Here is a 128,346-nt window from a genome sequence, read left to right on the forward strand (position 1 = left end):
GCGTGAAAGAGAGAGACAGAAACTGAGGTGGGCAGATTAGATTAAGACGTTTGCAGGTTCAACGTGGCAGCAGGAAGCACAGCACCGGGCTGATTGGCGGAACGTGCACGGGTGAGGTCTTTGCCCTGCAGCGGGGCTGATCAGGCTGAATACGACGATGAAATAGAATGGTTTGCTTATGTTGCTCGGCATTTTTGGGGAGTACAGATTGTTTGACGACCTAGAGTGACATAAAGTGCTCGTAAGACCACGTCGAGTGTGTCCTTCAGTCACGTGCGAGGTTTGTCTGACATGGCCTAGACAGGGAGCCGCATCGCGCAGCACCTTAAATGGTAAACAACACATACCTGCTGTTTGTGTGCACTTCTTAATTGTAACGGTGCCTCACCCGCTAGGGGCCCTGCTCGTCGTTTTTCCACTGTCTAACGCCGTGTGGTGAAGCAGTAGTCATTGCAGGCTTCAAACTATTCGAAAAATGTCCAAAACTAGCGACAAATAAGCTCGCATTATCTGAAATATTACAAACTTCAAAAAAATAATGAAGAAGTACTCGTAATAATCAATAAAATTGCGAGAAAACTCTTTTGACACCTCTAGCCGATACGCTCGAAACCGCTTCGCTAGATGTAAATACATCAAAATAAGTGTGACGTGTTGTGAATGCAGGATGAATATATATGACAGGTGATAACATAAAAATCACTACATGCATCACAACGAGCAACGTCACTTCTATGCAACGCTGATGCTGCAATTGTGTCAGCTTTACTACTTTGATATATACTCAATTTGGTGTTGCGTGACGTGACTTTATTATGAACACAAATGACAGGTCCTAACATGTAAATCATCACATGCATGTTGTGTACAGCATGATTTGCTTCGTGCTGGTTGCTTCACAATACTGCAATTCCCATAATGCGTGGGATCTGTCGGTTTTCGGTGGTGTCGTATCGCGTTGTAAATATGGATGCTAGAAACCAACTCATCCTATTGCTCTGTCTCTTTGTCCAAGTATGCAAAGTAAGCGCAATATCCGTGTAATATTAAGACAAAGTAAACACCGCGTACTCATATTAGGCTGAAGTGTAGTGAAATGGGCACATTCATTTCGTGCCAATTACATCCGGGAGAATCAAAACTTGCCTTAATTTTGTTATTTTGTATTTCTCAGAATTCATTATTTCCGACGGCCTTTACCAATTCAAGGTCATACCGTTTGGTCTCTGGAACGGCCCAGCAACATTCGAGAGAATAATGTAGACGTTGCTTCAAGAATTTAAATGGGCTACGTGCTTGCGTTACTTAGATGACGTGATAATCTTCTCACCTACCTTCGCCACACACCTTGAACGCCTTTCGACCATTCTATCAACATTCCGACATTCCAGCCTCCAGCTGAATTCCTCGAAGCGCCGCTTCGGTCTTCGTCAAATTACTGTGTTGGGCTACATTGTTGACGCTTACAATGTGCGACCAGACCCGGCAAAAGTACGCGCAGTAATGAACTTTCCCGTTCCGCGCTCTATCCATGATGTTCGCAGTTTCGTGAGCCTATGCTCTTACTTTCGCCGGTTCGTAGAAGACTTTGCGGCACTCGCACGCCCACTCACAGACCTTCTCAAACACGACGCCCCGTTTTGTTCGGGTCCTCTCCAAGCCAACGCTTTCTCTAGACTAATCACCACTCTAACGACACCACTGATACTTGCAAATTTTGACCCAGATGCTCCTACAAAAGTTCGGACAGGCGCTAGAGGTCACGGCATCGGCGCAGCTTAGGCCCAAACTCAGCGGAGCACAGATCGCATAATTGCATATGCAAGTCGTCTTCTTTCAAAGTCTGAGCGTAACTACTTTATACCAGAACGAGAATGCCTTGCCCTTGTTCGGGTGGTTTTGAAGCTTGGTCCTTACTTGTATGGCCGCCCGTTCCTTATCGTCGCAGATCATCACGCCCTCTGTTGGCTTTTTTCACTGAAGGAGCCTTCTGGACGACTTGGTCGTTGGGCGTTGCCTCTTGAGGAGTACTCCTACTCAGTTGCTTACAAGTCTGGACGCCTCCATCTGGACGCTGATTGCTTGTCCCGCTACCCTGTTGACCAACCAGATGAATCGGTAGGTGATCCTGGCCCCAGTGTCATGTCCATGTTTAGGTTTCTTCAGATTAGTGATCAACAGCGTCGCAAACCTTCCTTGTGGTCACTCATTGCCTGTCTGGAATCTGACCTTAACGACGCGTCACTCCGCATATTTGTTCTTCTAAATGGCACGCTGTACCGTCGTAGCGTCCAGCCATATGGCCCTGAGCTAGTTCTAGTCGTACCTAACCATCTCCGTTCAGTGGTCCTGCATGAGCTTCACGATGAACCAGCTGCCAGCTACTTATGCGTATGTCGCACGTACGACCGAAAGCGGCACCGCTTGTTTTGGCATGGTCTCGAGTGGTTCGTTTGACGCCACGTGGCCTCCTGCGATAAATGCCAACGTTGAAAACAACCTGCCGCACCCCCTGCTGGTCTCCTTCGCCCGATCCCCATCCCTACCAAACCTTTCTTCTGTGTTGGTGTAGACCTCCATGGACCGTTCACTGCATCAAACTCTGTGAACAAGTTTGTCGCCGTTGCTATAGACCATGCGACCAAGTTTGCCATCACAAAGCACTACTCAACAGCACTGTTACTGACGTTGCCAACTTTTTGCTCCACGATGTAATTCTACACCATGGCACTCCTCGGCAATTGCTCACCGACTGTGGGCGTGCATTTTTCACACGCGTATCGTCGACCTTTTTTCACACGCGTATCGTCACACGCGTATCGTCGCTCTCCATCAACGCAACGCAAACAGATCACTTCCTATCATCCTCAAACAAATGGCCTTACCGAACGCCCAAATGACACCCTCACGGACGTGCCCTTGATGTATGTCTCATCTGACCACCATGACCGGGATCTAGCGCTACCTCACGTGACGTTCGCCTATAATTCATCTCGTCATGATACCGCAGGTTATTAAACTTTTTATAGTGTTCCATGGCCGTAATCTGAGCTTACCATTAGACACCCTACTACCGACTACTACACCTCCGCCGAGCGAATACACACGTGATGCTATCACTCGTTCCAAGCACGCACGTCAGACTGCCCGCTCTAGGCTGTTGGCTTCACAAGCAGCGCAGAAGGCTCTCTGCGACAGCAAGCATGTCGACGTTGACTTCTAAACTGGTTCTCTAGTTCTTCTCCGGAACACATTTCGCCGTGTGTGATTGTCAGAGAAGTTGCTATCTCCGTACAAGGGACCTAACCGTATCACACGACATGTAACGGACGTTACCTATGAGGTCATTCTAGTCTAAGAGACTAACCTGTCTGCAAACACCCCGAGTGACGTAGTCCACGTCAGTAGGTTGAAACTATACTGCCCTTCTTCTGAAGAACACGTATAAGGGCACCAAGCCGGTGCTTTTACAACCACGGGGTAATGCTAAGCAGCTATCGCGTGAAGGGTCAACCATTATGGGGACAGAAGACGATGAAGAAGGCTGGTTTGTTCGCTCTGTATGCTGCGCTCCAACTTTAACGGTGTAAATACACTGGCAAATAATCCCCGTCTCATTTTACGTAACGTAACGTATATATATGATGAACCACACGAGAACGGTGTGGTGGAATGGTAGATAAGGAGGAAGACGAAGACAAATAAATGGTTCATCGTACAGCCATCACGCCTCCTGCGTCACACTACTCGACAGGATCTACCGCGCCCTTCATCATGGCCACATCCAAGAAAGTCATCAACATCCCGAAGTACTCGGGAGCATCTACGGACGTCTCCTTTGACTAGTGGCTCCGACTCTTTGAGGTGAGGACTGCGGCCGCAGCATGGACGGAGCGAGACAAGCTGTGCTACTTCTCCCATTACCTTGAAGGTGAGGCTTTCCGATGGTTTCTCACCGAGGTTTTCGACACAGACGCGTCTTGGGAGAGCTAATGTGAACGCATGAAGGGACGCTTTACGAGCGGCGTCGCGGATCCTTTTCGCCAATTCATTCATTGCCGGTTGCGAACAGGCCAGAGCTTGAAGGAATACTATAATGAAAAAATGTCTCTCGGACGCCTCGCCGACCTAAAGGACACGCACCTTATATCAGGGCTCATCGACGGCCTTCCTGCGTATATGAAGATGGCGCTTGCTGGGCTTACCTCGTCTACACCAGAGGCATGGCTTACAGCTGCACTTCGTGTAGAGTCAACCATGCAGAGAATAAAGTTACATCGCTTTCCACCAGCTCGGAATACACAGTTTAACGTAACAAGTGACAGAACTAGTCAGCGTCCACGCGATTCCCCGGTACGAACACCAGTGCGTGAGTGCAAACACTGCGCCATGGATGGCTTACCCCGACAGATGCGCTGACATGATGAATGCCCACGACACGCAAGCATTTCCGCCTTCTCCACCAACCATGGAAACGAGGAGGGCGACCCAGAGTTCATGTAATTCAGTTTGATGCCCTCATTAACGGGTACCCTGTCAGCGCTACACTTGATACCGGAGCTACAATTACCTGTATCAACGAAGCAATGCTGAAGGCACTTCACCTGCAAATAATGAGGAGTTCATGCATCTCAGTTCAACAACTCACATCATCTACCAAAACTTTGGGTCGCGTTAATATAAAGGTACAGATAGGAAAAGTGACAAGAGAAATTCAGGCTCATGTTCTACAAGGCATGAAGAGCAACTTACGTCTTGGCTTGGATAGTGCTTGCCTCTTTAACTTGTCGCTGGACCTTGACACTATGACTCTACGCCAAGGGAAAGACATCCTCCATTCTCGTACACAGAACCAAACCACAGTTAACAAGGGCGCGTCTTTGCAAGGTGTTGAAGCTTGTGATGTACTACATCTAAATAAAACTCAACAGTTGGCATTGAAGCAGCTTATTGACAAGTACGATGACATTTTTTTCAAGTCACAGACAGACATTGGGTGCATCAACGGTGAACTGCATCGCATTCATCTCAACAAGAATGTCCTCATTCGTAGAGATCCTTATCGATGCTCAGAAACTGACAGCGTTGAAATGGACAGACAGATCAATGAGCTTCTCAAGAAAGGTGTCATACGACTATCTACCTCCCCATACGCTGCGCCAGCACTTCTGGCAGAGAAAAAGGGGAAAGGACGCACGCGCTTCTGCATCGACTACCGCAAGCTGAATGAATTGACGGTGCCTGATTATCAGCCCATCCTTCGCATCGATGACGTTCTCGATTCACTGGGGAAATCTACGTACTTCTCGACATTAGACATAACGTCAGGTTACTGGCACGTGAAGATTCACCCTGATGACATTCCGAAAACGGCGTTTGTCACACTTACCGGTCACTACGAGTGGCTCGTCATGCCTTTTGACCTTCGGAATGCTTCGGCCACCTTCGAACGGGCTGTCGAATTTGAATTGGCAAAACACCGTTTGCAGAACGTCACGAATCACTTCGATGACATTGTTGTCTACTCTGACACGTTTGCAGACCATCTGAATCATCTGGAGGGCGTTTTGAAAGCTTTCAAAAGCGAAGGCGTCAAGCTGAAATTAAAGAAATGTCCATTCGCTCGAACCTCCATTAAGTACCTGGGACACAAGGTTTCGCATGGCAACGTCACTCCAAAGCAAAGCAACGCGAACGCAATCCTACGGTTTCCGACACCATCACGCCCTAAAGAGTTGCAGAGTTTTCTCGGCACTGTCAATGTTTACCGGCGATACATCGACCACTTTAGTCAAATCGCTCACCCACTCACGCGCCTGCTCAGCAAAGACGCCACCTGGAACTGGGATGCGGAGTGCGAACTGGCTTTCACTCAGCTCAAGAAATGCGCGACAGAAGAGCCAATCCTTGACATCTACGATGCCACTAAGCCTTGTGTGCTATACTGCGATGCATCCAACAGAGGTATCGGCGCCGTCTTGAAGCAGGCTGATGATGAAGGTAGAGAGCACCCAATCGCATACCATTCACGGAAGTTGCTAAAACACGAAATTAATTACGCCATCACAGAACTCAAATGTTTGGCAATTATTGACGCCATCGATAAATGGCACTGCTATCTACACGGGAATTCTTTCACTGTGATCACAGATCGCGCAGCGTTGCAATGGCTTAAAAGCATCAAGAATCCCCGAGGCCGACTTTTCCGGTGGTCCCTGAAACTCTCCATGTGCGACGTGAACATCAAACACCAAAAGGGCATTGACAACACTGAAGCTGATGCACTATCTCGAAGCCCGGTAGTTCAACTCCTATCTGCTGAGCAACTGCGAGAGCATGACAACGACAAACCACCCGGAAAGCATACCATTGAGAACGGACTGAATATAGTGACACGCAGGGTACACGAAAAGGCTATGTGCCTTTTGCCCTCCGGTCTTCTCTTCTCCAAAAAGCTCATGACGCTTTCGGTCATGTCGGGGTAAAGAAGACGCTGCGGCTTCTCTCTCCACCGTGCTATTGGCCCGACATCATCACCGACGTGAGCGAGTACATACGCCACTGCGATACCTGCCAGCGCTGCAAGAAACCGAAGAACAAACGATTTGGTTCCTTGGAGTCTTTGCCACCAGCGGAACAACTGTTTGATCTTCTGGCCATGGACACTATCGGAGGTTTTGGCAACTACGGCTCATCCAAAAGATTCATTCACTTAGCCGTTGATCATGCCACCCGTTATGTCTGGGCTTTCGCACACAAGAATGAGACTTGCGACGCGTACATCTCTTGCCTGAAGAGTATCTTCGCTGCTGGAAAGCCGCGGAAGTTCCTTTCCGACCGCGGCACAGGATTCACTGCCGGCAAATTTAAGCAGTTCCTCAAGCACAAAAATATTCATCAGCTTTTACCAAGCTCACAACGCCCGCAGTGTAATGGCCTAAATGAGCGCACTAATCAGACGATCGTTACTCGCCTCCGATGCAAGATGAACAATGAACCCCGAAAACCGTGGCCGCTTCTCCTTTCGGACGTTGTCGACGAGGACAATAGAACGCCTCACTAAGTCACAGGCTACCCACCCTGCTTTCTCATGTATGGCACACCATCGTATCCCTATCTTATTCCAGGCGTTACCGAAAATCTGCAGGAAGCTCGTACAAACGCAGTCCGCAATTCGGTAGCATATCACGAGAAAAACAAGATCATAAATGACAAGAAGTTCCTTCTGTTAGAGCTTCAAGCTTCAATATATATATATATATATATATATATATATATATATATATATATATATATATATATATATATATATATATATATATATATATATATATATATATATATATATATATATACACTGTTCAGACGTTTATTGGCGGACACTCGTTGATGATGCACGACAGCGACAGTCAATGCGGGGACTGACTTTCTGCACGAGCTTCTCTTCTTCTTATGAAAAGGGCGACCCACTAGAAGGCACTGGAGAGGACAACCCACTGTTCGAAGTCTTTGCCACAACTACCCCGGATACGAAAAGGGAGCCGAAAGGAAGACGAAGTGAAGAATCACTAGGCGTGAGTTTCCTAGCGCTGCTGTTTTTTCGTCAATTTTGTAAGTTTTCTTACTCGTGTTCTGCCTCCTACTGCCAAGATTCGGCCACCACCTTCGCGGTGCACCAGGCACCACGTCTTCAAGGCGCCGAAGCCTTATGTTAGGCTGCCACGACGTCCGAAAGCTTCGGCTACTGGCGGCGGCCATTCTTTTCGGCGCCCATCAGATGAAGACGAAGTGATGAATGCGTAAGAACAGCAAGATAATCCCGTGTTTCGCGGACTCGAGGAGGACTGTGACGGCTCCTCTTCGACACGTAACGCCGACGACGAGTGTGTTACTCCGAAGAAGGCGCGAACTGATAATCAAGAGGATTACAGCGATGCAACAATCATCGACTCCGCGGAAATGAACTGTGATGTAGAAGCAGAAGACAGGCCTTCCACAACAGTCACGTACAAGAAATTCCGACCAGTAGGGATACCCGTAATTTTCAAACTGACAGATCCTAGCGCTTCATTCTGGAAAGTCAATTCGAACAAACTGGCCAGTGAAGTAGTATTTGCTGCAAAATAGAAAGTGGAGTCGTTCCGTGTCAACAGAGATGGCAACTTCTCCGTAAGTGTCTCTACAATTACTGCATCCTCCAGACTTCTTGAGTTAACACATGTTGCTGGTCTTGAAGTGGCACAGTATATACCGCAGTCGCATGTAAGGAACCTGGGAAAGATTAGACGAGTACCAGTGCAATACAGTGAAGATCAACTGCTTGAATATTTAAGAGACAGCGGTGTAATCTCAGTCAGGTGACAGACTAAATGGCTCCGTCGTGAAGATGGTTTATCAGAGCCACATTTACTCAGCAGTGTAATTCTTGAGTTCTCCCCCGACAAGCCACTTCCGCCACGTATTCTCCTAGGCTTCACAAGTCATCCGGTGGAAGAGTTACTACAGCCCACTACACGATGTTACCACTGTCAACAATATGAACATGTTGCCAAATCGTGCCATGGACAACTTCGCTGCAAAATCTGTGCAGGAGCACATGATTACAAAGAATGTACATCGAGGAATCATCCCAATGTGCCAATTGCAATGGAGATCATGTAGCGTCATATGCTGGTTGTCCGAAACACCAGGCGAAACACGAGGGAGTGATTATTACCCAGTTCTTATGCAACTACTCGACTAAAGCGACAAGAAATCTTGCTTGAAAGAGCTCCAAAAAAGGGATCGCCTCGTCTGAATCCTGAAACTGTGCATCCACTCCCTGTGACTTCAAAGTCACAAAAGAGTACACCATCACTGTCGTATGCGACGGTAGTCAAGTGTGCTTCAACTCAGAAAAACAACATTACAGCCAAAACGGACTGTAGAGAACGATCACCAAGCGTTCAAAGGAAGACAAGCGACAGCAGGACAACGAAACCGTCAGCGATTCAGGATAACCAAGCGTCTACACTTTTCAGCTCACCAAAGCCAAAGGAACAGCAGCAACCTGAACCGAAAACAAGTGATGTGAATGTGGTTATGTCGATGCTTTTCCTTGCTTTGAAGGCAATCCTGCGTTTATTTCCACAGGCCAATGACCTACCAGAAGTGAGCGCAGTCCTTTAACTAGCAGTACAACAAAAAATTGTTGTATAGCAAAATGGCTCTACAAATGAACAACTGTTTCCGCAACACAGCTGTGTTTCAGTGGAATGCCAATGGCCTTAGGTCCAAAAGCGCAGACTTCAGGAAGCTGGTTGCTCAGTATGGCTTCCCCGTTCTGTGTCTAGATGAAACCAACGTTGGCTCTGACTTTAGGATTTCTAACTATGTCACATATGCATCAAGAAGAAATCCAGACTTGAGCAGGGCACTGTTATGCGTACGGCGCGACATACCCTCTTTTGTTTTAGACTCGTCGAACTCAGACGTGCCAGAATTTGTAGGGTGCAAAATTCAATTCCCGAAACTTATCATCAACGTAATTTGTGTTTATTTGCAACCATCCACACTCATCTCTGAATCATCTCTGGTTCATTTATTAGGTGAAGCCCAGGGACCTGAACTCATCTGTGGAGATTTCAATGCGCATAATACTACGTGAGGCAGTACTCATACCGATTCACGTGGGAGAACACTCGAAAAAGCAATTGATCGATGTGGTCTTGTTCTACTGAATGATGGATCAGTAACGTTCTTAAGAGGCAATAGTTATGTCAGCATCTAGATTTGGTTATAGCCTCTCCTGACATTGCACGAGATATGAACTGGTGTACAGACTTCGAAACACGAGGGAGTGATTATTACCCAGTTCTTATGCAACACCCAAGAATGCAAGTGCAAACGACCACATTGATTTCAAAGCTAACAGACTGGAAACGATTTCTTGAACATACTGGACGTGACTTGATGGGAGTAAATGAATTGGATACATTTATGTCCTGCAATAAAAGCAGTTACTCCCGTGCGACAAGGTTTACAGCTGTCCCAGCAGGCCAATCCAGTGTAGATGCAGACTATGAGCGCTTACGAGCTATTAGAAGGCGAGCAGAACGTCGCTAATGCTACACTGGGAGGGTTGAAGATTATAAGAGTCAGGCCACACACATCCAATCTAACCGACACATGCAAAAGTTACATTGGAAAAATGGCATGTTTCTGCAATTCATTGACCCCATTCACTCCACTTCTGAAAATCTGGCAAACAATCACTGCTCTAAGTCGTCCAGTATCCCAGCGAAACCCATTCAGAGCATTGGCCATATCTCTTGGTTTATCCGAACGTGACGTTTCTAATAGGTTTTGCGCAATGATGACTGGAACTGGGCAACTGGTTCCCAACACTACGGCACTGCTTAGTTCTGCAGAGCAGCAAATCAAGATGCATACACTTTATCACATGCTGAACTGGATAACACGTATTCTCTACTAGAATTGCGTACTGCTCTATCACTAACCCGCGTAAAAACGGCAACCGGTCTCGACAACGTATCGTACAGTGTTCCGAAAAATCTAGGACCCAACGGCTTGCCAGTTCTTCTACAAATATATAACAACATGTGGACGAAGGCGTACATTCCAATGTGTTGGAAGGTCGCGAGAATCATCCCACTACTGAAATCCGGTAAATCACCGCTTTCGCTTGACTCATTCAGACCAGCCAGCCTCACTTGCTGTGTATCTAAAGTAATGGAAAAAATGGTTGACAGAAGATTAAAGTGGTGGATTGAAGCTAACAACTTACTTCCAGGACAGATGGCTGGCTTCAGACGAGGGCGATGCACCATGGACTGCGTGTTCAACCTCGTTACATTTGTAGAACATGAGATGAGCTGTGGAAACATGGCTGTTGCAGCGTTCATAGATATTAAAAAGGCGTTCGACTCTGTGAACCACCTTTCTGGGCTGCACGGGCTTACCTCCCTAGGGGTTCACAGTCGTATCCTTCAATGGATTGCCAACTTCCTATGTAACAGACAAATATACATTTCAAGCAATAACGGAGACAGCGATCACTTCAACATGAACAGAGGTGTACCTCAAGGAAGCGTTCTAAGTCCGCTTCTTTTCAATGCTGCAATGGCAGGTCTTCCAGAAGTACTGCCCGAAGCCTTGAACATATCCATGTATGCAGACGACATATGCATATGGACGTCTCACAAATCACTGGAAGTGATCGAACATCGGCTTTAACAAGAATTAGACGCAATAAGTGATTACCTCAAAGAGCGAGGCCTGCAGATTTCTCACACCAAATCTGTAGTTCGGCCATTTACGAGAAAAAGAGTGAAAAACTTGAAGCTCTTTGTGGATGGCCAGAGAATCCAAATGGCACGAAAGCATCGCTTACTTGGCATTACCTTAGATAGTCAACTCAGATGGAGTCAGCATATTGCTGATCTATACAATCAAATGAACAGCACCATAAATGTTATACGTCGCATCGCGGGAACAAAATGGGGCGGTACACTAGCGTCTCTCCTCCACGTCCATTGTGCACTAATCCGACAGAAAATCGCCTACTCTGCGCCAGTTCTCCACAACATCTCTCGGACGTCGCTACACCGACTTAGGCTGTTACAAGCACGAAGCTTACGCATATGTCTGGGGGTTCCACAGGCAACATCAAGTTCTTTGACACTGGCAGAGGCAAGAGAACTCAACTTTATAGTAATTAGAAATGTGGAGACATGTCGGCAGCTCTTTCGTCTAGTAACGCAACACCCTTCCCATCCGCTCATATCCAACATCGTGAACCGTGCTGGAGCGCAAATGCACCATGTGTACCATCAGTACATTTCCCGGTTTCTTGTGTCGACACATTGGCCACTGGATCAAAACTACCCTCCATGGCTGCTTGAGCTACCAACTATTAAAACGTCAATAGAGGGACTTCGCAGCAAACATGAAGTGCCAACCATTGCCGCTCAGCAATTGGCATCGCCCCGCCGCGGTGCTCAAGTGGCTAAGGTATTCGGCTGCTGACCCGCAGGTCGCGGGTTGAAATCTCGGCTGCGGCGGCTGCATTTCCAATGGAGGCGGAAATGTTGTAGGCCCGTGTGCTCAGATTTGGGTGCACGTTAAAGAACCCCAGGTAGTCGAAATTTCCGGAGCCCCCCACTACGGCGTCTCTCATAATCATATGGTGGTTTTGGAGCGTTAAACCCCACAAATCAATCAAATCAATCAGCAGTTGGCATCACATCATCTGTGTGACAGGTACCAAGGATACACTCACGTGTACACTGACGGCTACGTCACCAAAGAGACAGTGACATCAGCATTTATAATTCCGGAATTACACGAAGACTATGCATGTCGGTTGGGCCACCTCTCTTCTTCAACAACGTCGGAGCTCGTAGCAATTTTGCTAGCCATAAGCTTTATTGAACTGTAAACGACACCAAGAAAATGGGTGGTAATTACAGACTCTCTGGCAGCACTGGCATGTGTAGAAAGTGCCACTTCTAGAGACATTGATGTGCGTATAGTATACGCTATACTAAAAGAGCTCTCAGAAGCTACCAAGTCGAATCATGGAGTGGCATTTCAGTGGGTTCCCAGTCACTGCGGAATCAAGGCAAATGAAATGGCGGATGAGTTGGCGAAAACCGCTCATATTTCCACGCAGACGTGCCTCATTCCGGTATCTCAATATGATGTAAATAGAAATTTAAGAACAACAAAACGTGAATTAGGCCTGTCTACCTAATTCACAGAAAAAACAAAGGAATCGATCCTATATGCTTTTGATCTTAATCTTCAATACCAAATAGACCGTGACCTCCCAAGACGTATCGACACACTCATTCATCACCTACGACTCGAAACTGCTTACACAAAGCACTTCCTACTTCGTATTCATCGTGCAACATCTTCAGCATGTTCATGCGGCCACGACGACGAGGATATCTGTCACCTCTTGCTTGACTGTCCGAAACACGACACACACCGAAGGCGACTAGAACAAGAACTGCATAGGTTAGATCCTGAGCGACCATTCGGGTTGAATAATATACTAGGTCCATGGCCATCCAAAACTAATGGCAAAGCAATGAAGGTGCTGCAACACTTCTTCGAAGAAACGAAGATTTCTGACGACTACTGAGCAGACAAAAGTTAAAAGTTAGCACGTCGTCTACGTGTTTGTTCTGCCCGTATAGGAGAACTTTTGCTCTCATGTATGTAGGACTGTATATAAGTATATATGCCATTGTTTTTTGTATATTTTTATTTTTACCAATTAGGTGAAAAAGGCTGGCCGTCGCCAAGTAACGGTGACAAAAACTCCTTCGTTTATTTTCTATTTCAATAAAAAAAGGAAAAGGGAGCCGCCTGGCGACCTAACAGCTGGTTACAATGAGTGGGTCGTGGTAGGCCTTGAGGCGCTCCATGTTAACAATGTCGCGTCCTCGACGGCGCATGTTCGAAGATGGTTCGATGGGTTCAATAAAATAGTTGACAGGGGAAGTGCACTTGACGACACGGTAGTGGCCTTCGTATTTGGGCAATAATTTTGAAGATAGGCCAGTTGCAGTGGTAGAGATCGAGAGCCAGACTAGCGCTCCCGGGAGGAACGTGGAAGCAGCAGTGCTAGCGTCAGCGCGAATGCTTTTTTGCTGCTCTTGATCCTGCGCAGTAAAGGTTTTTGCAAGCTTTCGACACTCTTCAGCAAGCCTCGCTGTAGCATAAATAGGCGCCCACTCGGACGAATCTGGCTTGTACCAAAGTATAGTGTCGATGGTATGCGACGGGTGCCTTCCATATAATACAAAAGAAAGATGAAAACCAACAGTGCTCTGAGGGGCGGTATTACAAGCGTAGGTGACGAAGGGTAGAATGGAATCCCAATTTGAGTGATCGGCGGTGACGTACTTCAAGAGCATGTCGCCGAGAATACGGTTGAAGCGTTCGGTGAGGCCATTCGTCTGCGGGTGGGGAGCAGCAGTTTTGCGGTGAACAACGTTGCACTCTTTGAGAGTGCCTTCAACGACTTCAGACAGAAAGACGCGGCCTCGATCACTGGGCATTTCCTGGGGTGGGGGTCACAGAATGAATCGTTGGAGCAGAAAGGAAGCCACATCGCTCGCTGTAGCCGCGGGGAGAGCGGCCGCGACAACGTATCGCGTGAGGTGGTTCACAGCGACAATGGCCCAGTGGTTACCAGCCGACGTTAGTGGAAGTGGCCCATACAAATCGATGCCAACGCGCCCAAAGGACCTGGCAGGGCAAGGTAGAGGTTGCAGACTTACCGGCGACAGGTGCGTTGAAGCTTTGTGGCGCTGACAATCTATGCAGCAGCGAAAGAATTTCTGCACGTAGTGGTACATGCCGCGCCAAAAGTACCGTTGGCGAATGCGGTGGTAAGTCTTCGATACCCCGGAGTGCGCACATTGTGGATCAAAATGAAAGAATTCGCATATGTCAGAGCGCAGACTGCGAGGTGTGACTAGTAGCCACTGGCGGCCGTCACTGTTGTAATTGCGCCTGTGGAGGAGGTCGTCGCGAATGGCGAAATGGTGGGCTTGACGACGCCACGCGCGAGTGGATGGAGTGGATGGATCAGTCAATAAGTCTATCAGTGAGGCAATCCATTGATCCTTGCGCTGTTAAGTAGCAATGGTATGAATGCTAATCGAAGAAATGGCAAGGTGAGACGCTGAGTTGTGGGCGTTGTCGTCTGGCAAGGGAGCGCGCGACAGGGCGTCCGCGTCAGCATGTTGCCTTCCGATGCAGTACAGCACGTGGATGTCGTAGTCTTGCAGGCAAAGTGCCCACCGGGCGAGATGGCTTGAGGGATCTTTCAATGACGACAACCAGCATAGTGCGTGATGGTCGGTGACGACATGAAATGGGTGACCATACTAATAAGGTCGGAACTTTGTAAGAACCCAGACGATTGCCAAACATTCCTTCTCGGTGACAGTGTAATTAGTCTCAGTCATAGTAAGCGTACGGCTTGCATACGCCATGACAGATTCCGGGAACCCTGGTTTGCGCTTCGCAAGGACAGCGCCGAGGCCGACACCACTGGCATTTGTGTGTACCTCCTAGGCCGTAGGGTCGTAGTGGCGGAGTATGGGTGGCGATGACAACAAACGACGAAGTATTGTGAAAGCGTCATCGCACTGTTATGACCATGAATGGAGAGGCCCTTTACTTCCGAGGAGCTTCATCAGCGGCGATATGATAGTCGTGAAGTTTCGAATGAAGCACTGAAAGTAGGAACACAGTCCTACGAAACTGCCCAGTTCCTTGATGAATGTTGGCTTGGAGAACTCGGTCATGGCCCGAAGCTTGGCTGGATCAGGGAGAATTCCGTTCTCGGACATGACGTAGCCGAGTATTGTCAGCTGCCGAGCTGCAAATCGGCACTTCTTTAGGTTTAGTTGCAGGCTGGCGTCACACAGACGCGTTAAAACATGCAGAAGGCGTTGAAGATGCGTCCAAAAGTCTGAAGCGAAAACAACGACGTCCTTGAGGTAGCACAGGCATGTGTGCCATTTCAGGTCACGCAGAACAGTATTCATTATGCCTCAGAGGTGGTGGGCGCATCGCACAGCCCAAACGGCATGACGTTGAATTCGTACAAGCCGTCAAGAGTGACAAAAGCGGTCTTCGGTCGAGCGTTTTCAGCCATAGCTACTTGGAGGTTACTAGCGCAAATCGAGGAATGAAAAGAATTTTGCTCCTTGCAGGCTGTCAATCGCGTCATCTACCCGCGGTAGTGGGTACAGGTCTATACAAGTGATGTTGTTTAGGCGTCGGTAGTCCACACCGAACCACACAGAACCGTCCTTCCTCGCGAGAAGAACGACAGGAGACGCCCTGGGGCTAATAGAAGGTCGAATAACATCGCGGCGAAGCATGTCGTCGACTTGCTCGTTGACTACACGGCGTTCCGTGGGCAATACGCGATATGGACGTTGCCGCAGTGGTGATTGTGCGGCAGTGTTGACGCGATGCATAACGGTGGATGTGCGGCCGAGAAAAGGTTGAGTGACATCGAAAGGAGAGCGGAACTCTTCCAACAGGCCCAGAAACTCGGATCGCTGTATCGGTGTAAGGTTGTAGGGAATGGTAGGACTGAATACATCAGGAGATGATGAAGCAGATGTAGAAACAGCACTAAGCGTGTTGGAACTTCAGCAGTGCGTGTCATCGGGTTGATTCATGACTTGTGCGTCTTCGATGGTTTCCACGCTGCCGAGACATTCCCCTCGCACCAACGTAACACTGTACGGGAATGAGTTCAGAGCAAAAATAGTGGTGCTGCCGTGAGTGACTTGCACGGCCGCGAAATGAACCAGCAAGCCTTTTCTGGTGAAAAGACGATGAGATGGCGAGAGGAGTGCAGCGGTGTCGGAAAAACTTGCGCAGTAGACCGGCACTGCCGCGGACGAGTTTGCAGCCACTTGCGTGTCGTCACTGACGAGCAACTTGCTTGGAGCAGATGAACTGTCGGCTGGCGTCAAACAGGAGAATTGTGTGAGCTCTATTTCTGCTGGTGCGCAATAAATCATGGCGTCGCGGCGGGAGAGAAAATCCCACCCTAGGATAACGTCGTGAGAGCATGAAGGAACTATGATGAATTCGACAGAATACAACACGTCATGAATCAAGAGGCGGGCTGTGCACATCGCTGTAGGATGAATGCTTTGGGCGCTAGCTGTACGGAGGGAGAGCCCGGAAAGTGGCGTGGTCACTTTGCGCAGTAATCAGCTAAGTTTTGCGTCCATGACGAATATGGTGGCTCCAGTATCTACAAGGGCAGAAGCATGAACACCATCCACAAGCACGTCTATCACGTTCGATGGGCTTTCCTGAGGGCTTCCGCAGTTCGACAGCGTCGCAGCCCTTGCCTCGTGGACTGCGACGACTAGTTTTCTTGGTCAGCCTCGAGTGAACGTGGGCACATCGGCGACAGTGAGCGACGTCGCGGAGATGGTGAACGGCGGGTAGACGGAGCGGGGCGTGACGACGGTAACATAGGCGGTGGTTGGTCATAAAAGCGGCTCGATTGGCTGGGAAAGTTGGAGCCGACATGTGATTGCTGCACACGCTTGCAATAGCGTGCTACGTGACCGACGCAACCACAAGCAAACAGATGGGGCGATTGTCAGAAGTGGCGCCATCGGTTCGCGGGTCCCATCTGTGTCACAGAACGCGATAGGCGAGCCGGCTGCTAATATGACTGCATAGTGTGCTGCACTCGGGGCCCATGGATGACATCGGCATATGTAGGCGGTACAGTTTCTCCAAAGGCCTCGGGCCTGGCGATGGTGTCGGTGTAACCAAGTGGGCCAGTCACAGGAATCGGTGAGGGCGGCCTGCCGACAACTTGGGCGTAGCTGAGTTGCGCAGATACGGAAGGCGGCTCGTGGTATTCAGGAACGACCTCCGCAATTTCCTGCTGAATGGCTCGGTGGAGGGGAGGCAGGATTGTGCTTGACGGCTGTTGAGCATGTTGCGTAGAAGCAAAAGCCAGTAAAGAGACCTGGCGGGCAACTTCCTCACGCATGAATGACTTGATTTCGGCGAGCATGGTTGTGTGGTCAGGAACTGTTGACAAGGCCAAAAGATCAGCATCACGTGGTGGTGGTCGACGGGTTATCAAGCGCTGCCGCCGCAGCTCGTCGTAACTTTGGCAAAATGTATTGACTTCTGCCACAGTGCGAGGGTTTTTGGCCAGGAGCATGGTGAAGGCATCGTTGGTGATGCCTTTTAGAACATGCATGACTGTCAGCCTCTGACATGTTCAGGTCGACTTTCTTGCTCAAGTCAAGGATGTCCTCGACCTAACTTGTGAAGGACTCGCCTGCTGTGCTCGTTCACGTAAACGCTGTTCGGCTTGCAGCTTACGAACGGCAGGACGGCCGAACACGTCGACGACAGCGGTTTTAAAAGTGGACCAAGTCGGAAAATCAGATGCGTAGTTATTGTACCACCTGCCGGCCACACCCGCGAGGTAAACAAAAACAGGTTGCTGAGTTTACCTGCCTCGTCCCAATGATTGGGGACGCTCACGCGTTCGTACATGGCGATCCAGTCCTCGACGTCGGTGCCATCCGCTAAGACAGGAGGGTCGCGGACACCGGGGGACGGCGTCGGCGTAGGAGGAAGCGTTTGCTGAGTGGCGTCTTAGTGCATGGTAGAAGGCACGGTACGGGATCGAAGCTCCAAGGGTATCGAATGCGAACCGAAGATGTTTGAAGGGCACAGCACTCTCAGCACTCTCCACCGAATTGTTAAGACGTTTATTGGCCGACACTCGTCGATGATGCACGACCACGACAGTCAATGCGGGGACCGACTCTCTGCACGAGCTGCTCTTTTCTTATGAAAAGGGACGTCCCGCCGCGGTGGTCTAGTGGCTAAGGTAATCGGCTGCTGACCCGCAGATCGCGGGACCAAATCCCGGCTGTGGCGGCAGCATTTCCGATGGAGGCGGAAATGTTGTAGGCCCGTGTGCTCAGATTCAGGTGTACGTTAAAGAACCCCAGGTGGTCGAAATTTCTGGAGCCCTCGCCTACGGCGTCTCTCATAATCATGCGGTAGTTTTGCGACGTTAAATCCTACCTTTCAATCAATAAATCAGCTACCTGGCACAGAATTTGCAGAAACATTCGGCGGTACTCGCTTGTAGTCAGCCGCAGCTCTTTTAGCACTCTAGACTTTACATTCGAGTACAAAATTACTCAGCCTCTGATCGATTGGCCATGAATGTGCGCATCTTGTCACTTAAGAATTGTAAAAGGATCGTGCCCTGTATTTCCTCGGGTTTGCCGAATGCCGCAAAGAGAGCGTCCACATGCTTGAACCAAGCGGGAATCATAGGCTCATTAGTGGGAATAGGTGCTAAGACAGCTTTCAGCTCTTTCGCGTACCGTGCGACACAAAAATGCCGGTTCCGGTTTTCTGGCTCCTCTGACAAAGCATGCGACGATTTCATTTTCTCCAGTTCAAGCTTGAGCCTTAACACTTAAATCTCGAGGATCAACTCGCGAGTGCGATCCAATTCACTATCACCTTCTATCACATCTGCCATCTTCTATCACATCTATATCTGAGTCTGCCACCTCCAAGAGTGTGCCTGAACGCAAGTGCATTCAGGAAGGCGAAAAAATAGGGGGGCCTGAGAGAGCACAAAGGAGGACTCACCTTGCAGTGATGTGTCGCCTGATGAACTTGACACTACGAACTGCGTCCGTCTCGTCACCAACGCTATGTGTGACGACCTCTTCCAGTGCAGCAGGTCTCCGCCCGATCACTTCAGTCACTGACTCAGTCTGTCACACCGACTGCCCTGCTGCTCTGCTCCTGAAGCAGCACCCTGCAGCGCCTCTCCGCTAAGTCCGTCGCTCAACGACGACCTTTGGCTCTGCTCTCGTTCAGTGACACGCAGTGCTCTTGCTCTGACCAACTCCAGGCTACAATGTTGACCAGCAGGCTCGTACTGATTGCCAATGCTGTTTCTCGCAGCGCACCAGCAGGTCCCGAAGCAGCATGCGTCTTGTCAGCTTCCCGGACATCAGCACCTTCCTCGCAGCGGGCTCACCACTTCAAGTCGACTGCGCCTGTTAATTTTCTCCTCACCGACTAGCTTCTACACTAGCTAAGGAGAGAAGATGTTTCAGGTTCGGAATGGGTCCCCTCGATGACTCGAGTGCACGGTGGCAGCGCGAAGAAAGAGCCATAGTCCGGTGAAGAGACGCTTTAATGCAGTCCCAGGCGTTTGGCCGAGTCCAAGCCTGAACCTCCGCTGTTTCATTTCAGATTCAAACATCCTCTTTTCAACCCTTGGTTGAATAAAGGGTCTTCACACAAGCCAATCACACGTGTGGTCTCGCATTGTCACAAATAATTGCAGAAACACTTTCATAATAGATACTGCATTGGTAAGAACCACGTTACCAAATAAAACACGCAAAGGGATAGGTTCTCCGCATGTAACACTTTCTCCCATGCCAGGCCATGCTGCCTCCGTCGGCGGCCGTTCTCACGCTCGAGCCCCGTCAGCTCTCTCATTAAATGTTGCTTCGTAGAAGCCTCCTTAAGAATGGCGAGTACACCATTGGGCTCTGTGCGCTTACCAGGTGTGCATGCGGACGCGAGGCGCCTCGACATCCTAACAACACTCGGTAATGACGTACCGCGGGGGAGGTTATGCTCGTGTCTCTGCCGCCACTATGTCTCGGTCAGCCAAGTGGTCGCGTCCCACGCTATTCTCAATGGCAAGCGTGCATGCCAACAATGGCTTAAACTCAGACGGTGGCACCTGACCTGCTTCTTGCCAGACGCTCTTCCGAGTAAGCCTTCCCCTTCTAATCATCCACCATCCTCAACAGCGGCACGCGTGGCCATGTTTTTGCTTAGATTGATCATTCTTCGGCATGGCCCTCTCAGAGTGATCATTAGTGATCGTGATTGTCAGTTCATCGTGCTTGCCGTCGAAGAACTGGTTCATCTGTTCGATTTGCAGTTCCGCCATTCATCCCCTTATCACCCTCAGGCGAATCGGCTGATAGAACGTACGAACATAACTCTGACTAACAAGTTGGTCATGTGCGTATCATCTGACCACAAGGACTGGGATGACGTTCTTCCTATGCGTACAACACAAACACACATGAAACAACCATTTACAGTCCTTTTTATCTCCTTTACGCACGTTCACCGTTGAGCTGCATCGATACCATTCTACCATTTGACTTCCAAAGCGACTACTATGACTCCAAAAGACTCTGCCTAGCCAAATAACCCCGGCGTATTGCTCGTCTTCGTACTGTGGCTTCGCCACACCGATCGATAGACAGGTTGTGAACGCCACAACGTAAACGAGGCCTATGCGAGAAGTTTTTAGCTCAGTACAGTAGCCCATTCGTCATTGTTGATCGCTTGAGCGATTTGACATACGTGGTAGCATAGCTGACATCAGCTGGCTGTCGGTCAAACCGGACCCAGCTGGTACATGTTGTCCGCCTAAAACGGTTTCACCCTCAACATTCAGAATGATTCATACTCGCCCAGCGGGCTTCGTTTGGGAGCCGCGAAATGCAACCTGTATAAGCCGAGAGAGAAGAAATGGAAGACGTGAACTGGTGCAGATACCGACGCCATTATTACCCGACCATCAACCTCGCCCTGCTGATAAACACCATTCGACTTCAACCGTAACAATATTTTCAGCGCTTTGGAACCATGCAGGCACCAGCTCATCGAAAACCGACATTGGCGGAAGAACTGCTCGCAACTGATCGGCATACGTTCCAAACCAGATCTGTCACTCCGTCCTACCTCAACGTTTGTCTGAGATTCAAGCTTCAGTTTTTTATCTAAATTTAGAGCTTCCAACTCCCTATTTCTATTTCCTTCATTTAAAGTCGACTGCAGGATCCGCGCTTTTAATAGCAACCACATTTGTGCCAATCACATACGCCGATGCCTCATTACGATCTGACTGCTCGTCGTGGTAATCTAATCTTTTCTTTAACTTCTTGTCACCTTAGTCACCATTGTGCTCCCGGAGAAAACAGAATAGGGACCCACCTGTGGTTCACTGTGCGTAGATGAGTCGCCACACCAACTCCGGGTAGAAGTTCATGTCAGCAGGTAGTGGAACCGATATTCCGCTTTAGTTGGATGTGCGTGCACCACTCAGTCTCTACTTTATAGGTGTGCTGGTCACCGGTCACCCGCTGGATCTCTCCATAGCCCCAGTAGTCGCCCGCCGCACCGGGTAAAAAGCCGATGTCCGAGCGCATGAAGTCGTCACTCTCAATTCCGGCACAGCCGATCACGATCTGTGTTACGCCAGGTTCAGGTTTCTTGAACTGCATATATTCATCTCTGCTCAAACGTCCACCGATGATCTTTCTTTCGCCCCCACCTTTGGCTTTTGGTTTGTGTATGCCAAGAAGGCAGCATGTCTCATTGTCCTCCAGAACAACACCACGACCTCCTACTCCACTGCGCCAGATAAGATTGGGATGATGGATGTAATCCCGATGATTCAGATGATCACGACGACCCGTTGAAGTATTGGACTGCTCACATCCTGGCAAACTACTGTTTATTTACACACTGACACCTGTTTACAAATAGACGCCGTGGTGGCCACTAAACCGACCGCACAGTAAGCACTGCGTTGTTCTAACGTAGGCGTTATTTGCCGAGCCCTTCGTATACTCCACACATCGACACCACTTCTGTCCAACTTCTGTCCAAGCACGACCTCTGTCTCCACTTCCCGATCTTGTTATCGAGCCCCATATTGCCCTCCTCTCCATTTATCTATATTAAATGCCTGCTGTCTCATCTGAGACCACTTCGTGGCACGAACCCCTTCTTGATGCTCCACCAATGCAGCAAACAACTCTCCTGTCCTCAGAGACGTGTCTCCATCTCTGCGTTCCCACACTTTACTAACCTCATCTTCCAAGAAATGGGCCAAAGAACGCGATCATTTGACATATTCGTAGAATCTGACTCCAAGGCCGAGCTCAGCAATCGACCGTATCACGAAAGAGTGAGTAACAATGTTGAAGGCTTTTTGTAAGTCGAGGCCGAGAATGGCCCACATGTCTTGAGTGTTACAGTCGATGACTTGGTGCTTGAGTAGCTTCACAGCGTCTTGCGTCGAAAGCTTGGCCCGAAAACCAATCATGGTGTGCAGGTAGAGCCCATGGTCTTCCAGGTATCGAGTCAACCTTTTGAGGACCACATGCTCGGCTACCTTTCCCGCGCAGGATGTGAGCAAAACGGGGCGCATGTTGTCCAAGATGGGTGACCTCGCTGGCTTGGGAATGAGCATGGTGCGTGCGACCTTTCGCGGGTCGGGGACCTCGCCGCTCTTCCATGCCTCGTTGATGACCTCAGTGAGATAGTCGATTGACTGGTCGTCCAGGTTGCGCAGGGTCTTATTAGTTATGTCGTCGAGGCCAGCGGCAGACCTCCCATTGAGCCCGTGGAGCGCCTGCCGAACCTATTCGAGGCATATCTCGGCGTCCAGTTCAGTTTTGGCCGGTCCTGAGTACTCGGGGTACGTTGTTGCGGGGTTCGAGTCGACAGGGAGGTACTTTTGCACCAGCTGCTTCAAACTCTCCTCTTCTGAAGAGTACTGCTAGGCTTCGTGCATGGTTCGTGCTAGTACGTTCCGCTGGTTAGTTTTGATGTTAGTCTCGCTGAGCAGGTGCTCGAGCAGGTTCCATGTATTGCCATTACGCATCTGGCCATCTACCGAGTTGCACACCTCGTCCCACTGCTGCTTGGAGAGGACGCGACAGTGCTCCTCGATGGTCTTGTTTAGGTCGGAGATTTTCTTGCGCAACCTGCGATTAAGGCGCTGGCCTTTCCAGCGGGCGAGAAGTGACTGCTTGGCCTCGAGCAGGTGGGCAAGGCGGCTGTCCCTTTTTTCAGCCAGAAGGTCAGTACTAATATTCTTCGTGATACTTATGGCGTCCTCTCTGAGCTGGCTAATCCACTGCTGGAGGCTTGGCCTGGTTGCAGGTAGGGGTCGGTCGTTGCGGACTTTTCGAAACTGGTCTCAGTTTGTCCAGAAAAACTCCCGTGCCCTTTTTGGACCACCAAGAACTGCGTCACCAGGACGTAATGGTCGCTACCTAAGTCAATGTTCGAGTTGGCCCACTGTACATCGGGAAGATTCTTGACGAAGGTCAAGTCTGGAGTCGAGTCTCTGCAGGATGAGGTGCCCAACGGAGTTGGAAAGGCATTGTCGGTGATTAGAGTCAGGTGCATGTCCAGCGCGTTCTGCCACAGTTCCGCGCCCTTGCTGGTATTGTACGGGTAGCTCCAAGTGTGGTGTGGAGCATTAAAATCGTCCGCCACAACCACGGGGTTGGGACAGGCCAAGTTGACGGCCTTCTTTATGAGGACTATGAAGCGCTGCCATCAGTCCTTAGGGCTACTGTACACGTTGAGAAAAAAGATGCTGCTTCGGTCCGAGCTGCGTGGCAGAATCTCGGTCATTGCAAATTCGGTTCTGCTGGTTGCCATTTTGAGGTCGTGAGAGATGTGTGTGAGCTTGTTACTGACCAAGGTGCAGACGCCCCGGCCATCAGAATAACGCGAGACGGGCTTGTAACCAGTCAGTGTGATGTTTGGGGTTAATGTTTCCTGAAGCAGAATGACGAGGGGTTTTTCGCTAGAGCTTCGAACGTACTGCTGCAAAGATGCCTTTTTACTAGGGAAGCTCCTGCAGTTCTATTGCCAAATGAGTAACGTCTCACTTGGCTTGGCCATCTTGGTGCTTTTGTGGGCTGGTTCTGCCCTCAGATTGGCTTAGAATAGCGTGGACGATGGGGTCCGTAGCGCCGGGCTGGGGTTGTACGACGGCGGTTGAGGTCAGAGCGGGTTTCACTACGCTTTCGAGAAACGACTCTACCTTGGATACTCGGTCGTTTTGCGCGGTCACGGTGATCTGCAGTTGGGCGTAGTTCTCCCCGAGCCTATTGATGCTTTCACTGAGCGCGGATAACGTGTCTCGAAGCTCAGACCTGACTCGAATCGCTACACCTTCCTGTTCGTAGGCGACGGCCCTCTTCTTGGAAGTACTGTGACCCTCACTGCTGCTGTCGCCGGCTTCAGTGCTGTGCACCTCCATAGGTAGGGGCCTTGTATCGGCGACGCATGCGGCGGTGGGTTGCGGCGGTGGGTTCCTCACGTTCTTAATCTCGGCAATTTCGGACATAAGCCTGTTTATGGTTTCCTTCAGCGCTGCGTCCTCGCGTTTCAGCTGGGAAATCTTGCGCGCGCTCTCCGCGTGCTCTGGGAGTGACCCCGACTGTACCTCAGCTGGCCCTTCTCGGACCATGTCGGCCCAGGTTATAGAGCCCGACTTCTTGCTTCCTGCTGACACCCCGCTAGGCTGCTGTTGACGCCCGGTAAACCTAGATCGAGACCTGGAGCGGCTCGCAGACTTGTAGCGCCGCGCTCCTGCTCGGGACAGGGAGCCGCTCCTGGACCAGGAGTGGCTCCTGGACCGGGAACGGCCCCTGGAATGTGACCGAGAACGTTGCCTGGAACGGCCCCGGAACTGCGTAACTGCAGGAAGTCCTGCCCATACGTGGGGGGTGATGGTGGTGCCGTGGCTTGGCCTTGATCGGTGGCGCGAGACTTTTCCCAGCGCCTTCGTCGCACGACATACGGGATCTGGAATCTTTGCCAACAGTCCTTGTCAGCCGTGAGGTGTTGCCCACCACACAGCCTGCACTTGGGGGTACACTTGTGTTGTGCATCAGGATTTGAAGTCCCGCAGCCCCGACATACGACGTCGCCTGGGCTGGGACACACATCAGCACGGTGACCGAGCCGACCACAAGCGTAGCAAATGTCTATTTTCTTGCGATAAAGCGAACATTGCACAAGTGTGGGGCCATAGCGTACGAAATTTGGGACTCTATGACCGTCGAAGGTGACGATTACCGTACCGGTGCTGCCTATGTGCTTGGCTGCCAGGGCGAGCGGATTTCTTTCATTTACGATCTTGTTGTCAATATCATTCGGGCCGTCTACGAGTGGAATACCTCGGATCACGCCCTTGCACGTGAAATGAGGGGCGGCCTCATAGGCACTGACCTCGTATGTTCGGCCCATGACGACGATCTGCCGAACTTTGATGTAGTGGTTGCATTTTCCCTTCTAGGTGTGCTGACAATGATCATATTCTGCTGCAAGTTGGGGCATAGCGTGTCGCCCCACAAATCTTCGGCGCAGATGCTTGTGGCCGACAGGATTGCATCAGCCACCACGGTGCAGCCGGTCTTGACAATATTGAGGCCTCCGCGGGGCCGAATCACGATCTTGGTATCCTCCCTGGGGAGCTGGGGCATCCGGCCCCTGCGAATGATCCTAGCCTTGATATTATTGCCACTGTTGCGGCCTCGGTTGTCGACTTCGTCTCGTTGAGAGTAGCACCAATAGGATTAGCGCCGCCCGAGCGCGTGCCAGCTCTTCTGGCGCCTGCAGACTGCCAACCTCGCTCTTCTGTCACCTCTTCGGGGGTTATGTCCTCTCCCACCACCTGATATTCTACTTTTTCTGAAAATAAGCCCTGAGAAGAGCAGAAAGGGCACCCGGGAACAGCGACAAGGCTGGCGTCGCGCCGGCGTGGGCTTACCTCGTTAGGATTAGCCCAGGTGGTGGCCGGCTCCGGAGAAAAAACGTTCCAAAACGGGAAAACAGTCCACCCACGCAGCAGGTTTTGACATCAAAATAGTCCTGGCACTTTCACTGATGCGACACAAACAAAGCTGAATGCACACTCGAAAAATTCACTTGAATATCATTGTAGGAAGCAGGAGCCACTCGAAGGTCGCATGAACAACACAGATGCCGCGCCTTAAATCTGTTGCAGCTAGTGGCGTCGCAACAAAAACCACCTGTTGTCATAGCACTCCAGGAAGCCGGAACACAATCAACATTACGGGGCTAGGGAACTTATAGTACAAGGGACGCAGAATGGAAAGTTGCTACATTTCTACATAACTCAATTACAGCAATATATCATCAGCCCATAGAAGAGGTGGATATCCCGCTTATCATAACAGAAACAACCTACAAAGGAAGCCATCGAAAGAGCGCCTTCGTACTTAATATCTATAGTCCCCCAAGACAAAAGAGAGCAACTTTCGACAAGCTTTTTCAAGAGACAGCAAAACTGGCAAAAGGAAATTTATTAATCATAGCTGGAGACTTTAATGCCAAGCATGCAAGCTGTGAATATAACATGCAAGACACCAAAGACATACTATCGCAAGACCAATAGAGAAACTGGGAATGACGCTGTTAACCGACCCTGAAATACCAACGAGAACAGGCAACAGCGTATCCATGCACACAAGTCCGGACTTGACGATACTACAAAACTGCCACCGCGTAGACTGGCACAACACCCTTGAAAACCTGGGCAGTGATCATCACATACAAACCACCACAATCCGCACCGGCCGAATTCACAAGCACATCGGTACAGCTAAAATAACAGACTGGCATTCATATAAAAAATCACTAATAGCGCACGTGACTTCCATCGATGACTTGGACGAGTGGTGAACTGATTCAGCATGAAAAGCAATTGCACACAAAAACTGTCGCCAGAACAGATGACACCACTGAAGTAGACGCTCACCTTCTCCACCTGGGGAAAGCAAGAAGAAACCTCACTAAAAGCTGGAAAAGGCAGAAGCAAAACAAGAACCTGAAAGAGGAAATCGAAGAAATAACGCAGCAAGCCGAACAGTATGCTAATAAACTCGCGACAGCCAACTGGGAAAAATTTTGCGCTTCGCTAAATGAAACCATAGGAACAGCAAAGACAAAGAATATCCTCAGAGCCTTGATTGACCCTCCGAAAACTAAACGCGAAGGACAAAAATCTTTAGAAAGATTATTTCACGCATATCCATGCACACGAGACGACCTCCTTCAAGTCATCAATATTTACCCCCGTATTCACAAACGCTCCTCGACTCGACCTTCAGTGTTTACTTGACAGAGCTGCGCACTGCGCCACTGCTCCGCGGAAAATGACGCTGGGCTACTCAACAATAGCAGCAAATTATCACTGATATGCTATGAATTTTCCTGCCTAGAGGTGGCACTCCCATCGGCTTTCTCAAGCGAAGGTGGAGCGTGTAGAGAAGGAGCGTTCTAGAATACGAGGGTAAGTGTTTCGGCGCCCGAGCCATCACAGCCCCTTACCAGGCTAAATACACTGGGCTCCAAAACTCAGAACTGGATGCACCTTTCACGCATGCCGAGGTGAGAGCGGCAATCGCCAGCATGAAACGCAACACAGCTCCTGGGGTGGATCAAATCACCAATGCCATGATTTGCAACATGAATGACGAAGCCATAACTTCGCTTCTAAACTTCATTAACAAACACTGGGTAAATGGCACTATACCTCACCAACGGAAGCATGCTGTAATAATTATGATACCTAAACCAGAAAAAAATCGGCAATAGAAAACCTTAGGCCAATCTCTTTTACCTCGTGCTGAGGCGAACTGTTTGAGAGATTAATAAATACCAGACTTCAACTGCATCTTGAACAAAATAACTTGTTGCCAAACACTATGTTTGGTTTCTGCTCAAACCTTTCGTCAGAGGACATCCTCCTGCTTTTAAAGGAGGAAGTACTAACAAATGTTCCAAAAGCAGAAGAAAACATTGTCATGGCCATCGACATAGAAGGCGCTTTCGACAATGTGAGCCTTAAGGCCGTATTAGATGGGCTAGCAGCGACAAACTGCGGTCGAAAGACGTACAAATATGTACAGAACTTCCTTACTAAAAGAACCACTGTCATCAAATTAGGAGAAGACGAATCCAAAGTCTTCCACCCACCGAGAAAAGGCACACCACAAGGCGCTGTGCTCTCGCCTTCGCTTTTCAACATAGCCATGATTGGTGTAGCCAAAAAAAACTCGAAGATATTCCCAACATCCGACACCCCTTCTATACGGATGACATCACTATATGGACAACAAAGCGTAGCTTGGCAGAAAAAGAAGAGCGGCTCCAACTGGCAGCTAAAACAATCAAAGAGTACACTAAAGAAAGGGGCCTTCAGTGCTCAGCAGACAAATCGGAGCTCATTCGGTTCTTCAAGAGTAAAAAACAGAGGACAGACCCGAGCCTCCGCCTTGAGGTCAAGCTAGACGGCAATATTATTCCAGAGAAAACAACCGTTCGAATCCTAGGAATGTGGTTACAGTCCGATCAGTGATGTCTCCACACACTGCAAATTTTTAAATGAACAGTTCAACAAATTTTTCGTGTGATAGTTCGAATAACGAACAATCGTGCTGGACGGAAAGAACAAGACGCGCTTGGTTTGGTAAAGAGCTTAGTCATCAGCAGACTAACATACTCGCAACTCTACCACAACATGAATAGAGAGGACAAACAAAAAGCAGACAAATTAATAAGAATGGCGTATAAAGCGCCTCTGCGACTACCACAAAGCACTTCAACTGCGAAGCTATTAGCGCTCGGACTTCACAATAGATTTGATGAGTTGGCTGAAGCGCAAGTAACCACTCAGATTAACCCTGTGCTACAGACACTAACCGGCAGAAAACTTCTTCAGAGGATCAGCCTTGGTGAACAAGTGCAGGCACATGTAAGAGCTAAGGAATTGTCGTGCTCGGTCAGAGCCTAGCTGGTACAAGGTATGTCTCCTACCGAAGAGCATGGACCCTGATTTACATTCTGGAAGACGTAAAGCAAGAGCCGCTTATATAGATAAAAAAACAAAATATTTGAATACGGCGAGATTTACAGACGCTGCACCATATCAGGCAAATGCAAAGAACATGGTGACCATAGTCACAGAGCGAAATGAAACGTTACAAGTTGTGGCTCTATAGCTCAAGCCTCCTTCACAGAAGCGAAGGAGATAGCGATCGCGCTGGCAATCAAGGAGGGCAGGAAGCGAAAAGCCTCACTGACAATAATCACGGATTCAAAGGCTTCATGTATGAATTACGAAGAAGGTTGAATATGTATGAAGGCCTCCCAAATTCTAACCAAAGCTCATAAAGACTTTCCAATTGAATACACCCAAACCATCATCTGGGCGCCAGGGCACGAGGGCGTCACCGGAAACCAGTTTGCGGATGAGGCGGCTCGAGGCTTCACAAATCACCGAGCTTCCTCGCACACTGCAATAGAGGATCCAACGTCCATAGATCTTAAGTTTGGTCAATTCTTCAGTATTGCAGGGACAATAGAAAACTGTATCTAGCACCGCATAAGAACCTCACAGCAATGGAATCGGTGGCACTACGCAGAATCCAAACAAACACATTCACGAACTTACACAGGCTACATGTATTCTACCCCCAGAATTAAAAGATATATGTCCGTAGTGTGGGGCCACACCAACTCTGTTTCACACCACGTGGGAGTGTACACATCACAATGAAGAACACCACAACATGAACAACACAGTGAAATAATGGAAGACACTGCTGTCCAGCTCAGCCATTGCTGATCAGCGCTGGCTGGTCCAACGGGTAGAGACGATGGCTAGGGCCAGCGGAGCCTGGAATAGGGGCCCGACCATTTAGAATTCTTCGCGTTAAGTGCGCAAATAAAGTTTTCTCTCTCTCTCTCTCTCTCTCATGTTTTTTCACGAACGCGTCTTGCCTAAACTTGGTTTAAATCGACTGCAAAACGATGACGAAGCCAAGTAGACGCGCTGTCATGCTCCGCTGATTCGACTTCACAACAAAACAGAGGTTCGTGGGGGGCAGAATGCTTGGACAGACGCATTTAACATCGCAGGAGACGAAACGTTAAGCGTTTCTTGCTTAACACTGCACTGTTATTTCTATAATTAGATAATACGTACTTTCCAGAGAAAAACAAGCACGTTTGTTTTGAAGTGTTGTAAAAAATAATTCATTAATTTTTCATGCCAAAGTAGGAACGCATTGGCTGTGCCACGCATACCCTGACGGTTGAATTTGCCCAGGGCTCACTTTTGCAACCTGGTGATAAAAACTTTTTGCAATAAAGTTTGCGTACAAATAAATGAAGCAAGTTCAAATTAATTATAACCTCATAAAAAATTGTTTTACACTCGGAAAAGCAGCGTCGCGAATATCAAAAACGTAATTAATCTGACGCAGATTCGAAGCCTGCACATCCCATAATTTCCATGAGGGTACAAGCGTTGCTGAAAGAGCCTACGTAGACACTAGCGCCATACAAACGCCACATTCTCCTCTAGGTATTATTGTGTGTTTAGAAAAATTTTTTAACGATTTAGTGTACGAGGTACTCTACAACGGGAGAGCATAAAGCTGTCCCTAAGACCATGCATTATGCCATTCCCTATGACCCTTGATGACATCTGGTTTCTTCCACCGATGTGGCTAATAGCATCGGTGGGCAAAAAAAAAATTTTAGAAAATAGCCCGCTCATTTTCTACACTTTTCTTCTCCTATTTGGCAAAATATTTTCAAATAAATGTTCTTTTGAGAGACTTAAAATTATTGTGAGATGCTATTGTACCTAACGCACGTTTTTTTTATATGAAAAACTAAACAGAGACTTTCCTCACCACTGAAAAAAAAAACTTGAGAACACGCTTTCAGTTTCGAAGTTATGAGCTGGTAAATGAGGTGACTAGAAGTTTTTTTTTGGGGGGGGGGGGTACAACGCTTGCAATCTTGATTGATTGATTGATTGATTGATATGTGGGGTTTAACGTCCCAAAACCACCATATGATTATAAGAGACGCCATAGTGGAGGGCTCCGGAAATTTCGACCACCTGGGGTTCTTTAACGTGTGCACAAATCTGAGCACACGGGCCTACACCATTTCCGCCCCCATCGAAAATAGAGCCGCCGCAGCCGAGATTCGTTCCCACGACCTGCGGGTCCGCAGCCGAGTACCTTAGCCACTAGACCACAGCGGCCGGGCCACTTGCAATCTTGAGACCGTCGTGTTGCTTGCGTGCCAGACCACCATTATTACCTTGGTCGTGCGCATTGGGCAGGCAGCTCCCCCTCACCCCACGGTCACCTAAGAAAAGCGCAAAGTTTTACTTATCTTTTTACTTGGCGTGGTGGGAGGGTGGGTGCGGTGATGAACATTCGCCTCTCTGAACGGGAACCTTGCAGACGCCTGATGGTTAGAAAACTTACTTTAGATGACATTTTATGGCCCAAAACCATTATATTGAGGCACGACGTACAGGAGCACCCCGGAAATTTCGCCAGTATAGCATTCTTTAACATGTGTTACATCACCCAGTACACGCGTACCTGTATGGCATTTCACCTTGGGAAATGCAGCCTTTGCTTCCGGGATTTGACCAGCGACCACTGTTAGTAAACTAGCTACTGCTGTATAATATTACAACATTCACTCACATGCTGGGAAGACATCCTAAAAACGATGGTGGCCATGCCATGTTGAAGTTTGCGCAAAAACATAGACCAGCCGCAGAACGTTTTCAAGGCTGTGCACCGTGTGGCTCAGAGACGGAAAACTGTTGGGGGGCCAGCAGTCGGCCCACAGCGTGGTGTCGAGACTGTCGGCACTCCTACGTCTCGGGCGCTTTGCGCATGCGTGTATCATCTTTGATATCGGCCTCGTCTAGCTGATTCGTGATCCCTCATGCGTTTTTCGCACTTGCGACAGCCGCTGATCCTACGAGCCACCGTCCCCATTCGTCTGCTTCGGCTGTTCTGTGCAACACGAAAACTACGCAGCGTTGCTCTACGCAACGTTGCATGAAAAAAAAAAACGTCATGTTTCAAGGGATGCACACGTCGAGCGAGATCCGGGTGCTATCGCCTTGTGCCTTATGTTAAGGTTTTGTTCTCATCCACCCCTGGCGGCTGCCTGATTGTGCTGATAACGCAGATGGAGCACCGCTCTAACCACCAAACGCGAAAAAGTACTGGCATCAAAAAACAAGTCATTCCGCGATTTCACCATTGAATTTCGAATTGATAAGGAAAACACTGTCACGTTGTCATTGCGACTCAATTGGTGCTCACCGCACTGTAACGTTTAGACTAGAGTTGACGATAGGACGTGCTCTCCGAACAAAGCAGCTCTCATTCTGGAGGACGAAGAATAATGCACAACTCTATTTTTTAAGAATAATTGCAGAGATTTTATTGCGATAACGTTTATATGAACATTCTTGGCTCATCGGGAAATGACTCACCATCCCTTGGTGAAAATGTGCAACTGGGAATCTAAATGGTTTCAATGGACATTAACTGAGATCAACTGGTCCCAGCTGCAAGACAACTGCTTTCTGCTAGGAATCAACTGGGAACAGTTGACCCCAGTTGCAAGTGGTTCCAGTTAACTGGTCCCAGTTACAGCTCGACTGGTTTCAGCAGAGAATCGATAGGAACAGTTGGCCCCAGTTGGAAGTGGTTCCAGTTAGTAGCTGGTCCTAGTTACAACTCAACTGACCGTCAACGGGAACCATCACCAGTTGAACTGGAAGCTGTTGGTCACAGTTATGTTCTAACTAGAAGTGCGACGTGTTCTCGTTGTGCGATTCTTATCAGCGAAAGATAAAAAAGTAGAACTCAGTTGTGTATGACGTAGAATTGTTGCACCTCAACAAGTGCGCTTTATCCAAGTTCTTTTTTCTTTTCGTCTATGCTCACGGAAGTGTACCGGACCACCAGAGGGTAAAAGGGCATATACGACGATAAAAAAATGAGTGTCTCATGAATTGCGAATCTATTATACTTATTTTTTTCTCGATATCTCTGCGTTGTTTCAGTCTGACTGACTCCACTGAAATCACATTATTGCGTAATATTCAGTTTCACATAGTGCGCAAACAGATTACATTCAAACGTACGCTTGTTTTAGCTTCAGTAATTTCAACAGTATTGAGCTGTTGCCAATAGTCTTTCGTCCATCGCGGTGACAATACGCAGGCGAAGTGGTCCCAACTGACGCCAGGCTGTAATACCACCGAATTATCTCGCAGCGACATGCCTGCTTGACAGCCTTGTGTGCTGCACAGGCGCATTACTCCCGAACAACAACAACAAAAAACAGCTAAACACAGTGCCGAGCTTGTCGCTACCACACCCGAGACTGCCGATGTCCTAAAATGCTGCAAACTCCAGCGATAACGTGCGTCGTACACCACCAGAAATAGTGTGTTACCAGAAACTTCTACCACTCTCTTCCGCTTCCTCTTTCAAGTTCTACCTGAATGGCCGGCAACCATTATCTAATCTTACACTCAAATACTGAACAAAACAGTAAAGTACAATCAGACCTAAATATCAAATAGACTAAAATAACTTATTAAGCGCATAATTTCAAAATTTCGATGAAAGACGCACACAGGCAGAAAATTTAACGCAGTGACGAGCAGTTTCGTAGAGCACAAGTGGCGAGGGCTAGCTACCGCGGCATGGATGTGCGGCGCAGTTGTGTTGTTCTTGACGAAGAACGAGGAGTCACGGCAAGCACAATTTAAGTATTTTGATTTGTGCTTGACAGTTTCATCGATGTAAGACATTACCACTTCAGGCGATCGTCGAACGAGTGTGCTAGCCTGTGACAAGACGGTAATGTGGTCGTGTTCGAAATTCGGCGCTGGCTGCCTTATTCACAATCAAGCCGTTTCAAAGTAATTAAGCATCTGCTTTGAGTAAGTGAAGATGTAGATATAGTGCAACAGCGTGTTTTGAGCGTGGAGATGATGAAATGAATCGCTACTTTTTGTGTCATGTGAAACGGCCTTAAGCAATGTTTTAGACTCTGCAGATTCACGGTTATTTGTTTTCGAGCATGGTAAAATATGAGTGTAGATCGCGCAATAGAATTGTGTTCAACATCATACTAAATAACTATGAAGTATACTCGTCCAGGCTTGTAGCTCTATTCAAAGTACTAGAAAAGGGCACGCGTTTGCTCCGTAATTAAACATCTCCAAACCTGTTGTCTGTGTGAGCTTTGGCTTTACTGTCAGTTAAGATTGGGATGAAGGATGAAATACCGATGCTTCAGACGGCCAAGACGACACGCTAAAGGACTGGACAGGCTCGGTTGCTCACTTCCTAGCAAACTTCAGTTTATTTACACACTGACATTTACAAGCAAAGGCTGGGGCAGCCACTAAACCGACCGCACACTGAGCACAGGGCTGTAATAAGAACGGCGTGACTTGCCAAGTCCTTCGTATACTCTACACCTCGACATTAACTTCTCGATGTAGTATCATCCTTGGATCAGAGTCGGCGCTAAGCACGACCTCTGTCCCTGCTTCCCGATCTCGTTCTCGAGCACCCAGCTCCCCTCCTCTCCATTTCTCTTCATTCAATAGCTCCCGTTTTATATGAGAGCGTCTCGGGGGACGGACCCCTACTCGATGCTCCACCAATGCAACAAACTCTCCTTTCCTCAGAGACGCGTCTCCGCTTCTGCGTTCCCACATTTTGCTGAGCTCATCCTTCAAGAATCAGCTAAAAAAACTCCATCGTTTTATCGACGTACAGCCTAAAAGACACTTTCTGGCGACAACAAGCCTGTCTTGAAAGCGTGTCGGCTGTCTGGAGTGAGTACACTCGTTGATGCCGACTATCAACACGTATTGTGACAGCACGACGCCACATCATCCCTGTCGGGAGCAATCTCACGACAGAGACCACCCTTTTCTTAGTCTGGCTTACCCTGAAAACACTTCCGTCGTGCGGGTGACTCACCAGCACAGATGCGGTACACAAGAACTCACGGGGTTCGGCAACAAAGGCGCGTGCAGAGGCGAAGGGCTTAGTGCGGCTGTGCAGTCACTTTTCATTATCCTCCCTTTCCGTCAGGCGCCGCCCACCGACTGGCCATCCTTCCATTGCCCCAAACATAACTCTGTCCTATGCCCCCCCCCCCCCTCTTTTTTTTTTACTGCGGAGATAACCTCGACGGTTTAACAATCGGAGTAGACCAAGACGTGATCTGTATACAGATAGTGTTAATGTACAGTGGCATTTATGAAAATTCTAGGAGGAATGAGAATTTCGAATTACACGTGACACGAGTAAATTGTGTTAATTGCTATGCAAGGCTGTAAATTATACTGTGGTGTATCTGTATTTTTTACTGTTACGTACAATAAAGGTGTGCCTATTTATTCTCAAACGTTGTTGACTGCATGGTGGAAAGATTTGTAGATAACTGCAATCGTATGTTGAAAGGCACGATTGAGCAGAACTTCACTTATGATTGCCTCATAAAAGTATCTCACAATGGTATAGTCATCGATCGAGTCACGTATTAAGAGATGCGAGTCAAGAGCCACAATTTCTCCTTACAGAAGCCATCCGTGATTGCGACTAAAGTACTTGTGTTTTGGTTGATAGCATTATCGGCTTCATGATTTTCTAATATGATGAAATTCAATTTCTGGTAGTAATGCATGTGTAAAGTAGCAGTTTGAGTTTCGCTAACAGTGTAAGTATTTCGTTCGAATGGTTTCGTATGCACGATATCGAATAAGGGAACGCCTGCCACCTATGCAAGAAAATAATCAAGATGCTTCACAGCCCCTGCACACTCAAACTGCAAAGTTTCAAATAAATTAAATCAAGCTTCAACGCCAAGCTTCCTCGTCTATATGCACCGCAGGAGTCCACTGGCAACTGAAAGCGACTGGGATTATTTCAAGGGGTTTATGGTGCAATTCTCATTAGGGACCAGTTGGAAACAGCTGGCAACTGGTCCTCACTGGGAGTTTAACCATAAACATTTGAACTGGTCTAAGTTGTTCCCAGTTAGAATATTTTCACCGGGGTTATTTACCGAGACAAAGGCGAGTGGGGATATTTTCGCCGGGGTTATTTACCGAGACAAAGGCGAGTGGGGTGATCAGGCAATTGAATTTGACATGCCGGAAAATTCGGGCCTTTAGCAATCAGTGATGAACGACAGGGAAGGTAGAGACGCTTGCCTACCTTTCCCGTCAGCAGCGCAATGATATCGTCCCGTAGTTCTTTACGGATATCCTACCGTTCTCGATTATTGTCTTATTCAAAACTGACAGACAACCTTTGTCGCTCAGTTTTTAATATCGTGTCTAACAAAGAAATCAAGCTCTTAAATTTACACTTCTTTGATTTATTGTCAATTCTTTACCACATATCTTCAGTGCTCACTTCTAGTGTTATATTCTGCAGTCGTCTCTGGCAGCTCTATTATTTTATATTATCTAAAGTGTCATATAGGTGCAAAGCATCTAAAAGCTGTTCGTTTTCTTATGTGTTTTCCTATAAGTAGAATGGCGATGTGTAAAAGGACCTTTGTATATGTTATCGCAATTACTTAGGCTACGTTGCACACAAGCCGCATGTTTTTAATGGTACATGCTTTCAAGTGGCATTTTGCAACGTGATACCAAACAGACACAGACCTAATGTAAAGCCACATGCTGCTTGTACTTGTATTGCGATAGCATTAAAGATCTTTTAAAACTTGCGCCTCGGCTTCAGCGGCATCATTGGCGGTGGTGTTTTTGGTTGTGAGCGAAAAAGCAGCGATGGCTGTGAGCTCTCGCAAAGCAAAAAAAAAACATCTTTTTTTTTACGTGCAATGTATGAATTCGATAGCATGTGTTGTTGCACAAGTTATCCGGAACAATTTAAAGAACTGAGCAAAGTCTAAGTCCGGTCCGACCCGAGCCCACCACCTCGAACCCGAGCCTAACCCTAAAGCTTGGATCTTCAAATCCGAGCCCGGGCCGCGCTCACTATGAGAACTGCTTTACTAAGCCCGGCCTGGCCCGTGGCGGGCTGTAGGCCCGAGCCCATGCAATACTCTAGTGTGTATTATCAGCAGTGGTCGTTGGCATACTTCTGCAAGATCGAGCAGCGCTTTTGCATATAGCTTGCTCGATTGTAGGAGCAAATAAGCGGTAATGTTTATCGCATTTTTGTCGAGGTGGTTATAGTCAACACTAGAACCAAAATACATATTTCCGCGACAGGACGCATGCCAAAGTTCTTTTGCCAGAAAAGTCTTACGCACTGCTCTGTCTGTGTGTTAAGAAATTTGACTGGCATTTAGTGCCTGGGTTACATTCCTTAATAAACAAACTTTAATCCTTTACGCCTTCCTAGTTTTAAAAAAACCCGCCGTGTCGCTGAAAAACATAGATGCACAGATATGTAGATATTTGTATATAGATATATAGACGGTATCTATATAGTAGATAGACATGCGTGCGCCAAGTGCCTTCAACCGGCAGAAGGGCTTCACTTATCTGGGTCTCCTTTTACCGTGCGAGGTCTGTTAAGTCACAGGTTGATAGGGGAGTTCATTGGTATAGCAATCCGGATTCGCCTCCATAGCCAAGTTAACGACGTGCTAATACGCCTTCGGAGCGTAGGCGTTTTCCTCGCATCACTGGTCAACGCGGACTCGTAAAGAGCAAAATGAATGACCCAACTCTGGTCAATCAATTAGAATTTCATTTGTAGTTACTACAAAAATAACATATTGATAGACGGGATGCAATCCCGAGGTAAGACTGCAATGAAATCTCCTCGTCGAAACAATTAGGATCTGCTTGTTAAAAGCACAAACGCCTAAGCGTTATAAAATGTATGAAGATGATTATCGAAATTCAGCAGAAATTTGACTAAAAATAGCACACAAAGTAGCAAAAACGAGGTCAACAAATAAAACACAATGAACAAAAATAAAAAGACAAATACAGATTGGGAGAGTATACCCGTTTGTTGTTTTATTTCATTGCGCTTTTTAGTATTAATTTCGATGGTTAATGAATTACATAAAGCGATCTATGAGAAAAGTACGCTATGCTTGGCATAATTAGTATTTCTTTGAAGTTTCTTTCACCACTTTTTCTTGAAGGACGTCATGACCTCTGCCGTGGCTGGACGAGCATTAATGACTTGGTATCCGTATGTGAACGCAATAAGGCGCTCCTTCCGTAGTTTCGAAGTCCAACCAACTGTTAAACGTGTGATTCTTGACACCATTGGTGAATCAGCGTCACAGGACCCTTTCCTGTGGCATATCCTCGCCGTGTAGTCACGAAAAGTGCCAGATTTCTTCTCCGGTGGTTCCCATTGTAGCCAGCTCCGTTACGCCGATACCTCGACTGTGGTCAAGTTGTTCGGGGACTCGAAGGCTGTACCGAGAAAAATTTCGGCAGTCTCTTAAACACAGTATACTCTAAAAGTAGAGAAAGTGCTGGAAGTGCCTCCTTGGGTGCGAAAGTTCCTTCCAGCATGCGGAAGCTAACCTGGCCTGGCAGCCCGAAATCAAGCACATGTGATAGCAATGAATGTTTGTCATAGCAATGAATGTTTGTGATAGCAATGAATGTATATGAATGTTTGCCATAATGAATCAGTGTAAAACGAAGGATCTGCAGCAGTCTTAAAGGATAACAGTGACTTTTGCAGCAACATATCAGAGCAGAACACAGATGCATCACTGTAGCCCTTCGCATGACTGTCTATATACACAAAGATATACGGGCCTGCATACACAGCAGTTATTAAGGCATGCTCTGAAGCTTCACAGCTTCAAGATTCAAAGGTACCGTCCTACTAGCAGCATTTATTTGATTTGATCCTCATTAAGCAAAACAGAAGCTTTAGCAGTAGTGGAGACAATGTCATGTCTTCTTGACAGGCAAAGCTGGTACGACGTACTATGGTGTGGGTTCTGTAAGTTACTGTGCATGCCTATTACAACACCGTAATTAAAAAAAAAACCCTCGAGAACAGAGGTGGTTCTCGAAATTAACAATCATACGCAGTGATCTGTTGAGCTAAGACAGCTTTCTAGCCCATGGCCTATGTACAGCGTTCAATGAAATACTACATACTAAGGTACATGATTCGTGTCAGCTAAGTATACTGACTTTTGAAGACAGTGATGTGTTATCTGGATGATCTTTCTACATAGCGCAGTCTAACATTTTTTCGTAGCTTTTACGGGTTGCTGTTTTCATAAGCTCAACTAAGCACGTATTTTTCATTGGTTCTTGTGTGCATACTGCACTTGAGGTATGCATGCAACTCATCTTTACACACAGTTTTCTTCACAATTCACTGAGTTTTCCAGTAACGAATAGTCATAGTTGGGATATAGTGTCAAGCTGTGGTTAATGCTGCAATAAAAATACGAGCACAAATTTTCTCAGTGCACGCAGCATGTAATTCGTAAGCTTGTAATCATGATGCCCAGAAAAGATTGATGCGTAACTAATTTAAACCTTTTTACGTGCAAAAGATATTTGAAGAAGCCAAGAAAGCTTAAATGAATACCTACCTTACAAATGTGTTTTCGTCCGTGCACTCAGTGTTCAAATGCAATTTCCTTTCTGCGCTTCAGTTCTTGACCATCTTGATACGCTTGAAGATGCTCAGAGCAGCTGTGTTGAGTCGTCTTGTTGGGCAATAATCAGACAATGATTGGCCATCTAATTTGCAAAACGCACGACCGAATGTGAGACCAAGGCAGTGAGGGGTAATTATGGCCTCTTCAGCGTGCTTTTGTTTGTCCGGCATTCAGTGACAAATTGACAGGAAAAAAGAGAATTGTAGACACATTGACAGAGAATTGTCTTGACGGACGAACAAGTCGACTGAAACTAAAAGACACAGACAGAAAGATGAACACAAACGTCGTGATGTATAGAATCAGTAACTTAGAGACGTCAAGAACCACGGAGAGATATGTACTAGAGACAAAGATGTACAGATGGACCGACAGAAAGACAGGATGCGACATTAGATGGACAATATAAACAGAACAATTACTAGATGCAGAGACAGGCAGAAAGACATTCGAACAGAAATGCAGACAGACGTATGGATGAAGCGTCACATATACAAAGATGGTGGAACGACATGTGAACGGAGAGACATGTGCACAGATGAACGGGCAGACATACATATAGACAAGTGGACTGAAGAACAGAAAAAGACATACCAACAGATGAATGGACGCGCAGATAGACAAGAGTGAAAGACTGACAAAAACAGCAACAGAAGCACAGACAAAGGGTGATCAAGAGAGATGTACAGCATAACACGTGAGCTCTTGCTAGTCAAGCACAAGCCTATTACAGGACAATACACAAGCTTCCAGGCCCTGGCATCTACTTTGACAGCAGTGATCTGTGCTATACCAGTGATTGTGTGAGCCAGTCGCGTGAGTCTGTCACTACCAGCCAGTCGAGCAAGTCACGCAGTCAGCAGGGCCAAAAAGCGTCAGCACGGAAGCAGGTTCTAGCCATCGAGCGACGATTGTTCCAAGCCACACCAGGGAGTGTATATGGTCGGGCTAGGTGACCTAGGTTCATGAGGGCGACATTTAAGGAGTATTCACTGTAGAAAACTAAGAAAAAAGCTCTGCGCTCCATAAAAGAAGCACTGGGCTCTACACACATGCAGATGCCGAGACAAAACGAACGGGAGCATAAAGAGCATAGCCCACTTCTCTGTCAACGTAAACGCACTCTAAATTTCGTCATCATGCACATAGACCAACTGGCCCGAACATCTACACTAGTTGGTATGGCTCGACGGTACTGCTTTGGTGCCGCTGCAACCGTCGACCACCCGTGTTACCCGTGCCGCAACAGACTTGCTGGTGGCACACCGCTGCTGGGACGGCTGCAGCTGTTTTTTCTTAAGGCAGTACACCTTACGTTTAGACACCCCGCACGTTAATGGTGAGCCTTCTCCATCCACGGTTTCTGTTATCATGGATGCAATTGAAACATGAGCATTATACAGAAAGCTTTATATACAGACAACTCCCTTTACACAAGTCAGCAACTTCATACGTTATGGGTCTCATGACTCAGCTTGGATCTCAACTATGACTTCACTTTGAAGTTGTATAAAAAAATTGCTTTTTCGAAACGTGCGGGTGTGTGTGTCTTTACGTGTGTTTGCATGCGTGTGTGTGTGTTTGTGTAAAAAAACAGGCAGCCACACAGAGAAAAAGACAGGCAGCCACACAGAGAACGACAAATGGATACAAAAACGTTCGAACGGACCAATCGAATACACAGAGACGTGAAAAAAAAGGATAGAGGCACAGACCCAGACCGACAGGTGGACAAAGAGACGGACAGAGTGACCTACTTAAGGACAGACATGTGAACCGACGGATGGATATGCGGAACACCGACATACAGAGAGGCGGACAAAAATGCAGGATAGAGGCACTGGCGCAAGAAAAGGGACAGTGAAAAGAACGGGCGAAGAGACTGACAGAGAGACATACAGACTGATTATTACACAAAAAAATGCATACAGAGAGACGGACTGACAGGGAAGATAGAGACACAGACCCAAGCAGATGTACGGGAAAAGGAACGGATGAAGAGACACAGATTTATACAGACAAGTGAACAGACGGATAAATACACAAAGCTCACATACGGGGTAATGGACCGACGGGCAGCATAGAGACACCGACGCATGGGATGGACGTGAAAAAAAACGGACTACGAGATGGTCACAGACACGCAGACGAACTAACAGATGGACAGATAATCAGGAAATTCATATACAAAGAGATGCATGGACGGGCAGAAAGCGAGACAGACAGACGGGCGGACAGACAGAAATAGAGATGTACAGATGCACAGAGAAAAAGACGGGCTGGAACAACCGACGAATAGTATAGAAGGAAGAACATAAAGTGGAAATTCAGGCAGAAAGACAAACAAACAGACATGTGGGTACACGTATACGGGGATTGTCATACATACAGATTGTCGAACAAACGTGTGGATGGGGGACACAGGTACACAGATAAATGGGCAGACGGACATTTTGATGAGCATATGGATGGAGAAAAGACGGACATGCAGACAAATGAATGGATGGACAGATAGACGAGAGCGTGAAAGACTGACAAAAAGACCAAAAAAAAACACAGAGAGACAGGGAGGAAGATTAAGAGACACACAGCCTAAAGAACGAGCTCTCGCAAGTCAAGCACCAGCTTAGTACTAACACATCACTACACGAGCTTCCAGCTCCTTGCATCGTCTTGGGCAATGGTGATCTGTGTTATACCAGCCATTGTGTCAGTCATTAAGAGCCAGTCAAGTGGGTCAGTTTGTGCGACTTGATCGACTGGCTGGTAATGACAGTCAGCAAGGCCAAAAAAATCACTGCATATTTATGAGGTGAATGACGACGAGTAAGGCGAAGCAGACGGATTTAGAGCGGGCGCACAGATGCACAGCGAACGGACGGGTGGACGGACGCACGGACCGGCGGACGGACGAAGAGACTGATGCACGGGCGGACGGGCGGATGCACGGACGGGCGGGCGGACGAAAAGACGGATGCACAGGCGGGCGGACGGATGCACGACGGACGCAAGAATGCACGGTCGGACGGTCGGACGTGCAAATGTTTCGCCCCACTCATCATTCACTCCTCAGATATGCCGTGAAAACCCCTTATGTCATCTAGTTATACAATTCCTAAGCACTTATACAACACCCTCTAACGAGCAACTCAAATTGGAGGTGGCTACATATTACCACTATAAAGGAGGAAATGACCCATGGCGTAAGGAGCTTCACCCTAAAAGAGACAGAATGCCGGATGGATGCAAAGACGGTTGAACGGATGGAGAATAACAGAGACCCACCATAATACACCGAAGGATACAGGTATGAATGCACAGAGATGGACAGTGAAAAGATTGGATAAAGACAATAATGGAGAGACTAACAGAGGCAGGGAAATAGACAGACAGATGCACAGAACACCCACGTATCTAGAGACTGACTGATGGGCAAGATAAAGGCACAAACTCGGACAGATGGACATTGAAAATAATGCATGAAGAGACTGGCAGAGAGAGAGAGAGACAAACGGACAGATGGATAGATACACTAAAATTCGTGTACAGAGACGCACTGATAGGCACAAAATGAGACAGGCAGGCAGACAGATGCATGGACCGACATGGATACAGACAAAGGGCTGGAGATGCACGGATTGGCGAAACGTCAGATTTTCGGATAGACAGGGCTGAATCATAGCAGCGAAATTGAGACAGGCAAACGGTCACACAGACAAATCCAGGCAGATAGACAAGAAAACAATGACAGACATTTACGCGCAGGTAAATGCAGAGAGACAAATTATGAAAGTAGACAGAAACACAGACTAACAGACACAGGCAGATGAATGGACATACGCAGTCAGAGACTGACAAAAGACTACAGAGGGACACAGTGAAATGGTGCAAGACGAACGTGTAGAACGAGGTATACAGAGCAATGGGAACAGACAATGACGTAGACAAACATTAAGAGATATGCAGGCAGAGGAATGGACAGACAAATGCAGATAGTGAGAAATTCAAACAGAGATGGGCAGAATTACAGATCACTAGGTAGAGAGAAAGGAGAGCACTGAGAGTGACAGTCTAAAGAAACGCCGATGGACAACCAGAAGCTGCTCGTGAGCCATTTCATCGTGAAGGGTTTGATGGTGTGGCCATTCATTTCCGACCTTGACTCATAACGTCCTAGAGGACCTGCAAGTACAATTAACCACAATTGATATAATAATATGGGTGCAGTGGACAGAAATAATGGCTAAATCAAACCTATTGTAAACACTTTTTTAAAAAACTGCTGCTAAGTTCTCTTTATAGGGCCTACAGAGCATAACCTTACATGGGCTCTTGTTACTCTACTGTAATATCCTCTTCTAAAAAATATCAAGAGCAAACCTGCAATATGATTATGTCTTATTGTATCAGTTAATTGAAATCACAAGCTTACAACTTGATATGACCCGCTGAAGTGCTACACTATTCAACATTACTACGTTAAGTAAAGTTGATTTAAAATCAACGGTATCCATAAAGCAAGAGACTCACACTAATTAGTTTTTGAAACAGCTTATTTCTTTCACCAACCTGCATTGTTAACACTGTACATTATTATTTTATGTTGAATCATCAATACAATTTAGGCCTGAAGGCAAGCCAATGTGTCTCCGACTATGAAGTGATTGCATTGCTAGAAACTGGCTCGACAAAATACCGAATACAAGCACCACAAATGTTCAGCAGATTTCATTCTAGGGTTCCTTTTCTGCTTTTATGCAATAAACATTCCAAATGCATGCCCATAAGTCTGCAAGCTGCAGTTGAGGGGTATAAATGAGCTGACCACTGCTGGCAATCGTAAACTATCTTCGCACTGAAACACGCTCAACACTGAGGAACCAATTGGGCATTTGTGAAAATTGAGAACAAACACAAGCCCTTCAGGCAACTTGGGTGTAGCGATAATGTGCTATTCGTGATCATCAGCCTGACTGCGCCCACTGAAAGTATTTTGCATGATCCGCCAATCAACCCGGTCTTGGTCTTCTGCTGCTAGAATGTACACGCGAAGTTTGCAGTCTAATTAGCCCACCTATTTTTCTACCCTTTCAGCCTTTGCCTTCTTTCGAAGCTTCTTTTCAATTGTAAAACGACAGGAGAGTCACTTGAAAATCTTTCACAGTACTTTGGTAGCACTTACCGATTATAGGAGCGTTGTAGTTCAAATAATTGATAGCTTGGGCCCAGACATTCATGCAGAACAGCGAGTAAAGTTGAGAAGTCAGCATCAGGCCAAATTAGCCTGCAGGTTTAGCAACATTGACAATCCAAGATCAGGAAGCACATTAATACAATAAAGTGGTTCACAGAAAGCCTACTCTGAAACCGCAGGCTCCTCATACCTAGGTGAATGCGCCGAACATGAACGTGTTTGTTATTGCAGGACATTCACAATAGGTTGGTAAGTCACAACGACAGCGCAATGTGCGGACCCTACACTTCACCTGTTCGACATGCCTAGTTTTGCTATCATTACTAATCAGGGCTTGGTGGGCGCTTTTTCATTTCACGGTTGTGTTATAATAGCTCTTTGCAGGTTCTATATTTTACAGCGAAAGCTGGTATGAGATCACAACACTGGTCTCGAAATACGCCGTAAATGTCTGCCGCGCGCAAATATTAAGGCAATTTAGGCCTAAGCACAATTTCAAAGTGTTCAAGCTGACTACAGGCAGTTACACATCACCCCTATTGATTATTAGACATGAATAAACAAAAACGATGAGCGTTACGAAATATTTCCAGTTTTAGGCAGGAAGTCATTTAGCGGGCTATCAAATGTCAGACCAAGACGAGGCATACAGAAACATCGTTTTAGACAAGTTATCTGCACAACAGAGAGCCTCTTGACATTTGCCATGTGAAGGGGTGTATGATCTTTCTTACGAATGAACAATGGTTGGCATAAAGATAACTTGGACCTTTTTACTTCTCCTCTCAGTTCTATATTTAAGAGCAAATCACAAAAAGTAATGGCAGTACCTTGCTTCAAAGAGCATTCTTAGAGTTTTTGCTACACTGCAAATGATTAACCTATATTTATCACAGACATCTTTGATAGCATGGCAGCTGTTTAGTTCGTGCAGAAGCTCCAGCCCATGGTCAAGCAAATATTTTCAGATGCTAGGGAAGTCTTCGTATTCAATGATTCGAACTTCAGGTAACTAAGTCGCAGCTGAGGAAGTCTTTATCAGGCTTGCTTGGTGCGTTTCAGTGCTTGTCTTCACATCTAATGACTATCAAACACGAGCTTGCCAACTTTCAGAATTCTTGCAACCACAGACTAAAAAGAATACTTATCAGAACTTTTATACAAACATTTCTTACCTCTTCTATGGGCACCCGCACCAAGTGATTATTCTTGGTATTTGAAGTGTCTATTGGGCTATACGCCAGGTACTTCGCACAACAGCCTGGCAAGTCTCTTCAGTGGTTTCAAAAGGGATGACGGTGACTTGGATGCCTGACGATTCCAAGAGTCAAAATAGCTTAAAATAACGAATCTGCACTACAGAAAAGTAGAGAAAATGGTGCTCGAACAAACTTACCTTGGCAGTGCTTGCACTATTGAAGAGGATGGCCCTATCTAACGGAATATTCCCAGTGACAATGCCATTGGTGGTAAACAGTGCTCCAAGTGACTGTAACCAGTGACCAATCTTTACGCAGTCACAATCTTGCCAGCCATGCATATTTTACGCTTGTTCCGATCTCCATAAATGCTGCAAGCTTTGAAGAGTTCCATCTCCAAATTTTCAAACATAGTATGTGTTCCTTTTCCCGTAGTGACGATGCCAAGTCTCTGAAAGGAATGTTCTATATAAGCACTACTATAAACACCTGACCGTAAGTATTAATGCTAATAAATGCTTATTCTGCTTACATTTCCAGGTGGCTAGCAGATTATGGCTGGTAGCTGAATTTTCTGACGCCCACAATAGGCTTGGTGTCAAGTCTCTATGCATTCTTTCGTACTGCCTTCATGTTGATGTACCTGTGCGTGCAATAATGAAGCTATAAATTTTACCATCACTTTTGTCTCTGCCTGGAAATTGCTTGCGCTGACGCGTACCAATGTTTTTTTGGGGCCAAAGTCACCTTTTTGAGGAAGTAAAAGCGGATTTAACCGGGTACCTGTAACAGAGTGAATGTGAAAGCAATAAATTGTTTTTTTGTGTGTATCCACATAAGACGAAATTGCGCAGAAGAACAAAGACCATAATGCTGAATTATTTGAAAAAAAGTCTTGAAAGGCAAATATTGGGCCTCAATTTTTGAGGAATATTTTAGAGCAGACAACCGAAATGCAAATCTGCTCTTCATGCCGTCTATGAAAAAAAAAGGGAAGCAGGAATAGTGAAGGGTAAATAGCCATTTATACAGCCTGTCATGGAGTGCTAGAGAATTACATAAATGTGCTAATAGCTCACAACAGGGCGTTGAGTAATGAAAAAAATGTACATACAGCGATTAAGCCACTCTTTGGGGTAATACATCATGAAGGCGTCAATGAAGTCTTGCTTCTTGTGCAGCATTCAATCATAATGCCTTATCAAGTCTGCAAAGAAATATAGAGATAACACTAGATGTACGATGAGTATGGTGAAAAGAAAGACTGGTGAATTCATAGTTATTGTACTCAGTACTTACCGAGCCAATATTTACAGTGCGTAAAAAATTTATATATGGTCTCGAGAGGTTAACCTCACAAAGTATTCATGCTTGTTTCAATTCGCTAAAAAAATTATGCTTGTTTTAATTCACTAAAGTAAAACTTAGTGCTGTGAAAAATTTCGATAAGCAAATTATATTACGCATACGCGAGGTCACTGAGGACCCAAGCATTATTTGTGCAAAGTGAACAAGTTACTGTTCTAGATCCTCATACGATCTGCTACCTCATCTTTTAACAATCCTACACAGAAGTGTGGTTGCGAATTACATTGCACTAGGCCATACACTCACACCTACAGCTTTTTTAAAGTATACCTTTAATTTTTTTCACAATCCTGCATGTTGAAATACTGTACAACAATTGTTATGTTGAAGCATCAATTCATTTTGATCATAAAAGCAATGAATTTAGTTCTACCACAAAGCCACATGACTGCTTCAACGCATCACATTTTGAAAACATGAATTTCTTCCAGCTTTAGTTGTCTGATTTTATGTAATGAACAGTACAGCCGCCAGCACCTTGAACTCGAACACTTCGATGCGTAGCCACGACTATTTTGATGCCAGCCGCGAATTGGTGGGCGGTTTTGCCGAGATACCTTTGTAGGCTTGTATGTATGGTCAGCATGCTGGCAACACACCCCAAACGTACGGGGTGTCAGTGTCAGCGTCAAGATGCAGGACACTCGGCGGAGCGTTCATGTTAAAGGTGCTGGCAGCTGTCTAGCTTGTAGACTCAAGGATGTACAGAGGAATTCGAGTTAAGTTAAACAGTCAGACCACTGACATTAAAGATACGCTCGTCAACACACCGCTACATGTATTCGATTTGATAAAACACATATCGGCCCTAATGTAATTTCAAACAATATGCAAGACCATGACCTAACTGCCTCTACACGCTAGTACAGTCAACATTCTTGACGGGACGACATCAAGTGCACAAGAACTCCGTTCATCAGAAGACTAATCTAGCCTGCAACAATTCACGCAAAACCTAATTTCCACCTAGGCTTGTACTCCAGCTGCTTCGCATGAAATTCACTTCCACAGCGCATGAAATCAGTTTTCCTGATTCAGGCAAGTCGTCTCTTCTTGAGATACGCTTTTAGGTTCAAAAATAGAGATTGTGCACTTGGATGGTAGGGCCGTTGATGTCCCACCTCGACTTTCATAATGTCTCAGATGACCTGCAAATACAATTAATCATAAATAATATACTATGGGTAGAGTGAACAGAAATAACTTCAGTTATGGCCAATTTGCTATTTGTCATCATCAGCTTGACTGCACCCACTGCGGGGCGAAAGCTTTTTACATGATCCACAAATCAACCCAGCCTTGTGCTTTCTGCTGCCACAATGCACGTGCGAATTTTGGAGTCTAATCACTCAACTAAACTTTCTCCCCTTCCTGTGTTTACCTTCTCTAGAAATCCTTCTTTCTTTCAATTGTAAATGACAGGAGAGTTACTACTGAAATGTTCAGAGTACTTTTGTAGCACTTACCGTTTTTAGGAGCATTGTAGCTGACATAATCAACAGCTTGTGTTCAGACATTCATGCCGATAAGTGAGTACAGTTTAGAAGCCAGCATCAGCCCAAGTGATCCTGCAGGTTTAGCAACATTGACAATTCAAGATCTAGGCAAAAATAGAATAAAGGGATTTACAGAAAGCTTACTCTGAAACAGCAGGCACCTCATTCTTAGGTGAATGCCCCAAACCTAAACATTTTATTACAGGACATCCATAATAGGCTAGTAAGGCACGACGACAGCGCAAAGTGGAAATACCACATTTGACCAGTTCGAAGTACCCAGTTTTGCTCTCATTGTAATCATGGCCTTGTGGGCACATAGTCATTTCACGATTATGCTAGACTAGCCCTTTGCTGGTTCTATTATTTAGAGCGAAAGCTGGCATGAGACAACAACACTGGTCACCCTGGACGGACAACTACCACGCCGTGCGTGAATATAAAGGCAATTTGGAATTTAAGCCCAGGCACAATTTCACAGTGTTCAGGAAGCAATATTTTTGTTTAATTCTGTATCAACATAAATCAAAAATGTGCGGTAGAACAAAGAGCATAAAGTTGAATTATTCAAAAAAGTCTTGAAAATAAAATATTGGGCCCCAATTTTTTTAAGGAGCAGATGGCCGAAATGCATATCTGCTCTTCATGTGGTCTGTGTATATAAAAAAGGAAGCAGAAATACTGATGGGCAAATATCCGTTGGTACAACCTGCCTTGTACGATGCTAAAGCAATACATAAATATACAAGCAATGGCTCACAACAGTGCATTGAGTAAAGAAAAAATGTACATACTGTCATTTAGCCACTTTTTGGGCATTTCATTGTGAATGCATCGACTAAGTTTGCTTCATTTGCAGAAGGCATTTGTAATATGCCTTATTAAACCTGCAAATAAAAATAGAGATAACACATACATGTATGATGAGACTGGTGATCATAAGTACTGGTGAATTCATAGTTATTGTATCCAGTATTTAAAAAGCCAAGTTCAACAGTGCCTCAGTGATTTATACATTGTCTAAACAGGTTAACCTCACAAAATATTTGTTCTTGTTTCAATTCACTGAACTAAAATTTGGTGGTGCGAAATATATAAGTAAGCAATGTTACGCTATGCATATGTGAGATCACTGGGAACTTAAGCATTAAGTGGACAAAGTCATCAACTTACTGCTCCAGATCCTCATACGATCCGCTATGTCACCTGACAATCGAAGTAGTTGTGGTTGCGAATTAAGATTTCATTTATCCAGAGACTCACACCTACGACATTTAAAACAGCTTAGTTTTTTCGCATACCTGCAAGTTGAATAATTGTAGAAATGTTATGTTGAAGCATGAACTGTTTGGATCAGAAAAGCAATGAATTCAGATCTATCACAAAGCCATGCGACGGCTTAAAAGCATCACATTTTCAAAACGAATTCATTGCACCCTTGGCTGTCTGATTTGATGTAAATAACACTACATTGGCACATGCACAAGTCTATAAGCTGAAGTCGAATAGTTAGATCGACCACAGCCATTAAAGAAACGCTCGTCAACACACTGCAACGTAGACTAGATGTGATAAAACACATCTCTGCCCTAGTGTAAGTACGAACGTTACGCAAGACCATGACCTAACTGCCTTTACAAACATTTCTGAAGAGATGATATCAATTGCACAAGAACTCAATTCATGGTAAGAGTGATCCACCCTGTAACAATTCACGCAAAACCTAATGTCAACACAGGCTGGTACTTCAGCTGCTTCGCATGAAGTTCTCTTCTACAGCGCATGAGATTGGTTTTCTTGATTTTTCCAAGTTTCCTTTCTTCTTGAGATAGTTAGGGGTTTAAGTTTGAATATAGAGATTACACACTTAAGGTGCAGGAACTGACCATGAGAAGAGTGAAACATATGCTCTTGCCATTTACTCGGAGGTTGGGCCGAAACAAAGCACAGTCTAAAAGTTTCAATGCGTTATGTGTGACATCTTCATTGTATCTGACACTATATTTCTCTTCCTGTATGATGAGAATCGTGAGTCTGAAAAGAATATTGTTGGCCATGAGGAAGATTGCAAACACTTGACCATAACAAGTAATGCTATCAAATGGTTAAACAGCTTACTTTTATTTGATTGTGCTAAATGTGTCCATCCAAAATGTCACTTGCACCAATTATTTGCTGCTTTCGTTTGAACTAGTGGGCGCAAAGATGAATCTACTCATAGAGCCATCAAATCTATGAGCAGCAGTCAGTGAACTTGTTACACATGGGAGGGCCTCCTTGGGTGCGAAAGTTTTTTCTTCCAGCACGTGAAAGCTAAACTGGCCTGGCTGCCTGAAATGAAGCAAATGTGATAGCAAAGAATTTTTCGCCCTGTAATTGAATTAGACAACAGTGTTTATCATAATGAATAAGTGTAAAAAAAAAGCTTTGCAGCAGTCTGAAAGAGACAAAATATTGACCCTTGCAGCAACACATCCGAGCAGAACAAAGATTATTCACTGTAGCCTTCACATGACTGTCTATAAACACAAAGTTATACGGGCCTGCATACACAGCAGTTATTAAGGCATGCTTTGAAGTTTCACAGCTTCAAGCCATAAACATACTGTCTTATCAGCAACATTTATTTGATTTGTTCCTTCACTCACCAAAACAGAAGCCTCAGCAGTATTGGAGACACTGTCATCTCTTCTTAAAATGGAAAGTTGGTCTTACGTACCATGGTGTGGCTTGTTCAAGTTACGGATGCCTATCACCATGCCATTATTAAAAAGCCCATGTGGTCGTTCAATTCCCACCTTGACTTTCATGTGTAAGAGGAGCTGCGAATACAGTTAACCATTTTGATATTTTAATATCGATACAGTGGACAGAAACAACAGCCAATTCAAACCTATTGTAGACACTTTTTTTTAAGTACCTGCTGCTCAAGGCTTCATAGACGGCTTATAGAGCATAGCCTTACATGGGCTCGTGTTATTTACTCAACTAATATATCCTCTTCTCAAAAATATCTAGTGGAAAACCTGTACTATGCATATGTTTATATTTAGATACCAGTTAATTGAAATCACAAACTTAATATTGCATGTGACCTGCTGAAGTGCTCCACTATTCTCCTACATTACCACGTTGATGTAAAGGCGATTTAAAAGTATCTGAATCCATCAGGCGAGACACTCACACCAACTAGATTTTAAAACAGCACATTTTTTGAGAAACCTGCATGGTTAATGCTGTAGACTATTTTTTTACGTTGAATCATGAATACAATTTAAACCTGAAGGCAAGCCAATAAAGTGATTGCATTTCTTAAAACACGCTCGAAAAAAGATCGAACACAAGCACCACAAATTGTTCAGCAGATTTCATTGTAGGGCTCCTTTTCTAATTTTATGCAATAAGCATTCTATGCGAATGCTCACGAGTCTGCAAGCTGCAGTCGAATGATGTAAATGAGCAGACTTATGCTGGAAATCATAGCCTATCTTCGTACTGCAACACGCTCAACACCGATAAACCAACGAAGCATTTGTGAACATTTAGCATAAACACATTAAGACCTTTAGGCAGCTTCGGTTAGGGCTTATGTGCTATTGCTCATAATCAGCCTAACAGCACCCGATGCAGTGCGAACGCATTTTTCACGATCCACCAATCAACCTAGTCTTCTCCTTTCAGCTTCCACAACAGTGTACATATGAATTTTGCAGTCAAATCAGCCATCATACCTTTCTTCCCTCCCTGCGATTGCCTTCTCCGAAAATCCTATTATTAAATGTAAAACAAAACGATACTCACTTGAACAATCAGAGTAATTTTTTAGCATTGACTGTTCATAGGAACGTTGTAGTTGAAATAATCGATAGCTTGTGCCCAAAGATTCATGCCGAACAGCGAGTGGAGTTGAGAAGTCAGCATCAGCCCAAATGAGCCTGCAGGTTTAGCAACATTGACAATCCAAGATCAGGAAGCACAAAACTACAATAAAGTGCTTTACAGAAAGCCTACTCTGAAACTGTAGACTCCTCATACATAGGTGAATGCCCCGAACCTCAACGAGTTTATTACCGGACATTCATAATAAGTGGGTTACTGGTGACGAAAGCGCAAGGTGGGCACACCACATTGGACCTGTTCGACGAACCTAGTGTTGCAATCATTATGAATCATTGCTTATTGGGGGCATAGTGTTTCCCGGTTCTGCTATATTAGCCCTTTGCAGGATGTATTATTTACAGTGGAAGCTGGTGTGAGATCACAACACTGATCACGCACGGCGCGGTAGTTGTCTGCAACGCGTGAATATTTTATATTCAAGCATGGCGCAATTCAGGCCCAGGCAATATTTCGTAGTGTTCAAGCTGACTACGGGTAGTTACGCATCCCCATTATTACTTGTTAGACTAGAATTAACAATAAGAAAGATGAGCACTATTTAATATGTTCAATATTATACGAAGTCATTTAGCGGGCTAACCGTTGTCAGACAACAATGAGGCATACAGGAACAATTTTTTATATACAACGTCTGCAATGCATGGAGCATGTGGTATTTCAGAACGTGAAGGGTGTAGGACCTTTCCTAGTAGTAAACATTCACTGGAATAAAGATATTTTAGACCTTTTTGCTGCTCCTATCAGTTTTATATCTAAGTGCAAATGACAAAAAATAATTGGCAGTACTTGACATCAAGCAGCATTTTTAGGGGCTTTGCCACATTGCAAATGTATAATCTAAACTTCTCAGACACCTTTGATAGCATGCCAGCTGTTTAGTTCGAGCAGAAGGTCCAGCCCATGGTCGAGAAAATATGATCTAATGCTAGTGCGCGTGTTGGTAATCAATCATTCGAACTTCGGGCAGCTAAGTCGCAGATCACCAAGCGCCTTTATCAGGCCTGCTTGGTGCGTTTCAGTGCTTGTTTTCACATGTACCGACTGCCAAACACGAGCATGCCACCTTTCAGCATTCTTGCAACAGCAGACCAAAAAGCATACTTATCATAGAACACTTATACAAACATTTATTACCTCTTCTATATGCACCTGTACGAAGTGATTATTCTTGGTAGTTTAGGTGTATATTGTGCTATACGCCAGGTATTTCGCACAACAGCCTGGCGAGTCCCTTCTGCCATTTCCAAAGAGATGAAGGTCATTTTGATGCTGGACGATACCAAGAGTCGGAGTACCTTGAGTGAATTTACCGATCTGCAATACAAAAAAGTACAAAAAAGTTCTCAAACTTGCCTTGGTAGTGCTTGCACAATTGAACTGGATGACCCTCACAAACAGAATATTTTCAGTGACAATACCATTTGACATTCGTGGTAGACATTGCTCCAATTTACTGTTTAAAGGTTGGACAGTGGTTCCAGTTTATATTTTGCCAGCCATTCCTATTTTACGCTTGCCCCGATCTCTATATATGCTGCGATTTTCGAAGAGTTCCTTCTCTCAATTTTTATTCACAGTATGTGTTCTTTATCCTGTAGTGGCAATGACAAGTCTCTGAAAAGATCATTTCACATAAGCACCACTAGAGACCTGACCGTAAGTTATAATGCTGATAATTGCCTAACCTGCTTACATTTCTTGGCGGCTGGCAGATTATGGCTCGTAGCTAAATTCTCTGACGCCCACAGTATGCTTGGTTTCAATTGTGTTACCAAATATCTCCCATGCATCCTTTTCTACTGCATTAATGTTGATGTACTGGTGCGTGCAACGATAAAGCTATAGATTTTAGCATCACTTGTCACTGCCTGGCGGTTGCTTGCTCTGACGCATGCCAAAGTTCTGTTCGGAGCCAAAGTCACTTTTTTTGAGGAAGCAACCGCGAATTTAACCACGTACTGAAAACCAAGTGAAAGAGAAAACAATATATTTAGTTTTTTTATGTATCCACAAAAGAAAAAAAAACGTGTGGAAGAACAAAAAGCATAAAGCTGAATTATTCAAAAAAGTCGTGAGATGCAAATATTGGGCCTCAATTTTTCAAAGCAGATATCAGAGCAGATAACCGAAAGTCATATCTGCTCTTCATGTGGTAAAAAAAAAGGGGGGAAGCAGAAATCCTGATGGGTAAATAGCCGTTAGTACATCCTGCCTTGGACGATATCAAAGCAATACATGAATGTGCAAGCAGTAGCTCACAACAGTGCATTGAGTATTTAAACTGTACCTACTGTCATTAAGCCACTCTTTTGGGCAATTCATTGCGAATGCATCGACAAAGTTTTGCTTCATCTGCAGAAGGCATTCATAAGCCCAAGAGAAGCATAAAAAGGCAATAAGCATAATAAGGCAAGCATAATAAGGCAAGCATAAGCATAACAAGGCAATAAGCATAATAAGGCAATAAACATAAGGCAAGATATGAGTGACCTACTGTTCCGGTAATTCCAATGGTTGATATTGGAGATTTTCTTTTTGTCGAGCCGATAAAGACGTTTATGTATCGCCGTAGATTACAAGGTTGAGCAGAATGTTTTGTACTGTATACCAGAGTACGCCCACATAATGACATACTTCTTTTTGACAAATCGCCTTGTAAGAACAGTATATTCAACTGGAATATTATGACCGAAAAGTTCAACTACGAATGCGCTCATGCGAACATTCATATTATGAATGCAAGGGCTCGTTGAACAGAATTGGCAGGAAGCAAACGATTTGGTTTTCCAAGATATCCAGTTAGGTGAATGCTTGTTTTATTCCATCATGCATTGGTAAGACACCAGAGCTAGTTGGAATCTTCGTAATAACTTCCGGGCTTTCTCTAGCGGCAAAAAGATACACTAATTATTTACTAATTCATTATTTTTTTATTTAAAGTATATCGAAGCTGTAGTGATCATGGAGATAAGAAACGACACAGTTTACCTTCGGAAACACGATTGGTGCCGTAAGGCATACAAGCTCAGAACAAAAGAAAACAAAGCATACATAGGACAACCTGTTGATTAGCAAGATACCACAGCTAATCGGAGAGTGACGCATATATCGATGACATAAGCCAATGATCACAAAAACACACCCATCCGTTTGAAAATTGGTACTTCCATGCTATTGTGCAAGGCATAACAGACACTTGTAAGAAGAAAAAAGCTCGCCCCAAAAAAAACGTTATAATCATGAAGCACGCTGTTTGAGCAATTTCGTATTAAGTCGGACCAACTACGATGCACCTAAATGAACGTGCAGGGGTGCTTCACTCCCTTCAAACTATTCGGGCGTGGAGCGATGCTCCTAAACCGTTGCGCAGCCAATAATTAAGCGTAACCCATACTTCCTGACGCCATCTGTGGCAATGCCAAGGATGCTTGAACCCCATTCGGCCTTCACACTCACCCAGAAAAATATTTGTACGTCACTGCCTAATGCACCAACTTTCACCATTAAGCGCAACCTCACCCCCAGGCGAGAATCAACACTTCTAATGCAGTTGAAAATATCAATTTCTTCTGTTGGCTAATTCTAACGCTAGCGCGATTCATCTAGATTACTGTGGAACTCCACAGCAGACGTGGCACATGCAAGGAAAAAAACGAGACACGAGCTACCATGTGTCATTCCGTTGCCTGTTGCGCAATGCTAGAAGACGAACCCATAGCAACTCGCCGAGCTTTCAACACTTGTTAGGCTAATGAGAAGGTTAATTCCGAGACAACTCACTCCTTAGCGGCGAAGCTCACAAAAGTGGTGTAGACGAAATAGCGCACCTTTCTGTGTCGACCACGGCGTAAGACACGTGCTGGTCAAAATGGCGTCGAATATCGGCTTGTGCGAATGAACGCTGTCGACCAGACAAAGTACAGCAACGATGTACACGCTTCAGCCCGGCGAAAGCATCTGATATCTATCGAAGGCCCGACGACATTTCGAAGACGAGACAAGCTTATCTCTGGTAGCTATAGCAACCGGAGCTTTGCTTGAAATACGAAATCCACACCACTACTATAGGCGAGTTAAAAACTGCTCAATACTGATCAGCGGCTTCAGTCAGGTGCGCCAAGATGGTCACGTGGTCGTCTGTCGCGGAACTCAGAATTCGGGTGACGCGCCGATAGTAATAACTTGATTTCGGTCTCGGTGTTTCTTTGTGGCTACAGAAAACGTGCTTCCTCTATTTCATTACCGGGTGCGGGTCGTCTCTGCTTTTCTGGGCAAATCCTTTCGCGAAGGTCCTCGCCAAGAAAATTTAATTGCAGGCGGTTCAACGTACCCAAATGATAAGATTACGAGAAATAACGTGGTAGTGTTCTCTGAAAATTTCGCTCTTCTATGGTCGTGTACCCGTAATCACTTATAACTGCACGAGTTTTAAATGTTTTCCTTGTCCCGCAGGTAACGGTATCAAATCCCGGCTACGGCGGCTGCATTTCCGATAGAGGCGGAAATGTAGGCCCGGGTGCTCAGATTTGGGTGCATATGGTAAAGAACCCCAGGGGGTCGAAATTCCCGAAGCCCTCCACTACGGCGTCTCTCATAATCATATGGTGGTTACGGGAAGTTGAACCACCCAGATCAATCAATCAATGTCTTTCTTGAGATGGATCCTTGAAACACTCAACAAGTGCACCCATGTCTCAAAGCTACCTCAGAAGTCAAGGTGATAATAATCGTTGGGGTTTAACGTCACAATACCATCACATAATTGCCATAGACGCCATGGCGGAGAACTCCGAAAATTGTGACAGCGTGTTTTTTAACGTGCCCCTAATCTAAGCACACGGGCTTCAAGGATTTTCGCCACCATCCTAAGTTTGTCCTCCTTGCAGCTACCATACAAATCAAGGTAGCAATAATTGTTGGGTATCAACGTCACAAAACCGTCATATGATTACTATGGAAGGCTTGGAAGAACAGGGCTCCGGAAAATGCAACAAATTGGGGTTTATTAGTCCCCCTAAATCGATCTTTAGTGCCATAATTGCATCGTGTGTTCTGCGGGTTAGCAGCCGTGGGCTTCAATGACTGGATCATGATGGTGGGTCATTGATTGATATGTGCGGTTTAACATCTCAAAACCACCATATGATTATGAGAGACGCCGTAAAGGAGCACTCCGGAAATTTCAACCAGCTGCGGTTCCTTAACCAGCACCCAAACTTGAGCACATGGACCTATAGCATTTTCGCCTTCATCGAAAATGCAGCCGTCACAGCCGGGATTTGATCGCACGACCTGCCGGTCAGCAGCCGAGTACCTTAGCTACAAAACCTCCGCGGCAGGGCATGATAGTGTGTCAGACTTGGGTACCTACGACCGTGCACACGTGAACATTCATATGAAATCAAGAGCTCTTTGAACAGAATTAACAGGAAGCAAATGATTTGGTTTTCCAAAATATCGAGTTTGGTAAATGCTTGTTTTATTTCATCATGCGTTGGTATATCCGCAGTGCTAAATAACTTCTGGATTTCTCTAGCGGCAAGAAATTAAACTATCTATTTACAGTATACCGAAAGCCTTAACGTTCGCGGAGGTGGGAAACTACACAGTTCACCTTCAGAAAGACAATTGGTGCAGTAAGGCAGAGAGTTGACAAAATCGTAGCAAAGCATTCATACAGCTTGTCTAGAAGTTTAAATTCAGTAAGGCAAATGGTGCCGTAAGGCAAGGAAGCTTACAATAAAGGGAAACAAAGTATACATACGGCGACTCGTTCATATAGCAAGATAATATAGGCAATTGGGGTGTGATGCATGTATAGGATCAAATAGGTGAAATAACACAACATACCTCTCCAATTACAAACTAATACTTCAATGCTAGAGTGCAACACATAACAGGCAATTGTAGAGAAAAAAAATCTCGCCTCGAAATACGCCATGATCATGACGCACGCTGAATGGGCAATTTCGTATAAATTTGGACTAACAACGGTGCACTTGAATCAACGTGCAGCTGCTTCTCGTCCCCTTAAAAGTACTCGGGCCTGGAGAAAAACCCTCTCTCTTCAGATTAGATGTAGCGATGCGCCCAAAGCATGTGGCGTAGCGAATTAAGGTAACCCATACTTCCTCACACCGTCATTTGCGTAGCCTAGGGCTTAAACCCTCTTCTTCCTCCACACTCGCCCTACTCCCGGAAAAATATTTCTAGGCCCCTGCCTAACACGCTAGCTTACACCGTTGAGCGCAACCTCACCTCCAGGCGAGAATCAGTATTCGAACAACACTACTTCCAAATGCAGCTGAATATATACATTTCATCTGTTGGATACTTCCTTTTAACGCTATCGGGATTGATATTCTATATATTGGCGCAACAGACGTGGAAGAAACGAAACGACACAGATGAGTGCTCGTCTATCGTTCCGTTGCCTGCTACTCAATTTGATAGAAGGCAAACCCATACCAACTTGCCGAGTTTTGAACACGTGTTCACTCGTTAGCGGCGAAGCTCACAAAAGCGGTGTAGACGAAATGGTGCACCTTTCCATGTCGACCACGTCGCAAGACACGCTCTGGCAAAAATGGCGTCGTATCTCGGCCTGTGCGCACGAACTTGATGCTTGGAGATACGCCTACAAGATACTGCTGCATTCAGCGATTGTATCTGATGCAATTCTTGCCAGTTGTGTCTTAGAATATTTTGATACATTCGCTAAAGTGTTGTAGACACCTATGGCAAAGTAGCGAACTTCTATGCGCAAAACAGTTTTATTAGAAAAAGGTTTATTGTGTCAGATCAGAATATTCATAATCGTAGAGCTCTCGTTGTACTGGGCATATCCGCAATAATCTTTTGGGCAGTGTCAGGGAATCCTCTTCTAGCATCGCCATAGGAGAGGCCACGCAGAGGCTGAGCTGCTCTTTCGGACCAAAAAAAAAAAAAAATACGGATTGCTTTCCGTCATCTGGGGTTGATTAGTCAGTGACCATCATGGTGCTTCCACAAAGTGAAAGTTGAAAGTTGAAATTTATTTCACCACGACGATACACCGTGATTTACACAAACAACCTAATATCTGACCGCCTAATATCTGAGCTTTATGCCCTCCGAAATAAGTCTTGCCGACCGCTAAACGAGGCACATGGCTTCTCAAAACCCATCCGCGAGAATCTAGTGGCGTTGGCTTGCGATCTTAAATACTCGTGTAAAAAAATTGTGTGACAGGGTAATATAAAACCAGCAGTGGTAATGAAATACGAAGTAGAAAGAAATATAAATATGCAAATTCATCTAAAATAAAGTAATTAGGTTTGGGAAAACAATTCGGCCAATTATTTGCCATCAATTTGTGAGAGTTTCCAAAAAGTGTAAAAATAGTTCCATTCTCCCATGAAGGCACCACCTCGTAATCAGTTGAACAATTGCGTTTCGATTAAACAGCCGAGGCAAGAGGCACATAGCACTCCTCAAGTTTTGAAGAGGAAATTGGAGCGCACCCCACTTCAAGAGTGCACCACCACCTGCAGTTGAGCCTTTTATGCGTCTTCAAAACAATGTGGTCTATTTTGGGAAACCTTACTTCACAGCATGCGTTATACGTTTTTTTTGTGCATTTGGCTGTCCTTTTTGGTACCATATTTGTCGAGTACAGGCATTGTCTGAGTATATGCCCTCTTGTCAAGAAATATTTTGTAGCAAAATATATTACCACGCATCACACTCCGTAGCGGGGCTGAGGGGGGAAGCAGAACAATCAAAGGGTATTATTGCGGTGCATTTATTTGTGAAAACATTACAGGAACTCAAAAAAGACTTGATGATTTGATGCCGTAGTCATCTATATCAAGAACACGAAAATTAGAATATTGCCCGCAATTCTATTTAAAGTTTTTCTTTCAGAACAAGTAAAATTAGGGTCGCAAAAAAACTCCACTGTCATTTAATTCCCGTGTACCAATGCATCGTCTCTTCGAAGACCTGGTCACAGATTTTCCTTGAGAGTACAAACACTTAGGCAAGATGTGAGTGACCTGATGTGGCGGTGGTAGCAATGATTAATATTGGAGAATTTTTTTTTGTCGAGCCGGAAAAGACGTTTACGTCCAGCGGTAGATTACACCATTTAGCAGAATGGTTGTACTGTATACCTAAGCACGCCCACATAACGACACACTTTTTTTTGAAAAACTGACTTGTAAGAATAGTAAACTCAAGCGGAATATATTTTTTATATTCTGGAAGAAACAAAGCACCCAGGTATAAGTAGGTATACAACAGGAAGTTAATCTGACTATATGTATACACGTTAAAAATTATAATTTTTAGGAACAGACAAAAAATAAAAGTACTGTTTGAACCTCTAAGTACTGTACGAGAAGCACGAGAAGGGCAACTAAGAACGCGGCATTATAGCTGCAAAGGCCTTCCCTAAGGCGTAGTTCCGTGATATGGCACTGCTAGCACAAATGTCACGTATTCAAGTTAAGTATTTGGGCAGCTCAACTGTAACAGCAAAAGTGGAAAAAGCATCCTTACGTAAAAGTGCATGGAAGCGACTGAACCCCTCAAACCCGTCAAAGAGTAAACGAGTGTTTGCAAGTTCCGGTGAAATGAAATTATGTCAAGCATCTCGAGCATTTGTAACTGGGAGAAAACAGAAAAAAGTCCAGACGAGTGCTCTGTTTTTCGCGTCATTGAAAAATCCTGCCTGTACTTCAAAAAAAAAAAAGAGTGTCCTCAACTCCTCCAAATTTTCTTGTGTCTGTGTGCTAGTAAAAAGTGATTAAGCCCGTTTCATATTAGCCTTCATGGTTATGCCGCGAACGCTGACACCTTTGAAATACAGAACACAATTCCTAATAACAAGTATTCACAGTGTGCAAGCGCACTCTATATATAAAGCATTCCTTCAACAACAGCTCATTCTGAAAGTCTTGACGCCACTATTTTTTTTTTTCGTAACTGAGGATAGGCAGTTGTTCATGGATGTAATTTTATCGGAAATTCCATCTTTTATCGTGGAATTGCCAACCGACGGATGCGCCGCGCGTATAGCTTTGTCGTATTACGTCACGCCGGCATGTTTTCCTCTCGCAATATGGCCGCCAGTGCTTTTCCTTGCACCCTTTGGTAGCACCCGGGACTTCCTCGCTAGAGCTTTTTTTATATAACCCCTTTGGTTCACCGCAAAACTATATACTACCTCTTTAGCTCAAAGCCCATGAGTCGTGGTTTCCGACTCAAGGTGACTGCGTCTCACGATCACTGTCAAAAGGTGACCATTTGATGTGCTGTAGACAATATATGGTGTCCCGATGTGAGTGCCTTAATAGAGCACGAGGACCCGAGCATCGAGGCATCCTAGCCGGCACCTGCGAGAGCATGCTGCAAGCTGACGGTGGTGCATTATTCTACGATTCGCCTTCATTGTACTGGATGTGCATTTGTGCGTCTTCTACGGAGATGTAGTTCGAGCGTACAGGAGCTATAGTACGTGTCCCGGCAATCTTTAATTGCGTGGTAGATAAGCAAGCAAGGAAAACGAGTATAGTGCAGCGTATTGCGTTTCCTCTGTCAACGCCTTTTATTGAAGCTATTGCAAGCCGCAAGCTGCGTGCCTCCGACCAAGCAATCAACGAAATGTGCGCTGGGAACTACATGGAGAGAGCCCTTCGGATTAGGAACTATTGTTGAAAAGGCCAGCTTGTGATCTTGCAAAGACGAAATGCGAAAAGTGCATGCCTGTGAACTTTCCAGAACTTACTGCGATGCTCTGGAATTTCAGTGAAATGTGGTACAGACGTGGTGATGAGCTCCCGAGTTATCGCTAACTAGTGCAAAAAATAAATAAGTTGGAAATGTTCTAGAGCATTTATTCTTGTTTTATGGTGCTCACCACGTTACGTTGCATGTGAATAACCCAGCAAATTAGGAGTCTTCATTGCGTGCGCGAATAGTGGCACGCATCAGTAGGCTTACTGGCATTTGAGAACTTTGTTGGACATCATTTACTAGCTGTGTGTGAGGGCGCTGCAATCCTCTGAAGCTATATTTATTAGCCTGTGCCACTCCTGCGTGTGCACGCCCACCTCCTTACGAATTCAAGATCCCCAGATTGGCGGGTATGCAAGTGTGTTGATCAAGCATAGGGGTCCTCGTGGGCAAAGCGATGTACTGAAGCTGTTAAATGCACCAAGACATACTAAATTGAAACAAGCTCTCAGATAGAACTTTCTCTCGATATTTTTTGCGAAACTAAAATGAAATATGATAAACAGGTAATTTGTTGAAATAAAATAGAGAAGATTACAGGAAATTTTTTTAAAATAAACACTTTATCGTTGTGTTTATTAAGGACAGCTAAATTGCAAATGTGTTGATATATCCCACAATACAAGACGGAAATATCACGTCGGTTGCGATTTCTCCGGAAGTACCTTGTATTGTATCGCGATAGAATTTTAGGTATATTTGTCCAGGCCTGGGAACAGGCGCTTATTGAATCTGCGGTACATGCTGACGCAGTCGGGTAAAAAAAAATGATCGCCTGTAATGCAGCAGCATTACTGGTAGAGACTTCTTGTGCCTTGTGTTTACAAGTAACACATCAAATTGCATTGACTTTTCCTATTGGAATGATCTGCTAGAGTAAAGGAATGATTTGCTAGAGTAACACGCCCAACTGGCAGTCATCCTAAAGGATTTAGTCTGGCTGTCTTCACTAACGTTTCATCATTTACTATTTTTGTCTTAAACGAGACATGTCGTTCACCACGCAAGTGCCCGGGACTTTCTGTATTGTCACGTGATGGTGACAAAAAAAAATGGTGGTCGTTATGCTATACAGACACGGAACTTCATTGGGCAAACGTGTGCCACAAAATTTATCTACTCAAAAACACGAAAAGGATGCCATACGTCGAAATTCGTCGGCAGTCGTTAATCTGATTACCGGTGCAACGCGTTGTGTTTTATGCGTCAGTAATAACCGTTCAGAGATATTGCTATATATACTCTGGAACACTCACGCACTATACGAAACGTCGATATTTTCTATGAGGTTTTACGTCATCAAACCGCGATACTAAGATGGGTGACGCCGTAGATAGGAGTTGTGAAACACCTGGCCAAGCGATGTTCATTAACATGCAATTAAATTTGAGAGCATGCTTCTGCGGAATTCCCCTCGGCCAAAATGCATCTGCTGCGACAGGAATTTGAACGTAAGCTTCACAAAACTATCAGACTATCGTGAGGCTCCTAAAGTACTGCAGCGCGTCTGGTGGCGAGTAGTGTTAATATTTTTTATGCGATTCAGATCACACAAAAATTACTAAATGAAGGCACAAGGCTCAGTCTGCAGTCAGAAGTTCAGGCAGTGATTGATGTTTCACATATTGCTGTCACAATAGCTGTTTTTTTTGTATTTTAACACGTGATACATTATTGAACGTATCGAAAAAATAAAAAGGCAGACACTCCTTTAACGGCACTTATCACGATGCAGATGTAAGATACTGAGAATATCTAAGATAGAATCCATATTACATGCATATTTTAAACGACCCATCCCTGAGGCATCTGTACATTTTGTCTAACTGACAGACCACCCCAAGAGCAAACCAAGCTCTGGTTCTCTCTGTGCAACCTGCTCATGGTGACGCTTAAAGGCGGCTGCAAAGGCGGTTGCGAATAACTTTGTTACCAAGTGGCAACAAGAAAGCGGCACATGCTAGTTTGAGAAAAATAAAGGGAGAACGAACGCTAATCGCAGTGGGATCAACGACACTCGCACCGAGATTGGCGTCGTCCATCTAGAGCCCGATTACAATTAGCGCCTTCTTGCATAGTCCCGACCCATTCAAGACACATTCGTTAACCACAAACTGTTTACAAGCGCGCCGTCTAATGAGTCTGCTTCAACAGAATCAGGCCCATTACCGAAAGCAGGCGTTAACACTTCAGCAGAAACAAAACCTAAAAACAGCACGAGTGGGACACGAAATGCTACAAATATTCCTGCACCACGAGATTTTTTTATTTTTTACGGGCTATACTTTCATTAGCGTTCCCCCATTCCATTTACAGAGGTCATTAACACCGTCGTCACAGAAACTACTTCAAACCCCTTTTAGACGCTATGTTCACACTTGTGTACACTACTAGTTTTCGTTATTTGCATCAAGTAGAGGCTAAGAAACAGCAAGATATATTGAGTATTAGTTGACTTGAACCTCTTGCATGATTAATTTGTCTTCATTTACTCTCTTATTGCAGTGTGCCGATACATATGATCACTTTTCTGAAGGCACTACCACGTTTGACGAGTTAAGCAACGTGCTGCTTCCTGCAAGCATTGTGAAAATCAAATTTTCCTTGTTCACAATTGACATAACCAAAAACAAATTTATATTTCTAGACACATTTGTTTCTATTTATGCCAAACGTAAGCACCAATGACTTCAGAATAAAGAGATACTTATTTCCAACTTAAAACGAGTTGCTATGACACACACATAAACTCCACAATTATCTCATTTTTGTTGCAATAGAATATTGAGTGCCCTGAGGTGACGTTGTAGTTATTTGACTTGTTTACAGACAGTTCTTAATTGGCGTCTGAAAAGGTTGAGAGCTGTCAGGCCAAGTACGCTTACTGCTAACAACAGTCCACAAGAGATAACTACAGTTAATCTCCATCCGTGATATCTGCAAGCGGATGATTCTACGAGAGATCTACAAGGATTTTAAAATGGATGTTTTACCACCAAGTACTCCAAAGTGACCTTTCTTTTCTGTTTTTGACTGCACAAATTACGAGGCAAAATTACCTAACACGCTCACCACTGACAAACCAATGAAGCATTTGTAAAAGAAAAATTGTGCGTAAACATGTCAAGTCCTTTAGTCGGCTTGGGTGTAGGGCTAATGTGCTATTCATCATCGTCATCATCAGCCTGACTACGCCTACTGAAGAGTGAAAGCTATGATTCGCCAATCAACCCAGTCTTGTGATTTCTGGTGTGGTGCCTTTATGTACATGTGAATTTTGCTGTCTAAATGGCCCAAAGAAATTTCTCCCCTTCCTACGTTTGCCTTCTCTTAAAATCTTTCTAATGTCTATTGCAAAACAACACGAGAGTCAATTGAAAAACTTTCATAGTACTTCTGTAGCACTGACCGTTCATGGGAGCGTTGTAGTTGACATGATAGCTTGTGCCCAGCCATTCATGCCGAGCACCGAGTACAGTTGAGAAACCAGCGTCAGCCGAAATGTGCCTGCAGGTTTAGCAGCATGGACAATCCAAGATAAGGAAGCAGAAAAATACAAGAAAGTGCATTACACAAAGCCTACTTTAAAACTGCAGGCTGCTCATACATAGGTGAATGCCACGAACCTCAATGAACAAGGCATCGTCATGATCTTAATCTAACGCCATGCAGCACCTGAACTAGCCTGTTTTAGTTTTCCTTCTTCCCACTAACTAAACGACCGGAATAACACGGAGGCACCGCAAATAATAAACTCAGGTTCTATTCAACGTATATCGATTTAATGTTTTTAACAATGTCAAATTGATTAATTCTTCCTTCCTTAGTATTGCTGTTACTTTTCTTGAGTATTTAAAAGGTGTTATTGCTGTCTTCGATCTTGTATTAGACTTATCTAATGTTCATGCGTGCGCATTAAGTTCTTTATCATTACGTTAGTTTTGTTCTGATGGTATTGTTATCTTTTTCTTTTGGCCTCTTGAACTTGTCTTATTTTGTTGTGGTTTCTGTGAATTTATGTATTTGCTGCCCTCCAGCATGGACCCAATTAGGGTCTACAGTATTGTGTAAATAAATAAAATATTCCAGGGTATTCATAATGAGTTGATAGGTGATTACAAGAGTGCAAAGTGGGGACACCGCAATTGACCCGTTCGGCGTGCCTAGTTTCTGCTATTCTTATTAATCATAGCTTCGTGGGCGCATTTTCATTTGACAGTTCTATATTAGCCCTTTGGAGCTTCTCTCTTTTAGGCAAGGCCATGTCAATTGTGGCACTAATATTGCTATTTGAACAACAAAATAGAATCACAGAAATTTCGCGAAAAACCAGTAAGTAGCTTATCAAAAACAAAAGTAAAACACATGTCCCGACGACTCGTGAGGGCGTTTCCTAAGTGGGAGAAATCTGTCCGGCTGTCTCATAAAGGCACCGCCTCGCGATCGAATTAACAAAAATTTGTCAAATAAACAGCCGAAGCAAACGCCACAGGGCATCCCTTTCTCCAGTTGTAGAGAGGAAGGTAGTGCGCACCCCATTCCCACAGAGCATCACGACATGCAGTTGAGCCTTTTCTGAGTCTTCAAAGCACTTGTCTATTCAAATGAAGCTTACTTTACCACATGTATCCACCATTTTTTTTTGTGTCAACTTGGCTGTGCTTTTTCGTGTCGAAATGTTCCAGTAGCGACGTTGTTCCCTAGTATACGCATATTTTTTAAAAAGTGTATAACATAAAGAAAAATATTTTCACGCATCAATATATGCAAGAGCACTGAGCAATGTCCTGGACGAGTCCGCAGGGGACTGTTTCGATGCATTTATCTGTCAATATATTCTTGAAAATTTACAAAACACCTGAATAATTGAAGCGGTAATCACTTCTTTACAGAACATAGAAAGAACGTATTGGCTCCCATTTCGGATAACCAGTTTCTTTCTCAAAATGAGAAAACTTGCTGTGATAAATTACTGACCAGATGCTGTCATAAACAACTGACCCGAATCGAACGCCAATGTACAAGTACATCCATCCTTCGAAAGCCTGGTTACCCAATTTTCTTCGAGATTACGAGGACTTATGCAGTATATGAGTGACCAAATTTTGCGCTAGCTGCAATGGTTGACGTTGGGGAATTTCATTTCTGCAGACGGAAATGATAGGTTCTCGCTATTGCACTCAGGGTCAAGCAGAATGTTTGGTACTGTATACCAAAGGCACATGCACATGAGGTTCTTTTTTCGAATTGTCTTGGCAAACAGCAGACTTATGTAAAAAGTAAATCTCCGAACTGTAGAAGGAATATAGAACGCAGGTATGTCAAGTATCAATCAGAGGCCTCATTTCGACTCCACATTACAAAAGATAACTTGCATTGAGCCGGCCAAAAACGAATGCAGTTCTAAGCTATAATTAATGTACGGGACGCTAGACAAGGCCAAATGAGAACGAGCTCAATGAGCATTGATATTGTGTATTCATGCGCTCGGCGAATCGAATAAACAGAAAGTAAACAGCTTGGTATGCCAACATATATAGTTAGGTAAATTATGGCTTGCTCCACCCAGCATTCACATACTAGCTGGGATGGTTATGCACTTAACTGCTGGGCTATCAAGATTCGTGACAAATTCATTTGTTTATTCATTTAATGTGTACTTACACTATATTCAGGTCACAAAGTTTGATATGTGGGGTTTAACGTCCCAAAACTACTATATGATTATGAGAGGCGCTTCAGGTAACAAAGTACCTACGGGTGGGAAACAACATGGTTTCAAGTTTTAAAGGCCATTTGGAGCCGTAAGGTGGACAAGCTAACAGAAAATAAATAAAGCAAACCTATCGTGATATTTAGAAGCATTATGTCTATATATAACCTGTCTATATAACAAAATACTTGTAATAAAAAAGTAACACTCATATTGAGTAAAAAAAACTAAGAAAATGAAAATAGCATCCCCAGCCATGCATCCACGCAAAAATATTACTTCCACAATGAAGTTATAACAGGCAGTTGTAGAAAATAGAGCGCTGCTAGAAACACATTGAACATGACGCATGCAAATTCAGACAATTCTTCATAAATTTTGAAGAAGTACGGTGCACATAAATCTACGTGCAGACGCGTTTCGCCCCCTTCAAAATACTTGGGCTTGGAGACGAATCCGCGAGCTCGAAATTAGACGTAGCAATACGTCTAAAGCCTGTGGCGAGGCAATTATAACCTCTTGTCCCTCCATTCAACGAAAAATTTATTACTAACTACGCCTAGGCATAACGCGCTAACTTACATCTGTGCACGCAAGTTTACTCTTAGGCGAGAAAAGCGTAATCAGATTTCAAACAAAATTGCTTTCAAATGTAGCTGAATATATTTTTGTCTGTGGGATACAATATTGTAAAGTTATCGAGATTAATCTAGATAACTGCGAAGGAGACGGGACACATGGAGCAAAGGAAACGAGATACATGTGCGCTAATCTATGTAGTGCCGTTGTCGGCAGAGCAGTTTACTAAAAGACGAAGTCGTACCAACTCGCCAAGCTGTCAAATATTGTTAGGCTAATGAGAGGCGTAATTCCGAGACAACTCACCCGCTAGAGATGAAGCTCGCAAAAGCACTGTAGGCGAAATGGCGCACCTTTCCATGTCGATCACTGCGTGAACCACGCTGTGTTCAAAATGGCGTCACATCTCGACATGCACTCACGCACTCGGTCGAGCAGACAGCAATGGCGGACACGCTTCAGCCCGGCGACGCAAGCGGATATATATCGTAGACCCGACGAAATTTCCAAGACGAGACCGGTTTATCTCCGGTAGCTATAGCAACCGGACCTTTGCTTGAAATACGAAATCCACGCAGCCACAGTAAGGGAGCAATGAGTGGACGAAAACTGATCGACATCTCCGGTCGGCCCCGCCAAGTTGAACACGTGATCGTCTGTCGTTGAATTTGGGTTTTTTTCCCGGCAGCACCTATTGCGATAACATCACACGATATCTTTTAGGCTTCGGTGATTCGTTACTCAGACAAGAGGCGAGTGACCTATTGTTGTGGTAATTGCAATGGTTATTTGAAAATGTTTTATCGTACCGGAAAAGACGTCTGTGTCCCGGGTTTGATAACAGTGTTAAGCAGTATATTTGGTACTGTAGCGCAATCACACAGTGACGTTCCTTTTTTTTTTTGGACATATGGCCTTGTAAGAAAGTGGGATTAAGTTGTAATTTTTTTATATTCTGGAAGGATCAAAGCCTCCACTTAAAAGAAGTTACACAAAACATGGCTTATTTCCACTACACAGTGAAAAATGGATCTTTCAGCGAACAGACAAAAAAAAAATGGCAGTTCAAGCCTAAACGTAATGGATGAGCTGCGCGAGAAGGGCAACAAAAACGCGCTCACGCGAACATTCATATGATAAATCCAAGAGCTCATTGACAGAACTAGCGAAGAACAAATGGTGTCCAGTTGGGTAACTGCTTGTTTTATTTCATCATCCATAGGAATACCAGTGGGGCTAGTTGGAAAGTTAAAAATAACTTATGCTATTTCTCTCGCGGCAAGAAACTACACTAATTATTTATTAAATAATGTATTTGTTTACAATATTGATTTGATTGATTTGTGGGGTTTAACGTCCCAAAACCACCATATGATTATGAGAGACGCCGTAGCGGAGAGCTCCGGAAATTTTGACCACCTGGGGTTCTTTAACGTGCACCCAAATCTGAGCACACGGGCCTACAACACTTACGCCTCTATCGGAAATGCAGCTGCCGCAGCCGGGATTTGAACCCGCGACCTGCGGGTCAGCAGCCGAGTACCTTAGCCACTAGACCACCACGGCGGGGCATTTGTTTACAGTATACCGAAGCCTTAATGTTCATGGAGATGCGAAAATGCACAGTATCAATTCACAAAGACGATTGGTGCCGTAAGGCAGAGAAGCTCACAGAAACGGGAAACGAAAGCATACATACGGCATATGTAAAAGTACAGAAACAACACAACCTTTTTGTATAGCGAGATAATACAGTTAATCAGAGAACGACGCATATATAAGAGAAAATAAGCCAAAAAACAAAAGACACACTTTCGCTGAAAATCTATAACTTCCACAATAGAGTGCAAGACATAAAAAGCACTCGTACAAAAAGGAAACACTTGCCCCGAAATAAGTCGTGATTATCACGCATGCTGAATAGGGCAATTTGTCATATATTGGGGTCAACTACGGTGCACCTAAATCAACGTACAGGGGCTTTTCGCACCCTTCAAAATATTCGGGCCTGCAAGTGAACCCGCGTGCAACTGATTAGTTGCAGCGATGTGCGTAAAGCGTGTGGCACAGCATATTAGAGTAACCTCTACTTCACGTCCTCAAAGGCGTAACCAAGGGGGCTTGAACATGCTCCTGGCTCCCCCTCCCACCCCAGAAAAATATTTCTTGCTACACCCCTACCTAACATGCCTAACACGCTAACCTACACAGGTATGCGCTATTCTCCAGGGGAGAATAGCGTAATCAGTATTCGAACAGCAGTACTTCCAAATGCAACCGAAGATACTTTCTTTTAACGCTATCCAAATTCATCCAGATAACTGCGCAGCAGACGTGACACGTGGAAGAAACGAAATGAGGCAGACAAGCGCTTATCTTTCGTTCCGTTGTCTTCTACGCAGGTAGCCACCCGTAACAACTCGCCGTGGTTTCAAAATTTGTTAGGCTAATCAGAAGTGCAATTCCGAGACAACTCACTCTTAGCGGCGAAGCTCGCAAAGGTGGTGTAGACAAAATGGTGTACCTTTCCATGTCGACCACGGCGTAAGACGCGCGCTGGGAAAAATGGCGTCGAATCTCGGCCTGTGCGCGCGAACGCTGTCGACCAGACAGTGCGGCAACAGCTCACATGCTTTAGCCTGGCGAAAGCATCTGATATATGTCGAATGCCCGAAGAAATTTCCAAGACGAGACAGGCTTATCTCCAGTAGCTATAGCAACCGGAGCCTTGCTTAAAATACAAAATCTACAACGCTGCTTTAGGCGAGAGAAAAATCGGCCGAATGCTGCTGATCGACAGTTTCGGTCAGGAGCACCGAGTTGTACACGTGATAATCTGTCGCGGAACTCGGTTTTTGGTGGACAAGCCGAATGCGATAACGTGAGATTAAATCTTTTCAGTGCCGCTGCTTCGATGATGGCACGAAATAAAGTGCTGCCGCCATTTCAATGACTGGGGCGGGTCGTCCCTGCTTTGTCTGGGTGGACCCACTCACGAAGGTTATGAATAAGCAATTAAAATGGGGGTGGGTTTGACGTCCCAAAATGATGGTAAGATTAGGAACGACCTTGTTGAGTTCTCCGGAAATTTTGGGCTTCTGTGGTCATTTACTTGTAATCACTTTTGGATACACAGGCCTTAAATGTTTTTTATGATGCCTCCGTTGGAACACAAAAAATTGCCTACATGCTCTTACACAGCTATCTCAGAAGTGAAGGAAATAATAATAATTGTTAACCCAACGTCACAACACCGTCATATAATTACCATAGACGATGTATAGCAGGGCTCGGGATATTGCTACAACCGGGTTTTTTTAGGGGCCCCTCAATTTGAGCACACGAGCCTCAAGAATTTTCGCCACCATCGTAAGTGCGCAGCCAGGGCCTGGATTCAATCTCGTGACCAGCGGGTTAACAGCCGAGTGCTTTAATTACTATACCATGGTGGCGGGTAAGAAGTTGAGGTCGAAAATATTTATTGTCGCAGATCTCTGCAGTTTAACAGTGAGAATGTGCGCATTCATTCGTCGGAAATTTAATCCGCGATCGCGGCACATGAGAAACCCCGCGACAACTTCTCAAACAGGATGATAATGATTGTGTTCGTGGAGTGATTTCAATTCTGTAACAAATCAATGGGCGCATTGATTTCCAATGAGAAGCAGCGTCGTACAAGTGGTGTATACGTTTTCCAACCCCGAGGAACACGGATGAAACACACACACACACACACACACACACACACACACACACACACACGCACACACGCACACACGCACACACGCACACACGCACGCACACACACACACACACACGCACACACGCACACACACACGCACGCGCGCCACTCTGTGCGTCGTTTAAGGTACGAGCTTAATTGTGCTGAAAATACGTTCTCAAAAGCGTTCGCCGGACTAAAAGTTATTTGTCCGAAGCGTTTTGCATTGTGGAACCATTGTTATCTAATTATTAGTTTGAACTGTGATGTATGACCGGAAAGAAGAGAGAAAGTGAGAAAAAATTTGAGCTTCCGGCTGCTCTTTTTTAGTCGATTGCATGCGATGCACTCGGAGAGTAATTTCCCTATGCGGCGTTTTCTCACTTTGAGCCAGCTGTCACAAAGTGGATCCACGTGTGACCAGTAAGGGCAGGAGTTACGTGCACATCGGATGGGGCTACCAGTCTAAGCTGGGCACACATATCTTGAATTGGTATCCCGACAGGATACATGATGCTTAGGCAACAAGTTTTGAATATACAAATAGAAGATAATGCTGTATGCAACAATTGTATCCAATGTAATACTCTCCGATTGGGTCTTAAAATATTTTGAAACATTCGCAAAACTGTTGTTGTAGACACCCATAGATAAGAAGCGAATGCCTATGCGCAAAACAGTTCGCTTGGAAATTACTTTATTGTGGCAAATAGGCAATATTCATAATGCTTAGAGCTGTGGCAGTACTGGGCTTGTCCACAATATTTGTTTGGGCGTTGTCGGGGAATCGTCATCAAGCATCGCCATATAAGAGGCCACGCAGAGGCTGAGCCAATCTTGTTGAGGAAGCTTTCGGACCGAAAAAATACGGCTTATTTTTACTTCATCAAGCACCGAATAGTCAGCGAAGTCCAAGGTTCTTCCGTAAATTGATCACGTAATATCGGAGCTTTATGCGCTTGAAATCATTTACGGACGGCAGCTTAACTAGGCGCACGGCGTCTCAAAGCCAAACAGATTATCGAGTGGCGTTTGATTGCGATATATGTACTCACTTCAAAAAAATGTTCATTGTGTAGGTTATATATAGATGGATATAGATATTTATTTCAGACACTGACAAATAACGATGTACTATCGGCATCAATTGAAACGCGAACAGCGGAGTGCGTGGCGCAAGCCTTATCAATGGCATAGTGCGCACCGCCCACCAGTCATTGATACAGACAGGCCCGCACATCCGGTGTGGCAGCACTGCACGACCATTCTATAGTGAAATATTTCTGTGTTCCAGGTATGGTATTTGAAACGAACGAAAATTTAAAAAAAACTGAGGTTGAACTACTGCAGCCGAAGGCGAGTATTTTAGCACGGTTTGTCATCACAGAGTCAATCATCACGGAATGCCTGGCAAATTCTATTTATAGTAGACAAAGGTCGGTTCATAATGCTGGCAATTTCATGCTGTTTCACTTCGTGCCGGCAAAGCAAAACAATTTACGCGCTCTCTTCCGAGGAAACACTAGGCATTTCCAGTTAAAATGAAACCTTTTCGCGTCATTCTCTGTCAGAAGGGTATAGGTGAAGCAGCGCTTGCGAACGAGATGCGACAATCGTTTGAAAAATCAACCGCAAACCGATTGTATTTCTTTTTTATGTTTTATTGTGCCAAGACACTGACTGCACTGCGACGCCGCAGTAAAAGCAAAGAATTGCGAGGGATACGATCAAAAGTGCTCGTCACGCCCATGATTTCCGCCATTGTCACCACACGAAAACTACAGCAGAAACGGAGATAACGCACTCTAGGTGAATCGTGCAATGCTGCCGAGCCAGATGTGCACGCCTGTCAATGATGATGACTGGACGGCCAACACTATACTGTTTCTAATGCTTCAAATACGCGTTCCGCTGTTCTGGTTTCATTTGACGCCGATAGTACATTTGTGTCTAGGAGGGCGACAAAAGGGAACGAATGCCCGACTGAGTGTCACAGCCCTATATAGACACATAACTTGAAAATATTTGCCTTGAAAAGTGGCGGGGAGGGAGTTATATAAGGCACAATTTCAATCACTTTCAAAATACGTTTTTGTGGGACATGTAGCTTAATAATATCCGTTTTTGTTCCCATACAAGGAAGCAGTATTGTAAATGGGAATGAATTAGTGCGTAATAAAGTTGAATTGTTAAGTACAACGGCAGAATTTGTTTAACTCTACTTGTAAAACCTATTAATCGTGAGATGGATCTTGTAACATTTAACATTGAAAAACAAGCTCCGATTTTTTTTTGAAAGTAACACACAGAAATTCATGTGTTTTTACGCACTCAATAATTCCACCTCGCAATTCCAAGTATAAGTCTTTCATGACAGATTTATTGCGTGAGCGAAAAATTACATACTTAATTTTCTCAGTATTTAAATCTAGCAGATTTACGTTAAGCTACTTGGACAGATTCCTGAGCTATTTAGGGGCCGGCGACTAAAGAATATCTATTTTTTCTCCCGAAAAAAAAATACATTCGTGTTATTGGCGTAAAGTACTTAATCTGGCGTGATTGAAACATTTTCTATATCTTTTTTATAATAAAAAAGAAGTAGTCCAAGAATAGAACCCTGAGGAATACCATATTTATTTCTCCCAAAACTGAGTTTGAATTATGAGTGTGTACTTGTAGTAGTTGTCAAATAACTATGTATGAAGTCAAGATTAAGTCTCCTAATACCATATCCAGTAAATTTTTTAATAAGATGCGACGCCTAATAAACTCATATAACCTAGAGTAGACAATTTGTCTTCAAAAATCTGAATGATTTGTTCTTTGATAGTTGTAAATGCCATTTCACTAGAGCTTTTCGTAAAGCCATGTTGATTATCTGTAAGTATACCATTTTTAGTGCAGAGTTTTATAATTCTTACATTTATCATTTGTTTAAAAAATTTTCAAAATATAGAAAATAGAGATATTGGTCTGTAGTTGCCTATATCATTCCTATCACCTCTTGTAAATATGACTGATAGTCTTGCGATTGTTAAATTATCTGGGAACACACCTGAAGTCCAAATGAGGTTACACACACACACACACACACACACACACAATATATATATATATATATATATATATATATATATATATATATATATATATATATATATATATATATATATATATATATGTTAAAGGATTGCTGATGTGGTCGACAACAGCTTTTATCGGCTCGGCTTTTATCTCCTCCTCGTCACCTGCGACCGCATATTTTAGTTTCAGTATTTGAGCTTTATTTTCATTTTTTGGTGTAGGCTCCATGAAAAAAAAAAACTTGGAAAGTGCTACGCATAACGTATGACCAGTAATCACGATTGTCATAGTCTTCGCCTACCGATGCTTATATAAAGATGCCCCTGAATATGGTATATTAACATCTACAACTTCAGCGACGCCGATTTGTTCTTTTTCAAGTAATAGGCATTTTAGTGTATTCCACACACGTTTCGGGTCACCGAGGATATTTTCGAACTTATTTTCGTATTAACAATATCGTGCTTCCTTAATATCGTCGCCTAGTTTATTCCTGATCTTCCTATAATCAACTACAATATCAGGCTGTTTAGTTCTAATGAGGTCATTAAAAAGTATCTCGTTCCTTCATTGGACTAAGCAGAGTCGCAGCAATCTAATGTTTCTACATTTATTGCTTGGTTTTTTAGTTTTTACAGGGAATGTTTAATTAAAATGTTTAAAGTAATTGGTAAAATATTTGTATTTGCAAGCAGCGACAGGATCTATTAACTGATAAAGATCTGACCATGCAACTTCACTAACAGACGTTTCAAAAGCAGCAATATTGGTTTTGGTAATGCTTTTAAATTAGAAAGCTTGATTGGCATGCATACGATATGTTTTTGAATGAGGGTTGGTAACAAAAATTGGCATGTGATCCCTTACATCAGGTATCAAAACACCAGCTTCTATGACTCTGATGCGGCTCTAAAACTACTCAGATGGCCTTCCGTAGCCATAGATATCAATTATGTTTTCGAGGAGAGCATAAACTGAGTAGACTGTCTTTGTCCTGTTCTGTGTACATAGTTTCTCCTATCATGACTTATGGCTTACTGGGTGTATCGTCGCCATATTGAGGTTATCCTGTATAAACTATTTTTACGTCCTACAAACTCGACAGGGTGATATGAAAACCAGCAGTGGCGATAGAATACAAATTACAAAAAAGAAGAATTATGCAAATTCAATCAAACCTAAGTATGTAGTTTTAATAAAGAAGGAGAGCGTATATTGGCGACCAATTTGTGAGAGTTTACAAAAAGGGAAAAAACAGTCCCACTCTTCCATGAAGGCAACATCGCGTGATCAATCGAACGATTATTTTTTTTTATTAAAAAGCCAAGACAACATTGCGTTCCTTTTCAAGTTTTAAAGAGGAAAGTAGAGCGTACTCCGTTTCAACGGAGCACCACCAGCTGCAGTTGAGCCTTTTATTAGCCTTGATAACACTGGTCTATTCTGGTTACCCTTGCTTCACATCATGCATCAATCATCTTTTTTTTCTATCCACGTGGCTGTCCTTTTTTGTGCTTAAATTGTCGAGTACATACATTGTCTCTGAACATGTGCCTAAATGCCACGAAGTATGTTGTATCAAAAGAATATTTCAAACTGTTAAACTCTGCAATAGCGCTGAACAATAAGAACTATCACAGGGGATCATCGCGAAGCATTTATCGGTGAAGTAACACATGATAATTGATGCAGTAATCATTTCGCTCAAGAACTCGTAAAAGAGAATATTGTACGGAATTTGATTTGTAGGTTTCATATATAAGCGGTGTATATTAAGGTCTCACAAAAACTTGACCGACATTTAACGCCTATGCACCAGTGCATCATCCCTCCGAATCCCTGTTCACACAATTTTTCTCGAGAGTACAAGAAGTTAGACAAGATACGAGTGACCTAATGTTGCGGTAACTGCAAAGGTTGATATTGAAGATTGTTTTATTTATATGTCCAGCCGGAAACGACGTTTAAGTCCCGTGGTAGATTACACGGTCTCGCAGAATGTTTGGTACTGTGTATCACAGCGTGCCCACATAATGACTTTTTTCGACAAATCACCTTGTAAGAACAGTAGACTGAAGTGGAATAGAATTTTTTCATATTCTGGATGGAAGGGCAAAAACAACAAGAGAAAAGGCAGGGAGGTTAACCAGGAAGAAAGGAAGTAACCAGGTATATCCAGCAATACATAAAAGGGTCTTATTCTGACTACACGTCGCAAAATCTTTCTTATAGCGAACAAATTGAAAAACAAACAAACAAAAAGAACATTTCGAATCTCCAAGTAATGTACGGAATCCGCGAGAAGGACAACTAAGAACGCGCTCACGTGGCCATTCAGATTATGAATTCAAAAGCTCGTTGAACAGAATTCACAGGAATCAAGCTACTTGATTTTCCAAGATATACAGTTGAATAACCGCTTGTTTTATTACATCATATATTGGTATACCAGCGGGGCTCGTTGAAAACTGTAAAATAACTTTTGCTTTCTCTAGCGACAAGAAATTACACAATTTAATTATTTACTGATTTATTTGTTTACAGTATGCCGAAGTCCTCATGTTCACGAAGATAGGAAACTACACAGTGTAAATTCATAAAAACAATTGGTGCCGTAAGGCAGAGATGGTCAAAGAAAATTGAAACGAAGCTCACATAAGGTATATATTAAAGTTTACGTTGAGAATTGCAGTCGCTACCATAAGGCAAAGAAGCTCACCATAGAAGGAAACAAAGACGCACGGCAACGCGTTCATATAGGAGTATAATACAGCTAACTGGAGAGTGACGCATATATTGGATCAAATAGGCCAAAGAACACAAATAACATACCTCTCCTCTTAAAAATATTACTTCCATGCTAGTGTGCAAGTCATAACAGCCACTTGTAGAAAAAAAAAGGCTCGCCCCGAAATGCGTCATGATCATGACGCACGCTGATGGGGCCATCTTGTATAATTTTGACCAACTACGGTGCACCTAAGTCAACGAGCAGGAGCCCTCCGCCACCGTCAAAGTACTCGAGAATGGAGACGAAGCCATGCGCTTCAGATTACATGTAGTGATGCGCCTAAAGCCTGTGGCGTAGTGAAATGTGGTAACCCAAGCTTCATTCAGATTACATATAGCGATGCCCTAAAGCCTGTGGTGCAGCAAAATGGGGTAACCCATACTTCATTACGCCGTTACTGGCGTGACCAAGGGGGTGTGAACCCATTTCTGCCTCCAAACTCCCCCGAAAAAATTTACTTTCGAAGTAAAGACCATCGAAAGGATTCATAGAATAGGCAACCATAGAACCAGCCAGGGAAGGCCAATCATCCTACGTCTCTTCGACTACAGTGAAAAAAACAAAATCTTATCTTGCTGTTATAAACTCAAGGGTACGCCCTTATCCGTCTCCGAAGATTTTTCCAAAAGAGTAAGGGATATGCGCGCGCACTTATGGCACTCTGCGGCAAACGAAAGGGCCAAAGGAGCAAAAGTCAAACTGTCGTTCGATAAACTGAAAGTCAATGATAAAGTTTATACTTGGGACCCAGTAAAGAATGCTAGAACAGATATATCGAAGAAAGCGGGTCCACCACGAAACAACCGACCAACTTCATCTAAGCATAAAACTTCTACAAATAAGAAAAACTCGAACTGACAGCACAGTACTAAAACACTTAGAATCGTTTCCCTCAATGCCAGAAGTGTGCTAAACAAGTTTGATGAACTAGAGAACATAATTTCGTCCTACCAACCTCACGTTCTAATAATAACAGAGACTTGGCTTCACTCCGGAGTACGTGACTCGGAAGTCGTCCCTCCCTCATACAGACTGCTCCGTAAAGATAGAGGGTCAAGAGGCGGGGGCGTAGCGGTAGCAATTAAAAAAAATATCAAATCCTTTGAACTCGATGGCATTCCCGACCACGAAAGCGTCTGGTGCAAAATAACATATTATGATAAAAGTATAATTGTAGGAGGGGTATATCGGCCTCCAAATGCGGCACCTGACTACATTGAAGTGATTCATGATTATCTTTCAAAGCATACTAACTCTAGGTCAAAAATTATCCTTGCTGGGGATTTTAATCTTCCCGGAATAAATTGGAACAATGGTTCACATGATGGTCGTGACGTTGCTAGTTCAGAATTACTACTGGACGTAGCGTTCGCGTTTTCATTGAATCAACTAGTAACTGATAACACTCGGATCACTGCGACGTCATCGTCTTTACTTGACCTAGCGTTTGTAAGTAGTACATTAGAAGGTTCTTCTGCGTCCATCGAGAATGGCATTTCCGATCACAAATCGATTACCTTAACCTGCCCTATTTCATGCGCGAAGAAATACAAAAAGCCACTACCTACTTACTTTAAAGATTACGCACGTGCAAATGACCCTGCTGTGCTACGTTTCCTGGAAACACAATTTCATGAATTCATTGAGCTTACAGACGTAAAAGAACTTTGGGCGCATTTTAAAAGCACTGTTAAATATTGCGAAGACACATTCATTCCGAATAAAAAGAAACGCATCAACCGAGAATACCCTTGGATAACGCGTGAGATAATTCAACTGAAAAGAAAAATAAAACGACGGCAGAAAAAGGGAACCAAAAACAACGTACGTGATCTTATCGGGACATTAAAGCATAAAATGTCAGAAGCAAAAACCCGCTTCTTTAACACTACGTTAGCTTCGTTTATGGCGCACTGTCCCAAAAAATTCTGGCGATACTTATCAGATGAACGAGACTCAATCTCACAAATTAAAAATTCGGAACAAATCATTAAAGATCCCGAACACATTGCTAATGAGATGAACAAGTTTTTTCAGTCAGTTTTCACGAAGCATACCAGTAATGCGCTACTACCTCCTTATACTGTGAAAATACCCATGGAAGAATTAATCGTAAATGAGGAGGGCATACTTTCTCTATTACAAAAGCTTGATCAAAAGAAATCTACGGGCCCCGATCAAATCACTAACTCATTTTTAAGCCGATACGCTAATTGGACATCTAAGTATCTCTTTAAAATATACACGTTATCTCTTCAAACTTCACAGATACCAGACGACTGGTGCAATGCTGTAGTAGTTCCTATACATAAATCAGGCCCCAAACTAGAAATAAGCAACTACCGCCCAGTGTCACTTACGAGTTCGTGCTGCAAAATAATGGAACATGTAATTTTCAAGGCCATAATAACTCACCTAGAAACAAACGAACTTCTCTACAAACAACAGCATGGTTTCAGATCAGGCCTCTCAACTATAACCCAATTAGCTGAATTAACTCATGACATAGCCAACGCAATCAACGATAACGTCCAATTAGATGCTATATTTTTAGACTTTTCTAAGGCGTTCGACGTTGTCCCACATCTGGATTTAGTCAAAAAACTAACGGCTTTTGGTATTGATATCAAAATAATATCCTGGATCAACAACTTCTTAACTAAACGGAAACAAAGAGTTAAAATTGACAATCAGCTATCAGAACCACTTGATGTTTATTCTGGTGTACCTCAGGGATCGGTTCTTGCACCTCTGCTATTTTTAATGTTTATTAACGACATCCACTTTTCCGTTGAGAACCCTATTCAGATGCGTCTGTTTGCCGACGACTGTGTCGTGTACACAGTCGTGCGCAATTCAGACGACCAAACTAAACTTAACAATTCACTTCAGGCAATTTATTCCTGGTGCAATACTTGGGGCATGAAATTAAACACATCAAAAACGCATTGCATTTCTTTCACAAATAAGAAATCCCCCCTTAACTATACATATAGGATTGGAAACTCAATTATCGAAAAATGCAATCAAGTAAAATACCTAGGCATTACACTCACGCCGAATCTTAACTGGGAACCACACATCTTGGCCATGTGTCAGAAAGCGGAAAAGAAATTATCTTTCTTGAGAAGAAAACTGCGCAATGCACCACCACATATTAAAATAAATGCCTACAAAACACTAATTAGACCATGTTTAGAGTACGCCGATCTCATCTGGAGTCCACATCAAAAGTACCTGATTAGTAAAATAGAACGAATACAAAAATTGGCAGTAAGGTTCGTATATTCAGAATTCGCGAGGCAGTCCAGTACCGCAGATTTACTCGCAAGGGCAAACTTAAAACAACTTTTTCAACGCAGAATAATGTCACGATTAAAATTCCTTTACCAATTATATCATGGTCATTTCCACATATCACGCTCTCATTATCTGCAAGATCCACTTAAACAATCATTCCGACTAAATCATTCTAAAACAATACGCCAACCTTTAAGTCGTGTAAACGCTCACAAACATTCACTTTTTCCGTCAGCTATCTCCCTCTGGAACAGCCTACCCAACGACATTGTTTGTTGTAGTACGATTGACTCTTTCATCAACCGCATACAGTGTATTGAATTTGCACCATGATTTTTTTTTCTCTGGCAATGTATGTATTTCGATGTATCTGTGTACCCACTCCTGCTTGGGCCGTGAAGGGCCTGCAGTATATTCAAATAAAAAAAAAATATGTCGGCCTCTGCCTAACACGGTAACTTACACTGTTAAGCGCAACCTTCCCTCCAGGCGAGAATCAACACTACTTACAAATGCAGCTGAAAATATCTTTTTCTTCGATTGGATACTTTCGTCTAACGCTATCGAGATTAATATTCTAGATAACTGCGCAACAGACGTGGCACACGGAAGGAACGGAACGAGACAGACGAGCGCTCGTCTGCCGTTCCGTTGTCTGCTGCGCAATTTGCTAGAAGACGAACTTGTACCAACTAGCCGAGCTTTCAACACTCGTCAGGCTAACTAGAACTGCAATTCCGAAACAACTCACCCGTTAACGGCGAAGCTCACAAAAGCGGCGTCGACGAAATGGTGGACCTTTCCATGTCGAACACGGCGTAATACACGCGCTGGCCAAAATGGCGTCGAATCTCGGCCTGTGCGCACGAACGCTGTCGACCAGTCAGTACGGCAATGGTACAGCGGCGAGCATTGTTAGGGTGAACACGTGAGCGCGTGGCCGACGGCACTGTCAGCGCCCCGTTATGGTCATCACTGGAAACATTGCGCATGCGCATCACGCCTTCCGCGAAATAATTGTTCCACCGCGCGCATGACGTCATGAATGCTCTTGTTCATCGTCTGCTAGCCGCATTTTTGTGTTCTAAGCCCACGCATCCTGCATTTTAGAATTTCTTTAAACACTAGTGCTTGAACAGGACAATACAAAAAAACTTGTATATATATGGGGGCGTGTCTATTCGTTACCTTTAAAGTTGTCGTGCATGCAACGGCGTGTATAAAACAACCAAGCATCTTTTGCAGCCATTCATTCAGTCGCCAGATCGTATTATGGCTAGGGTTTCTCATGATGAACGGCGCTCAATTGTCGATCTTTCCCTGAAAGGTTATTCCACTGGTATATTGGTGCTTTAGTTAATAGGCCCCTGAAGACTGTGAACAGGATAATTCAAGCCTACAAGTATGAAGGCCACGTTCAGGATGCACCCCGCGCGCCCCACCCTGAAGCTCCCACAGACGATAAAGACGCCCTCATAGTTGCAGCGGCTGTTCGTAACCCTTTCTTGCCAGCCCCAGCAATACGCGAGGACTTCGATTTCGACGTTTCGGACACCACTGTTCGACGTTGCCTGCGTACTGCGGGCCTTCGCAGTCGCGTCGCAGAAGCCACGACTAACGGCAGCACACAAGGACGCACGACGGCAGTTCGCTAAGTTGCATGAAGCATGGACATCAGAAGAGTGGGCTCGCGTCATCTTTTTGGATGATACAACGTTTTCGACGCGACAACACCAAAGATTGCGTATTTGGAGACTACCAGGCACATGGTGAGGCAAACTTCCTGCTTTGAAAAGCAATTGTTTTAGTTAACGTCAAAATGCCACGCAGGAACGACCCAGACAACGTGCAAGGTGTTACTGCCAGCGGGAGATCGAGTGTGAGCGTGTGGATTGCTGTTTAAAGATATGGTTTAGGGCCCCTGCAACGTATACGTGGACACTTATCGTCGGAACAATACTGCAACATTTTGAATAATTTGCTGTTGCCATGTGCGAGCAGTTTATTCCCAGACGGTGATTACATGTTCCAACAGGACCGGTCACCGTTACACACGGCGCGGGCTGTCAAGGAGTTCCAGGCGGAGCAGCACATGCAGCTACTGGAATGGCCTCCGAAAGGAGCAGACCTGAATGTTACGGAAAACGTGTGGGGCCGTCTGAAAGCTTCTTTGGCAAGGAAGCTCCTTTATTCCGCGACTTCGGACCAGTTCTGGGCGCAAGTCAGCAACGGGTGGGAAAGGCTGAAAGCCGATCGGGAATATGTTCGATCACTTTACGGCTCGTTACCGTCCAGAATAGATGCAGTCGTTGCTGTAAGTGGTCACATGACTCACTATTAGATTTTGCTCATGTTTTTATATTTGTTCTCATGGCCTTGTTTAACTTGAATTGCAAAGTTGCAATTTTCTTGAATCAAAAGTTTAATAATTATCTCTCCTACACTCACTTTTTCCTTCACGCGCCAATCTTCAATCCAGATGGACCTTGACATGCAGAACGTATCAGCTCAGCGAACAAAAAATGCGGCTAGCACACGACGAACAAGCATATCGATGACGTGATGCGCGTGGTGGAAAGAGTGTTTCGCAAAGCACATGCTGCGCATGTTCAATGTTTCTAACGATAGCTGTTACGTGGCGCTAATGGTGCCGTCGGCCACGCGCTCGCGGGTTCACCCTAACAGTGCTCACCACTGTACCTTACCCGGCGAAAGCATCCGATATCTATCGCAGAGCCGACGAACTTTCCGTGATGAGACAGGTTTATCGGGTTTATCTCTGGTAACTATATCAACCAGAGCATTGCTTGAACTACGAAATCTGCACCACTAATTTAGGCGAGTGAAAAACGGTTGCTAACTGATCGACAGCTTTGGTTAGGTTAGCCGAGTTGGACACGTCTATCGCAGAATCCGGTTTTCGGTGAACACCCCAATTGCGATAACATGAGAATACATCTTTTCGGTGTCGGTGCTTCGTTGTGGATACGAAAAAAGTGCTACCGCCATTTCCCTTACGGATGCGGCTCGTCTCTGCTTTGTAGTGTGGCAGTTTGGGCTAGTTGGTATGGCATGACGATAGTTATAGCGCGAGAACAAAACGACGACACAGAGACAAGAAGTGCCTTTTGTGTCCTTCTTGTCTCTGTGTCATCGTTTTGTTCTCGCGCTATAACCATCGTCTCTGCTTTGTTTGGGCGAAGCCACTTGCGAAGGTACTGACCACGTAATAAAAGTTGGAGTGAGTTTAACTTCCCGAAATGCTGAGAAGTTTACGAGGAAGGACCTGGTAGAGTTCCCCGGAAATTTCGCCCTTCTATGGTCATTTATCCGTGATCACTTCTAGTACACGGGCCTTGAAACTTTTCCTTGGCGATGGTTCCGTCGCAGCACTCAACAATTGCACCCATGGTCTCACAAAGCTACTACAGACGTGAAGGTGATAATAACAATTGGGTTTCAACGTCACAAAATTGTCATAAAGTTACCATAGACGCCGTAGAAGATGGCTACGGAAATTGCGATAACCTAAGGTTTTCTACGTGCTTTTAAATCTAAGCACACGGGCTTCAAGGATTTTTGCTACCATCGTAAGTGCGCCGCCGGCGCCCAGATTCAATCTCGGGACCTGCGGGTCAGCTGCCAATTGCTTTAATTACTAGACCACGGTGGTGGGTCAGAAGTCGAGGTTGCAAACTCTTATTGGTGCAGCGTTATTTGGTGCAACATTAAGAGTATGCGCATTCTTTCGCCTTAAATTTTCAGTCTGCGTGCAAGGCACATGAAAGAGCCTGCTACAACATCTCAAGCAGGATGATATAATTATTGTGTTGGTGGAGTTATTTGCACTTTCGTAACGTACCGATATGCTCAAAAGTTTGGAATTAAAAGCGGCGTGGTACAAGAACTGTAGCTGATATTTCCTGAGCCTGGGGAACACAGATTACAAAACAAAAAAAAAAACATATGACACAGTTTGCCTTTTAAGGTACGTGTCGCATTCCGCCACATATACTTTCTCAAAAGCCTTTGCAGGGCTAAAAAGTATTTGTCGCGTAGCGTTTCGCATTGTGAAAGCGTTGTTACCATCATCATCATAATCATCGTCATCATCAGCCTGACTACGTCCACTACAAGACAAAGGCCTCTCCCATGTTCCGCCAGTTAACCCGGTCTTGTGCTTGCTGCTGCCAATTTATACCCGCAAACTTCTTAATCTCGTCTGCCCACCTAACCTTTTGTCTACCCCTAAGCCGCTTGCCTTCTCTGGGAATCCAGTCAGTTACCCTTAATGACCAGCGGTTATTCTGTCTACGCGTTACATGCCCGGCCCATGTCAATTTCCTCTTCTTGATTTCAGCTATGATATCCTTAACCCCCGTTTGTTCCCTGATCCACTCTGCTCTCTTCTTGTCTTTTAAGGTTACATCTACCTTTTTCTTTCCATTGCTTGCTGTGTCGTCCTCAATTTAAGCTGAACCCTCTTTGTAAGTCTCCAGGTTTCTGCTCCGTAGCTAAGTACCGGCAAGATACAGCTGTTATATACCTTCCTCTTAAGGGATAGGGGCAATCTACCGGTCATAATTTGAGAGTGCTTGCCAAATGTGCTCACCCCATTCTTATTCTTCTAGTTACTTCAATCTCGTGTTTGGCTCCGCGGTTATTACCTGCCCTAAGTAGACATAGTCTTTTACAACTTGAAGTGCGCTATTACCTATCTCGAAGCTCTGCTCTTTTCCGAGGTTGTTGTACATTACTTTCGTTTACTGCAGATTCATTTTAAGACCCATCTTTCTGCTCTCCTTGTCTAACTCCGTAATCGTGAGTTGCAATTCGTCCCCTGAGTTACTGAGCACCGCAATCTCATCAGCGAAGCGCAGGTTACTAAGGTACTCTCCATTAACTCTTATCCCTAACTGTTCCCATTCTAGGCATCTGAAAACCTCCTGCAAGCACGCGGTAAATATCATTGGGGACATTGTGTCCCCCTTCCTTAAACCCTTCTTGATTGGTATTCTGTTGCTTTCTTTATGAAGCACTATGGTAGCAGTTGATCCCCTGTAGATTTCTTCCACGATGTTTATTTATACTTCATCGACGCCCTGATTCCGCACTGTCTGCATGACGGCTGATATTTCTACTGAATCAAACGCCTTCTCCCAATATATCAGGGCTATGTATAGTGGTTGGTTATATTCTGAGCATTTCTCTATTACCTGATTGATTGTATGAATGTGGTCGATTGTTGAGTAGCCTGTTCGAAATTCTGCTTGTTCCATTGGTTGATTGAATTCTAATGTTTTCTTTACTCTGTTAGCTATTACCTTTGTAAATAGCTATTATACTACAGAGAGCAAGCTAATCAGCCTCTGATTCTTCAAGTCCATCTCATCTCCTTTCTTATGTATTAAGATGTTGTTAGCATTCTTCCAAGAATCTGGTACTCTTCCTGTCAGGAGACACCTCGTAAACAGGGTGGCTAGTTTTTCTAACACAATCTGTCCTCCATCTTTCAGCAGATCTGATGTTACCTGATCCTCACCAGCAGCTTTGCCTCTTTGCATGCTCTCCAAAGCTTTTCTGACTTCTGCTATCATTACTGGTGGCGTGTCATCTGGGTTACTGCTGGTTCTTATAGTATCAAAGTCGTGGTTGTCCCGGCTACTGTACAGATCTCTGTAAAACTCCTCCGCTATTTCAACTGTCCTATCCATATTGGTAGTTATTTTGCCCTCTTTGTCTCTTAGTGCATACAACCGATTTTTGACTGTCCCAAGTTTCGTCTTCACTGCTTTGACACTTCCTCCGTTTTTCAGAGCGTGTTCAATTCTCTTCATGTTATACCTTCTTACATCGGATACCTTACGCCTATTAATCAACTTCGAAAGCTCTGCCAGTTTATTTTGTCTGTTGTACATGACTTACACAACTTGACGCTTCTTGATGAGATTCTTCGTTTCCTGGGAAAGCTTGCCAGTATCCTGTCTAACTACCCTGCCTCCATCTTCCACTGCACACTCCGTAATGATACTCGTCAGACTATCATTCATTGTATCTAAGCTAAGGTTGGTTTCCTCACTAAGAGCCGAGTACCTGTTCTGAAGCGAAACTCTGAATTCCTGTACTTTTCCTCTCAGTGCTAGCTCATGGATTGGCTTCTTGCGTATCAGTTTCTGTCGTTCCTTCCTCAAGTCTAGGCGAATTCGAGACCGTACCATTCTATGGTCACTGCATCGTACCTTGCCAACCACTTCCACATCCTGCACGATGCCTGGGTGTGCACTCATTATAAAGTGTATTTTGTTCTTAATTTCGCCATTAGAGCTCCTCCATGTCCACTTGCGGTTTCCTCGTTTTAGGTAGAAGGTATTCAAAATTCATAAAGTATTGCGTTCTGCGAATTCTTCTAGTAGCTCTCCTCTGGCGTTTCTAGTACTGATGCCATAATCTCCTACTGCCTCGTCTCAAGCCTGCTTCTTCCCTACCTTTGCATTAATGTCTCCCATCAGTATTGTATACTGTGTTTTTACCTTACTCATTGCCGATTCCACGTTTTCATAGAAGCTTTCAACTGAAGCGTCATCTTGGCTGGATGTAGGCGCGGAAGCCTATACCACTTTCATCTTGTATCTCTTATTCAGTTTAATTACGATACTTACCACCCTTTTATTAATGCTATAGTATTCCTCTATGTTGCCAGCTATGTTTCTGTGAATTAGGAACCCCACTTCCAGTTCTCTTCTATATTTGGATAAACCCTCCTAACTGCCCGTGCTTGTGGTTACTTTTGTAGAGAGCGCCGGTTACTGCAGAGAAAATTTCACTTAAGTGCATGTTAAGCATGTGCTTTTGCAGAAAGCACTACACTTTGGGTGCAATTTCGCACCCAGATATTCTCGATTGCCTAACTTTACAATCAGCTGTGCTCATTGTCGGTTACTCTATACCCATGCTCTTTAAGTTTCAGTGATGAAAAAGGTTCTTGGCTGTGGAGAACTTCAGTATACTTTCAACATTGACCACATAAAATTTGTTTTCAGTGCCTCATCAGTGACGTTGTCCACGCCACCGACGTGAACCACACCAATTATTTACCGAAGTTCTTGAGCCTATACGACAAAGAAGAACCTAATGTGTAATTTAAGCCCTCGGATATTTATGCTTTGACATTGCAATATAGTGTTGGAAAAAAAGTGAGAGGGGACGTGTGTTCGTGTGAAGCACTGTATCACTTTGTTTCTACCCCTACTGCTTCTTAAAAAAGCGATGCTCGTCTCGCATTTGATCATCTAGAAGCAAGTGTTTAGGTAAGCCAAGGGCTGTGATTTATGTCTGCCTAAAGAAAAATCTCTTATGCACAATACTCTTTGCAAATTCATTATTCAAGCTCAAGAAAGAGAGAGCGTTTATATTGGCTTGCTAAACAACAAATGTATTCAATGTAACGCTGCAGATTTGTCAGTCAATCATCTTCCAATGGATGTCAGGATACTGTGCCTTGACTGGCAATGAGCTAGCTGACGCTTCAGCAAAAGCTGCTCCGTGTAACAGCGCCGTTCACGTTAAAACTTTACACTAGTGATGTTATGTGATCTTTTTGATGAAATCGCTTATGAGAGAGCGCACAACTTAGTGGTCTAACGCAGACAATTCACATTGGTGTCTGTGAGATGTAGACCTTCGCATGGTTTCTACCATCCCGATAAAACGAAGCGAAGTCACGCTAGTTTGTTACGCCCGATTTATATAGTCCTCGCATTCACTAGACGGTACGCACTCGTTATCCGCTGTGCAGGCAGCCTGAACTCAGAGCGCTGTCGATTGGATGATGCACTAATCGATGTATTGTGTGACTGTCCTTTAGGTGTAGCCGAACAAAACATGCTGGCTTCAACGTTGTTGTCAGGCATCGGTGTAAAAACTCTCCGTGGAGCTAAGTTATTCTCCATAGTGTATGATAAGACATAAACAAGACTTACCTAAAGTGTAGAAAAAAAGTGAACAATTCTGACAGGACACACAAGATGAAAAAGACACGACATGGCTTCATCTTGTGTGTTTTGTCAGAATTTTGCTTCCTTTTTTTACAGCTGTCAGCATGAATCAACTAGTTTAAGCCGTAAGCCTAGCAACATCTGCAGCAAGGCTATTTACAAAATTTCTGTGGAGTACTGCCCCGAACACCAAGCTTTAGGGAAAAACACGGTGTTAAGTGGTTATCGTACACACGCGTCCCTCCTTTCTGTCTCTTCATCGTCGTCATGGCTTTCCTCCTTTTGCCTTTTCGCATGTGCAAAGTATTAGCTTAGAGTACAAGAGTTCAGGCCGATCGTTCTGCCTTCTAACAAACGTGCTCTGTCACTTGCAGCAACAATTTTCGTTTGTCCCTGACGAGATTTGTGGAAGTTTTTCGTCATACCGTCACAGTAGCAGGAGAAGTTATGGACGAAAGAAATGAGATGTCGCTTATGAACAGGAATGGAGTTCTTGTTTGTTAAAAGACGAGTGCACGATTTAGCTCTTGTTTGGTGTGCACCTATTTGCATTACTTTCGGGCGCCTGTGTGTTTGAGAGGCATGTCGCAAGCGTCAAGTGTGACGTCCTCAACTATACTTATATCAGCGATTAGTACAATCCGTCGGAGGTCTCGTTCACACGACATACATAAATTTATCAAATCGATGGTTATTTGGCATTTGCATTTATCAAACGATTGATTTAGATACAGAGGCTGCGTATAGCTAGCAGACGTTTGCACAGATATTGTTGTGAATTATTAAAATGTCACCAGGTTTAGATGGCAGTAAATGTTGCATTTGTCAACAGCTGCTTTATCGACGTAAAATATCCCACGTGTAGCTTCTATAGAGACGACGCTCGTATGACGCATCAGCAGGCTTTTCTTTTTTTCTCCCAGCTTTGTCGAGGCCATATTCAGAATAGAAAAACGAAGCGCGATAATTACCCTTTTAAAACACGTAATGCTTTCAGCTATTGAAGCCATCTTTTGAGAGCTGTTCTTGTCGCTTCGTCAGAGGAATGAAATGATACGTGCGGTTATTTTTAGCTACGCCGATGGTACATCTTTGCCATCGCGTCGCGACAACAATGAATAGCAGTGGAAGTGTTTTTCCGAAAACCTTGATATTTAAGGGACATAGTTGAATCACAAAGACAAATGTGACAGAAAGAAGTTTTTAAATAATCAAAAATCTGCATAAATATCAACAGTGTTTTCTGATGCCTAACTCTGCATGTTTCTAAGTATGAGTTCAGTTACTACACCCTATCTCTCATGGGCTTGAATGCAGGTTACCCATTTTTGCAATACTGTAGTCATTGTCATCTTCAGCACATTTTAAGGTTGGTGCACACCAGCGACTAGCAGCAGTCGCGGGACCTTTTGCAACTGGCGACCAAGAAGCGACTGATGTTCACACCGGCGTACGCTGCATGCGAGCGACCAGAAGTCACAAAACCGGGTAGTCACGTCTGGATTTTGTTATCAGCGAGAACTCTGGACCAAGCAAGCCGAATTTGTTGTTTTCGTTCGTTCTCGCACAGCTTTCCCAGCAGCCTCAAGAAGTTCGATTCAAGCGAAGAACAAGAGATTGTCATGGCACGGATGCGCTATGTCGTGGTGTGAGCGCTGGCAGCACAGAAGCCTCCAAAGAAAAACAAGCCGGGGGTGGGTGGGACCGTCTCTTCACTCGAGAGAGTAGCTGGCCATGCAAGTCGCCTACCTCCCGAGCTGCGCCGACATGACGTGAAGTATTTCCGATAGTGGCACGTATTCAGAAACTCTCCTCGAGTTTAACTTGAATTGCCACAGCCTTCAAGCAGCACGTGGTGTCTTTAGGCGGTGCCAAGGCATGAAGCCCGAACGCGTTCCAAACGCTCTGCATTGAAGGCGGTTGGAAGTCAAGTTCAAAACAAAAAACGATTCTGAACACGGGGGAAAATATTGCAGAATTATTTTCTCTTAATTTGACGGTGTTTAGATTATTGCGAATGCCGCTACGTGAATTCGACATTGTGCTCGAGCTGCTGCTCCCCGCCTTCTCCAAGCCAAGTACTCCGTGGTGGCCATGGTGCCACAGACTCAGAGGAACGAACTCGTTTGTATCTGGTGGTAGGGGGCCCGTGCAACAACAAGAACACAAAAATGTGCCTGGATATGCAGAAATGCTGGCGTCACTTCTGGGCATCGCTGATTGGTTCCTGCAGCTTTGCGACTGCAGTCGCGCGACTGAAAAATCGGCCAGGAAGCGACTAGCCAAAAGAGTCGCTTTGCGACCATTTGAGCTTTGCGCGACTGTTTGTGACCAGTCGTACGCGCGACCGCTGCTAGTCGCCGATGGGAACTAATTTTAACTCCCGTTGCACGACGAAAGCCTCTCGTGGTATGCTTTAACCATTTTGTTTCTAAGCAAGCTAATGTCGCTCTATGACTGAAAATTTGGAAATTCTGTCCTGCTGTCATCGTCCACTGCACTTACCACATCTTGGTATCCATTGCGTCGTCATGAGTGCCCGTCGGTTAACTGTTCCTATGGCATCACTTATACAGGCCCATTTAGGTCCGGATATTTTCATTACAAAACAAATATCTATCTATCTATCTATCTATCTATCTATCTATCTATCTATCTATCTATCTATCTATCTATCTATCTATCTATCTATCTATCTATCTATCTATCTATCTATCTATCTATCTATCTATCTATCTATCTATCTATCTATCTATCTATCTATCTATCTATCTATCTATCTATCTATCTATCTATCTATCTATCTATCTATCTATCTATCTATCTATCTATCTATCTATCTATCTATCTATCTATCACAGTATACATCCGGGCGCTCTTGTGGTCGCCTCCTTAACTTGGTATAAACTTACATTACCGTAGTAAGGCATGAGCTTGTGACAAACATGAATAAAAAGTTTTGATATCTGTAGCGTGACCTGCATGTCGTGAACGCCATGACGCCATTTGTCTCCCTCCCGCGTGACCCATACAACCTACCACGACCTATAAAATGCACGTATCTAATACAGGTGATTCACACTTGTATCGCATGACTCAGAAAGCTGCAAGCAAGTGCTGCTCAAGGTCGGAAAAATACGTGAATGACCGCCACTTATGATACCAAGTCATCGCTTTGATAAGGGTGTGCTCTTACGTGAGACTTTAAGCTGCCTATCATATGCCAGTAGAACATGGGAGAGCCATTTTCTCTGCAGTGGGTGTACTCAGGCTGATGATGGTGACGTTAAAAAGCCCCAGATTGTAGAATATTTTGGAGCCTTCCTCTATGGAGTCGGTCAAAATTATATGGTGGTTTTGGGACTTGAAATCTCGCATATCAACCTGTCACTCCATCTGATGATGATGCCGATACGTCAGTGAAGGAAACATGCCTCGCTGGGCGTTGAAATGCGTCACACCACATAATATCCACGCATACCTCGATGCGCGTCCTAACACTTGCACCTAACAAAAAAATGCAGCATTTATAGGTAATTGCTGACCACTAAATGTCAGCGCCATTGGCTTCAAAACGAGTGAAGCAAAAACTCATCCTTATTTGATGACGTCACGATTTAACGTCATCGTGCCACTCACGGTTTCTTTATTATTGAAGCATCATGTTTGTGTCATTCCGACCTCTCATAACGTGATGCTACCACATGACATCAGATGACACTTTATAGTTAGGTAATAAATACCTCGAGCTGCCTTTGTAGGGGCTGCGCTTATCTTTTCTCTCCATCTGCGCATTGTGAAATGCCTAACTACTTCATGCGTTTGATATCCCAAATATTTTACGTTAGTGACCATGGTAACTTTCAAATCATTAGTAGATAATATCACCACATACGTATCAGTACGTCTTTATCAATGTTCAGTGAAGTTCTTTTGACTGAGTGAATGATAGGGAAAAGTCACGCTTCTGTTGGACCACGTAGAATGCCGTCTGCGCCATGCTCATTTAGAGCTTTAATTTCTCATCACAAATCCAAACGTGGGAGGTCTCTTCTGTGCGGCTTGCTTTTATTTGGCGTGTGTGACAGTATCGGAGAAACGTTGGTACAGAAATTTGGCAAATATTTCAACTAACATCTGTCATTACGTGATTGTATCTAAAATTTAATACTAACTCCTCGTCCTAATATGAATTGTACCTCCCTTTTGAAAACAAATCTCTATTATTTCGGAAAAGTTTCAGGAAAATTACTCTTCAAAATTTTACCTTCAACGTTATTCGTTTAGAAGAATAATGCTACCTTATAATGAAACAAAAAATTTCTATAGGTAGTATTGTAATTATACAGATAACTATTCTTTCCTCACCCCGCCGCGGTGGTCTAGTGGCTAAGGTACTGGGCTGCTGACTCGCAGGTCGTGGGATTGAATCCCGGATGCGGCGGCTGGATTTCCGATGGAGGCGGGATTGTTGTACGCCCGTGTGCTCAGATTTGGGTGCACGTTAAAGAACCCCAGGTGGTCTAAACTTCCGGAGCCCTCCACTACGGCGTCTCTCATAATCCTATGGTGGTTTTCGGACGTTAAACCCCACATATCAATCAAAGAATCTTTTCTATTCTTGGTCTTCTCAGAGAACAACCTTATCTTGCGAGCCCGTTTGTCATACAAAATATGGCCGATCATGGTTGTTTGAACACAAGTTTTAACGGTTGGGTCAGCAAATTTTCCAAAATTACGCACATCACAGCATAATTATTAAGTGACCCAGTTTTTTAATGATTGCCCCACATACTGCAAAAAAAGCTATTGTCATGATAAAACTTAATTTTAAAATTTCTTTAATTTAGAGTTCTTTAACAACTGTGCTTCAAAAAAATCTTAAAACAAATTTGATTATTACAGCTAAGAGTTCGTGAGGCTTAAACTTGTTCACACTGAGCATTACTATTCCATACAACTTTTGCATAACGCATTGTATATTACCTTTGCATAGATTGTAGTTCTACAAGAACATGACTCAAAATGTCGCGTAGCACATCAAAAAAGTGTATTTTAATAAGGTAAACTAACTTTGGCCTTCGCTCACTTTAGCAGCAAACTTACATACTAGACGTGCGAAAGCTAAGAGCATTAAAGCTTGCCATATGTTAAAATACTTGGCAATACTGCAGATGAACATAGACTTTTTGTGGCGATATATTTGTGAAACCCATTACTTATAACTGACAAGTGTACAATTAACCTTTAAAGAAAAAGCTTCCCACTGTTCCAGATTCGGAAGCCGTAACAGAGCATTTCTAGGCTTTGACAGCGTATAGATGACGTAGTTTGGAATTTATGCTTACTCAGCGAAAGACATTCCAGTCTGTGCTTTCCGACCATATTCATCTGGTCCTACAGTTAGTCATCAAGTCTAAGAGAGTCTTTCTCAGTATTAGTAAAGGTCATAATACCAATATCTCAGTGAAGGCGGTACTTACTGATCACGAAAATAACCCAAGCGATGTGAACCGATATGAAAGACGCCACGGGATTACTTCAGTGAAATGGAATTTCACCAGAACAATGGCTGCATCTCATGTAACAACGCGATAACATGGAAAGGGTGAAGACAGAGACATAGTGTGAAGAGCGATGCATTTTATTGTATATTTCACAACTTTTTGATAACGAACGAGTCACATTATTGATATTCTCATGTCAAGCAACTACAAGTAACAAGGCAGTTTAACCGTAGAATTATATATAAAAAGAACTTGCACGCGGAGTTCCGCGAGACGTTGCTACAATCTGACTGACCCGGTTGCATACGTTTCGCATATATTCTAACATGAATCCAGCCATCTTACTTTTCTTTATCGCATACATCTCATCTACTCGTGCCTACTACTATTACGGGGAATACGAGCAATACGACCTATACCCACCAGGTAAGCCTCTTGAATAGGTGTGCACGCGGAAAACCTTGGTTGGTCACAGTGTGTCAGGTGTAAGGGGATGTGAGATGTAGAAGCTGTTTCTGTCTTTTGTAGGCCGTAACAAAGGAGATAGCAGAGTGTAGAGACAGATATCTGGGAATATATTGGCAGAAGCATCGAGAGAAAATCTTGTGTCTGTTTTAAAGATATTGTTTAGAGACAGATATCTGGGAATGCCTTGGCACAAGCATCTAGAGAAGCTCTTGTGTCTGTTTTAAAGATATCCAGTCCAGGACTTTGCTAATGTTGGAGTCGTCTAAAATTATACGTCTATGGCTCTGGTTCAAGTGACAGGTTTTGTAAGAAACACGTAGCCTGCATGCATAACTCTTCGTAAGGTGAAAGCAAATTATCTGTAAGGCTAATAAATTAAGGTTATCTAATGATGTAGATCGAAAAGTTTTGTGTGCTCAGCTGGGATTGGTAGAACCTCTAGCAAAGCAGATAACAACCACGCCCTTCTTCTACGTGGCCCATGTAGTGCGCTTCACAGGTTTAACGCGAGCAATGCACCACATCTCACGAAGAAATCCAGAAACTTACTTTGATTATTCTACAAAAAAATATATTCTCTACAGTTGCACTATTGGGGTTTAATCACAAAACAGCCGTATTGTTCGCAAGGCTTTTCGTTTAGTTTAGTTTGGGAAAATGTCCTTATTTTAGATCCGAAGGCCATACTATGCCGATTGCAACAGTTTTCGTCTGATCATTTGAGTGATAATTGTTTCATGCAACATCAGTATGCTCGATATGACACTGCAGAATGGTTATGTCGGAGCTCCTTTCGATAAACCTCGCGAAACTGCTAGACCTTTCTGGAACCTTGTAGAAAGCTCTTCTCCTGTGGTGCGAGTGAAACAGCTGGAGAGGAGAGCTAAACGTGTACTTATATGTAGTCGGCCCCTTCTCGCGTCGCATCGCACTGCGGTAGTAATAGGCGAGTTTGTCCAGAAACGTACACGGGCGCTCGTTCTTCGCAGGTGCGTCATGAATTGACAGAGGTGTCGTTGTCGGTAGCGGCAGAAGTGGTGTCCAGTGCGGAGAATTTTGCATGTTGTGTTGAATTTTAAAATGTATTTCCGATGACAAAGTAACAAAAAAGAAGGTTTGTGACTCGTCAAGAGTTTTACCTTTGTGGTGCAAACATTACACATTATGCGAGTCCAGACATCTATGTCTTCGGCGTACTGTTAGAGAAAAATAGCTTCTGTATCTTCTGTAGCTTCTGTATTCTGAGCAGAAGAGAAAAGGGGATCTTAGAACTTCATTCTTCTAAGTCAGAAAACGTTATTTCAGTCAGTCTGCTACAGAAAAAAAATACCAATCATTAAGGAGTGGCGTTCATTTTCCGTTATAAGCAACCGTAATATTGATACGCATCTGTTTATAGGCTTTACCAAAAGGACATGACTGCTTTGAGTGGGCTATTTTAGGAACATGCAGACATATGCCTGTTCCTGTCTATGTTTATTCTCAGGGAACTTAGAGACATATACGGGAAAATTCTCGGGGAAAGTTTGCCCGAGAGAATGTTTCTCTCGAACTTGGGAATTGTGCTTTATAGTACGTTGCATCAACAGAGGTCAATGGAGCGGTGAACATAAAAGGAAGCGAGTGCGCACCCTTGGCCCAAGCGAAGAAGGACGCTTATACTAATGCCTAAAAGACTCGCTCCGCCCCGACAAACGCTCATTTTAATGTTCATAAAAGCGCACTAACTTTCACGTGTCTCAAACAAGAAGAGATAAAATTGAGTAATGCCACAGCTCTGCGTATTGTGGAATTTTTTAAATCAAAAACAATGATTGCGTCCATCCTTAGCCTATTTCAGTCACCTTGGCATGCAGAGTGAGAAAATCATACCCTAGGGCCGCTTTAGGTTTTACATTTTACTGCGATAGCAATGATATGGACACTCTCGGCTGGATTTCGCTGCCGGCGTCGGTGTGGACTGAACGTGGGCGTCGATGTCATGCACTTTATATTAATACGTATCGTTGTATATGAAAATGCAAGAAAGAAAAAAAATTCCACAAAATAGACTCCGGCGTGCGAAATAAAACGTGGGACCTCCGCGTCGTCAATGCGTGACTTCTACTGAGCCACCGAGAGGTACCTCCTTCAAAGTTCAAACGGAAAGCTATTCATATCTACCACTTACCGCTGTTGGCGGGCATCTGGGGGGCATCGTGTTTTCAGTATTATCAGCAAGATGTCGCAGTGAGCGCACGGTGGCTCTCATCTCTCACGCGTACTTTGGCCCGCGTAGAGAATAAGGGGTGTACGCTCGATCGCACACCCTTATCTTGCATAAGGGAAAATCGTACGTCTTTGCTTGTCTTCGAGTTTCGTCGGTACGATTCTGTTATAGTTACCGGGCGCACAAAGGTCACTGCCATCGTTGCACAGCCTCCGTTTGCGAGAAGGGCGCACTTCCAAGACACAGCGAAGTAACAACTGAGACGCTTATTCATGCTAATATGTACCTGTGAGTACGTTTCGTGCGTCTTTTCGCAGGGCACGAGAAAGGCGGAGCACGTCTCGGCCTGCTTACCATTGTGCGCGTTACCTTCCAATTTGTTGCTATCACGTTCATTGCTTCGCCTTTGCGGTAAAGCTGTGGCTTTTTTTTAGACATCTGAGACACGAAGCGGTGCAACCCTGACCCTGCGGTGCTGCGACTTGGGCCAAACATCTACAGCGCTTGTTCACCCCGCCACTAGGGTCACCCGAGTGTCACTCAGTCACGAGTGACCCGTTAAGAAGGCCTTACGTGGTCTTTGCCTGCTTGCCGTTGACGTATTCGCTCTAGTCTGGCTAGGATGCCAAAATGGGTGTGCTCACGACAGAGGGTGACACCTTCAATTCTTGGCTGTCGAAAAGAGTAGAAAGGCGAAGCGAGAATATGATGCTAGATTAATCGTGTAGCACTCTACCCCGTAACTTCATTATCACATGGCTTATTCGGATTATGTTTGGCCGGATGTACACACTGCACGAATGCAGAAGAATCGACTCATCACATATTTTAAATCTTTGCTTGTTTACTGGTCTTTTAAGCTAACCTCTTGCGTATGGCACTTTCTGTACTACATCTGAATTTGAAACATGCACGTGTAGAGATCACGCCCTAAAACAGACACATAAAATAACGTCATGTTAAGGCTCTCAATATGCCTTTTTAATGTAGCGTTTGCCTCAACGTTTGCTATCAAAATAACGCTTGTTTAATTTTCTTACGCAATGCAAAAACGAACACTCGTAAATATTCAATTCGAAGACGAAATATGACATTTGTTTTAAAAGATATTTCCGATATCATCTAGAAAATGAGCTCCTAAAAATGGGCGTATAAGTATGCTGTATTAAGGGGAGATTGTTCATTGTACAGTATTCTCCAGACTCTTTGGTCTGCAGTCACTAAAAATTATAATTCAAGCTTTTCAACGTGAACAGATTTTCTGGAAACATAGCATTGACGGTAAGGACATGGAGGCCAGTAGCACTGTTTATAAGTGTTTCCTGGTGTGATCTTTTTTGTAGACTCAGATTATCAGTGGTCACTGCCGGAAGTGGGTCATGGTGTGACTGTAACCGCAAGAGTTCTTTATGATTCTACACTAAAGTCAACTGGCTCAACGGAAAACGAAGTCACTGAAGATGAAAAGGCGCCAACTCTTGAGGATTTTAAGAAACTTTTCGAACAGGTGAGAAAAGCGAAGCTTTGTTTCTCTTTACAATTTATGTGCACGAAAGAAGGTTATACGCAGAAATGTATTATGTTTGTTTTATTATAATGTATTATTATAATGTTTTATTATAATGTATTATAATGTATTATGTTATGTTAAAAAATGTGAACTCTGATGACTGATGTATTGCTGTTAACCGTCGCGAGGACCAAGTGGGACGCCACGACATGATATTTAAGGGTGTTCTGTGGTGCATGACATATAGAAAAAAATATCAATATATCAAGGTTGTTATGAAGCTCGAACTCCTTTGCGCCAGGTGTGAGTGATATACACAAACACCTTTAAAACGTCAAAACGAGACGTGGATAGTATGTTAAAATGAACTACGTGTGAGGCTGTGATATAAAGCGGGGAGGACTGATGCAAATATATCCAACAAAGATTGTTATTGACAAAACTTTGAAATTAGTTTGAAAATCGTTCATTAAATGTCCAGACTTTTGTGCTTGAAAGCTTTCCAAGTTCAGAGGTTTCATGCAGTTTTTGTAGAGCTTTGGGAAATTTTCAAGGTAGAGAACACCAGGAAGAAATGGAGTGAGTCCGCTGGGAATTTGCATCATACTTATTATTTTGAGTTTGCCAATAAGGCTTCACGTAACCGTCATTGAAGCCAGTAGTATAAAATGTTGGGTCTTTTTGTCCTATAACAATATTATAACTATGAAAGACGTTGTAATTAGGGCCCCGGACATTTCAACCACCTGGGGTTCTTTAAGCACTAAATATTCGTTACGAACATGTAACCAATATTTGTGAAAAAAATTCAGTGCAGCGTTCAGTTGAGCCCACTGTCAACACCAGGGCCAAACACTTCAACTTTCGTTGGCTAACCATTTGTACGGATTGCTGCGGCGTTGATTTTTCATCTGCTTCAGCCGAGTTCGTCGCCCCCTCGTTTGCGTTTACCAGCAGGTAAAACTTACGATACCTGGGAATACGTTATCGATTAGAACTAGATGCAACACGTGAAGTTGATTGCAAAAACACTTGAAGAGTGTCTGTATAATTGCAAGTGCAATAAAACATTTCAATACACCCGTTCTACGCAGCATTCACAACTTGTGCTAAAATTTTCAAAATCTATTAGGTGAAACATTTGTTAACTCTACTGTTTATCAACATGACCACTTTTTCGAAAGAGAACAAAAGAAAATATTGTAGACCTTTGCAAACACGCCAGCCAGTACAGTGTGCCGCAACCTTCCCGCGGTAAAGTAATATATGGTTATAAGCGTCTTTTCACATGTAGGGCGAAAAAGCCATGAATCTCTCAATTGAATCGATAGAGTTGTTCTGCTGCATATTAACATGAGCTGGTGCTGCTGCTTTATTTTTATTTATTACGCACTGCAGTCGGAACTATATTTTCTAGTGTATAGATTTGTATATATAATATGTCGCATTTTCTTTTCAGGTTGAGGCCTTTTTCCACTCTTTGTCAATAATGATTAAAATCGAAGTAGTAAGTGTTGACCAGGTAAGTCTAAAATTAAAAACGTTCTGAATTGCCCCTCATTAAGAAATGTCTGCTTCGCACAGTATATGGTTTCTGAAACAATGGGAAAAATACAACGCTGTACCTTGTCGGAGCGGAGCTAGAGGAAACGTTCAGCTAGAGCAGTAACAGAAATTTTGGGCGATGACAATTTAGTGCTACGGATTCATAATAGCTACATAGTGCGGCTGTTGTGTACAAACTAAAAGCGACAAATAAATGATATATTGCAAGGAAGAATGATCTCATGTTTACCACTGGCTTAAATTTTTAAACCACCCCACGTGTTGTCTCATTTTGGGTGAATACAGTCTAGTTGTCGTTGAAGGATGCGCATCAACCACATTGTCGGGTATTGCTTTCTAAACTCGACTACAACATCATTCGTGGTATTTCTCTTGCGCTCACGAAGGCTTATATTCGCACGCCCCCTGATTGAGCCTGAGTCGGTAGCACTGCAGGTAAACGGAATACGAAACCTTTTTGGCGAATGAGCAATCTATCCTTGTGTTGAATTGTATATCCCAGTACCCGGTGCCTACATGCCGCTTCCACTTCATCCTGTGCGGTTGAGAGTTTTGTTGCACTGTTTAAAACCATATTATTGCCTTATATGCAGGGTACAATATTAAGGTCATCTTGTGTGTACATCAGAAATGATTATAGTTTTTTTTTTGTTCTTTTTGTCGAGCATACTTGCACCAGTATCCGCTTTAATGCCTCTGGACAACTTTTTTTATGCCCGAGAGTTATCCAATAGAGGGTGATCTCCTGTCTGAACACTCTTGACCTGCGACGAAAAGGTTGCAAGTATTCAGGAGAGCGAAACCTAAGCAGATGGCCATAAACACGTGTTTACAGTTGTGAGCACGAAATTTTCAGTAAATATGATCTGCCTGGAGCGTGAGTTTAATATTCAAGAACTTGATTGACAAGTCCTTCGAAACTTCATGAGTGGTGGTTAGGCCAGAGACTCTTCTGGTTTCAAAGCCTCAAGAGCAGTTTTCGCACCCCTGGAAACCAGATTTTGCACCCGGTAGCGGAAAATCACGTTCATTAGATAAGCTTAATTCAGCTTCCCCAAATTTCATTCTATCTTTAAGTGATGTTGCAACTTATTGATTGATTTATTCAATGATGGGTGGGATTTAACGTCTCAAAACCACCACATGACTATGGGAAACGCCGTAATAGAAGGCTCCGGAAATTTCGACCACCTGGAGTTCTTTAACGTGCACCCAAATGTGATTATGTCGCAACTATATAACAACCATACACTATTAAAGAAAATGCGAGTGGCAAATGATTGAGGAGTGTTCTTATGGTTCTCCCTATGTGCATATCTGCGTACATCTGTTTTGAGAGGAAGACGTGGCTAATGTTATACAGAAATGTTGTCTAATGCTCTTCATCATGATTTCAGATTGATGAACTTGGTGTCGAAAATAAGCCAGGCTCACTGGATGCGAACGCTACTCTTGAGAAGTTCAAGAGCCATGTTGCCCCTCAGGAAGACGCAAATAACACTATTAACTATTTGTTTACAAGGTAAGTACAATGGTTCCTGCTATTCATATTGCAAAGCTATATGCAAGTGATAGGATGCCGACAAAATCCCAGCATATCTACCTACGGACTGAATCATGATGAGTGGGACGAAGAGTTCGTCCATCCCTTCGTGCATCCGTCTGTCCGTCAAATCGTGGGTCGATCTGTCTGTCCGTGCGTCTGTCCGTCTGTATGTCCGCCTGTATGTCCGTCCATCTAGTAAACATTCCAAGGACTACCATCTCGCATCTGATCATCTTATAACGATTATATACAAGTAGAGCCATCTAGCAGACACTACAAGAACTAAGCTCCCCTGTGGCACATACCCGATAAAGGTGGTTACTACAGAGGACGATCGGGTGACGCCTTAAGGAGCTTCGCCCCTAAAAAGGAGCAAGTTATATCCACTAGTTCATTGCAAAGCCAATAGCAATGCATTTATTTTCCCGCTCTCTTCTTGGTACTCCACCAAAATGGTGGTCTAGCTGAATTTTTTTTCGCTCTGGTTTCTCGTGAAGGAAGGAAATGCATGTACTATTTTACGAATAATTGTCCTCTGGGTGACAAGCGAGGCTATTTCACTAGATATTTGAACTCACTTGAATTTCTGTAGTCGTTGATGCAGAAAGTTTAGTGCAGCGTAAGTGCAGTTCAAAGCAGCAACGTTCACATACTGCTTTATAGGTTTGTGTCGGTCACATCTGGAAGGCCACCCTGGTTGCCAAGTTTAGCTACTTTATGCCACATTGGCTACCTTTAAAAGGCCGTGGCAACGAAAAAAATGGCGATGACTTCTTGGCTACTTTTTTGTTTATTATTCTCGCCCTGAAATCGACAGCTAATATACACTCAAACCAAGTTCGAATATACTAAAAAAGTATTAAGTTTTCATTTACACTGCTAGCAGCGGCTTCTTCAGCGTAATCGCATTTTCTTTACTCGGATTACCATAAGCAATTGTGTGGGCCTGAAACGCGTCCCGACCGCCATCATTTTCACAATGTATAAGTTAGACAGCGCTGTAATTTGACTGGCGGAAGACTCGTTCAGTTTTTTAGCCCTATCCGTCTCACGCGCTAATGCTCTGAGCCTTACGAGTGGCGCCACCCTAGGCGAACGTAGGCGAAAAGTGGATTCGCGCGGCTCTCTGAAGTCTGGCTCAAAGCACACGCATCTTCATGTTCTTGCAGTCATTTTTCATTCTGGTCTGATATTTTCACTGCCGACGTTGCTGCACTTGTCAGTAGTGACGTTTGCTATGTCAACTGTTCTATTTTATTTCCTTCAAAACGACTGGCCCATTCTTTTTATGTCTGTGTGTGGCGCACGATGCACTCCATGCGTTTCTAACGTGAATGCGTCTAAGGTGTTCTTTGCGTGATCAGATAACACAGACGCAAGAAAACAAAAAAAAAAAGATTTGCATGCGAAGAGCCCAGCCAGTCTTGTTTTTCCGGCGACTCTAGCTGCAGACTGCACATCGCTTGATCTGGTGAGTGGCTGAATACGACGAAGGGTTCGGAAACCTCCCCAAGAGTGTATTTGGTTGCCCTCAGCCTGTATTGAAGAGCAAGTACGGTACATTTATCGAGTTCGGGATTTGAGCACCGACATGCCATCAATGAAATTCTGGATCGAGGTATAAGCCTATTCGCATGTATAAGGTGCTAGTCATGTGCAAGATATTGCATAGAGGGCTAAAAAAATTGTGTTCTCTCTTAAGCCTAAAGCAGAATCGGAGCGAGTGTTTCCTGTTGTGCCTCTTACAAAAAGCAACTTGAGGAATCGAATGTCCCACGAACTTCTACCAATCACGAGGATCAAATTTGGACTACGTACGAAAAGCGTTACAAGCTCTACATCACCGTAATTAAAAACCTGCGTTACAATTACTTAGAAATACGAAGTACATTGCTCACTCTAACAGTGTCGCGGGGCATGCTGGCAAAAGAGGCGAGAGAGGGGCTGCATAGGAGAGAACAGAGGGAAGGGGGACGAGCAGCAAGGGATGTCTCACCGCACACTGAATGGAGATCGACCATACGATACTTAATAAGATAGGTAATAGTGCACTTGAAGTTGTAAAAGACTATGTCTACTTAGGGCAGGTAATAACCGCAGAGCCTAACCACGAGATTGAAGTAACTAGAAGACTAAGAATGGGGTGGAGTACATTCGGCAAGCACTCTCAAATTATGACAGGTAGATTGCCACTATCCCTCAAGAGGAAGGTATATAACAGCTGTATCTTGCTGGTACTTAGCTACGGAGCAGAAACCTGGAGACTTACAAAGAAGGTTCAGCCTAAATTGAGGACGACGCAGCGAGCAATGGAAAGAAAAATGGTAGGTGTAACCTTAAGAGACAAGAAGAGAGCAGAGTGGATTAGGGGACAAACAGGGGTTAAGGATATCATAGTTGAAATAAAGAAGAGGAAATGGACATGGACCGGGCATGTAGCGCTTAGACAGGATAACCGCTGGTCATTAAGGGTAACTAACTGGATTCCCAGAGAAGGGAAGCGGGTTAGCGGGAGACAGAAGGTTAGGTGGGCAGACGAGATTAAGAAGTTTGCGGGTATGAATTGGCAGCAGCAAGCACAGGACCGGGTTAACTGGCGGAACATGGGAGAGGCCTTTGTCCTGCAGTGGACGTAGTCAGGATGATGATGATGATGATGATGATGATACGATACTTGGCATGTAAAAAATCACCGCCATGTTCGCAAAGTGAATGATGTAACAAGAGCCTGCTTAGAGTTGGACGGGGCGTTTCTGTAGGAAGGTTTTTTTAACAAGCCAGCGCATGATGTGTGTATACGTCGAAGGCAGCGTTGTTGGGCATGCACCACGGCTAGCATTGCCCAGAGTTGACAACGTTCATCGGCTCTCGAACCACCTTCCACTCTATGCCATAATGCCCACTGCCGTGAGCAAAATGCTCGACGCTCATAAGTAGCATAGGTGGAGCTATCATCGTTGTACAACGGGGCTGAGAGCAGAAGGTGAGGGTGCTTGGCAGGATATCGGTACCCGTGCATAACACTCACCGTAATAACTTGCCGCGTACTACAGCACCTACGAAGCGATGATCCTCTTCCAGCCAGGCTACCTGACGTTTTTTTTTAATGCGAAACAATTTCATAGCCCACTGCAATCACTTTTGGTCGTATCTGCGTATCTATCGATCAATCTAGCCGATTACGTCTGCATGCCAGCGTGATCAGCCCACGAACTTGGCGTGAACCAAAAAAAATACAGCATATCCACGGACACAATTATGATGAGTGAATCGAAGCGTCCATCAGTTCATCCGAACATCCGTCCATTCGTTCGTTGTTGCTTCCGTCCGTCCGTGCGTCCGCCTGTGCATTCTTCCATGCGTCCTTCCGTGCGCCCATTCGTTCATCCGTGCATTCGTACGTCCACGGGTCCGTCCACGCGTCCATCCGTACGTGCGTTCGTACGCCCGTGCGTATTCGTGCATCCGCTCATGTGGCCGTCTGTGCGTCCTTTCAGCCGTCCGTGCGTCCGTCCGTGCATCTGTCTGTCTGTCTGTCTGTCTGTCTGTCTGTCTGTCTGTCTGTCTATTAGTCCGTCCACATGTCCGTTCATTCTGTCCATCTACTTGTCTGTCTGTCCGTCCACGCATCCTTCCGTCCATCTAGTGAACCCTCCAAGGACCACCACCACGCATCTTTTCATCAAATATTCATCATATAGAAGTGCCGCCACCCAGCGGACATTCGAAGGACTAAACGAGAGATGGCTACCTACTACTACTACTACTACTACTACTGCTACTGCTACTACTACTACTACTACTACTACTACTACTACTACTACTACTACTACTACTACTACTAGTACTACTGCTCATACATCACGGGTGCACAACCCATGGCACAAGGATGTTCCCCTCTAAAAGTGTTTGAAGTCGTGAGTCACGCATGACGTATTTTCTTTTCCTTTTCACCATCTTTCAATGCTTACCTTCCGGTACTCCTCGCTACGAGAGGAGAATGCAAATGCAGTGTGCGACACATTTTTGTAACTCCACTCGGACTGAACGGACTCTAAAATTTTTTTCAGCAGTGGATTCGAGAGGCAATAAGCTGCCTTAGTGAATCCGTCTGATGGCCACTTGAAAAGGTGTTGCAGGACACCTATAGCTAAAGCGCATATTGAATGAGCCACCTGTTGCTATGGTTGTGAAAAAGAAAGGAATTATGATTTTCATTATTTCACCTTTTGATGTGATTGATATATGTTCGTATGAAATGTATATGTCTTTCATAAATAGTAAATATATCATTATTGTTCATGTGTTTGTGTAAAATACGGAATATTTTCGTGTTTTAGACAGCTTCGAATGTCAGTACGAATGAACTTGTACTAATAGCATGATTTTTGCTGATTTTAGGAAGCCATTGTACGTAAAAGAAACTGGAGAGGAGCCGGAGGACAAGTACATTTGTAAGTAAATCAAAGCTATTAAATTGGTGATGTAATAATTAGCAGCGCTTTTTTTATACGGATAATGGCTGCTGTTAACTGAAGGAGTTCTGACCAATATCAAGCGGTAGCGATGCTCTGTAGTAAGCCGCCTACTTGTAATGCGAATGGCCTACAGTCATTTATAGCAGAACCGCTTTCAACACAGCCAAGCGTAGTATGATAAAAAGGCGGGAAGAGGAAGCGAGAGTTAGGAGTAGTGGATGTGTGGATGAATAGAATGGGAATGCGGGAGAAAGAGGATAAAGCATAGCATAGCCAGTCTAATATTTTATTGCCATGGCGAATTAAATGTAGTAATTAGTGCAAACATGAAGCCAAGGTTACAAGGAGAGATGTGCATAATCGGCAACCACTGTTAATGGCACTGAAGAAAAAGCTACGGCGTCAAAGCATCCGCACTTGTAGCACTACACGAAGTAATCCGATTTGACACGGGCGTCATAACGCTGTGGGAGGTGACGGGGTGCACCATCAGCGTTTCATGTAGACGCAGACGCCGCGTAACATTCGAGGTATACGTAAAAAGGCGAAATTTTCGCGGGTGTTTGAAAAACGCCACGCTTAAAAAAATAAATTAAAATATATATGAATATCTTCTGGTGTGAGCTGTCTCCTGCCTCAAAGAGGTCTACGTAGAAAATAAAGAAGGGAAATTCATATTTAGCGTTTAAAATACGGGTGCTATTGCAGAACTACAATTACTGGATGTGGAATTCACGCAATTTTGCTATGTGCCTATCGTTTTAATGCCAAGAGAGATCGTGAAAAATGGGTTATGAAAGCAATAGGCTCAACTTCTGCAGCACTAGTTGGAAGGATGGCTCAGTGCATGTGGGGAGGGGTTTGAGTATCAAAGATATTGAGGAGAGAGAGAAAAAAAGATATGGTGTCTATGACTGGGAGCCTGGCGGGCGGCTTCTATAGCTGGTTGTCCAGCGCAGTGTCCTCAAGGATGTGAATACCACATTGAAGACCAAGGTGTGGTGCCATGCATGGTAGAGGAGGTCCCTCTATGTAGCCGTGGGCAGACCAAAGCGACGAAGAGCTGCGGTCAAGACTGCTCTTTGTGCGCGAAACGTTGGGCAAACCCACAACAGGCCCTCCATAGTTCCGGCTGCCCCACACACAGTCTACGCAAGGGACGAGGCTTTCGCAAACCGGTGACTACGAACTGCGGGCCAGGAGCAACCGATGCACAAACACAGTGGAAGGGGCCTGTCACTTCTGGGGAAACCGCGGCCAGGCAGCTGGCTTGGTGATTCAATCCTGGCTACACATCGTCAGGGTGGCAGCGTAGCTACAAAAGTTGTTGCCGATTGTAGTGAAGGGTGAGAGAAAGGAGAGAGATTATGGGAACGCCATCACAAATGAAGGCCTGTTCTTTCACCGTAGACGGTGAGCAGCCTTCCCGTTTCCAACGCCAGCGCACGCTTACCCGAGAACGCGTTCCCAGCTGAAGTACAAGGGAAACATTGCTTGGCACGTTTTACTATTCTACCGTTGAGTTAGGTTGATATATTCATACTGTATTGCATATCTCGCAACTTCATGTGACCAAACTGAAACGCTGTCACAGGAACCAGCGATGGAGGCCCCGCTGAAGCAGTGTTTCATGTGATTGCCTGAGAAATGCTGGGCTCAATTCAAACGTCATTTATATAATTAGGAAGCAATAGTTATACAAGTAAAAAGTTTCACGTGACATCAGAGACAAACACCCCCACGATCACTAAAAACTATGCACAACGTTACAGGTCAATGCCGGGGCACGACCTCACTTTTACAGACATAATCTATACCAAAAGTCTCCACGTAAGCAGTCGGCCGCATGTCGCGAACTCCACACAAATGCGTCTCATTGTTGTCTTCGACCCATAGCTTTGCTTCTTGATAAGTATGTTCCAGAGCTACGCAGTAATGACTGCTTTAAAGAATTATTTCGTAGTGAGGCCTTGAAGTCTCCATTTTAAATACAGTGAAACTGTCAAATACTTTTATAATTCAGGCTCGTCGTTTACATCACATCCTTTATAGCATTCGGTATCGCAGTGTTGTAGAACTGGCGTCAATATTTTCTAAAAAAGACATTTATATGAGATATATCAATCCCATTCTAGAATAATTATGGCAATAGATACTACTAAGACTGTGGGCTAAATAATATTGAAATAACAGTTCACCCCTCGTTTGTAAGATTATAAACACTACAAACAGTTAATTTAATCCTAAACTTTGATAATACCTAACGTTGCACTTTAGTCATGACAGCTGCCTGCATGACAAAAATGATAGGCCGTTTTCCTACAGGAAACAGCCACAGGAAGTGCAATTCACACAATCGGCGAGCACTTCTTCATAACCAGAAATCACGACCGCAATACAGTACTCATACGTTGCACGTTGGCCATAATTATTCATGACCCAAAGCAGGGCATCTTAAATGAAAGATCAGTATGAGAAGCATGCAAATTGAAACGTAGCACGCAGTATAAGATATCGTGTGACGTAAAGGCATGAGCAGAATGCTAATAATGGATGGTAACTTACAATGACGCTTTTGTTTGCAGACTATGGCACATTCGAAACATTTTGCAGTACAATGAAGAGTGCTGTTGTCGTGCATCATCTGGCTATGAACGACTCTACAAATGCTGTAGGAGCAACGGCATGGATGTAAGTGAGGACTTTCAGTATTACATCACATTTATCATCGAAATTATAAAAGTCGATTAGGAGAAACTTGATCACACCGGGGCACGTAGCATATAACACAAGACTGTCCAGGACATGACGCCATTTGAAGAGAACAGATATTAGAGACCATAGTGGTGTTTAAAGAGGACCATTTTGCATTGAAATAATAGTTTCTAATGTATAAAAAGTGTCATAAGGTATCTGTGTGCGCGTGATAATGTTACTATGTCTTAAATCATGCTATTAGTTGTTTTAATGCCACAAATTTAGTGTTTAAAACGTGCCTGCATTCGCATAAAAACAAGTTAGAAGAAAGTACACCGTATCTGGTCAGTGTTCAATTGTTTTAACGTTACAGTAAGGCATCGCTCTGATGGCATGATGCGTCTATATTTAAGGTGAATGCTGCGAGTGAACATGAGAACATTACCGTCAAGTGATCTACTGCAGATGCTATCAAATTCTAATGCGTAGCTTCATGAAAACTGCTTCTTTTTACGTTCAATACAAAAAGTTCAGACTATACATTTCCATCGGATCCCATCAATAATTTATTTCCAACGGAGCACCCAACACACAGAATTAGCTCATGGAAACTGCATATCGTTTTGCGAAGTCGAGGTTATAATCTGTCTGGAACGCTGCAAGTGCACGTCGCCACAATAATATTACTAAAATGTTTGTACGCATCCCATCTAAATTACTCCCGAAGGCATCAAAGTATTTGCATTTCTACTCTATTGCAGGTTTGGTCTAACGGGTTATGACTCTGTCGAGATGGATTTCTTCACCCTACTGTGGGTGTTTCAGTAAGTTAAACTTGAGCCTTTCGGATTACCTAGACGACCTATTTGCGTGAACAGTAGAGAAAAAAAAAACGTGGTGTCATGCACCCTTGCCACATTTTGAGTGCAGCTTGTACAGCGTTCAAGTTTTCAGTGTTAAATACGCACATTTTTTGCACTCATTAGCGTTGCAACATGTCGTGCTTTTACACTTTCTAAATATGTCCTGTACCTTTACAGCTATATTGTGATTGAAAAAAAGAGAGTGTTAGGTCTTACCAATTCGTGGAAACAAAGCAGTAAGGTGCACCTTGGCGAAAGATTCGAACGCCTCTAGAGTAGACTCTCAGGGCTTGATTAGCGCCGGCGCATGTCGGCCTAATAATACGTACCAGTCACGCAAATTGTGATTTTGGAAAACAAAACATGGTTTCATAGATGTCCGATGTTGGTACACACACTTCCTGGAAGTTTAATGAGAAATTGCTTCAACAGTTTATGTATTGGTGATGGTTGTGGCAATCAGCGTTTCCTTTATTTTCGCTGAACAAGATTCTGGCTGTCATTGGAGCAACTGTCGGGTTAGATTTGTTGTGTGCTTACGGAGTTAATTTGGCCGTTTAGTAACCTCAACTGCTTTATAGCTGAAAAACATTTTATTTTGCCAGTTTGTGCGCGTCTTGTATGTTTTCACTACACCTGTTAGTTGTGTAGAAGAAAAGAGAAAGCTTGTGTAATATGCACGTAGCAGGACTTTAGGGAGTTTACGAATAGAGGTCCCAAAAGTTTGGGGCCCCAAAGAAATAGCGTCAAAGCCACAGCGCATGTGCGAAACCCGAACCACGTTTGGGCTATGGGTTGGGGACGCTATTTCTCTTATTTATCAGGAGCCCCATAGCCTGTCCCAAAAGTTTTGGGTTAGACAAACATGACGGCACGCAATGATGTGACGGCTATCGACCAAAACTATAGTGACAGAATATGGGGAGTGTCCAAAGCACCGCAGACCTTATTCGAAAACTCTTTGCTTCTGCTTGACCCAAAGTGTCCATACGTAAAAGACTTTGGGGCTCCAATCTTTCAAGGCCCCTATTCAAAAACTCCCTGATTTAATACAATTGGGACACTGGAGTCTATTCAAGGACTGATGGAAGGGATTGTTTGTCAACAAGAGAAACTAGTGCTGAGCTACAAACTAAATATTCTCATAATCAAGAAATAAATACTACCAGTGCATCAATTAAAAATATATTTCAACAAATATATCAAAGTAGAATAATTACATATACGTACTAACAAATTGAAGTGACATTTACGTTGTAACAAATTCTAAAGAATAACGTTTTCCGCGAATGTCACTATTAGTGGAAAGCTTACGCTGACGCAAAATAGTGGAAGCATTCACACGAAAAATAGCACAGCTTCTGCATAAAGACGAAGGAACTCTTCGTACTCTTCTAGTTCTGGCGTTAACGGGTCTGAAAAATATCTATGCCATCATCACGCAACGCAATTAAGGCTGTGAAATGTCAACGCCGGTTGGCTCTAGCCTTCCAATTGTCTTACTCCAGCAAATAGGAGACCTTGCAAGCTTTATAAAATGATAACTCAAGGATTTTTTTGAGGGGCTGCGCTTAGTGTAGAGACTAAATGTACCCACTTATTCACCACATTCCTGACACCCATTACCTGACGTCATGGTAATGGGGGGCACGTAAAATATTGTTTCATCTGATGGGCAGCACAGTATGCGCAACTCAAATTAACACTTATTTTTGGGTGCACAGTACGAATATAAAAGTTGAATACCACGATAAGCGGCATCCATTTATGGGAAATCAATGTAACCTTTTACATGAAACGTGCAGTTATCCTCAAAATATCTTTACCAAAATTCACCTACCTATCATCTATGCGGTGGCTCTACAGTCATACCCATTCATTTAATCAAAATAATGGCAAGCACACTCGTGGGGTATCAAGTTCTAGCACTAGGAATCATTTTATTTTCATGTTGCTGTCGGAATGTATGCAATGAGTCAGAAGTCCCCTCATTAGTTTTAAGTCTAGAATATTCAGCAACTTATAAGTAGCTTAGGACCCAGAGTCTTCGGCTTGAACATAATACGATAACACGTATTATCTAGATAATACTGGTCAGGCGTAAATATATAAATGTGTGCATCGGAGAGTATATGTAACACTGCGGAAAAGTTCATATAACACGGATATAGCTCATGACCACAAGTTGGGGACATCTCGAAGAGCCATAGTTTTGACGAGAGTCTCTGCCTGTCGTAAATTAATGTCGAAGAGGGCAAAAAATGATATCTGGCGAAAGGAGGTATTCACAAAAAACGACACACAATTATATGAAGCAGAAACCTCAGAATTACCTGGTATAATTACAGTGTCGCCCCACAAACCGCAATGTTTCCCGGAGTGATTGTTGTGTTAAATTGGAGATCGACTGAGTGAGATAAATTACCAATTAGTGGTACTGAATCGTCATAAGAAGCAAATACGGTTGGCTGTATGATACTGCGAATATGCCAGAATGTTCCAGTGTATTTGTGCTGAATATAATCGAAAGTAGTTTTCCATAACACGAAAGCGTTTTATGCCGGGACGCATTAAGATTTAAGTTTCGCATTTCTGTCACGAACGTGACGTCCTAAATGTACACCAACAGATCTTAAAAAGATAAATTTTGTCAACGGGTGCGGAACAAACAACCTCTAGATCCGCAGCAAAAAGGGCTGAGCACGCTATCTACTGCGTCACAGCCACCAACTCTAGCGGCTCAACAAAGTCGACTTTTATAGATCACAGTTGCCTCTGATAGTGGTCTTTGTCAGATGTGTGGTATTGCCGTCTTTAAGTGGCAAAGTAAGGTAATTTATCATTACTGCGATCCCTGCACTTAGCACCTGCAACGCGTGTGTCATAATCAGCGCACTTTAAACAGGGTGCAATTTCGGCAACGCCTTCACACGCCTTCAGTTGGCGACTTTAGTCAAAGCGTCGAAGCGTCCCTTTAGCATGCATGGCCGGCATGTTCCCGACTCATTTGACTGTAATACCACCTTCCTCGCGCCCGCTCACACGTGAAGAATCACAGCTGAACTACACTATACAGTTTCCTATGTATATAAATGTCTATGGGAGCGGCCACGCATGACGCTTCAGCAAGCTTGAAAACGATAAGCAGTACAACGATTTGTTTATTCTTTTTACTTTCGTCTCTGTTTGGCTTATCATGTCCTGGAGCTGCTTTGTCAGGAAACACCAGCCAGCAAATGTTCTGCAGTTGCATTCACCACCTTTTAGGCTGACCAGTCTGCTCATGAAGTTCAAAACGGTCTGTTTTTTTACGCGGAACAAACCGAAACACCACTATAAACAAAGCCCCTAGCACGAAGAGTAGGCCAATTCATGTACTACCCGTCACTCCCATGGTCACTGAAGGATCAAAGTGACAGTGTCTCTTCTAGTTACTTTAGAAAACCCGGTGGGCTACAAGGGCGATACGACACGCTTAGCGTTTCTCTTTAACCCGACCATGGTGTTCTGTTTACTTACTGATAAGCGACGTTAGTCATCAAGAGCAACACGTACCACCAATTTTCAACATCTATGCATTCATGTTAAACGGTGTTGTGCCTGGTAGACACCGATATACAATATGCATGCTCTCCTATATCATTGTTTTGTAAACATGTAACGAAACGCTTCACTTTCATGCTATAATGATTGCTATGACAGAGGGACCAACGATTATTTTTTTGTCTCGCACTTCAGAATGAGTTACTGCACGTCACCGCAGCTGTCGCCGAAATGTGGTGCTTCGTCTAGTTGTCCCCAAATCTTGGGAATGTATGTTTTTTCTATAGTTATCTAGAAAAAATGATTTGTGGTTGTGAGTGAGCGAGTGAAACAACTTTATTATGTCCACAATAGGCACTGTACAATATTTATAGACAGCTGCTCTGACTCATATTGAAATATCTCTTGAATCCCACTTTAGACACTGCCCGAAAAACACTTGCATGGAAAAGTGCAAGCAGCAATGTTGAGCAAAAGGAGCTGAATGAAGACACCTGGATGAATTTTCAACCATCAAATTAAAACAGAGGAGTAGCATGGATAATATATGAGTCAATAAAGTGCTTCTTTATGCATATCGTGTGGCATTATTAGTACATTTACTGATGCTCCACCTGTTCACCTTACAGAAAAAGCTGTGATGATATCACAACAAGGTTGACGTATTTTTGTGCCACCGCCGCCAGTGTCCATAACCGGGCAATAATAAATAAATGCAAACGAGATAAAAAGTGCAAACTAGGGAACGGGGTTCGAGCGTAGATCCCCTTCGGGAAAGCCTAGTGTTCTACCAATTAGCGACGCTAAAGGTTGATTGAACCTCCGTTTTAAACTGAACTTATGCCTGTGCGATAAGGAATTGCGTGAACATGCAGAATGAGGCGCTTTATAACAGTAAAACAACAGCCAAGCATTACTCAATGCGAATTGCGTAACGAGTGTGTCGTTCATTGCTCAAACCCATTCCGAAAGCCTCAAGCCATTCTTTTATAGCGTTAACTATATCATTGAGCAATTACGTGGAATGCCTCACAAGTGTTTAGCAGGTACCACACTTCTTCAAAGAATAGCGAATAATTGCATAATGGATGCTTATAATTCATAGTGTAGTGAGTAGCATAAAATTTTGATTACAGCAGTTGCCCCAAAAGTGGAAGAAAATGCTTTATAAAGCTAACTTTTTCAGCTTTGGCTTTGACTCTGCCGTGCGTTTCACGCACGCCTGGTAGATTTTTTTTTTGTTTTAGCACACTACGCAAGACGGTATTGCTCGGGAGAAACACGTGCGTAAGAGAGCTTGCCCTTGGCTTACGTAGAGTTCTGCTATTCACTGGAACGACTGGCGCTGTAAATGAACAAGAAACTGTACGTACTGGCATGTCAGTCAAATATCAATATATCTCTCACCCTCATCATTATTACCAACCTAACTACGCCCCATGCAGGACAAAGGCCTCTCCCATGTTCCGCCACGACACAGCTACAGTGCACTGCACTTTGAGGAAATTTGGCCCCCTGAGATTACTTGCACATGGTTCTTTTTGTGCCTGCCGCCCATGCCAAATTGACTACTGTGACCCCCTCTCAAACGTGAATTGCTGTGAGTAACAGCACAACACCTCAGCAGTTATTTTTGAACACATACAAATTTGTTTCACCACCTACTTTGCCGTCCTTATTCGCTTTTTTTCCTACCCCTAAAACGGCGTGGCAAACGAGAATATTAAATAAACTGTGACATGGTAGCTTTGTTAGTTCTCACGGCTCCTGAAAAAGCTACGCGAGTGAAGGTTCTATGCAGAATGTGCCAGAACTTAGACGTGCACGCTGCATTACCTGAGAGAAAGTGCCGAAAATGCTGCTGTGCTCTCGAGGATTGCCAGAGATCAGATTGATCCTTCCTTCTGAACGGATATGCTTCCAATATTGGTTTAAATATTTGGTTGGTCATACAAAGCCGCAAGGTAAAACTGTTAGGCATAACGTATAGAAACAGCATGAGAACACAGTGAATCAGTAAACAGGCAGCCGTAGCTTGAGTTTTTTTTACGACACTGGAAGACGAATATTCGCTAGAAGGACGCCGGAAGCGTGATTGATGTCTCCATTCGGGCTATATTCCCCCAGAATGAGTTTCTAATTTTTTACGCTGCACTGGCGACTGATTCTGCGTGATGAAGTGTGCCGCTATAGTGGACTATACAGTCTTTCTGCTCATGTGGACAACAGGACACTAAGCGTAGATAGCCGCGTGTCAGTGAAACGAGAAAATTGAGATGAACGAAAGCAAAGATGGCTGAGTGTAAGGTGTAAGATGAACTGTTCACAGCGAGAGATTGGGATCAGCTCCCACAATGCATGACCAATAGGTGACGCTCCGGCGAGGCCTTTGTCCTGCAATGAATAATGCAAATATCATTGATGGGGGTGACAGTAATGATGAATATAAAACTCGTGAACCACACGCCCTTCACTTGGTGAGAAACGCTGTTGACTTCTCGCCAACCACGTTCACCAATAAGGTCAAGCCATTGCTGGGGCTCACTTCCACTGTTTGTCTATGCGCACTTATTTCAGAAGTCTGTCATTATGATATCCAATCAAACGCAAATTTCCAATAATTATGAGCGAAGGCCTTGCTTCTGTAGCTCGTCCGAATGCTGTGACGACTTCGCGAGAAACTCAAAGCAGCCTCGTCATTGAGAGTCAGTTGTAGGTTCAGCCACTCTATTCTGCAATAGTCCCCTCATGCATCTACAAACCTTATATCTTGGTTTTACAGGAATAAGAGAGTAGCGTTTCTTTAATAAAGACAATTAGTGAGAAATAAAGAGCGGTTTGTAAATGTGGCAACGTGCATGTTTTGAGTAATGGCTCAAGTCTCTTTCTGTAGACCTAGACGAGTGTACGTGCTTGTTTGTTACCATGTCTGTACACCCAGAGGGAGACGTGTGCCTTCTGCATCTGTGAAAAAAGCGCAGAGGGCTCCAACGGCATTGGCGGTACCGGCACCTTAATCGCAAGCCTCACTGGCACACGAGGCAAAGTATTATGAGCAGAGATTCGTGAACACTAACTTACGGGGTTTCGGCGGGTGTGCTTTAGGCAGCCCGGGCACTGCGAAAACATGGTCGGTACTTTGCGCCCTCATAGATGAAGCGTTTGTGAAATTCTGTTTGATCAGTCGCCTCATCCACCACTGTTTCCATTCCCGTGGATCATTGCCTCGGTGACGGGCTTCCCCAGGTCCGCCACGCTTTGGCTCAGTGGGCCTGTGTGAGTGTTGATGCAGTAGGCCCCAGAAGCATGGTGAATGACGCACTTAAAATCTTGTAGATATCAAATATAGCAAAAGCTCGTTGTTCAAAACTGGAAAAGTGCTGCAAAAGTATTCAGATTACGTGGAGCTTGACTCAGCGGGCGGGCGCTAGAAGTAATGTTAATTGTGTCGCACTGAGCCGCAGAAGCCCGAGAAGCCACCTCCGTTCTCGTCATTGCTCAGCTAGAGGCTACTAGTTGTTTTCAGCGAGTGATTTCGCAAATTGGTGAACCATAATACGGTTTGTAGTATTCATCTCGGTAGACACTGCCCTCACCAGCTTCGATGGCGCGAATAGCGACAAAAAAAAAAAGCTCTGATAGGGTGTGTGCGTTTTATATTGCAAATAAGGTATTCAGAACCTGTAGTAGCAGGTTGAAAGTGACGTGGAAACTTTGTATCAAGTGCACAAAACTTTAGGAGCCCCGCTTGCTGCTCATCCACATTGTAGTGAACGGGTGACGTGCCTCGCACTCACGGGTAGTGGTTGCATACTCTCCCTTTTTATTAGACGTTCCACAAATATATACAATCACAAGGACCCAGTGTTGCCAACTCAAACACAAAAACCAAAATTACTATATACAGGATACATTTTCCCTCCCTCATTTATTTTTTTTTAATTTTGGGAAGGTGTTAGTACGTTAGTACCGGTTAATCGCGCACAGTTTATATGTGGAACGAGAAATACACAAGAAATACACATCAATATATACACGCAAAATTATCTAGACACATGCCAAAAATATTGAATACATTAGGTAACAGGTACACCAACTAAGGAATATTTACACATTCACACTTTATAACCATATCTGTCCGGTCGCCGTCTCTCTCGGTGCGGCTGAATGCGGCGAGCAGGTGGGCACGACACCACAGGTTCTTCTGTAGTGTTCCCGGGTGGGCGTGAAACAGTTTCTGAAGCAGGAAACTGTCCGGCGGCTGGTCTCGTTGGCGAGCGGGAATCGTAATCTGCACTAGGCACAGGTTTCGCTGCGAGAGCACTTGCCTCGGCGGATGCTGGCTGCCATGTTGCAGCGAGAAGCGTTGCGTCACCGGGATCGTGATGGAACGAATATTCACGCCCTGCAGAATGTTGCTGAAGGCCATTGTCGCCAGGGCGCCGAGCAGCACCTTGCCCAGCTTTGCCGCGTTCCATGTTTTGCCGTCGTCGAGAATGAAGGATGCTGGGCCGCATTGCTCGACGACTTTCCTTGGCTTCGAGAAAGAGATGTCACCTTTGAATGAAACCGATGGTTTCTTCACCCGCACCATGTATTCTACTGCCACTGTTGTCGGTTTTGCCGCTCGCCTCCTGTCGGTGGAGGCTTTGCTGTACTCTTGCCTGCGCTTGACACGTTGCCGCAGCCTGGCCAGCTCCTGGTAGGGTGCCTTTGCGAAGGACTCGGGTGATAAGCCGAACATGTCAAGCTTCGTTCTTGGCAGCCTTCCATGTAAAAGTACCGCAGGGGCCACTCCTGTTGTGGCGTGTGGTGTACACCTGTATGCGGCGAGGTAATTCCGTACAGCAGTTCGCAGCGGACGTTGTTCTAGACGGGCCAGTAGTAGGTAAATCTTCAACGTGCGGTTGAACCGCTCGATCTGTTCGTTTGCCTGCGGGTAATAAACAGATGAGTGCGATAGGCGGATCGCTCGTTCTTGTATTAAGTTGACAAATTCCTTTGACTTGAATTGGGGCCCATTATCACAGACTATCGCTTGAGGATAGCCTTCCCGTGCAAATACGTTGAGCAGGAACTCGGTCACGGTTCTTGTAGAAATTTCCTTTGAAAACTGTACTTCTGGCCATTTTGAAAGTAATCTACGAGTGTCATGCCCAAATGGATGGATGGATGGATGGATATGGCTGTACCCTTTAGATCGGGCGGTGGCTAGCGCCACCAAGCCGTAACACCTAATGAACCAAAAACTATATTTATTTTTTTTCCTTAAAAAGTGAGTTTGAGGACTCGTACTTTGCAGTGAAGAGTTTAATTTTCACTCGTGTCTTGACTTTAGCCACCAATCAGATAACCTCCTTCTGGTTAAGTCTACCCGCTTAAAGTTTATTTTGCCCTCCCGGTCCCTAAACCCCAGTGCTTTGAAAAACTCTGCGCCATCATCCTGAACTATAGGGTGAAGCCCTTTACAGAACATTATCAAGTGTTCGGCAGTTTCTTCTTCCTCTCCACACGCACTGCATACTGTGTCTACCCCTTCGTATTTGGCCCGATATGTCTTGGTTCGCAGTACTCCCGTCCTGGCCTCAAACAGTAGAGAACTACCCCGTGTATTATCATAGATCCTTTCCTTGGCAATTTCCTGCTTAAAAGTTCGATAGATCTCTAGTGCGGACTTCTTAATCATGCCCATTCTCCACATGTCAGTCTCCGTTTCCTTCACTTTCTTCTTAACCGATAGTTCTTTTTGGTTTGGCCACCTGCTGTTTTCTAAGTATTTACCAGTCAACTTCCTGGTTCGCTTTCTCCATTTTTGTATCAACATTCTTCATGTACAAGTAGCTGAAAACCTTCCTAGCCCAACGCTCTTCCCCCATTTCTCTCAATCGTTTCTCAAATTTTATCTTGCTGCTAGCTTCCCTGCCCTCAAATGATGTCCATCCCATATCACCTTGTACTCCCTGATTTGGTGTATTCCCGTGAGCTCCTAAAGCAAGCCTACCTATTCCACGTTGCTTAATTTCTAATCTTGCTTGAACTTCTGATCTCATGCACAAGACCGCATTGCCGAACGTCAGCCCAGGAACCATGACCCCTTTCCATATTCCTCTCACAACATCATACCTATATTCAAAGAAAAGCGGCGCACAAAAAAGACGGAGACAAAGAAGAGAACCACACACAGCGCTGCACTCACAACTGAAAGTTTAATCCGAGCAACAAGAATTTAAAAAGTAATAGCCGCGCATGACAAGTGAGGTACAACGAGATTAAGTGATACGCTCATCAATAAAAGTGATCTCTTTTTTGTGCAATGTAACCGAGGTCTGGCTTACGCAAGCATCACGTGACTTGTTAATATGATAGGCTTCAGACACCTCACGGGTGAATTGATCGTGGTGCTTAAAAATAATAACAGTGTTAGACAGAAGAGGTGTGCACCCACACGTGGCACAATGCGAAGCTAAATGGGAAGGCGTGCCGTTATGCAAAGAGAGATAGTGCTCCCGCAACCTTTTATTGACGCCTTCCCATTTAGCTTCGCATTGTGCCACGTGTGGGTGCACACCTCTTCTGTCTAACACTGTTATTATTTTTAAGCACCACGATCAATTCGCCCGTGAGGTGTCTGAAGCCTATCATATTAACAAGTCACGTGATGCTTGCGTAAGCCAGACCTCGGTTACATTGCACAAAAAAGAGTTCTTTTATTGATGAGCGTATCACTTAATCTCGTTGTACCTCACTTGTCATGCGCGGCTATTACTTTTTAAATTCTTGTTGCTCGGATTAAACTTTCAGTTGTGAGTGCAGCGCTGTGTGTGGTTCTCTTCTTTGTCTCCGTCTTTTTTGTGCGCCGCTTTTCTTTGAATATGAATACGCACCAACTCGCCCAACTTTCTATTCTGTTAAAACATCATACCTATTGTAATTCCACAGTGCCCTATTTTTCATGACTGCTGCATTCCTGTTACCTTTAGTCGTCACGTATATTTCGTGTTCCCTCAGATACTCGGTCCCATTGCCTATCCATACGCCCAGATATTTGTATTTATCTGTTATCTCTAGCGTGACCTCCTGTATTCTAAGCTCACTACCTTCGTTGTCATTGAAAATCATGACTGCTGATTTTTCCTTACTGAATCTAAAATCTAACCTATCTCCCTCATTACCGCAGATGTCCATCAATCTCTGCAAATCTTCCTTGTTGTTGGCCATTAGCACTATATCATCTGCGTACATTAATGCTGGTAGTGCCTGATCAATAAGTTTTCCTTGTTTGACTAAAGAGAGGTTGAAGCCCAGTCCACTTCCCTCTAATTTTGCCTCTAATCCTTGTAGGTACATCATGAATAATAAGGGTGACAGGGGGCACCCCTGCCTAAGCCCCCGTTTTACCTCTGCAGGCTTGGATACCTGTTTTTCCCACTTTATAACTACCTTGTTACCTTTATAGATACCCTTTAAAAGATTAGTGACTACATGCTCCACGCCTAGTGTGTCCAGTATTCCCCACAATTCCTCTTGAACCACGCTATCGTACGCTCCCTTGATATCCAAAAATGCTAGCCACAGGGGCCTGTGTTCCTTTTCTGCTATTTCGATGCACTGCGTCAGTGAGAACAGATTGTCTTCCAACCTCCTGTGTTTCCGAAACCCATTCTGCAGTTCCCCCAGCACCCCCTCATCCTCTATCCACGCCTGCAGTCTTTCCTTTATAATTTGCATCGCCAGCCTGTAGACCACTGATGTCACTGTTATAGGACGGTAGTTGTTTATGTCAGATTTCTCCCCCTTTCCTGTATAGATCGTGCTCATCCTGCTAAGTTTCCATCCATTGGGAACTTCACCATCGATTATTATTTTGCTCACTGCCTCTCTCAAAGCCTGCTTAGACTTCGGACCTAATGTCTTTATCAGCCTAATTGAAATGCCATCTGGGCCTGTTGATGTACTACCAGGAACCCTTTTCTCAGCCCTTTCCCACTCTTGTTGTGAAAATGGAGCCATTGCACCCCTTGATTCGTCCTTGTCTATTGTGGTGCATAAAGTACTTCTTTGTTGAAATTTTTCTGTCACCCTTGTTCTTATATATTCAATAGCTTCGTCCCCTTCTAGCCTAGCACCTTGGGCTGTAGTTATAAAACTCTGCTCTAGGCTCGTCTCATTTCTTAGGGAGTTTAGATGGTTCCAAAATTTCGCAGCTGCCTTTCTATCTTTTTTATGTACTTCTGCCAGCCACTGAGCTCCCTTCCTTCTAATCTTTTCATTGATCAGAAGGGATGCATCCCTTCTACAGCTTAGAAAGGTTGCCCATTTTCTTTCAACATCATCTGTCGGTTCACCCCGCTGCTTAGCATGTCTGTGTTCCCTAGAAGCTTCCTGACGTTTTGCTATGGCTCTCTTAACTTCCTCATCCCACCAACTTTTGGGTTTGTGTCTTCTTTTCCGGGGTGATTTGTCACGCGTCTTAACAAGCTCTAGCTCAAAGAGTCTAATTAGATTCGTGTATGTCCACACTGTCTTGTTATCCTCCGTGAATATTTTCTCAATTTGTTTAGTGGCGATTTCAATTTGCCTTTCTGGATAAAAATTTTTCTGTAGTTGCTCATCTTGTCTCCTTCCCACTTTCACTGCTCTTCCAAAACTTAGCTTGATACGTTTGTGATCGCTACCCAGACTTCTGGAGCCACCTTCATCTATGTGCATTCCCCTGAGCTTATCATACATCCTATGTGACATCAGTGCATAATCTATCGTCGACTGAAGCCTTCCTACCTCCCATGTTATTTGCCCTTCACACTTCTCGGTACTGTTGCAAATGATCAAATCAAGCCTTTCACACATATCCATGATCATTTTGCCTGTCGGGTCGGTATACCCATCTATATCTTCTATGTGCGCATTCATGTCTCCTAGTATAATTATCTCGCACTCTCTTCCTAACTCCTGAATGTCCTTTGATATACACTCTACCATTGCCTGGTTTTCCTCTCTGGCCTTTGCTCCCGTCCACAAGTACACGAAACCAAGGAGTGTCATTTGACCTGCCACTTTCCCTTTTAGCCATAAATGTTCCTTGCACTCCTGCTTGACCCTTTGCCAGTCTGTACTTTTATGAATGAATGCCCCAATACCACCCCCCTTTCTGCTGCCTTCTGTTCTGTTACAATATTCCCACGCGTAGTCCGGATTGTTCGGAGGTTGTTCCATGTCCCTGAGATGTGTTTCTACAAAACCGTATACCATCGGCCTCTCTTCCCTTAGCTGTTCTTCTATTTCTTCCCACTTCAGCCTGTTCCTACCACCCTGCATGTTAATATACCCTATGTCTGAATTGGCTCGGTGCTCGTGGCTACCTCTATTTATGCCCCGGACTCTACCTATCTTAGATATTGGTGCCACTTTGGAATCGTATCTGTCCATACCAGCTGTCAAAGAGTCTCCCTGGTTGTTTTCCTCGTTACTAGCTATCCTGCCCCCCGAAGGGCTCGCTTGCCCCCCCAAAAAGCTAGTGCGCGTCCTGCAAGTCGCCAACCCACCTTATGACCTAGCCGCCCATCGAAGTGAATTCTGTCTCGTTGAAAACCCCCCCACCTATGCACCTCTCTGTTTATTTCCACCACCTCAAAGCCTTTCTCTCGACTCATCCGCCATATCTCTATATCCGCCAAATCTGCAATCTGGAGGCGCCCTCTCCAGGGTACCAACAATATCCATTGCAAGTTTCTGCCATGGTCTCTCTGGTAGCTCGACAGGTTGCAGCGGGGCAGGCGACGTCTTTGCCGATTTATCTGCTGCTTGACAGATGCTAAAATTTTGGACTGCTTCTTCCACGTGACTGTCCATGCGGGGCCACCAAAATTGCTCCCTAAGTCTGGCTTTGGTGCGTCCGATACCTTGGTGAGTTTCATGTGCTGTTGCCACAAGTTGATGGAACTACAAGCGCCTCTGCACGCAACAACAATTCGCTCACCACTGACAATTCGTCTCGAGCTCTGAAACATGGTTCCAGACCTTCCGGCAAGTCTCTGTGTGGCGGCCAAGACCCATATACAAACTCCTTCACCTTTTGAAGAGTGGCGTCAGCAAGAACCGCTTGTTCAAACTGTTCTTTGGTCAGGCAACTTGGTGAAACCATGGAAACAATTTCTTCCTCAAAAGTCGGCTCTCCATCTGCCATATGAACGGGTAACCGCGAAAGAGCATCGGCTACTCTGTTAGAAGAGCCTTTGTGGTACTCCACTGTGAAATTGTAACGTAGTAGGCGTGTGCACCAACGTGATATTCTAAGTGGGCGTCGGCCTGAGCCCTGCGAAGACAGAAGCGAAACGAGGACCTGGTGGTCTGTTCAGAAAGTGAAGCTCTGTCCCCACAGGTATGCATGCCAATGCTCGCATGCCCAAATGCATGCAAGTGCTTCCTTCTCGCCAACTGCGTACTTTCTTTCAGCCGGAGATAGCGTGCGTGATGCAAAAGCAACAATACGAAGCTTATTATCGGCATGCTGCTGAAGGACTGCTCCAAGACCACATTCGGATGCATCAGTGGAAATGATAATTAGAAGCGCAGGATCAAACATCTGCAAACAAGATCTGACGATAATACCTCCTTTACCGCACGGAAACTGTTATCCACCTCAACAGACGAGGTGAAGGTTTCGCCTTTCCTAAGAAGAGCCCTCATTGGTTCTACCATCTCGACTAAGTGTGGCACAAACTTGGCGTAGTATTACACCAACCCAAGGAAGGAGCGGAGTTCAGCGGCATTTCTCGGAACTGGGGTTTCCACAATTGGTAGGTTTGCATAAATCTATACAAAGCCTAATACTTCCATCTTTCTTCTGAATGACAATAGGGGACAACCATTCTGACGCGTCGATACGTTCAATGATGTCCAAGCTTTCCAGGCGCTGCAGTTCGGAAGACACGCGTAGTCGTAATATGAAAGGAAGCCGGCAAAGTTTTGATGCTACTGGCTGAACACCCGCACAAGTCTTAATGCTGTGAACAAAACCTTTTGCAAGGCCCAGCTCATTTGTGAAGAGCGAGCAAAACTTTTGCTGAAGTGCTGACGGCGGCTGCATGGATGGCTCTATGTAGTAGAAGAGCCTTGCGTCGCTCTGGGGAGAACTCTGAAGCAGCGGACGCCAGCAGATAGACCTTGAACATGTCGTGCCATCGGAACCATGACTGCACGGGACGACCCGGTGTCGGAAGGAACGGATCTGGTGGGGCGATGCCAGCAAAAGCCATCTGGGGGCGTGGCTGGTTATCCCCCGGGAACTATCTCAGACGGGTTTCAAACACTCGTCGCCATTGTAGTGAACGAGTGACGTGCCTCGCACTCACGGGTAGCGGTTGCATACTCTCCCTTTTTATTAGACGTTCCACAAATATATACAATCACAAGGACCCAGTGTTGCCAACTCAAACACAGAAACCGAACTTACTATATACAGGATACAACACACATCTTTTACGCCATCGGATCCCGCTTAAAATTAAGTGGCAAAACAGGCCTGAAAAAAAGCTGGTTATGCTGAAAGCCAGGTTAAAGATAACTGAACAGGGTATAAATAGCATATTTAGGAGAAATAAAGAAGAAATAATTCCGATCAATAGATAAATCAACAAAGTTGTTATTTCAATTGGAAAATACCTGTTATTCTGCGCTCTGTGTTTATGGTGTGTCCAGTCTGCTTTTGTGCAGGTTAATTTGCATATTACCCAACATTAATTACTTCAGACACTTACAGCATCGACGGTTCGGTAAGCGAGTGTCCGTGCTCTGCACTTGCTTCGGTTTCGCAGCAGTGAGCTACATTTAACGCAGTATCTAAAACTACACAAATCACTACTCCTTAGAGAATGACACTTTCATTCACACTGTGAGCTCGGCATGCTTTTTTATATGCGTAATCGCCCACTGTTCTGTGGTAGATTCGTACAAGCGTTCGGTGTTATTACGTCTGCTGAACGGTCGCTTGTGTCGAACTTTCATGATATAAAGGGTACGGCGCAAACGCGGTTTTCTAGAAGACTGACTTTTACGGGAAAGAGGCGTTGTAAAAGGCCCCTCAAAAAATGTTCCTGCACTCTGTGTAGTAAAGGATGAACGGTGCCCCAACATCACGTTTACATGCTAATTCTTCAGCTTCCGTTTTCTGTAATCAACCCGCACAGTCACGACTCGATAGGGGACAGCACAGAAAGCAGGTACCTATATATCGCATGGTCAATAGTTTCTTAATAAAACCTCCATCTTGAGCTACATTTTATGGTGGTGAAACGATGCCTTGGCAATGAGAAGCGGAGGTTAAGTCTACCGCGAAAAGTTACGATCCGCGTGAGTGCGTGTGAAACTGCTTGTCCGCGCCGGCTAACGGGACGCCATCTACCATCGACCACAGTGCTATAGAGCAGAGATGGGTCTTAGAGTTACATTCGCTGGTCTTTCTTTATTATGCCACCATGCTGCGTATTGCTAGTTAACAGTTTTCACGCGTAGCGTTCACATACATCAGTTTCTACCGTTATCTACAGTTTACGTGCAGTGCCTTAAAGGAGTGCTGTTGGGTAGATTGAAAGAAAGGAAGTTTGAAAGAAGGGTTGTTAGTGATCACTGTTATGCTGGATGACTGCTTTCGAGAGAGAAGTCGCGGCTGTCAAAGGGCACGTCAGGTTAAAACGCGAGAGGTCAAATTGTTTGCGTCAAGTTAGAAAACAGACAGGCCTTTGACTAAAAGAGGAATGTGTCTTGGGTGCTGCTCTCTTGTCGGTCGCTGCTGACTTATCGGAAGTGCCGTGAAGGGCTTCCTGGTTACGCGCTCTCTTGGTCCGTACAATTTGGTGTTCGAATGTACGTCGTCCCCCTTTAAATAGGCTTAATTTGGCGACATTCTTGAACTCGCCAATATGTGGTATTCACTGCAGTGACATACTTATGAAAAAGCACATAATTGGAATCCTTTTCACCAAAATATTTGCGCCCGTTGGTACTAGGACGACGCGCCCCAACCTCCTATTGCAGGTCAAATAACGAGCTGACCATCTCGACTTACGATGTACAGCCGCCAGCACGATTAACGCGAACATTCTGTTTCGGGCCCTGGCCCGGCTTCGACTGACGCTGACGCTGCGACATGTCAATCGGCATGCTTGCGGTGGTGCACGAAAGCTCAAAATACTTGTGAAGTTTCTAAAAGACCAAATATTCGCATGTTCCTTGAGTTACAGTGACAGCGCTGCGTGCAGCTTAGCCATACTTTTGACACTTCTTATCTGGGATATATGGTGCATCGCTGCTCAAAGAACGATACGAGAGGGGAAAATTGATTGATTGATTGATATGTGGGGCTTCACGTCCCAAAACCACTATATGATTACGAGAGACGCCGTAGTCGAGGGCTCTGGAAATTTAGACCACCTGGGGTTCTTCAACGTGCACCCAAATCTGAGCACACGGGCCTACAACATTTCCGCCTCCATCGCAAATGCACGAGGGGGGAAAAGATGAAAAGAAAAATGAGTGCTAACTCTCAACAAAATTTATTTTTTGAAAGTACTAAAAAGCTTGGTTCATTCCTCTCTTTAGAAATCGGTGTCACACGAAAGCAAAACGTGTCCTTACAGAAGTAGTTCAAAAAAATTGTGCATTGTTTCGCCATAAGGGTGATGGAATGAATAATGTAGTAAGTAATTGAAACGTCACGCGCAGAACAGCAAGAAGCTCGAAACTTGCAAAGCAGACCTAAAGAAGAACGTGCGTACGAAATGGGCGTGCAAAAGACGAGCGTAGAGAAACAACTGCCGCAATTCTTTCTTCATGTGTGAGCAGCGCGATCCTTTCGTAAACGTGGTCGCGGAAGTGAGCGAATTGACATCGTGCTCTTTTTAGCTATT

At 44.4% G+C, this 128,346-nt stretch overlaps 1 protein-coding gene and 1 long non-coding RNA gene across 18 annotated transcripts; one reads left to right on the forward strand and one right to left on the reverse strand.

The window, feature by feature from the left end:
• Positions 1-38,279: 38,279 nt before the first annotated feature.
• Positions 38,280-83,009, reverse strand: LOC119165783 (uncharacterized). Of its 17 annotated transcripts, none has more exons than XR_012885561.1 (18): positions 82,813-83,009; positions 66,280-66,377; positions 54,228-54,407; positions 52,995-53,128; positions 51,842-52,015; positions 51,312-51,524; positions 51,080-51,227; positions 49,988-50,080; positions 49,164-49,265; positions 48,819-48,845; positions 47,444-47,536; positions 47,051-47,112; positions 46,862-46,972; positions 46,527-46,780; positions 46,306-46,441; positions 45,119-45,220; positions 39,868-44,118; positions 38,280-38,716 (listed from the first exon to the last, which is right to left on the reverse strand). It is a non-coding gene; the product is annotated as an uncharacterized LOC119165783 (long non-coding RNA). The 17 variants fall into 17 exon arrangements; XR_012885565.1 differs by having other exon boundaries at positions 49,164-49,297; XR_012885560.1 differs by lacking the exon at positions 48,819-48,845 and adding an exon at positions 50,367-50,494.
• Positions 83,010-95,596: 12,587 nt separating this feature from the next.
• On the forward strand, positions 95,597-115,017 carry LOC119165768 (uncharacterized). The gene is made up of 8 exons (XM_075871543.1): positions 95,597-95,988; positions 99,583-99,746; positions 101,209-101,271; positions 102,713-102,837; positions 107,263-107,315; positions 109,925-110,030; positions 110,798-110,860; positions 114,864-115,017. The coding sequence occupies exons 1-8, from the start codon at positions 95,889-95,891 to the stop codon at positions 114,910-114,912; spliced, it is 723 nt and encodes a 240-aa protein (XP_075727658.1). The 5' UTR covers positions 95,597-95,888; the 3' UTR covers positions 114,913-115,017.
• The last annotated feature ends 13,329 nt before the right edge of the window (positions 115,018-128,346 follow it).

The sequence above is a fragment of the Rhipicephalus microplus genome, chromosome 8 (genome assembly GCF_043290135.1).
Source record: "Rhipicephalus microplus isolate Deutch F79 chromosome 8, USDA_Rmic, whole genome shotgun sequence".
Classification (NCBI taxonomy): Eukaryota; Metazoa; Arthropoda; class Arachnida; order Ixodida; family Ixodidae; genus Rhipicephalus; species Rhipicephalus microplus.

Bases quoted from the DNA above. Each gene is read 5' to 3' on its own strand.
- LOC119165768 (XM_075871543.1), top strand. From the start codon at position 95,889: ATGAATCCAGCCATCTTACTTTTCTTTATCGCATACATCTCATCTACT. The intron at 99,747-101,208 runs GTGAGAAAAGCG...TTTTCTTTTCAG, and splicing joins TTAAGAAACTTTTCGAACAG to GTTGAGGCCTTTTTCCACTC. The intron at 110,031-110,797 runs GTAAGTGAGGAC...ACTCTATTGCAG, and splicing joins GTAGGAGCAACGGCATGGAT to GTTTGGTCTAACGGGTTATG.